Below are 144,179 nucleotides of genomic sequence, written 5' to 3' on the forward strand. Positions count from 1 at the left end.
AAAATCCCAACACTTGTCAAATCCCTCCAAATCCTATCCACATCACCTCCAAACACTTCCCAAATCTCCCGTAATGACCCTTATGCATCCATCTTCTACTCACCCATCTCCACTACCGAATCTTCCCTCTATCCCTCTGCTGCCTTAGAAGAATCCATCCCTTCACCTCCTATCGAACCATCCACTCCAAACCAATCTTATCAATATCCTACCCAAAAGAATGTTTACATCCCCCAAAGTATAAATGAAGATATCATCATATCATGTCTTCCATCCATAGTGCAGTCACTATCCCCTCCATCTCCAAAACCTCAAGCCATACCTCCTCTACTACAGGATATCTTTTCATCCCATCAACTAAATCAAGATCCTATCCTACCATCTCCTCTGCTCCATGCTTCCATCTTACCACCTATCCTAGCTATTCCACCATCTATAATCTACCCTCATGGTTCACTTACATTCATCCATGGTGGCCTCCTCTCAGCAAAAGAATTAAGAACAGTATCTCCCCATTGCAGTACATCTGATAAAGCACTTCCACCATTTTCTGCAAGCAAAAAGTATCCTCAGCTAGTTCAAATTCTCAATCGATGGCATTATCAAGGTCAAGGTTTAGGACCACAAGAGCAAGGAATCAAAACACCTATTATTGCACAAAAGAATCTAGGATTTCATGGTCTTGGATATGTATCCAAAGGCTCACCATCTAAAAGTGTTGGTACACCACACCCCCAAACCAAACCTAACTCCAAGCCCACCATGCTAGCTTCCCATCACTCCTTCAAGAAATCCTATGTCATCCCCCCTCCACCATATTTACAACCCAAAACAACCTACCATATCCCCCCTTCATCTGCTAAATCCATTTTGGGTCCCTATGTCCCAAAATCTACCATCCTCCATCCTCCTATCAGCCATCATTCAAATCATATTCCCTCCATTCCTATGCAAGATCAACAAAGGCACATATTAGGGAACATCATCCATCATCAACCCCCTACATGCTCTTCCATATCCTCTCCATCTCAGAAAGCTTCTCCTAACCATCTTCCCAAAGCTTACCACAACAATGTGAATGCCAACTTCAAAATGCATAAAGCTAAAAATCCACATCCTAGGCAATCATATGTCTATTCTAAAAGACATACTCCAAAAAGGCAAAATCTAATCAAAGAATGCAAAATAATGCAAAATCCTATGAAAAGAAAATCCAAAACCATGTGGATCCCAAAGCAAAAGGTTGAAAGCCAATGCATAATGGCATCCACCATTGCTAATCCCCCATCCAATGACTCGTGTCCCCCATCTCCTAACTCCATCTTGGGTGCCTATATCCCAAAGCGCGCTTCCATAAACCCTCCATCAAGCCCGCATCTACCATCTATCCCCCATATGCTCTTTTCGCACCTGTCCCAACATGTGCCAATGTTGATTCTGCAAGCATCCCCATCTCATGCTCCTTTATAGCCTTTTCATCCTTCCATCTCCTACCATCAATCCCATATAATCCAATCTATTGCATAAATCACATATCCGGTGTACCATCAGCTAGCAACAAAATTGAACATTCCAATAGCGAGTGAAAAATTCCAAAAAACCCAAAAATAGCTGAAGAAAGCCAAAATCATTCCAGCTAAGTCCAAAGTCAAAAAGTCAAAAAAATAAAGAAAAATAAAGCATCCACTAGTGAAAACTTGGCAATTCAAGCACCTTGGACAAGTACCATGATGAAAACTTGGCAAACAAGCATCATGCGTAATCCAACCATCCCCATCTTAGCCTATCATCCTCATGCTTTTAGTCACATCTTGTCATCCAGCTCCATCTTTCAATCTACCCACCTATCATCCACCCTCCAACTTCCATCTCACACCATCCACTTATCTCCTACAACTTTAGCCAACCATCATAGCTATCATCCATCTCCCTAGCCCCTTCAACTTTTTCCATCCTAGCTTCAATCCTATCACATCCATCATAAGACCTCCTTCTGCATGTCATCTTCTGACTGGGGGCATTGTATTCCTTGGAGATCTTGTCTTGTCCATCCTCCCTTGTCATTGGTATCTAGCTCTAGGCTATCCTCATGCAAACCCAATGTCATCTCTTTATATCCATCATAATCCTAGCTATCTACCATCCTATCCAACCATCTCATCCTGCTCCTCTAGCTATCCTTAGTCATAAAATCTCTCATCATCATTGGGATGCATCCTCCCCAAATCCATATCTTCTGCTATCACCCCATCCTTAGCTTTCGCATCTTGCACAACATCGAACCATCCTACTATCCTATCATTCTAAGCTGTTGCCTACTTGTAACTATCTTGGTCAGCTTCAAGCTTGTAAATATCTTGGTTAGTCAGATTGTACATCATCTTTAGCTTAGTACCATTGTATCTATCCAGCTTTCATGTTAGTTCCTCCTTGATCAGCATCTTGCACACATCGCACAACCCTTGGTTAGCTATTCCAATGCATCCTTTAGCTATATCTCCTATCACCAAGGTGTTATCCTTCTTAGTTCAGCTTGCCAAATGCATCACTCATCTAGATCCATCAGCTTAGGTGCTCTTCGATAGATCCTTGTAGGATATAGCTTTCCTCATGTCTGATCTTGATCTGTTAGTACCTCGTCCTACCCATCTCATTGGAAAATGGTTCTCTTTTGGATTTTCACTTTCTTTTGATTTGGAATCTTCCCTTTTGGGTCTTGAAGTATCTTTTCCAAACAATCTTTTGTTCCCTCCTCAAGGTTGCCACGATCTTCCATATTATGGTATACTGCGAATGGGGCAATCTGAGCATAAGGTCTTGATCAAGTTTTTTGTTTGTTTTTCTCTTTTTCTTGTGGGTTATCCAGTGTCGGTTCCACTTTGATTCTTCTAAGATTCATGTGTTATGCTGGGGCAATCCTTACGTGTTTGTTTTGAGTCAATTCGTCAGTCCTCTGGATAGTTGGTGAAAAGGCCTTGATGTTCTTGGTAACCTTGGCAATTAACCAACAGTCTTATAGAAAATCTAGTGCTCAACTACATGGTGGTACTTCTCTTTGAAGTATCCCCCCTCTCAAAAAGCTTCAATGGTTTCCCTTTATCTCCATTATCCCCCATCCATATCCAGCATCCATCTCTCCTACCCCCGCTTATGCATCAGTATCTCTTTGAATCAATCTTCACTTTTAGCTTTAGGGATCCACAATCCTAGTCTTAGGGATCCACCAATCCAAGCAATCCACCAAGCCTCATCTTTCGAGATCCACAATCCTAGTCCTAGGGATCTCCGAAACCCATCTTCTGCCAATCTGACTCTTTGAAATCCTGTTGCATTAGCTTTATAATCCCCTCATCCATCTCCCTATCTAGGATTCCTTTTATAGCGCTTTTCTCCTTAATCATCCCCCCAATCCTAAAAGTTTTAAGCTTATTTACTCTTGTGCCTCTGATTTTCCCCTTCATCATTCTCCTGTAGTGAGAGTTTGAGCTAATTTAGCCTCTTCTCTAAAGCCACTCTTCATCCTCCTATCTCAGATTCTTTTATTTTTCAAGAAGTCATCGAGCCTTGTTTTCTCTCCCCGCCGCCTTCTTGAGGGGGAATCTCTACGTCTAGTCTCTCCTCTTCTTATTCGAGACTGGGGCAACTTTGTTGCTAAAACATCTTCCTCGTGTCTTTTTCATTCGAACTTCTTTGAAATAGTGTTGTCTCAACACTATGTCAAAGAGGGGCAAAATGTAGACACCTAAATTTGATTACACCGCTTTAGTAATCCTATTTAGTTATCTCTAAAGGCATCATTAATTAAATTCCTATTTAATTAATCCTTCGCCATCCCCTAGCCGATTAATTTAATTAATCATCTATAGTCCTAATTGATAAATCAAATAACTTATTATTTATCAATTAATCCTATTCTTCTATCTAATTCCAAAATCCTCATTTATTAAATAAATCTATTTGATAAATAAAGCCCTCAAATCTAATAACCCCTAAACTATCCTAAACCCCCTTTTTAGCCTAATCCACACCATCCACCCATACTAACCAAGATTAGCCACTAACTCACCCACCCTCATGAATGCCATCCACTTGCAAATATTTAATAAGCTTAGTCTAATCCTAAATCACCTCTAATCCCCCCCTAACCTTGTCACATTCCCTAAGTAAGCTTAAGACTTTCCTAAGCCAAGCAAAGTCAACAATCTCAACTCCCTCCAAAATATCCCAACCACCAAGCCATGAATGCTCTTACAAAGGCCATAAAGACTCTTACAAGTCCATTCATTGCTCTTACAAGCCATTATGAAGTGTCTTTATGAAGATATTATCCCTTGAGCCTCCTTTGTTGACTCATCCTGTGACATGTGTCACTCCCTGATTGGTGCTAAACAAGCACAATCCATGTGCTCCCCTTTGAGTGCATCCTAGCCCTCCTTAAGCTTTCATTTCTCCTTGCATCTTAACCCTCCATCCCTCAAGCCCTTAGCCTATAAATTGAATCCCCTCCCAAGCCATTTCATCACAATTTTTAAGCCAAAGTTATAATGCTAGTTTGAGAACCAAAAGCCATCAACCATACCCTTATAATGCCAAATTGAGAGCTCACAAAGCTACCAATTTTCCATTTACTCATCCCCACCATTGAAGCATAGAGCAAGTTTGAGCATACATACCAATATTTTACTTAGACTCATCCCTAAATCAAGTGACCATCCTCATTGGGAGAGCCATTCTATGGCTCATATTCTCATTTGAGGGTTTCACTTTGTCTCTCATATATGTTATAGTTTTTCCGCTAGTTAATGCTTTTGTTTCTTGAATAGATTAGTATTACTTGCTTACATATTTTTCATATACACTCACAACAACCAAAATCTTGAAAAAGCACCTATCCAAACCAACAAAAACAACACCAACTGCCAGCCAAACCAATAGCATGGGAAGAACAATTACCACACTTCATCCTATATAGATTATGGTAGCCTCATAGGTTGTATATCTGAGAAAGAGCCTTCTGTCAATGTTATCAATCTCCAAAGACCAAATAATGAGTGTGCAATCACCACTCAAAGAGCACAATTTAACATCGCAGGCCCACCAGTTTCGCCAGCACCATTAGCTCCATCAAAAAGCTAGTACAATATCTTGGAACACCTTGGGAACATGCCAGCCCAAATCTCCATTTTAGACCTTCTTCGCACTAGTCTTGTGTACAAAAACATCCTTGACAGTGCTCTCATAGAATCTCGTGTCCCTTTAGATATCAACACTACTAATTTTTGTAATCTCATTGGACACCTATCCTCCTCATGTGCCCTATCATTCAAACCCACTGACATACCCGTGGTCGAGCCAGATCACACCCTTCTGCTTCGCATAGCCATTATGGTATCCAATTTTGTCGTAAAAAGAGTAATGATAGATAATGGATCAGCCTTGAATATTTGCACCCTAAAATTCATAAAACAAGCTGGGTATAGTGAGGCAGATATCATCAGTGAGGTTATCACCATCAAAGCTTACGACAACTTGGAAAGAATGACAGAAGGAACTATTTTGCTACCAATCAAGGTTGGGCCAGTCATCCAAGAAACACTTTGCCATGTTATTGATCTAAACCTACCATTTAGCATCCTCCTTAGTCACCCATGGATACATGCCATGAAAGTTGTTCCATCCCCTTACCATCAGTGCATCAAATTTTTGCATCAAGGCACTGAGGTAACCATCCATGTCGATCCAGAACCCTTTGCTTACTACAATGCAGTTGAAGCTTCATATACAAACCATTTCCCTAGAATTGATATCATCACAGCCATCACCAGCTCATCCCACACTTGTAATGACCCAGAAACCATCCTCGCCTCCACCCTATCTACCATGAAGATTAATAACAAAGGCTATGGAGAGTATAGTCTGTCAGATGCATTTGTTGTCAGGGCACTCCCACTTGATCCACAGGCCCATAGATGACCAACATATCACAAAGCTAAGGAGATTCCACCTCCTCGATACAAATAGTTTGGCCCAACAACCTTTGTATCCTCGAAAGTCCCTCTTCATGAGGACCTCACTCTAGATATCAACAAATTGTTACATAAGGATGCACCTCCAAAAAATAAGCACACCTTGATCACTTCAGCCAAAAGTATCCCCAAGAACATAAGCTCATCACTAACAAATGGAACTATCAAGGTGGTGGCCTAGGACCAGAGGAAAGAGGCATGCAGTGCCCCATCAAAGCACATAAGTGGGAAATGAAGGTAGGTCTTGGCTTTGGCATACCCACAACTGGGGGCACCAATGAGAACAGTCACTCTTTTTCAAACATTCATCGTGACCTTATCAAAATCGAAGACATTCCTGAGGAAGTTGAAAAGAGAGCCTACAACGATATCTCAGACCAAATCTTCCTTGGAGACTCTATTCTCCAAGAACTATCCATCCATTTCATTGACCTACCACTCACCCATCCACAACTCATAGATTGGGACCAACCAAGGGTCATACACATTGATGAATTCACATCAGAGGAAGCACTTCTAAGATTCATGGGAGCCAAAACTCCTCACAAGAAAACAAAGCTAGATTTTTCCTATATCTAGAAGCTCGATCCCAAGGGGTATTTTGGAGAAAATCCCCAACCTAATTTAGATACATCCAAAACTAGAATTAAGGTGAATCCGAGACTAGCTAAGGCAACGAAGAGAACCCCTTAGCAAGAAAATCTAGAGTTACAAGTAGAACATGAGGATTTAGCATTGCCTCCTCAAGATAATTGACCAGAGGTGTCTTCTATTCTATTTGAGGATACTAGAGAAGTCAACATCGGTTCTTCAGAGATCTCCAGACTTGTTCACATTGCTGCATCCTTATCACAAGACCAAGCTGACCTCCTCTTTGAGGTCTTAAGAGAGAACATTGGCCGATTTGCATGGTCATATCAGGACATGCTAGGACTAGATCCAAAGCTTGTAGTTCATCATCTTGTAGTCAATCCAAATATCAAGCCCGTCAGAAAAAAGCTTAGAAAAATGCACCCCAAGGTGGCATTACTGGTCAAAGCTGAATTAGAAAGAATGTTAGCTGCTAAGGTTATCTGACCTATCAACTACTCAGAGTGGATCTCCAACATGGTCCCCATCACTAAGCCTTCTGGTGACATCAGAATCTGCACTAATTTCAGAGATCTTAACAAAGCTTGTCCAAAAGATGATTTTCCCTTTCCCAACATAGATATGATTGTAGATCTTATAGCTAGACATGAAATTTTATCCCTCATGGATGGATTTTTTGGGTATAATCAAATCGAGATTGCAGAAGAGGATTAGTATAAGACAGCATTCACTACCCCTTGGGGAACCTTTTGCTATAACATGATGCCTTTTGGCCTAAAGAACGCTGGGGCTACCTATCAAAGAGCTATGATAGCCATTTTCCATGGTCTTATCCATAGCATTTTGGAAGATTATGTGGATGATATCTTGGTTAAATCTCACACCTTCATGGATCATCTTGCTGACCTGGAGAAAGTCTTTGATAGGTTAGCCAAATATCATCTCATGTTGAATCCCAAGAAGTGTGTCTTTGGGGACACATTTGGCAAGCTTCTAGGCTTTATAGTTTCTAAACGAGGTATAGAGATCGACCCCAAGAAGGTCAAGGCTATCTTAGACATGCCTCCTCCCCAGACACTGCAACAGCTTCACACTCTTCAGGGAAAGCTTCAATCCATTCGACACTTCATCTCCCAGCTTGCAGATAAGTGTACACCATTTTTACATCTACTGAAGAAGGATGAAAACTTCAAGTGGGATCTTTTATATCAATGTAGCTTTGATCATCTCAAGCAATATCTCATCAATCCCCCTATCTTGGTTCCACTAGTTCCTGGTCATCCCTTGATCTTGTACATATCAACAACACCTACTACTTTAGGGGCACTTCTAGCACAACTCGATGACTATGGCAGAGAAAGAGCCATCTACTACATCAGTAGAAACCTAGTTGGTTATGAACTCAATTATACTCCTATGGAAAAAGCTTGTTTGGAAGTTTTTTTCTCAACTCAAAAGCTTCGCCACTACATGCTAAGTCATACCATCCAACTAGTCTCCAAGATTGACCCTCTCAAGTATATGCTCTCCAAAACAACACTTATAGGTCGTTTGGCCAAATGGGTTATGCTCCTTATTGAATTTGACATCTAATATGTGGACAAAAAGGAAATCAAAGGGCAAGCTATAGAAGATCATCTAGTTGATGCGCTTCTAGTAGATACATATCCTTTGATCACAAAATTTCTAGATGAGCATATCTATCTAATTGAAGAACAACCCCCATGGAAACTTTATTTTGATGGCTCATACACATCTCATGGATCAGGGGCAGGAATATTGTTGGTCACACCTCAAGGAGATTACATTCCAAAAGCCTTCAAGCTACAATTCCCTAGCACTAAGAATATAGCTGAATATGAGGTTCTCATAGTAGGATTAAAGATAGCTACAGAATGGAACATCACCGAGTTACAAATCTTTGGTGATTCTTAGCTCATCATCAAGCAAGCCCTAAATGAATATCAAACCAAAGATGAAAATTATTACCCTACAAAGAGCTAGTTGATCAGCTAACCCAACATTTTATAAAGCTTCAGTTTACACAAGTGCCTCGAATGCAAAACAAAGTAGCAGACACTATGGCTACTATCAGCTCGCTCTTGGAAATTCCCCAATCAGTTACACAGTGTGAGTTTTTAGTCTGAGCAACTCCTCACACTTGCCTATGAAAATTATGACTCAAATTGTGTTTGTATCTTGGTTGATCCCCAATCCCCTTGGTACCATGAGATTTATGCGTACCTTAAAGATGGTATCATCTCCCCTCACCTCACATGTACCCAATGCCAAAATCTCATCTGAAAATCATCCCGCTATGTTATCATAGCCAATACCCTATATCGTTGGGGTTATCATGATACTCTCTCTCGATGTTTAGATGAAAATGAGGTTGCGATGGTGTTAAAAGAAGTACACTCTGAACTTTGCAGTGCCCACACGAGTGGTATTGTCCTCGCATGACAAATCCTTAGAGCAGGCTACTATTGGCCTACCATTGAAGAAGACTCCTGTGACTTTGTCAGAAAGTGTCTCCCATGTCAATAGCACACAAATCTTGTGCATGCTCCAGCACAGGATCTACAACCTGTTGCACCACCTTGGCCTTTCCCTTGTTGGGGCCTTGATCTAGTTGGAACTATCACACCTCTCTCATCTGATGGACATAAATGGATAATAACAGCTACAGACTATTTCACTAAATGGGTGGAAGTAGTCCCCTTAGTCTCAGCTACAAGAGTTTAGGCCTCCAAGTTCATTTTGTACCACATTGTTTGCCGCTTCGGCATCCCATCCACCATCTTCACTGACCACGGAGGTAACTTTGAAAATCTCAACATGAAAGAATTATGCACTTCCCTCCACATCCATCATCACTTTTCTAGCCCATATTTCCCACAAGGTAACAGCCAGGCAGAGGCAACTAATAAAACCCTCCTCAAAATCCTAAAGAAAGTTGTCAATGATTCTGGCCACGATTGGCACCTACAGATTAATCCTACCCTATGGGCTTATCAAACTTCCTTCCATACATCCACAGGCACAATTGCATACTCCCTAGTCTATGGTGCCAAAGCAATACTACCTATAGAGGTTGAACTTCCCTCCTTGTGTATATCTTTGCAAGGGTAAATATCAGATGAAGAATATAGAGTAGCCAGACTCACCCAGCTAGATCTCTTAGACGAGAAGCGATAACAAGCCTATGATCATCTCACAGTCTACCAAACTTTGTCTCAAAAGGAATTTCAACAAGAAGGTACTTCCATGACACTTTCAGCCGGGTGACATGGTCCTGAAAGAAAACATGAAAGTCCAAGCAGATCAAGAAAAGAGAGGAAAGTTTGAACCTACATGGCTTGGTCCTTATGTTGTCATTGTCCCTTTGGTTCCAAAGCCTATCAACTATCTACATCAGAAGGAGAACTCTTGAATGATCCTACTAACATCATCATCTCAAGAAGTTCTATGCTTGAAGATCCTTGGTATACCCAGCTTTTGAAAAATACAAAAAAAAACAGTAAAGAGAAATAAGCGTCCAATGGTGAAAACTTGACAATTCAAGCACCTTGGATAGGTACCTTGGTGAAAACCTAGTAATTCAGGCACCTTGTGTACTAAGACTAATCCATTATCTATCACTACCCTATCCCTCATCCATTCACCCACCATCCCATAAAACACATGCTTGTTCCCTTGGTGTTCCAACCAAATATCCAAAATCTAATGAAGCTTGTAAATACCTCCTGTAGAGCTTGTAAATCTTGTACCTCAGCTTGTAAATCTTGTATCATCCCTTGTATCATAGCTTGTATATCCAAATCTTGTCCAAAGCTTGTTCCATATTCCAGCTTATATTATATACCAAAGCTTGTATCCTAGTTTGTATCCTATCACATGCAAACAAAGAACCCCATTTTCACTTAAGCTTTTTGCAAACCATCTACCTATCCGCTTATCAACTATTATAGACATCCCACCTTTCACAAACATTTCCATCTCACAAAAACTACAATAGGAACAACCTTGTACATTTGTACCATATCTTGGTCTATCAGCTTGTACATCCTCTTTAGCTTAGTACCATTGTATCTATCCAACTTTCGTGTCAGTTCCTCCTTGATCAACATCTTGCACACATTGCACAACCCTTGGTTAGCTATTCCAATGCATCCTTTAGCTAGATCTCCTATCACCAAAGTGTTATCCTTCTTAGTTTAGCTTGCCAGACGCATCACTCATTCAGATCCCTCAACTTAGGTGCTCTCTGATAGATCCTTGTAGGATATAGCTTTCCTCATGTCTGATCTTGGTTTGTTAGTACCTTGTCCCACCCATCTCATTGGCAAACGGTTCTCTTTTGGATTTTCACTTTCTTTTGATTTGGAATCTTCCCTTTTGGGTCTTGAAGTATCTTTTCCAAACAATCTTTTTGTTCCCTCCTCAAGGTTGCCATGATCTTCCATATCATGGTATACTGCAAATGGGGCAATCTGAGCATAAGGTCTTGATCAAGTCTTTTGTTTATTTTTCTTTTTTGCTTGTGGGTTACCCAGTGTCGGTTCTACGCTGCTTCCTCTGAGATTCATGTGTGATGCTGGGGCAATCCTTGCGTGTTTGTTTTGAGTCAGTCCGTCAGTCCTCTGGATAGTTAGTGAAAAGGCCTTGATGTTCTTGGTAACCTTGGCAATTAACCAAAAATCCTATAGCAAATCTAGTGCTCAACTACATGGTGGTACTTCTCTTTGAAGTATCCCCTACTCAAAAAGCTTCAATGGATTCCCTTCATCTCCATTATCCCCCATCCATATCCAGCATCCATCTCTCCTACCCCAGCTTGTGCAACTGTATCTCTTAGAATCAATCTTCACTTTTAGCATTAGGGATCCACAATCCTAGTCTTAGGGATCCACCAATCAAATCAATCCACCAAGCCTCATCTTTCGAGCTCCACAATCCTAGTCTTAGGGATCTCCGAAACCCATCTTCTGCCAATCCGACTCTTTGAAATCTTATTGCATCAACTTTATCATCCCATCATCCATCTCCCTATCCTAGATTCTTTTTTATAGTGCTCCACTCCTTCATCCTCTACAATCCCTAAGATCTTAAGCTTTCTTCCTCTTATGCCTCTGATTCTCCCTTTATCATTCTCCCATAGTGAGAGTTTGAGCTAACTAAACCTCTTCTCTTAAGCCAATCTGAGTCTCCTTGCTCATCTTGAATTCTTGTACTTTTCAAGAAGCTGTTGAGCCCCACTTTCTCTCCCCACTGCCTTCTTGAGGGGGCATCTTGCAGTCCATTCTCTCCTCTTCTACTCTAGCCTTGGGCATCTTATTTTCTTATCTTTGATGCCATGCCACTTGTAGCATCACATCAAAGAGGGGGAAAATGTAAACACCTAAATCCTTTAGAAAATAAAGTATTTTTATTTTTTGAAAAAGTCTTTGATGACATCATCATTTATTAATTAATTAATTTTTATGCCATTAAATCCCTTTATCTTAATTAAAAATATTTAATTAAGGAATCCCTCCCAAAAATGTTTAAATCTTATTTAAACATTATTTCCTTATTTATTAATTATTTAATTAATAAATTGACCAAAAAACCCAAAATAAATAAATAAATTATTTTTTGCCCAAAACTTGGCCAATTTCCTTAAGACTTACTAACACAAGCCAAAGTTAACAAATATCTCCTCCTTCACCTACCCTCATTGAATGCCATCCACTTGCCTATCCCTAAGCTAATTCTAAACCATCCTAATCCATCCTCTAATCATTTGCACAATCCTAAGCAAGCTTAAAACCTTCCTAATCAAGCCCAAGTCAAAATTCCTCTCATCTCCCTCAAAATATCCCAACCATAAAACTTTATGAAGCCCACTAGGCCATAAATGACTCTTCCAAGCCCTTTCATTGCTCTTACAAGCCATTATGAGGGTTTTTATGAAGATTTTATCCCTTGAGCCTCCTTTGTTGACTCATCCTTCCCCTTTCCTCCATCCTCTCACCCTATGACATGTGTCACTCCCTGATTGGCTGTAAGGAAGCACAATCCATGTGCTCTCCTCATGCAATCTGAGCCCTCTATGAGCTTTTCCCCATCCTTTCATCTTAGCCCTCAATCCCTCAAGCCTCTTGCCTATAAATTGGATCCTTCCCTTTTGCAAAAGAACACAATCCATGAAGTAAAGTCATAATGTCATTTTAAGAAGCCATTTTACATCAAAACCATACACTCACACCCAAATTCCAACTCCATTTGAAGCCCTTTTTGAAGCATAAGCTTGAGCATACATCCTATCTATTTAGACAAAGCCACTCAACAAGAGAGCTTCTCATTGAGAGAGCCCATTAATGGCTCATATTCTTAATTGAGAGCTCATCTTAGTCCATCTTGAAGTTTATGAAATTTTTTTAGTTTGTAGAAGCTTTATTTAAATTTGGTTTCTATTAGCATACTAACATTGCTCATATATAGTAATAATTAATAAAATAATTAATTATTATATGCCTAAAGTTTAGCTTATGTAAACTAGAGATAATAAGTTACTTAATAATTAAGTCAAAATGATTTAATTAATAAGGCAATGTCTTATTACTCTAACATCTTTGGTAAATGTGGTTTCTTCCAATCACAAGTGAAGTAATTGGGGCATATCATTACTAGGGATGGTATTGTAGTGGATCTAAAGAAAATTTGAGCTATCATGGATTGGCCAGTACCCACTAATATTTCTAAGGTTCATAGTTTCATGGGATTGCCAGGTTATTACCATCACTTCATGAACAATTTATCACGTGTGGCTCATCCCATCACTTCTCTTTAGTGGAAAGGGAAGAAGTATGTTTGGTTAGACTAGTGTGAGGCAACTTTTAATGCTCTTAACAAGTGTTTTACTAGTGCACTAGTCCTTGCAGTGTCTAATCTTGTAGGTGACTTTATATTTTGCACAAATGTTTCAGGAAGGTGTGGGTGTGGTGTTGATGTAGGATAGTTGTGTGATTGCATATGAATCTAGAAAACTCAAAGACCATGAGCTTAACTACCCCACTCATGATTTGGAACTTGTGGCCATGGTGCATGCTCTCATTCATTGGAGACATTTCCTTTTGGGAAATAGGTTTGAGTTTCATAGCAATCATAGGAGCTTGCAGTATATCTTTACTTGGCCAAACCTGAATGCATGACAACATCACTGGACAGAGTTCCTATGTGAATATGACTTTTATGTTCACTAAATTAAAGGGAAAGAGAATCTCATCATAGATGCCTGGAGTAGGAGGTGACATGAGATAATAGTTTTGTCATTGGGAGTGGATTTGAGAAGTTGTATCTTGGAGGCTTTGCCTAGTGACACTTGGTATTAGGAGGTGAGGGAAAAGATCAAGTCTAGATGTACCTTAGAGGGGAGGCTTTCATGTTTTGTTCTTGAGTCTAAGGCACTACTATTACACTTGGGGCATATCTATGTACCAGCTTCTAGTGATATTTGTACCTTGGTTTTGTTAGAAGCACATTATGCACTATATTTTGCACATCTCGGTGTCAAGAAGATGCATGTCAATCTTAAAAAGTTGTACTTTTAGGCAGGGATGAGGCATGATGTTACTAATTTTTTTTCTTGATGTCTCAAGTGCCAGAGAGTGAAGGTGGAGTATCAGCATTCGAAAAGTCTTTTTCAAAAGCATGCCATTCCAAAGTGAAAATGGGATATGATATCTATTGATTTTATCATAGGGTTTCCTATGTCATCACAATAACATAGTTGTATTAAGGTGATAGTGGACAAGTTGTCCAAGGTAGCACATTTTTCACCCATGATAACATCCTACATGTCTTCTTCTATAGTGCATGTTTTCTTGGAGGATATTGTTCATTTCCATGGGATCCCTCATCGGATTGTTTTGGATAGAGATATAGTGTTTACTTTAGCACTGTGGATGTCTCTCTAGCATGCTTTGGGTGTGTAGCTCAATTTTAGTTTGGCTTATCACCTAGAGACTGACAATCAGACAAAGAGAGTGAACCAAGTTCTGCAAGACATTATTCACATGTATGTGATTGACAAATAGGTGAAATATGAGGATTATGTATACCTTGTTGAGTTTTCTTATAACAATGGGTATCATAGTTCTCTTGGCATGTCACCTTTTTAGACCTTGTATGATAGATTGTGTTGTACCCCTTTGAGTTGGGATCATTTAGAGGATCGTGTACTTCTAGGTCCAGAGATGCTTTAGGATATGGAGTAGTAGGTTTTTTTTTATTACAAAGCATTTGGTTACTACTCAAGATAGGAAGAAGAAGTATACAAATGCCCATAGGTTGGATCATCACTTTTATGTTGGTGACATGGTGTTTTTGAGAGGGTGTTTGAGGAAGAGCCCCATCCATTATGGGAAATGCTCTAAATTGGCACCACATTTTGCCAAACTATTTGAGACCCTCAAGAGGATCAGTCCTGTTGCTTATCAACTAGCATTGCCACCTAGCCTATTACACATCCATGATGTTTTCCATGTTTCTATTTTGAGACAATATATTCTCAATATGATCCATGTTCTTGATTGGGGTGCTTTGCAGGTGGAGGATGGGTAGCTTTCCTCGGAGCTTGTTCATATCCTTTAGCATTGGAGACTAACTTTGAGAGGTTTAGACATAAAGTGCATAAGGGTCTAGTGGGACCTGAGAAATTAGACCTCTTCTACTTGGGAAGATGCTACATGGTTGAGAGATTTTTACCCCTATTATTTTGCAAGCTTCTAGGAGTAAGCTTATGCATAGTGGGAGAGGATGTAGTGCTTCTCATGTTTATAGTTTGTACCTTGTTTATTTTGATCTAAGAGATACTTGTTACTCATATTATACTTTACATTTGAGATGACCTAATGGTCATATGTTATACTTTGATTTTAGTATCATAGATGTTAGATTACTATGTTGTTCAATTGATCATATTTGCATGATGATGCCATTTTGATATGACAATATATTTTATGATGACATTGAGTTATTTGGTATTTGGACATATCTTTGATTTGGTTATTTGTGGATTTAATGTTGTGATTATTTACTTCATCCTTGTTTTGTTATGCTTTCTATGAACATGAGTGATGGAAATGGATTATTTCACTATATTTAAATAAATGGTTGAATTAGGTTATTTAATGCATTTATGCTTTGACTATGTTATTATATGAAATTGCACTCAATCATGTTTTTTAGTGTGCAAGATTTGTATCCCTGGCAGTGGCACATAGAGTTAGTTATTTAACTATTCATGATTACCAATGTCATCCTTGTATGGTCAATGTATCTTATTTAATAGTTTAAATTAAACATTCTAGTGATTTGATTAAATTTGGACTCATTTTCATTATGTGATTAAACCTATGAACATGTCTGTGCATTTGAAGATTCACATTATTGTGAAAGTTTTTAAGGAAATTTCTATCATTTTGGGTTTTAGGGCTTTATTTTTATTGATTTCAATTTCTAGTAGCTTTTCCATAGATGAATTCCAATTACATCGACTAGCCTATTTTCATTTGGGTTGATTCAAGACTTAACTATTCTTCTTCGTTATTTGCCCTAATCAATTATTTACTCAAAAAGTGAATAAGTACCCAAAGAGAAAATTAATTCCTCACTTCTCACTTTTGGAAATTACAAATTTGAGAGCTTTTTCCAAAATTTTCTTCTAGAGGATTGCATTTATGTTCATTGTGAAAGCTATGGGCATGGGATCTTTGCAAAATTGATCTCGTTAGATCTAGCTCTAGGAGACCTTGCTTTACTGCAACTTTAAATAGTTTCTATAGGATATTTATTTTATCTAGTTGTTTTCTATCTTAGCCCTCTTGGCTTCTAGGTATGGCTCTCCCATTTTCTTGTTTTAGCTCTATTTCTACTTTTTTTTTTAGTAGCTATATGTTAGCTGGTTGAGAATTAGTTTTCCCCTCCATTTTTTATTTATTTTTTTGCCCAGTTGGTCAGGTATGAATGTTTTCTTAGTTTTAAGGATGAGGGTTTGGGGTTTGGCACCATTATACTAACCATTTTTACATATGGTAATTTGAACCCAAATTTTATTGGATTCTTGTGGCTTTTTTTCCCTAAGACCAAATGGGTTTTAATTTCAATTTTTTTGAGTTTTGATATTTTTACATTGAATTGTGTGCCACCTAGTTTTCTCAAGTTTTCTTGGCACAGTGTTGGTCATGGACTTGGATTATCAATAGGATGTGAGTCACACCATTGTTTCATTGGGATGCATGTTGCATCCATCCTCTCGAGTCTATTTTTAGTTGAGTGTTATTTCTACTTGTGTTCTCATCTAGTCCTTGTGTTATGATCTTTGCGATGGTGGTGCACCACACATGATTATGTGCACATACATTTTTTTGGTGACTTGTGCGACCTAATATCCCATTTGTACTTCAATGGATTTATGATCATTGGGGTTGGGTTAGGAATGTGCATGCCAACAAGCACTCATCATTGGATGAGCATGGGTAGGGTAGGGTAGCACCATGGAGGGGGCTTATATCTCATAGCTTGGTGACCAATGGCCAAAGGGTTGGCATGAAGAATTTCTAACAAGTGATAACTAAATAAAAATACTAGGTAATAAAAGGAAGATAATTGAACAGGACACAAAGTGTGAGAGCCTTTTGTTGGGAAGTTGAGTTTTCATATTATCAAGCTTGGACTTTTGATGCAAAGTGACTCTCCATATTGTTAGCCCCTACATAGTTATTCATTGAGTGTTTGACTAGGACCTATAGTACTTGTATTGTCTCATGATCTTGGTTTCAATCATCATTAATGTCTGGCATGAGTGTTAGCCATGGACATATGTTTTATGTGTTTTATGTGTTTTTGTGGTTGGATCATTACCTCCATCAACATGGTGGGAGTGGACATATAGGATCCATGTGGTCAGGAGGCATAGCTCCCTATACCACTGTTGGGGACCAGTGTACAGAGACTATATATTATTCCAGTGTGACTAGTGCTTGATGTTCATTTGGTATTATAGTTTATCAGGAGTAGTTTCCTTGTCATTTATGATTTCATTGGAATGCTTGGATATCATGTTAAGATGATGTTATTTATTTGATACTTTCTTGTATTATGTTGTTTAGCATATGTTTAGATAATGTATTTTGATTAGTTGGAATATCTATTTTGTTACTTGTTATCATGTTAGATTTCCTTGTTCTTATGATGTTATTATACTTTAGTAGTGATGCCCTCATAAGACAACTCTGACTATCTAGTTGGAAGTTTGGGATGTTGTAACAAACAAATTTTCATAACAAAATAAAGGTGATCTAGAAAGATTTTTCCTCAACTACTTATTGAAACAAAATATATTGAATTCCTTTTCATGAGACATTAATTGCTTTTAACTACCAACGATTAACTAAGATAACAGGACTCAACTAAAATAACTATAACAATGATCAATTGAAATAACTATAATAATGATTAATTAAAATAACTATGATAATGATCAACTAAAATAACTGTAACAATGATCAACTGTAATAACTATAATAACGATCAACTAATATAACGTAAAATAATGATTTACTATCTTTTGTTGCATACAAAGAAAGTAAATGCATAACATAAAATAGAAAGAAGAACATATGAGAAGTATCTGGCGAGTCTTTAAGTGATTTTGCAAACCTCATCTTTTGGTAAAAGGAGAAGCATTGACTTAGGTTTAACCTCCCAACCTCAGACCATATTCATCCCCACACAATCTATTGAATAGAAAGGCCCTCCCTACCCCAAGATCAAGCTTAGGATACTTTTAGTCTAGCCATCTAAGCATTCTAGTGTTTAGAATGTTCATACAATTATGGATGTACATATTTAAATAACTAGCACTATTGACATCAAGTTATCATAGATGACAAATATGCCTTTAATGACCTTTGCCAAGGTTTTCTAATGGGTTCAATGACCCAATCATCACCACTCAACTTGACAATAAGGGAATAATATGTATGAACATACATGGGCTTATAAGTGATTTTCCTTTTAAAATAATTGTAGAACTGTTATGTCATGTTTGATATTCTTTTCAATGTTATTGTAGATTTTTATTTCACCTCTTCAACTTTTCCATAGCTATACAGCCAATGAGTCCTAGGTGTTTAGAGAAATCGGCTCTATCTATTAATCCTCAAATTGATATAAAGATATTACATGTATTCAACATATCATATATTTATGACTAGTGAAAGATAATTCTTACAAAATAGATATCATTTTATTTTGACATTTTGTAGTAAAATAAAGATGTGAATCGTATCATGAATAATTGATATTGATCTATCATGAGGAGTTCTACCTTAAAGAGGAACTATCTGATGATATTAATCAAAGATTTTGTGTAGCTTTTTCAAGATTCTATATCTTAGTGCTATAAAAATAATGTAGAGGTAAATTGATAAATTATATATTATAAATCGATTGATATGGCAAGTCATGCACATAACCTAGTAAGTTTCAGAGTATTGGGGCCTTGGTGGACGCTAATAATCAACTCCTTCAAAGAATAAATATTTAAGCACAAATCCCTGTGTGATTATCAATCACATCTTCAGCAAAATATCAATGAAAAATGTAATTAATTTCAAGGAAAATGCAATTGTTATCAAGTGGTAAATTGTAGAGATATCGTGTGGTATCTGTAGAGGTATCGGGTGATATATGAAAAAGAATTTGGGTGATATGTGAAAAGAAATAGGGTGATTTATTCATACTCCTTGTCTTTCTCAGCTTCATAATATAAGAAGGTATTTGAAGCCTCTTTGGCTTCCAAGAAGTCGTAACTCATAAAGAAGAGTTTGGGCTCTAAAATATGCCAAATGTTTATTTCAATTTTTAGCAAGAAAATGAATAATATGGAAAAGGATTTGAAGGTTATAAATTTAGGATAATTATAATTCATATCTATCTACTTGCATGTAGATGTACTTATGAGGTGGCATCATATTATTTATTCTATAAAAATAATATTATGTTGTCACTTTTATTCTTATATCTATGTGCACGTACATAGGTATACATTATAATAATGTGGTGGAAAAATAAATCAAAAACCATTTAAGATACACATTTTTAAATTAAAATAATTAATGTTTTAAATTTTTATTTAATAGCTCATGTGGGTCCATTGATTGTATCCTAATGTTCAACTCACTAGATCCTTACCAAGGCAATTAAAGGTCATACCTATCAACCTAATAATTGGACTAAGCTAGTATCCCATTCCATTGATCCTGTTTAGAAATGCTTCTCCCCTTCATCTTCTCCTACAATCACTCATGCAATATTTCCATGATAATAAAAAGTTCCATAATAAAATTTAATATAGATAAATAATTTAATTATTAACCATAATTCCAAATTCAAGCAACTACTAATCATCTCATGACAAATAATGGATAACAACCATCTTCATTAAATAGTTAACATAAATATTTAACTACCCTCTTCACATGATTATGAAAGAAATTCCATTCAATCTAACAACTATAAATAAATTTAAAATTAGATCAAAATTTGGGATGTAACACACCCGCCCCCTTAATTTTTTTTGTCATCCCTAATGAATATCACAACAAAACTTAAAGCAATATCTATTCAAATCATGTCAAGAAATTGAAAGTTCAGGCTCTAGCCTTGGAGAAAAGATAAGGGTATTTTTCAAAAATTTCATGATAATCTTCCTAGGTAGCATTATCCTCTACATACTAATCCCACTGGACCTTGCATTGAGTCACCTCTCAATTTCATAAGCGTAGCTTACACACCTCAAGTATTCTAAGTGGTTATATTTCCACCGCCCCTAGTTCTTGCACCTATAATAGGTTCTAATCAATTATATGATCATGATGAGTGATGTATTTATTAAGGTATGACACATGGAATACATCATGTATCTTTGCAAGAGCTAGTGGTAGGGCAAATCTATAGGCTACTAGGTTCATAATTTCTAATATTTAAAAGGGTCCCACATACCTTGGGGCTAACTTGGCATTCTTACCAAACTTGATGGTACTCTTCTAAGATTGTACTCTTAATAGAACCTTTTCTCCCATTGAGAATTCTCTAGGTGTTCTTTTTGCATCTGCATAACTTTTCTATCTATCATTAGCTTCTTTTAATTGCTGAAAATTTTGGATTATCTTTTCTTCCATTTCCTTAAGTATTTTGGGTCCAACAATAATTCTATTCTCCAATCGATTCTAGCTCACAAGGGTTCTATATTTGTAGCCATAGAGAGCCTCAAAGAGGGCCATTTTAATGGTGGATTGATAGGAATTGTTATAAGAAAATTCTACCAAGGGTAAATATGTTTCCAACTGGTATTGTCAATCCATATAGTAAACTCTTAAAAGATCTTCTAAAACCTGGTTTACTCTTTCTGTTTGACCATCAGTCTCAGGATGATAAGTTGAACTAATGTTTAGTTTAGTCCCTAATTCTGAAAATAACATTTTCCAAAACCTCAAATTTATCCTAGCATCCCTATTTGAGATAATTTTCTTTTAACTCCATGTAATCTAAAAATCTCCTTTATGAATTTATGAGCAATTTCTAGTGCTCCATCAGTTAGATTTCTTGGTATAAAATGAGCAACTTTTGTCAATATATCTACTACTACTAGAATGGTGTTGTGTGATCTATTCTATGTCATAGGTAACCCTTGTACAAAATCCATAGAAATTATTTGTCATTTCCATTTTGGTACCTCATTTGGGTACAAAAGGCCAACTAGGTAACAATGTTCTACTTTCACTCTTTGAAATTCTAGGCATCCTGCCACAAATTTTGTTATTTCCCTTTTCATTCCTCTCCAACAATATAGAGGTTTTATACTTGAAAACATTTTAGTCACTCTAGGGTGTCCTAAATATGGATCTAAATGAGATTCTTCTAGAATCATTTTTCTAAGTTCAATTTTGTTGGGTATCTAAATCCTGCCATGATATCTTAATAATCCATCCTCTTTTGTCCTAAATTCTAAATATCTGGGATCCTATGGGTCTTTGATGAGATCTTGGTTGATCCTTGCATAAAATTCATCATGCCTAAGATGTTGTAAAATCTTATCCTTTCATCTAAAATTTATAATAGCTATAGTGGATATGTGTCTCTTCCTGCTTAAGGCATCTACCACTTTGTTCTCCTTGTCGTTGATGCAATTTATGTCAAACTCATAGTCTACTAGAAATTCTAGTCATCTCCTTTGTCTATCATTAAGGTTGGGTTGAGTAAAAATGTATTTTAGGCCATGGTGGTCGGATCAAAGATCAAAAGATTTTCCAATCAAGTAATGTCTCCACATTTGGAGAGCATGTACAACAGCTACTAATTACAGATCATGAGGGGTGTAATTTTTCTCATAATTCTTTAATTTCCTAGACTCGTATGCAATCACCTACTCATCTTGCATTAGCACACCCCCTACTCCTTCCCCTAATGCATCAAGTATGATGACAAATTTCTTTTGTGGGTTAGGTACTCTTAGTATTGGTGTTGTAGTTAACTTTTCTTTAAAAGATTCAAAAGTTGATTGACATTTTTTAGTTTATACAAACTTCCTTCTCTTTCTTGGAAGTGATGTGATTAGATAAGCTATCTTGGAATTTTTTCTGAAAAACTTCCTATAGAACCCTTCCAATCCCATGGAACTTCTTACTTCTGTCACATTTTTAGGTACAGGTCATTCCTTAATTGCCTCAATTTTTGATAGATCTATAGCTATTCCCTAAGTTGATATAACGTGTCCTACATATTGGATTTCCTTTTGATAGAAAGTACACTTAGACAATTTTCCATATAATTTATGTTCTCTTAGCCTTTGTAAGACTTTTTCTAGATGATCTTGATGTTCTTTCTCATTCTTTGAATAGATTAGGATATCATCTATAAAGACTAATACAAACTTATCTAGAAAATCTTGGAATATGTTATTTATTAAGTTCATGAAAGCTACTAGAGAATTGATTAACCTAAATGGTAACACTATGAATTCATAATGTCCATACCTAGTTCTGAATGTAGTTTTCTGAATATCTTCATCCTTAATTCAAAGCTAGTGATATCTTGACCTCAAATCAATCTTTGAAAATATTGTAGCACCTTTCATTTGATCAAAGAGGTCATCAATTCTAGGAAGTGGGTATCAGTTCTTAATAGTAACCTAATTGGCATTCTGGAATCTATGCATAATCTCACAATTTCGTCCTTCTTCCTAACAAACAACACTAGGGCTCCCCATGGTGAAGAACTGGGCCAAATTAGTTTCTTATTTAACATATCCTACAATTATATTTGTAACTCCATTAATTTTGTGGTGGTCATTTGATAAGGTCCTTGAGAGATGGGTTCTTCTCCTGGTAACAAATCTACTGTAAAATCAAAAACTCAAGATGGAGGTAAATCGGGGAGTTCTTCAAAAAAAAATCTTGATAATTCTTTAGATAGGGATAGTTTTCTTTGAAATATTCCTTTAATTTTTGTTTGATTTCCCCATCTTCAATAATGTAGTTATCTCCATATGTAGTGTTTATAGGATCTCTCAAATCTTCAACTCTTACTATAAAAATCTCACAACCTTTTCTTCCACATTTCTTGAGTTGCATGGCAAATATCTATTTTGATTTAATATCATGTTTAATCCCTTTAATGCTTGTAGGTTTTGCTTGGTCATCCAAACAATCTACAATTTTAGCAAGGCAATCAACCTTGGCCTTATGCTCACTGAGTCAATTGATGCCTATAATAATATCATAAGACCCAAGAAGTGCTACATACAATTTCAATTCAGTGAAGAAACTTGGAAAATCAACCTGAGCCTCAAAAAAACATTGCCATACCTTAGCCCTTAACTAGTTTGCATACTTAATTGTCGATGGTTTTTCCATAAAAGTAGATCTCTTTGAAAATGTATTTAATAGTTTAGGCAATATAAAAAATTCAAAAGCTCTAGTATCAATTAAAATAGAAACAAGTTTCTCATAGATCTTACCCAAAGTTTTGATTGGGCTTATTTGTTGTTATGCTTGCCTCTTGTTAAGGGTTGTGTGGATCTTGTGTTGATAAACATGTTGTTGTTGTGGAAGGGGTGATCAATGTGGCTGATTGGTGTTGGTCTTGATAGGGCATTTATTAGCATAATGATCTCCTCCACAAGTGAAACATTCTGAAGGTGGCTCCTTCTTTTCACTGCCCTTATTATTCCTATTTATACTAAAATTACTTTTAAAATTCTTGATTCCATTCCCTTTTTATTCTAGTTTGATAAATTTATAGTCCTTAAATTGTTTCTTCTAAGATCCAGTATCTATACTTCTATATTCCAATTTGTTTTTCTTTTATTATCCTAGATGGAGTCATCTCTCTTGATTTTATATTCCTATCAAAAAACCTTCTCTAGAGCTTCTTCTATGGTTCGAGGAGTGAGAACATAAACTACTCCTCCTATTCTATTATTTATACCCATGATGAATTTCCTCACTTTTAGATTCCTATCATGTTAGCATGGTGGTACATTAGTAATTGGGTAAATTTCTCCTAGTACTTGTGTACAATCATATCTCCTTGCTTAAAATTTTGGAAATCTAGCAACTTTTGGTCATAAAAGGTTTGGGGTAACCAATAGTTCCTAAAAGTGGTTAAATTTTTTTCCAGTTAATCTCAGTAGTTTTAATGTTTAGCTTAACCTTGGTGTTTCCCCACCATGTAGCAGCTTCTCTAGTAAAGTGGTATATTCCCCAAATTGCTTTTGAAATTTCTAAAAAGTTCATAATTTCAAAGTATTGTACCATTTTGGTTAACTAGGCCTCTACATCCTCTCTAGATTCAAAACTAACAAATTTGGGTGGTTTGATCTTCTTAATATCTATGGAAAGATCACTCACTATTTCTTGTTCCTTTTGTTTTTTGGTTTGAGTGGGTAAAGCTTGTGAGGTTTTCTTGTTGTGTTTAGAGACTTTTGTCTCTATTCTGGGAGGAGGCGAGGATTGCATTTCCTCTTGGTTTGGCCCCATATAGGCTACCATCTCATTCATTCTTTTTTCCATATTATAAAACTTCAGTTGTGCTTCTTGCAAAATCTGGAGTAATAAATCAGTGGATGATTGTGTGTTATTTTCATGGACCATGTTGTGACCTGCAACATTCTCATCACTGCTCATTTTATTTGTTTACTAGTTTAACCTAGAAATTAAAAAATTCTTATGTCAATTTGTTGCATACATACATACATGCATATATAAAATATGCCTACAAAAAATTTAAAGAGTTTGTGAGTGGATATAACACATGAATAAACCAATTTATTTAATCAACTTTAATACTTCTATTGCTACATTTATAGAAGCATTTATTTACAAAACATTTCCTCTTCTAAGGATGTTTACATTATGGAATCTAAATTTTGATTCTTAGCATTTAGTTTTGATTTAGATTTGTACATATCCCACACCATCCAAGATCTATGGAAGTGCATAAGAGAATTTCCCTGATGAGCATTCTAGTTTTGAATTAATTTTTTTCTATATGCTCCTTTACTAGTAGGAGTCCACCTAACCCTTTCCTTCTTCATTCATTGCAAAGCCTGTTTCAGGGTTTCATTTCTTGAGGCATGGAACAAGTGTAGTCAAAGTTTGGCATGTTCTTAATTAAGTAAAAAAAGATGGGATGCCATGCCTTCTTGCGAGGTGTTTTACGTACTTGCATCCTATACATTAATTCTAAGAATTTTAAGGTTTACTAGGAAGTAGTAACCCAACACTCTAATACCATATGTAGTAAAAAAAAAATTATTACAAAATAAAGGTGATCTAGAAAGAGTTTTCCTCAACTAATTATTGAAAAAAAAATTTAAATTCCTTTTCATGAGACATTAACTACTTTTAACTACCAACAATTAACTGGGACAAAAAAACTCAACTAAAATAACTATAACAATGATCAAATGTAACAAGTATAATAACAATCAATTGATGTAACCTAAAATAATGATTTATTATCTTTCCTTGCCTACAAGTAAAGTAAATGCATAACATGAAATAGAAAGAAGAACATATGAGAAGTATTTGGCAAGTCTTTAATTGGTTGTGCAAGCCTTAGCTTTTGTTAAGAGAAGAAGCATTGACTTAGGTTTAACCTCCCAACCTCAGACCATATTCATCCCCACACAATCTATTGAATAGAAAGGCCCTCCTTACCTTGGGGTTAGGCTTGGGATACTTTTAGTCCAACCACTTGAGCATTCTAGTGTTTAGAATGTCAGCAAATTATGGATGGACTATTGAGAATAGATTGAAAAGATCATTGTTGAGGGAGATTGTTGAAACTAGATTGAAAGAGGGATATTGTTGAAGAAGACTATATTTTTCAATCATTATTTTGTCATTGATGTCAAACCTGCTATTTTCTAGTAAGACAACTGCTTATAAGATTCATGATGTAACCACAAAGTTTGATCTTGCTACCTAGTCCTTTCCTAGGGCTTATAGGTCATTCCTTTGACCTTGATGGTGATTACCCACTCACCAACCTTGGATCAATCCAAGATCCACTCCATTCACCTTGTGACACCAATTGAAACAAAGTGCAACTTCATAAGTGACTGAAATTTTCATTCACCACATGGCTTGCGAGGTGCTTCCTAGGTAACTGGCCACAATATGCTCTCCAGCCTTTCTTGAGGTTCTTGGTGGTCTTCCCATGCTTTATCAATATTTTTTTAATCATGTTCAAACCAAAATAAAACACTTTAGAAAGATTTTCCAACTTTACAAACAAGTTGGCAAAGTGCTGCTATAATGTTGCCAAAACAAGGCTAGAACATAGACCTTGTGTTTTTCCAACTTCCTTCATCCTTGAAGACCTTTCTACTACCTTAACATGTTCATATTGACATTATCAAGCCAAGAAACAACTTTCAATAGAAGATCTTACAAGTTCACACAAAGACCTTTACAAATGTTGCTGTCATACAACCTAGAAAAGAGGGTTTCAACACTTAAAATTGTGTGCTGCTCACAAAACCTACATAAAAATCCTAAAAAAAATTAGGTATATGAATACCCTTTTCAAAAACAGAGATTATTCTACCACGTTTAGGCCTCCACCATATGCCAAACACCCAAAACACAAAAATGCTAAAAACTAAAGCTAGAAGTAGTTTTTGAACCCAGTTTTGCAAAATCTTGCATAACTTTCTTTCTAGAGCACACCATCACCTCCAATTGCACCAAGAGTATTTTAGGAACATTCCCTATCACTTTCCATAATTGGTTTCACATTTTCAATCACCCAACACGTGATATGTTGCTGGTTACAGCGATATTTCCACTAGTCAAGACACTTTTCTTGCCTAGGGCATCAACAAACAATTGTTTTCCTTCATATTTAAGAGCCCTTCTTTTTGTAACATAATTTAAATTGTATCTTCCTCCAAATACCACAGCATCATGAGGTTTCAATGGTGGAAAATGGAGAAAGAGTCCATTTAATTCAAATTGTTGCTATAAACTAGAAAACTGACAAAAACTTCAAAAAAACTTATGTACAGTATTAACAAAGCTTGTACTATCAACTTGAGCACATGAAAAAGATTAAAAATAATGCATATAACTATTCCAAACAAGAAAAACCATACTTCCAACCATATTCAACACCAAAATGCTCATTTACCAAGTGGTTGCCATGAAAAAATGCACACATAATCCATACATGTATGGCCACTAAACTTGCCAACACCTAAAACTGATCAAGAATGGACTTATATAGGTGTTTCCAACCTATTTTGGTCATGATAAAACCCCCAAATAACTCTTTGTACTCATTTTCAACTTTGCAAGAAAAGTTGCAAAAAGTTACAAAATTGCAATTTTGCAACTTTTGCAATTTTGAGCAATTTTTGCCATAACTTAAAATTCTTAACAAATGATTTCACCAAACTTGGTAAGGGTTCATATTAGGTTGATTCAGACATTCCAATATGGTTTTTGACCCTTGGTCAACTTTCCTACCACTTTGGTCAACCTAACCCCTGTTGAGCAACTTTTAGGCATAACAACAACTTAGGAGCAAAAACCCACTTAACAACTAATGAAACCTTACCTAAGGACCTATTGGGTCTTATTAAACCACTAGTGATGTGGCTAGCATCACTACAAGCCAAAATGACAAGAAAGAAGCACTAGGTACAAACTAGCCTACGTAGGTGCTCCTGCACCAATTCAAGTACTATCACTTGATTGATGAAGAAGATTTGATCAAAAGATGTAACAACAACACCTAGAGGAAAAGCTGATTTATGATTATGTAATGCAGTACAATAATCAATTAAGACAATAATGACATGATGTATTGATAATCTACTTAAGCATACAAAGGCTGGTTACACTAAGAAAGTTTAGAAGAACAAGTTATACAAATTTTGTCTACCAAGCTTGACCGAGTGGATAGTAGGTGTTGAGAAAAGATAGAGCAAGCCGAGCAAAAAATTAGTTGGAGCCAAGTAAAAGTTCATTCTAGTGTGTGCAAAGCATAACAATGGATGTCGAGTATAGTTTAGTTGATGCCAAGCACCAGTAAACTTTAGTTTGTGCCAAGTGATTTCATATTGGATGCTAAGAAACACAGTATGTTTCAAGCATCAGAAGCTTGATAATGTTGAGCTATTGAATTATTTAAAAGATCATGAATTCAATGAATCTAAGTTGACAAGTTTATTTTCTTGGATTATGTGAACCAAGTGAAAGATAAGGTTGACGATCTAGTGGCACAAAATTCAAGATAAATTATTTTTAGGTGAATTCAAAGTGGATTCAAGGAGAAGATTCTAGAAAAGATATAAGATGTGGGGTAGATACATTGTATCCTACCTAATCCATCCAAACCCTAAATTAGACAATGGAGAATGAGTGGCAAATTTTTTTTTATTTTCTATTTATAGGATGCTGAAGATGGTAGTTGTGATAGAGATCTTTATCTCTAGAAATAAGAATGTTATTATCGTTATTGTTATGTTCAGCTAAAAAAGACACTTAAGTTTTAATTTGTAATATTAAATGTAAATGGAATGTGTCATTCTCATGCATTGAGGCATGAATATTCAAAGAGTCATAATTAATTATAGGAGTTATAGGAATCTCAAGAGACCTTTTAGTTATCATGTGAAGAGTCTCTCCTATTGTTATATATATCACATCAATTGATAGGCTTTTGTCATGGCCCCTCCTAAAAAGGCAATCTTACAATTATAACTAAATAAAATTATAATAGTTCCTATATGATTAAAAAATATATATAGTTTATTTATTCTACTTAATTACTTAATAATAATACAAGTTTATAATAATAAATAGCATTATTAGTAATATGAATTAATGTATATATATATATATATATATATATATATATATATATATATATATATATATATATATATATATATATAGACATTTAAATATAAATCCAAATACATACTAACTTTAAAATCTTTACATAAATCTATACAAATATAACTATATCATACACAAATACCGATAATGCATAAACAAAGGCCACATCCTTTCAAAAAGAGAGGTAGTGGTATAAAAGATGGTAAAGAGGGATCACAATGAAGGCAGCAGAATATTATGACAACGTTTTAAACAACGAAGAATTGGATTTCAACACAACGGATGTGCAATAGAAGATTGAAGACTACCAGTATGTAAGTTGCAATAAATACATTCAAACAAGTACCTTTAGATTAGAATCCTTGTTACTGTCAATAGAAGGACGTGGAACATAGTTAAAGGATCACCATTTTGCAAGTGTGGGAAAGTAAGACTAATTAAATCACGTGGATGAGCAGGGGATACATATAATATTGGAGACATAGTTTCATCATTACTCACAGAGGGGATATATAATACCAAAGTTGAAGTGTATACGTAAGATCACATAGGATACATAAAGCCAGAGTCTTATTGCAAAGAATAATTAAGATTGCATTATATATATATATATATTATCACCATTGATAAAGATCACAACATACATATATTACCGCATAGAATAACTTATTTAGATTGCAAATGATATTCGTATATTTTCAGTATATATAAATCTATAAATGGGAGGGTAGTGCGACTGATATATATTATTAGGAGAAACTCCTAATTGCAAATATATTTTATCTTATAAAGTTATCATCTCTTTGTATATATGTTACTCAAGAGATTGGAAATCCTTACAAATTTCATATATTTTCAAATATAGAATAAATATCCGAAGCTATCCATAGACCCTTAATTGGAAATCAAGAGTGTTTGAAAGTAAATCAAAAGGTTTCATTACAATTGGTATCAGAGCCAGATCCTGCCATCCTGAAATATAGTAAATGAAAAAAGGAGCAAAAATGAGCGAACAATTATCTAATGAAATTATAAATGTTATGGAATAGACAAAATAAACTTTAGCAAAGAAAATAGAAAGATCAAACCAAGCACTCCTTCAAGCATTGAAAAACATGGGAAATTCCATAAACAATCTAAAAAACAAGAATGCTAGTGGAAGAGACATAAGTTCAAACCACTCAGAAAATAATGGAGCTTCATCATCTCAAGTGCCCAAACCCCCTTTCTTACTTCGGGTGATCTAGGGATATTTTCACCAAAAATTGAAGTATCTCCAAAACTCCAACACTCAACATTATTTTAAAGTCTTCAAAATTCTGCACGCAACACAATTTGAATGGGCAAAAAAGGAGATCATACGCAAAAGTTATAGCCAGTCAAAGTTTGGTCAAACCAAGTATAGAGGTCATCAAAAGGTGAAAATAAAATCATCTCAAAAGTGGTCAACAATGGATTTCAAATTAAAGATCTCGTCAAGAGCTTTCCAGCGGCGTTTGTTTCGTCAAAAATGGAGTTTGTATGTGAAAGATATGTTCGATTGAAGTTTGAGGTGGAAAAATAATAATAATAATAAAATTTTTTTTTTAAAATAATAATAATAATAATAAATATTTGATAGTGGCGCCGAGTTTTGAACTCGTGACCATCGGCCCCTAAAATTCGGTCGGTGGCCATTACACCACTAGCGACCTTTGAGAACTATTTAAGGAATGTTTTATTTATTGTTTAAATGGTGCTAATTTGAGTTAAATGCTAGAGCTTGGTGTGGTGGTTGGAACCACCGACCTCCCTCTATTATGTGCATTTTCAAAACCTTTATTACCATTGCGCCATGCAAGTGGCTTATGATATTATTAGCACAGACTTTATTTAAAGTCTATCAAAGCTCGATTCTCCCTTGCCTAAATAAGGGTAATTAGTAAATAAGGACAAATTTATAAAATAGAAATGAGACTCATTCCGAGGCAGACTGTTGTAAGGGTCTAAATATATTTTTCCCTATTATTAGGAAAATATTTTTTATAAAAAGAGGGTTTAGGGACCTTTTGAAGGCATGGAAAATGAAGGGAGAAATTATGCAAATGGTGAGAGAGAGTTTGTCTATGTGGAGACTTAGTGATTTTTCGTGCACATAGAGGAATTTTGTTGTGTGTGCTTGAAGGGAATTGTCACAAATCACTTGTATTGATTTATTGGAGTTAATAGGATTGGTCCCCCTATTGGAGCTGGACCCGGAGACATAGTCCTTCCCGAACAAACTCCGAAATCAAATGTGTTGTGTCTCTATCTCTCTTTCTATCATCTCATTCTATGTTTTCTTATTTGCAATTAGGTTAATTTTTCTTTATTAAAGCTTTAAATTAACTTTATGTAATTGGTTAGCATTCTTTGTAATAGTCCTAGATCCTAGAAATCAAATCAAATTTGGTATCAGAGCTTTGTTGGACTAGTATTGCAGATTTGAATGTTAACAAGATCCAAGTTGAATCAAGGCGAAGGTGATCTTGAAGAATATAATTCTAAGATCAAAAAATGAAGAGCTAATCCACCATTTTAGATGGAAGATAAAGGTGGTGGACAAGGTTCAAAAGATCAAAATGTCTAGAAGACTCTCCAGAGTTTGCAAACAATGGTAGAAGTTTTGTTACAAGAAAGAGAAGAGAAGATGTGAAGGTGTGCAGCTCGTAATGACAAAGGGAAAAAGAAAGGTGTTGATCATGATCTTGATAATGAGCCTCCATCTCCTTCTTCTTCTCCCTCTTCTCCATCTCCTCCCTCTTCTCCCTCTTCTACACATTCTGAGTCTTCTAATATTTTTAAAGGTGGACATAAGCCTCGAATTAAGTTGGATGTAAAGTTTGACTTGCCAAAATATTGTGGGGAGTTAAATGTCAAGAAATTGGATGATTGGATTCAGCAAGTAGAAGTCTACTCTAGAGTCCAAAACCTTGTAGATGATGTTGATAGAATTCAATTAGCCACTCTTCGGTTAGGTGGTGTAGCTCTAACTTGGTGGGAGAGTAAGACTCAGCATGAAACTTCAAAACATGGTAAGTTAAATATGTCTTGGTCAGAATTTTTTATTACTTTAAAGAAGTAATTCTACCCCCTAGGCCATATGTAGCAGTTAATGATGAGCTGGCAACATTTTAGACAAGGGAAAGGTCAAACTATCCAAGAATACACCCATGAGTTTTGTAAAAGGGCTATTTCATTAAATGTTCCATTGTATACCCAGGAGACTTTACTCAAGTATATAGGTGGTCTTCATTCTTACCTAAGGCACTCTATTCTTGTCCTGAATCCTTGTAATTTGGATGAAGTATGTGTCCAGGCAATACATTTAGAGTCAAGAGGTAAGGGTACCTTCATTGATAAGTTTGACAAAAAGTCATCTAAGTCTGAGAAAAATTCCAAAGGCAAAGGGAAGGGTAAAAAGACAGCTACAATAAAGAAAGAAGGTGAGAAACCCACATGCTCACACTACAAGAAAGAAGGCCATGATGATTCTAAGTGCTGGAAGCTACATCCTGAAAAGAGGCTGAAGCAATTTGGTGGAAATAAAAGCAAACAAAAGACTGCTGCTGTAGCTCAACCGGATCTTGGATCTGACTCTAGAGATGAAACAAAGATTGTTGCCACCGGGATCCAAGGTAAAGGAAAAGGTATTTCTCTTTCATCAGCTACTAGTTCTTCTAGCATAAGTGCAAGTAGAAGTGAAGATTCTTCTCCTAAGAATGATAAGAAAAGGAATGAATTATTTCACATTCGAGTTGTCATCAAGCAAAATAAGGTTGATACATTATTTGATACGGGTTCTCAAGTTAACTTGATATATGAGGAAATTGTTAAGAAGCTTAATCTAACTACAACACCTCATCCAAAGCCATATCCTCTTGGATGGGTTTGCATTGATGCGCAATTATAGGTAACCAAGCAATGTAAGTTAAGATTTGCTATCACTGCAAACTTTGTAGATGAGGTAGAAGCTGATGTAGTCCCTCTAGATATTTGTGGTCTTGTACTTGGGAGTCCTTATTTGTATGATTGACAAGCTATCTTCTATAGGGGGGAAAATAAGTATCATCTATTTAAAGATAAAATTGAATACATTGTACGGGAACATAAGGTTAAGACTAATTTGGCACTAGTTAATGATGGTCAAATGAAAAGGTTAGTCAACTCTAGTAAGAATTTTGTGTTGATTATTGTAAAAGCCAAAGAAGATGAAACATCTGAGGCATTCAAGGGATGTGATCTGAAATGGTCAAAGTTGTTTCCTCCTATGATAACTTGTTTCAGGAACCAAAAGGATTGCCTCCTAAGAGAGAGATACAACATGAGATTCAATTGCAGCAAGATGCGCTACTTCCTAATATCAACATGTACCGCTTATTAGTCTTGCAGAATGAAGAAATCAAGAAGCAAGTTCAAGAGCTAGTTGAGAAAGAAGTTATTCATCCTAGTACTTCTCCTTGTGGTTCTCCTATTGTGTTGGTTCCAAAGAAAGATGGGACTTGGAGAATGTGCATCGACTATAGGGCTTTGAACAAGATAACAATAAAGAACAGGTACCCTCTTCCCAGAATTGATGATTTACTTGATCAATTGAAACATGCAATTTATTTTACTAAGCTAGACTTACGTAGTAGATATCATCAAATAAAAATTGTAGAAAGTGATATTTGGAAAACTGCTTTTAAGACAAAACAGGGACTTTATGAGTGGTTGGTTATGCCATTTGGGCTTTGTAATGCACCAACTACATTCATGAGAGTCATGAATGATGTCTTTCATCCTTTTATTGATGATTTTGTCATTTTTTATTTAGATGATATTCTTTTATTTAGTAAGTCTTGGGATGATCATGTAATTCATGTAAAGAAAGTTCTTGATGTATTGAGAAAAGAAAAACTCTATGTAAAGATGTCAAAATGCGAATTTGCAAAGACATCCTTAGTGTACTTAGGCTATGTCGTAGGAAATAGTCAATTGAAAGTAGACCCTATGAAGGTTGAATGTATTGTAAAATGGCCTAAGACAAGTACAGTTACAGAAGTCAAAAGCTTTTTAGGTGCAGTTCAGTACTGGAGAAAGTTCATTGCAAACTTCTCTTATATTGCATCACCGTTGCATGCATTGACTAGTATCAAGGCAACTTTTTAGTGGGGAGGTCCACAATAGAAGGCTTTTGACACTTTGAAAGAAAAGTTGAGCACTGCGCCAGTTCTGGCTTTACCAGATTTACATCAACCATTTGAGATTGAGACAAATGCAAGCGGGTTTTCCATGGGAGTTGTACTCATGCAAGGAGGTAAACCAGTCTGCTACCACTCTAAAACTTTTTTAGGAGCAGTAAGTAACTATCCTACTTATGATAAGGAACTTTATGCTTTAGTTCAGAGTGTTAAAAAATGGAAGCACTACTTAATGGGAAAGGAAACTATAATCCACACTGATCACCAGCCGCTACAATATTTGCACTCACAATCTAAGTTGCAATAGAGTAGGCATTTTAGGTGGATGGGTTTTCTACAATAGTTTCATTTGGTAATTAAGTATAAAAAGGGTTCCCATAACAAAGTAGCAGATATGCTCTCTAGGCCTTTTGTTAAGAATGCTTTGATAATCCTATAGAATAGTTCTATGGTTCATGAAAGTTTTTAGGAACAATATGCTAATGATGAGGACTATAAGGATATCTATGCAGCTTTAATCCAGGGTAAACATGTGGAAGAGAAATATTACTATGTGCAAGATAATTTGTTGTACCACTTGGGCAAATTATGTATTCCTAAAGATGAACAAGCACATGTAATCTGTGAAGCACACACCTCTTTGATTGCAGGACATTTTGAGGTAAGTAAGACATTAGCCCAATTACAAAAATATTTTTATTGGCCTCGTATGCAGGAAACTGTCACCAAGTATATAAAAGGATGTGTAATGTGTGCAACTAGCAAGCCAAGTAATAGGAAATTGGGTTTGTACACACCATTACCCGTACCATCCCGTCCATGGGAAAGTGTGTCTATGGACTTTGTGGGGGGTTTACCTATGTCTAGGAAAGGTCATGATTATTTATATGTAGTAGTTGACCGATTTAGCAAAATGTGTATTTTAATGTCTTGTAAAAAGCAAGTCACTACTGAACTGACTACTCATTTGTACTTTCAAAACGTATGGGTTCATTTTGGGTTACCCACTTCTATTCTATCAGATCAAGATTCTCGATTCTTAGGGGAATTTTGGTCATCTCTGTGGGGACTCATGGATACCAAGCTGAAGAAGAGTACAACCTTCCATCCATAGACTGACGAACAGATAGAGTTAGTGAACAAGACAGTTGTGTATCTGCTTAAAGGTTACTGTAGCAAGCATCCTAAGTTGTGGGATGAAAGCCTTCACTATGTGCAACACACTTACAACCATGCAGCACACTCTTCTACAAAGAGGTCTCCTTTTGAGACTTGCTTCGATTATTTGCCAAAAACACCAATAGATTTTGCTTTTGGAAAAGATGACATCATTGATGGATGCCATGATGTAGAAAGGGCTTTGAAGTTCATCCAGAAGGTCCAAGCAATCCATCAGGTAGTAGAAGCATAGTTGGAGTAGAGCTAAGAAAAATACAAGGCTCACCATGATAAGCATCACATTGATCATCAGTTCCAAGTTGGTGATAGAGTTTGGTTACATATCAGTAAGGAAAGAATGCGAGGTGAAGGAAGGAAGCTCAAGCCTATCAGGTATGGTCCTTTTGAAATCTTGGAAAAGATTGGTACCAATGTCTTTCACCTTAATCTTCCTCCATACATGCAAATTTACTCAGTTGTCAATGTTGAGAATCTAAAGTAGTATGAGCCTCCAATGATCTGGGATGAGGACATCAGTGTTCAAGTTCTATTAGTTGATGATCTTTCACTAGAGTACATGACAAAATTGCCAGAAGATGTCATCCTAGACAAGAATGTTAGAACTTCATGAAGAGGACCAGTTGAATAACTTCGAGTGGGGTTGAAGGGGATGCATCCAAGCAAGGCAAGATGGATGGAGATTGGTAAATTGAGGGAGAAATACCCTCACCTTCTTTCTGAGTAATCCAAACTTTCAGTGGTCTAAAAGCTTCTAAGTGGGGAAGCTTGATCCGAGGGATATTTTCACCAAAAATTGAAGTATCTCCAAAACACCAACACTCAACATTATTTTAAAGTCTTCAAAATTCTGCACCCAACGCAATTCGAATGGACAAAAAAGGAGATCGTATGCAAAAGTTATAGCCAGTCAAAGTTTGGTCAAAACAGGTATAGAGGTCATCAAAAGGTGAAAATGAAATCATCTCAAAAGTGATAAACAATGGATTTCAAATTGAAGATCTTGTCAAGAGCTTTCCATCGGCGTTTGTTTCGTCAAAAATGGAGTTCATATGCGAAAGATATGTTCGATTGAAGTTTGAGGTGGAAAAATAATAATAATAACAAAAATTAAAAAAACAAAAAAATAAAATAATAAATATTTGATAGCGGCGTCAGGTTTTGAACTCGTGACCACCGGCCCCTAAAATTTGGCCGGTGGCCATTACATCACTGGCAGCTTTTGAGAACTATTTAAGGAATGTTTTATTTATTATTTAGATGGTGCTAATTTGAGTTAAATGCTAGAGGTCGGTGTGGTGGTTGGAACCAATGACCTCCCTCTATTATGTGCATTTTCAAAACCTTTATTACCATTGCACCATGTAAGTGGCTTGTGATATTATTAGCACAAACTTTATTTAAAGTCTATCAAAGCTCGATTCTCCCTTGCCTAAATAAGGGCAATTAGTAAATAAGGACAAATTTATAAAATAGAAATGAGACTCATTCCAAGGGAGACTATTTTAAGGGTCTAAATATATTTTTCCCTATTATTAGGAAAATATTTTGTGTAAAAATAGGGTTTAGGGGCCTTTTGAAGGCATGGAAAATGAAGGGATAAATTATGCAAATGGTAAGAGAGAGTTTGTCTATGTGGAGACTTAGTGATTTTTCATGCACATAGAGGAATTTTGTTGCGTGTGCTTGAAGGGAATTGTCATGAATCCCTTGTATTGATTTATTAGAGTTAATAGGATCAGTCCCCCTATTGGAGCTGGACCCAAAGATGTAGTCCATCCCGGACGAACTTCGAAATCAAATGTGTCATGTCTCTATCTCTCTTTCTATCATCTCATTCTATGTTTTCTTATTTGCAATTATGTTAATTTTTCTTTATTAAAGCTTTAAAATTAACTTTATGTAATTGGTTAGCATTCTTTGTAATAGTCCTAGATCCTAGAAATTAGATCATCGGGAGGACCCCTTGATGGAAGGAGAGGGACAAACAGCCAATAATGCTATTGAGAATGCAAGAGCTTATGCTAGCCTTGAACCAAAAATCAGAGAGTTGGTAACATTTAGAGAATTCTGTGAAGCCAACAAGCATGAAACTCCTAGGAGAGAAAGGAGACTACAAAATCAAGATCTTAAAAGAAAAGTAAATAAAGTAACACTTCCAAATTTTGATGGATCAAAAAAGACCACTACATGCACTTGGCTACAAAAATTGAACACTTATCTTACCCTTAGCCTGATGATAGAAGAGGACACACTTCAATTTGCGATCCTTCACTTAGAAGGCACAACACATGATTGGTGGCATCATGGCCTTGTTACTCAAGGACACCAAAATATTACTTCTTATGAAGAATTCTGTCAAAAACTCATTAAAAGGTTTGATAGAAAGCACCCTCAAGAAGACTTTAGAAAGTTGACTCAAATCAAGCAACAAGGATCAGTCGAAGGTTATATAGCCGAATTCCAAAAACTCTCAGTCAAAGTTATAGGAGTAGGTAATGACAGACTCACTTACTTGTTCATGGAAGGATTAAAAGATTCATTAAGAGGGTTGGTCAGTGCTCTTAAACCAACATCTTTGGAAAATGCCATTGAAACAACTTTGAGATTAGAAATTTCATCATCAAGTTGTAGAACTTCAAGCAACCATAGCAAACAATTCCATGATACGAGTGAAAAGCACAAGCAAGAACTCCCAAAAATAAAATGTTTTCACTATGGTGAGGACTTTGAAAGGGGTCACCTATGTCAAGATGAGAAAGCTCAAAAACAACAAGAAGACTTAAGAAGGAAGAAATTATGCTTCAAATGCAAGGAATCATGGGAACTAGGACATAAATGCAGGAAGAAAAGACAAGTTCATAGAATAGAGGAAATACTTGACCTAGAATTAGAAGGGAAAACATCAAAGAAGATGAGATATGATAAAGGGAACATCAATAACATTCAGTCAATGAATAGAGAGGGAAGCCAATGGAGCTTTGAGGAAGTTCAACCATAGTTAAAAAATATGAAATTGTAAGTTTTCTTAATCAATGTAATCATAAAGGTGTAAAATTGATTATTTGAGGCATGATTTAGGGATTTCAAGTAGCTTTCCTATGGAGTCTACAATCAAGGAAGGTCTATAAGATGCCTTATTGTAGTACTAGTTAAGGGAAAGACTATATAGAAACCCTATTGTATATAACTTTCCTATGGAGTCTACAATTAAGGGAGGTCTATTAAGACACCTTATTGTAGTACTAGTTAAGGGAAAGGCCATATTTAACTTTCCTATGGAGTCTGTAATTAAGGGAGGTCTATTAAGACACCTTATTGTAGTACTAGTTAAGGGAAAGGCCATATTTAACTTTTCTATGGAGTCTATAATTAAGGGAGGTTTCTTAAGACACCTTATTGTAGTACTAGTTAAGGGAAAGACTATAAGTGCATCTATCCTTCTTATGGAGTCTATAATAAGGGAAGAGCTACTATGATACCCTATTGTAGTACTAGTTAAGGAGAAGATAGTAAGGGAATCCTACCACTTTCCTATGGAGTCTGCAATCAGGGGAGAACACCCTATTGTAGTACTAGTTAAGGGGAAGATAGTAAGGGTGCCCTATCAACTTTCCTATGGATCTTGCAATCAAGGGAGAGTGGTTAGGACACCCTATTGTAGTTCTAATTAAGGGAAAGCTAGAAATGACTCTTTTTCACAAGAACCTTTCTAGCCAAACAAGCTATCCACTAAGTAGACCACCTCGTGTGGATGCCTAACACTTGCCACCAGGGCCAAGGGGGCCAAAGTTCTACTCTTGGGCTTATTATAGAACTGGCTTGGATTAACTTATTATTATTCAAATTTATTGAAGTTTATATATATTTATATGCATGTACTAATGCTTATTTTGTGGTTGTAGGGTTCATAAACCTAATGACAAAGTATAGTCATTGCACATTGTTAATTTTAGGATCTAATCAAGGTTATGTATGATGTTTCTACATCGTTTCTACTTCGTGTCTTCATGCATCAATGTGTATGCCTTGTGTTTTCTTTGTGTCTTCATACATTCATATGTATACTTTGCACTCAAATGCATACTACATGTGTGGCTCTTATATAGAATAGAATGAAGTAATATTACAAGTAAAAATTTGAATGGGATCTAGTAGTCAATTTTGTTATATAAGGTGAAACAAATATGAAAATGTTTATTTCTTGAGGACAAGCAAATTCGAGAGGGGTGGATTGTCATGACCCCTCCTAAAAAGAGAATCTTACAATTATAACTAAATAAAATTATAATAGTTCACTATATGATTAAAATATATATATGATTATCACAAAAGATAAATATTTATAGTTTATTTATTCTACTTAATTACTTAATAATAATACAAGTTTATAATAATAAATAGCATTATTAGTAATATGAATTAATGTCTATATATATATATATATATATATATATATATATATATATATATATATAGACATTTAAATATAAATCCAAATACATACTAATTTTAAAATCTTTACATAAACCTATACAAATATAACTAAATCATACACAAACCTACCGATAATGCATAATCAAAGGACATGTCCTTTCAAAAAGAGAGGTAGTGATATAAAAGATGGTAAAGAGGGATCACAATGAAGGCAGAAAAATATTATGATAGACTTCTAAATAACAAAGAACTAGATTTCAACACAATGGATGTGCAATAGAAGATTGAAGACTACCAGCATGTAAGTTGCAATAAATACATTTAGACAAGTACCTTTAGATTGGAATCGTTGTTACTGTCAATAGAAGGATGTGAAACACAATTAAAGGATCACCATTTTGAAAGTGTGGGAAAGTAAGACTAATTAAATCATGTGGACGAGTAGGGGATACATATAATACTGAAGACATAGTTTCATCTTTACTCACAGAGGGGATATATAATGCTGAAGTTGTAGTGTATACGTAAGATCACATAGGATACATAAAGTCAGAGTCTTATTGCAGAGAATAATGAAGATTGCATTATATATGTTATCACCATTGATAAAGATTACAGTATACATATATTACCACATAGAATAACTTATTCAGATTGCAGAGGATATTCGTATATTTTTAGTATATATAAATCTATAAATGGGAGGGTAGTATGATTGATATATATTATTAGGAGAAACTCCTAATTGCAAATATATTTTATCTTATAAAGTTATCATCTATTTGTATATATGTTACTCGAGATTTGAAATCATTACAAATTTCATATATTTTCAAATATAGAATAAATATCTGAAGCTATCCATAGACCCTTAATTGGAAATCAAGAGAGTTTGAAAGTAAATCAAAAGGGTTCATTACAACATTGTAGACTTGAACTTTTACTATCAATAAAGATATATTTTTTTGTGTGGCTGGGTTTTTCCCTTCCTTCTCGAAGGGTTTTCCTAGGATATTTCTAGTGTTCTTTGTTTCAATTTTTCTCTTCTATTTGTTGGTTATTGTCTTTGATTTTTGGGCTATAGTTTCAACATGGTATTAGAGCCAAAACATTGGGATTTTGAGAGAATTATTAGAGTACAAGTTTCAAGATAGTAGTTTTGTTTCCAATAATAAGGAGATCAATTGGAGGGCACTAGTGCCAGAGCTTAATATGGGAGAATAGGAAGTATGAGGGCCTAGTACTTAAAAAATTGAATGGAAGGTTTGGAGTTGTGAAAAGTTGTCCACTATTCTTCTAGAACTCAAAGGTTGCACAGACTCGTCTTGATTTCTTCAACTACAAAAAGAATTTTGGTGAGAACATTTTTGGGAGAGTAGTGCTCAATTTCTATATCATGTGATGCCTTCATTTTGACCATTCATGGTTATCTTCTATCAAATCAAGAATACTAAAGATATGTATTTTTTCATTCCTTATCTTTGGATTTGTTTACCTTCTCATATTTCAATCATTTTTATTTTATGTTTTGAGAAGAAGTAAGTATGAAGTAATTGGTTTGGTTATCGTGCTTTCTCAAAACTACTCTAAGTTTTCAAATATCTACATGTCTTTCGTCTCTCAGGAATAGACCATGTCTTATATCTTGTAGAGCTTCATATCTTATAATTGTAGAGGAAGCCATCATAGAATCTATAACCAATGACATTGATACTCGAGTATTTTTAATTCTTCATCGCCTATCATATACAGTTGAATAATATTCAAAGGATTTTTCAGTTCTATTGTTGTCAACTCTTTCATAATGCATGTGCTAGAAGCTACAATTTTTACGTGGTCTTTTCATAATAGTTATTTGATTGCTCCCATGATAGGAAATGGTTGCAAGTCATTTAGAGATGTTTCATAGTGGAGAAGCCACCATAGAAATCAGAAGATTATTTATAGTGGAAGCTTTATTGAGGTTATAATCAAGACTTGTTATCAGTTATTATGAAATGGCATTAAGAAGTTAACTATCCAATATACCTCATCAGTTATCCTACATAGAAAAGATGGAAGATAGGTGGGAGAGAAAATGTTGTAAGTTGAGGGGGATTCAGTAGCAAATTAAGATGGGGATTCTACCTCCCATCTCCTCCTCTGTTGATCAACTTCAATGAGTTGCTATGATGGTCATTGGAATTATCATATCTTGCATCATGGGGGTGCCATTAATGAATACAATGGTGTGCACACAAGCCTCTAGTGTGATTGTGACAATGGATACAATATGCTACATCACATGCACAGTGGGTACATCCACTCTTATGGAAGTGACAAGAACAAGAGAAGCCGATATGCCCGTAACCCACACTGAGTTGTAGGCGATGCAAATACAATTGTGTCGCCATCCTATTGTCTATCCAGAGGCACTTGCAAAGCATGAGGTCATTAAAAACATAGATTTTTTTATGTCCACTCTCACCAACTTTCATGCCGCTCTCAGGACTAAATTATCAATTCCAAAGATTGGAGGAAAAGCATCTACAACATTACCATGGTGGAGTGATAGAATTACATGAGGTTGCAAAGATAAGTATTCTTATAATTATTGATGCTTGAAAGAGGTTATTTTTACCATTGATAATTGATTTTAATAATCTCTCTTGGTTGTAGGATGCAACAAGATAAGGATTATAGCTCAGGATCAACAAGAAAAGCCATAGGTTGATTTAAGTAAGAGGGAGATGTTGATATTTAGAGGAAGATTTTAGCTTCAAAGGGAGGCTTCATAATTAAAAGGGAGTACTTATGGAATCCCCTTTCATTCTCATAGATGCTTGTGATGCTTGTGGTATTTATAAAATTTGACACTTGAATGGAACTAATTCTTGTTTTGTTATGTCTATTTCCATTCATGTGAAATCAACAATGAAATTGTAACATCGGCTATGATAACTCTTTCACTATGCGATAGTGAACATCATGTTGAGAGAGTCCATTATGTCATCACGTTGAGAGATTCCATATGGGAGTTGGATGTCATGTTGAGAGATCCCATGATAGTTCACATTGAGAGAGTCTATGAATAAAGGCTTAGCCATGAATGTTACAAATCTTTTCATGTTGAGTGATTCCATGAATGCGATTAATTGTTACAAGTTTTCATGTTGAGTGATTCCATGAATGCGATTAATTGTTACAAGTTTTCATGTTGAGTGATTCCATGAATATGATTAATTGTTACAAGTTTTCATGTTGAGTGATTTCATGAATGTGATTAATTGTTACAGGTTTTCATGTTGAGAGATTCCATGAATGTGATTAAATGTTACAAGGTTTCATGTTGAGAAATTCCATGAATATGATTGATTTTTATAGTTTTTCATGAATCTAATAGGATATATGGGATAAAATTTCATCCTTAACATTTTGGTCACAGTCTTGTGTGATTTTTTAGCTAAATATATATCTCTGGCTAAGAGGGAGTGTTGAAGATGGTAGCTACGTTAGAGATTTTTATCTCTAGAAATATGAATGTTATTATCATTATTGTTACATTCAGTTAAATAAGACACTTAAGTTTTAATTTGTAATATTAAATGTAAATGACATGTGTCATTCTCATGCATTGAGCCATGAATATTCAAAGAGTCATAATTCATTATAGGAGTTATAGGAATCTTAAGAGACTTTTCGGTTATCATGTGAAGACTCTCTCCCATTGTTATATATATCACATCAAGTGATAGGCTTTGTACACTTGAACTTTTATTATCAATAAAGATATATTTTTTTGTGTGGCTCAGTTTTTCCCTTCATTCTCGAAGGGTTTTCCTAGGATATTTTTGGTGTTCTTTTTTTCAATTTTTCTCTTTCTATTTGTTGGTTATTATCTTTGATTTTTGGGCTATAGTTTGAACATAAGAATGGTTGGTAACGGAGTAAGTTTTGGATACAATTATCTAATTGTGTGTTGTCTTTGATGTTACAAAATGTCATATTAGTTGATAGATAGTGTTTATCGAGCTTAGTTGGTCAGCAAAGAAAATTTCAAAGTCTACCAAGCATTCCTAGAAATTACTTTGTGGAAACAATGTCTACCGGGCTCACTCAAGCATCAAAAGATTTTGTGGTAGAAGTTAGTGTTAACCGAGCTCACATGGTTAACAAAGGAAAGTTAGTATTTAATGAGTTCACTCAGTCTCCAAAGGATTTTGTAGAATTTATAGTGTTAATTGAGCTTCAATTGGTTAACACTAGAAATTAGTTCAAGAATAGCGTTTACCAAGGAGGGTTGGCCAATGAAGGATTTTTGTTATTTTGGAAAATAAAGTTTAATTATTTCAAGTAATTATTGTAGCCAATTGAGGTAATGATTATTGGTAATTGTAAGTTGTAACTGAGCTGAATTGACAATTTGTAAGGTATATATGAAAGGTCAAGTTGAGAATTCTAAAGTATAATGAGCGAGCATGAAAGTGTGTTGATTGTTTGAAGAGGAAAGTGTGAGTGAACTTTGAAGAATGGTTAGATATCCTTGAGGAGAAGAAAAGTTTTATTTGATCATAAATGATCTAGTGAAGTAAAATAGAGATCTGTATCAGCAATTCAGTTACATCTCATTTAGGTCATTTCATTGTTACTTTCTCACCATTGTAGTAGTGACTCCTAAATCTCTTAATAGAGTTGTTTTAATAGCAATTTGTAAATCTTCTAACAAGGTGACAGTTCTATTGAATTTTTCTAAAGTCCTTTTGCAAGGCCACTCCTAACAAGGTGATTAAATCCTCTAACAAGGTCACACCTAACAGTGTGTTCTATAACCTTTAACTAGGTTGGCTCCTAACAGGGCTCACTTTAGAAGAGTGGAAATTAGTAGCTAGTTACTTGGTGGTTTTTCCCATATTGGGTTTCCACGTTAAATCTAGTGTCTCATGTGTTCATGTTATTTCTTTCATGCTTAAATGTTAATCATTATGAATGCTTAGGATCTGTTAAAGATAACATACACTGCATCTACCAAGTGATACTATATTTTTGTGTATTTACCAAGTGACAACACTAACTAGTTTTATCATACATCTAAGGAATTTGTGGATTTGATTTTGTGATAATTGATTCAACCCCCCTCTTAGTTACTCCATCTATATTTCTAACAATTGGTATCAGAGCTTTTGGTGCTTTTAGGAAGGATTTCAAGGATCTATGCTAAAGGTTAGGAAGTCTTACAAGAGGGAAATTCAAAGGCTTAATGGGGATAACTTTTTAGCATGTCAAGGTCTCATGAGACTCCATATGGCTTCCATTGGAGCTATAGAATTGAAATATCTTGATGAAGAATACACAACTCCTTCTAGTACACTATCTATTAATGACATTGCTGAGAATAAGAATCATAACACCATGATGATAGACATTTCATAAACCCTAAGCTATGAAGAATTTGATGATATCAAGGATTGCAAAACTACCTTTGAGATGTGGAACAAGCTAAAATATATCTATGGATGTGATGAAAATGTGAGGAGAGCCAAAGCAGAAAATCTAAGAGGACAATTTGATCAAAATAAAATGAGAAATGATGAAAACATTGCCAAATATGTTGAAAGGGTCAAAGCAAGTGTCAGTGCAATCAAAGCTTCTTGAGGAGATATCAAGAAAGAAACAATTGTAAGTAAAGTTCTTAGAACTCTACTTCCCATTTATGTAATTAGAGTATTTGAAATTCAAGAAAGAAGATGTGAAGAAAATCATAAGATAAATTTAGATGTCATAGTAGGAAAGTTGACAACATTTGAGCTAGATAACTATGACATTTACATTCTAGCTTCCAAGAACATTGAATCAGAATTTGAAGCCAAGCTTTCACTTAAAAAAAAGGGCAAGAAGATAAAGGACACTTAGTTAGAAAGTGAAGAAGAATTAGAGGAGAGTTTTGATAGTGATCTTGAGGTGGTTGAAGCTCTAATTGCAAAGAAATATTCTAGAGGCAAAGGAAAATACAAAGGTAAGGTTCCCCTAATCTATTTTTCATGTGAGGAAATTGATCATATTGCTGTTAGGTGTCCAAACAAGAAAAAAAAGGATGAGAAGAAAGGTAATAAGTGCAATGGAAAGAAAAACTTCAAATCATTCAAGGAAAAAGGTAAGGAAATATGTTTTATGGCTAAGGACTTAAGGATTTTGATAGTAGTGAAGATGAAATTGTTTCCTTTGCTATGAAAGATGAATCTGATAATGATGAGGAAGATAAGATGGCACTTATCTCTCATGTAAGAAAAAATGATACATGGATAATAGATAGTGGTTTTTCTCATCATATGACTGGTGACAAAACTAAGTTTGAACATTTTGAAGACTATGATGGTGGTAGTGTAAGATTTGGAAATAATGAACCTTGTTGCATAAAAGGAAGAGGTTGAATCTCATTAACCAAAGAACTCATATGTGATAATGCCTATTGGGTTGAAGGACTAAAACATAACCTGTTGAGTGTGGCACAACTAATCAATATTAGATTCAAGGTGGAATTCATGCATGGAAAGGCAAGACTACTGGATGAAAAAGGAAAGTTGATTGGATCAAGCATACAAACAAAAGGTAACTTGTTTTATCTTGAAATTGGTGAGTGCTCATGTTTTATTTCTCAAGTTGAAGAAAGTTGGTTGTGGCACAGAAGGTTATGTCATGTGAATTTTGATAACCTAGTGCAAATAAGAAAATTCAAGAAAGTGAGAGGCATTCAAGAAACCTAATGTTGGTCTATGAAAGAATTGTTAGATTGGTAAGATGGGAAAGACTAGCTTTAAAAGTGAAAACTATCAGTCTGAAGAAATTTTGGAAATTGTGCATATTGATTTGTGTGGACCTATTGGAATTGAGAGCTATACTAGAGAAAAGTTCTTCATTCTTTTTGTTGATGACTATTCTAGAATGATGACTGTCATGTATCTGAGAGAGAAGTCAGAAGCATTTGAGAAGTTCAAATGGTATTTTGCTAGAGTAGAGAAGAAAATAGGGAAAAGATTTAAATGTTTGAGATTAGACAGAGGTGGCAAGTTCATTTCCCATGAATTCAATAACTTTTGCATTGAAAGAGGAATCAAAAGATAGGTATTAGCTCCTGGAACTCTCGAGCAGAATAGAATAGTTGAAAGAAGGAATATATCTATCATGGATTGTGCAAGGACTCTAATGATTGAAAAGAACATTGCTATCAAAACACTGGAAGGAAGCTATTAGCACTACAATTCATACCTTGAATCGAGTATAGTTCAAGAAGGACTCATTCAAAACGCCCTATGAGTCATGGTATGGCTATAAACCCAATGCAAGTTACCTAAAAGTATTTGGAAGTAAATGTTACATCTTGAAAGAATCTAGAAAAGGAAAATTTGATGTGAAGGGTGATGAAGGTATATTTTTGGGATATTCTTGCAAGAGTAAGGCATATAGATGTTTGAATTTGTCTACTTACAAAAACATAAAAAGTGCACATGTGAAAGTTGATGAGTCTGTAGAAAGGACTGAAGAAGAAAGCAAAAAGGAACTAGAAGATTATAGGAGATTTTTTTTCATTGAACCTGATATAGTGCTAGATACATTTATCAATTAGGAGACTTCTACTCCTGAATCTTCATCATTCACTGAGTTACAGGAACTTGGATCACATTCAGGTGCTACCAAACTAATGCCTACCAAGTCAGAGCAGCCAGAACCTAAAGTTGAAGTGCAAGAGAATGACAATGCAATTCATTCAAAAGGCAATGAACTTGTATTAGCCAAGTATGTAAGGAGACATAATGCACTAGATCAAATTAGTGGAGACAAATCTGAAGGTACTATGACAAGAAGTAACCTAAAAGGTACTTGTTTACTTGCTAACTTTGAACTTAGAAATGTCAAAGATGCATTGGAAAATGAAGTTGGATTGAGGCTATGAATGAAGAGATAGAGAAAATAGAGAAGAACAAAACCTAGACTCTTGTACCTAGGCCTAAAGATAAAAATGTGATTGGAACTAAGTGGGTATTTAGAAATAAATTGAATGAAGATGGTAAGGTATCAAGAAACAAGGCTAGATTGGTATGTAAAGGCTACTTTCAAGAAGAAGGAATTGATTATGGAGAAACTTTTCTCCCATTGCAAGATTGGAAGGTGTCAGAAACCTACTTTAATATGCTACACACAAAAGATTTAAGATATATCAGATGGATGTCAAATCTCCATTTGTCGATGGTATTCTAGATGAAGAAGTCTACATTGAGAAACCTAAAGGTTTTGTTCATCAAAACAAAAGGGACATGGTTTGAAAATTACAAAAAGCATTTTATGGTCTAAAACAAGCCCCTAGAGCATGATATGAGAGATTGCATAACTATCTTATTCAAATTGGTTTTCAGAGAACTAATGATAACAATAGCTTGTACATCAAGGAAGGGCTAGATAACAAGATGGTTTTGGTAGAAATATTTGTGGATGATACTTGTTTACAAGGAATAATGATCTATGAAAAGAATTTTTAGAGAAAATGAACAAGGAATTTGAGATGTCTATGTTTGGTGAGATTAAATTCTTTGTTGGTCTTCAGATTCAATAGAGCAAGAATGGTATCAAGATGAGATTCTTTCTTCTGGGTAAGATTGTGTGATGGTTTTTTGCATCAATATTTCAAATCATACTTAATGATTCATCATCAGGATGAGAGTGCTAAGAATGGTATCTAAATCATTCAATCTAATTATATCAATGAGATATTCAAGAAGTTTGGTATAGAAGATTCAAAACCAATTGGAACTCCCATGTGTACTAGACTAAAACTTATCAAGGATGATGATTCAAAAGAGGTAGATCAGAGCTTATATAGATCAATGATTGGAAAATTGTAGTATTTATTTCATACAATGTTGGATATTGCTCTTGTAGTTGGTATAGTGGCAAGATTTTTAGCAAAACTCAAAGAAAATCATATGATGGCAATCAAGAGGATCTTGAGATACTTGAAAGGTACTAAAGATTATGGATTGTGGTATAAATTTGGAGGTAATCTAGACTTAATAGTGTTTACTGGTGCTGATTAGGTAGGAAACATTGATGACAGAAAGAGTACAAGTGGTGGAGCATTTTTTCTTGAAAAGAGGTTGGTATCTTGGACAAACAAAAAAAAAAATTGCACATCCCAATCTACAGCTGAAGCAGAATATGTTGCAGCAACAGTGAACTATTCTAATATTGTTTGGTTCAAATAGTTATTGAAAGGCATGAAGGTGGAGATCAAAGAACTAGTTTTTATGTTCTGTGATAATACAAGCGTAATCAACATATCAAAGAATCCAGTGATGTATTCCAAAACCAAGCACATTTCTATAAAGTATCACTTTGTTAGAGAATTGGTGTAGGATAAGGAAATCATATTGGAATATATCCATACAAAAGAATAGATTGCAGACATATTCACTAAGCCATTACCTAAGGATGCATTCTTGTATCTAAGAGATAAGTTAGGGGTCATTGCCCTATCTGAAGCTCACTAAAATAAAGTTTTAGTGATGCATCAATAGGAACCAAGTTGAAGATCTATCAGTTTATGTAGCATAGTCAAGAAAATATTGCATATGAATCAATACTTAAGGTACATTACTACTCATTGTGGTATGTGTTGTCTTTGGCATGTGTTGTCAAAGAGGGAGATTTTACTGTCATATCTTTCTAAAATTAGAATTTGTTTGAACGAGAGTTTGCTATTTGAAAAGAAGCTATGTAATTCTTTCACAGAGGGAGATTAATGCATTAATAAAGTTTGTGGTATAAAATCTAAGAGGGAGAAATTTCTATCCAAAGAGGGAGATTGTTGGGTACAATTGTCTAAATGTGTGTTGTCTTTGATGTTACAAAAATGTCATATCAGTTGGTAGATAGTGTTTACTAAGCTCAGTTGGTTAGCAAAGAAAATTTTAGAGTCTACTGAGCATTCCTAGAAATTACTCTGTGGAAACAGTGTCTACTAAGCTCACTTAGGCATTGAAAGATTTTTTAGTAGAAGTCAATGTTAACTAAGCTCACATGGTTAATAAAGGAAAGCCAATGTTTACCGAGTTCACTTGGTCTCCAAAGGATTTTGTAGGATTCGCAGTGTTAACCAAGGTTTAGTTTGTTAACACTAGAAATCAGTTTAGGAATAATGTGTACTAAGCAGGGTTAGCCAATGAAGGATTTTTGTTATTTTAGGAAATAAAGTTTAATTATTTCAAGTAATGATTGTAGCCAACTAAGGTAATGATTATTAGTAATTGTAATTTGTAGATGAGTTGACTTGACAACTTGTAAGGTATATATGAAAGGTCAATTTGAGAATTCTAAAGTGTAATGAGCGAGCATGAAAGTGTGTTGATTGTTTAAAGAGGAAAGTGTGAGCAAACTTTGAAGGATGGTCAAATATCCTTGAGGATTAGAAAAGTTGTATTTGATCAGAGAGGATCTAGTGAAGTAGAATAGAGATCTATATCAGCAATTCAATTGCATCTCATTCAAGTAATTTCATTGTTACTTTCTCACCATTGTAGCAGTGATTCCTAGATCTCTTAACAGAGTTGGTTTAATAGCCATTTTTAAATCCTCTAATAGGGTAATAGTTCCATTAAATTGTTCTAAAGTCCTTTTGGAAGGTCACTCCTAACAACGTGATTAAATCCTCTAACAAGGTCACACCTAATAGTGTGTTTTGTAACCTTTAACTAGGTTGGCTCCTAATAGGGCTCCCTTCAGAAGAGTGAAAATTAGTAGCTAGTTACTTGGTGGTTTTTTCCATATTGGGTTTCTATGTTAAATCTGGTGTCTCATGTGTTCATGTTATTTCTTTCATGCTTAAATGTTAATAATTGTAAATGCTTAGGATATGTTAAAGATAACATACACTGCATCTACTGAGTTAAAACATTTTTCTGTATGTTTATCGAGTGACAACAATAACTAGTTTTATTAGACATCTAAGGGATTTGTGGATTTGATTTTGTGGTAACTGATTCACACCCCCTCTCAATTACTCCATCTATATTTCCAATAGTAAGGTTTTCATGTGCAAGAACCTAGGGGAGACTAGAATTCAAGGGTTTTGCTTCATCGGGTGATCTAAGAGAAGAGTCTACAATGGCATGTTAAGAAAGAAGGTTTAAGGAGATGAATGCTTGAAGGGTGAACAAGCTATCAGAGCTACAAAGTATGAAGTCCAAGTAAAATTGAGGATTGAACAATGATATATAATCTACAAATGAAGTTGTAAGTTGTATTATATCAAAGGCTTACTATTACTTTCTATCAATTGTATCAGTTTAGGGTAAATCCTTTGGATTAAGGTTGTCCTAATAGTCATTTGTAAATCCTTTAATTAGGTGACATTCCAAGTGAATGGTCTAAAGTCTTCTAACAAGGCTCACTCCTAACAAGGTGATTGAAATCATTTAATAGGGTCACATTTAATAGTGTATATTGTAACCTTTAACAGGGTTGGCCTTTCATAGGGCATCACTTTAGAAGAGTGAAAAGAATAACATGTTACTGGTGGGTTTTCTCAAATTGGGTTTTCACATAAATCTTTGTGTCAAGTGTGTTGATGTATCTGTTATGTTTCATGCTTTACATTTCTACAAGTTGATTTGATAGTAACCTACAAGTTTCAAGTGATTGCATAATCTTTTTGGATGTATGCATGATGAATAATGTTTTATGGGTTCACTAAGAAATGAAAAGTTTTATTTATACATCTAGACCTTGGATAACTAATTCACCCTCCCCCCCCCCTGACCCCCCCTAGTTATTCTAAAGTATTCCAACAATTGGTATCAAATCCATCTGCTCAAGAGGACTAGTTTGAAGTTACTAGAAGCACAAAGATCAAGATGTCAAAAAGAGAAGTACCCAAACTCAATAGAGAAAACTTTCCTGCATGAAAATTTTTGATGAAGCTACACCTTGGAGGACTTGGAGAACATGCAAAATCTACCATTTCTATGGAGCATGTTGATCTTGCTAGTACCCCAATTGCTAATGATATGAAGAAGAAGAAAGAATAGCAATAGGCAAAGCTAGAGATTGCCTCTACCCTAAGTTATGCTGAATTTGATGGTATCAAAGGAGATAGTGAAAAGAAGATGTGAGATGCCCTAAACACTACTTATGGAGGAGATGAAAATATTCTAAGAGCCAAAGATGAAAGTCTTAGAGGTGAGTATGATGATATGAGAATTGAAGAAGGTGAGAATATTGCTCAATATGTTGAAAGGATAAAAGAAGTTATTAATGCAATAAGAGGAACTATTGGTAATATAGATGATGATACTGTACTAAGCAAAGTTTTAAGGACATTATTGCTTATATATGTTATTAGAGTTTCTGTAATTCAAGAACTGAGATGCATACTAGGGAATAAACTATCACTTGAAGGTCTGGTAGGTAGACTCAATACTTTTGAGCTATCTAACTTTGACAATTATAAACCTAAAAGGATTGAATATGCTTTCAAAGATAAGGTATCATTGAAGGAGCTTGATGAGAAGAAGAAAAATAAAAAGAAGAAGTATATGTCCAGTAATAGTGATATAGATGAGGAGGATGTTGAACAACTTGAAGAACTACTAGCAAGAAGATTCCATAAAGGTAAAGACAAGTTCAAAGGTAAGTTACCCATCTTTTGTTTCAATTGCAATGAGGTTGGTCATATTGCTTCTAGATGTCCAGAGAAGAAGAACTATAGAGGTGGTGACAAGTAAAAGAGCAGAATAGATGAAGACAACAAGGAATACAAAGACAAAAGTAAGAAGTATTGCTACATTGTTGAAGAGAAAACAAAGGATGATTCTAATGAACATGATGATGAGGTGGTGTATATTGTAATGATGGATGAATCTGATGAAGATGAGGCAATTGTAATTGTGACTTGTGTGAACAAGAATGATAGATGGATCATTGACACTAGGTGTTCACATCACATGATTGGAGACAAAAGTAAGTTCATTACCCTGAATTGTTATGATGGAAATAGATCCACATTCTAATTCTAAGATTAGTGTACATGAAAGAGATGTTGAGCTACCTGAAAAAGATGTACACAATGACTCTGAAGATAAAAGATAGAATGAAAAAACCAGAGCTGAACAAAGATTGTCTAAGTATGTCAAAAGATATCATCCTTCTGCTCAAATCATTGGAGATAAAGATGCTAGACCAATGACAAGAAATAGATTGAGAAGTGATACATGTTTGTTGAGCATGAAGGAACCCAAATCAATAAGAGATGCATTAGAAGATGATGAATGGAGTAAAGCCATGGAAGAAGAGATTGAACAAATTGAGAAAAACAAAACATGGAGTCTAGTTCCTAGACCAGAAGACAAAAATGTGATTGGTACCAAGTGGGTATTTGGAAAAAAGCTAGATGAAAATGATGAAGTCACAAGGAATAAAGTACGAATATTTTGCAAGGGATATGAACAAGAAGAAGGAATTGACTATGCAGAGACATTTCCTCCTATTGCTAGATTGGAAGGAGTAAGAACTTTACTTACTTATTCCACATACAAAGGTTTCAAAGTTTATCAAATGGATGTTAAATCTGCATTTTTGAATAGTATATTAGAGAAAGAAGTTTACATAGAATAGGCAGAAGATTTTTTTGATGTTAACAATAAGAACATGGTACGTAGACTACACAAGGCTCTATAGGGTTTGAAATAAGCACCAAGGGTATGGTATGAGAGAATTCATAATTATCTTGTGAAGACTGGATTTGAAAGGATTGGTGATAAAAATAGTCTATACATGAAGATAGAGAAAGGAAAAGGTATTTTTTTATCTAAAATTTTAGTTGATGATACCATATTTGGAGGTCAAGATGCTTTATGTAAGGATTTTTCAAATCAGATGAAGCAAGAATTTGAGATGTCTATGTTTGGAGAGATCAATTTTTTTGTGGGTTTGTAAGTATATCAAATGAAATATGGTATATACATCACTCAATCAAAGTATGCCAAGGAAATATTAAAAACTTTTAGATTGGAGGATTCCAAACCAGTAAGTACACCTATGATGATAGAACACAAGTTTTCAAAGAATGATGATTCAACTCAGGTGAATCAAACATTGTACAAGTCTATGATTGGCAAATTGCACTATTTAGTACATAGTAGACCTGATATTGCATTATCCATAGGGATAGTTGCAAGATTCTCTACTAATCCTAGGAAGAATAATTTAATAGATGTAAAGAGAATAATGAGATATCTGAAAGGAACATAAGATTTTGGTCTATACTATAAGAAGAATGAAAAATTTGAATTGAGAGCCTACACTGATGCTGATTGGGCTAGAAACATTGATGATAGAAAGAGCACCAGTGGAGGAGCATTTTTCTTAGGAAAAAGACTAGTTACATGGACTAGCAAGAAACAAAATTGTACTTCACAATCTACTACTGAAGCTAAATATGTTGCTACTATTGTAAATTGTATGGATCAAATAGTTACTCAAAGGTATGAAGGAAGAGATCAGAAAACCAATGATACTTTATTTTGATAATACAAGTGCTATCAATATGTCAAAGAATCCTATGATGCACACAAAGACTAAGCACATTGCAATCAAGTATCATTAATTGAGAGAGCTAGTTTAAGATAAAGAGGTGAAGATGGAATATGTCAACACAAAGGAACAAATTGCCAATATCTTCACAAAAGCATTACCTAAGGATGATCATGAGTAGCTAAGAGGTAAACTAGGGGTGATACCCCTATCAAAGGCTATCTAATAACAAGAGTAGTGCCCTACATCAAACAAGTTGATGTTCATATGTTACACATTGATGTAGAGGATCTTACTTTAGGAGTTAAATAAAGTAATAAAAGAGCTGAAACTTCAAATCAGTCATAGGAAAGGTGGAAGAAGGAGAAATTGAAGAAACTAAAAAAGCTTATATCTATCATGTTAAAGATAACAAGTCTTTGGCATTTTTTCAAAAAGGGGGATAATTTTCTGATCAAGAAAGTTCTATTGATCAAGAGAGAGAGAGATTTATATCAAGAGATTGTTGTCAAAAAGGAAGATTTTACTGATCCTAAGTGGGAGATAAATGCTAAAGGAGATAGTTGTTGATCTTGAGAGCAAAGAAAGAGAAATTCTAACATTAACTTAGTAAGAGGGAGCTATAGTAAGAGGGAGTTATAAGAAAGAATTTTGTAACCTAATTAAAGGATGGAAGTTGCTAATAGAGGGAGAGATTTCAATATAAGTTTTTTTTTTTGGTATTGTCTTGATTTTTTAACCTAGTCAATTTGGTTGAAAAATGTGTTTACCATTTGGTTGATTTGGTTGATCAGTTTGGTTTGCCATCAATACCAAAGAGGGAGATTGTTGAGAATAGATTAAAAAAATCATAATTGAGGAAGATTGTTGAAAGTAGATTGAAAGAGGGAGATTGTTGAAGAATACTATGTGTTTCAATCATTTTTTGTCACTGATTTCAAACCTATTATTTGTTGGTAAGACAACTGCTTATAAGATTCAAGTACTATCACTTACTTAATTGATGAAGAGGATTTGATCAAAATATGTAACAACACCTAGAGGAATGGTTGAGTTATGATTATGTAATGAAGTTCAAGAATCAATTAAGATAGTTATGACATGATGTATTGATAATCTACTTAAGGATACAAAGGTTGGTTAAACTAAGAAAGTTTAGAAGAACAAGTTATACAAAGTTTGTCTTCCAAACTTGACTGAGTGGATAGTAGGTGCTAAGCAAAGACAGAGTAACCTGAGCAGAAAATTAGTTTGAGACAAGTAAAAGTTCATTCTAGTGTATGCCGAGCATAATGATGGATGTCAAGTAAAGTTTAGTTGATGTTGAGCACCAGTAAACTTTAGTTCATGTTGAGAAACACAATATGTGTTGAGCATTAGAAGCTTGATAATGCCGAGCTATTGCATTATTTAAAAGATTGTGAATTCGATGAATTTGAGCCGACAAGTTTTTTTTCTTGGATTATGTGAACCAAGTGAAAGATAAGGTTGATGAGTTGGTGGCACATAATTCAAGGTAAAATATTTTAGGAAAATTCAAGGTGGATTCTAGGAGAAGTTTCTAGAAGAGATATGAGATATTGGGTAGATACATTGTATCCTACCTAATCCATCCAAACCCTAAATTAGACAATGGAGAATGAGTAGAAAAAAGATCTTAATTTCCTATTTATAGGAATGGATGGTCATGAAGCAAGGTTGTCATGTGCAAGAACCTAAGGGAGACAAGGAGTCAAGGGTTTTGCTTCATCAAGTGACCTAAGAGAAGAGTTTGCAATGAATTGTTAAGAAAGAAGGCTTAAGGAGATGAATACTTGAAGGGTGAACAAGCTATCAGACCTATGAAGTATGAAGGCCAAGAAAAATTGAGGATTGAATAGTGATCTATAATTTGGAAATGAAGTTTTAAATTGTATCAGATCAAAGCTGTACTATTACTCTCTAACAACTATATCAATCTAGGGTAAATCCTTTGGATTAAGGTTGACCTAACAGTCATTTGTAAATCCTTTAACTAGGTTAAATTCCAATTGAATGGTCTAAAGTCTTCTAACAAGGCTCACTCCTAACAAGGTAATTGAAATCCTTTAACAAGTTCAAATTTAACAATGTGTATTGTAAACTTTAACAGGGTTGGCCTTTCACAGGGCATCACTTCAGAAGAGTGAAAAGAGTAATATGTTACTGGCAATTTTTCCTAAATTGGGTTTCCAAGTAAATCATTGTGTCAAGTGTGTTGATGAATCTGTTATGTTTCATGCTTTACATTTTTGCAACCTACAAGTTTGAAGTGACTACATAATCTTATGGATTCATGTATGATGAATAATGTTCTATGGGTTCACTAAGCTGTGAAAAGTTTTATTTATACATCTAGACATTGGATAACTGATTTACTCCCCCCCTCTCAGTTATTCTAAATTATTCCAACATAGACATGTTTGAATAACTGGAACTACTGACATCAAGTGATCATAGATGGAAAGCATGCCTTTGACAACCTTGGCCAAGATTTCACTAGTACATTTGCACTTATTTTTCTCCCAAAAATTTTGACCAAAGCTATGATTTCAAATTACTTTTTTTTTTTCACCCCCACATTGGTCAAAAATGTCCTAAGTTTTCCCAGATTGGTTGAAACTTCTACGAACTTAGCTCATAACAAAAAAATAACAAAGTATATGCTTATACTCATATGTTATTATTCTTATATATTTTTGCATTGGGCTTATAGTAATATGTTATTATGTAGGTGATCCATTCTACACTAGGTAATGTTGAAATTGGCAGGTAATATTTGGGCTTCTCCCTTTTTTCCTTTGCAGATTTCCCTTTTTTGCTTTGCAAATTAGTCGGCATACGCTAAGTGGAACTTCCTAGACTTGGGCATGGAGCTAGAGAAATTCCATTATTTTAGGTTCTTCTTCTCTTCCAAGGCTCAATTCAATATTTTAAAGAAATACATAAATATTCTTTTATGGATGTTTTCAATATGGTTTCCACAAGATTAACTTGGATTTCTCCTAGATTTGCCTAGGTTAATCCAGGACAAAATCCCCTTTCCTATTACAGCTTGCATGAGTTATTTTCTTTCAATTTTTGGAGACTAGTGGATTTCTATAGCTATATAAATGTTATAATATAGAATGCCAACAATTATTAATAACCACTAAACTAGCTTTCCTATTTTGGACATTTCTTTTTATAATGTTAGTTAAGCTTCAACTATCAAAATATCAGCTTGCTACTAACTAGGCATTGATCTGCAACTTACCATTCTTCTCTTCCTTGTAATGATGGATAATAGAGTATCAAGTTAACTATTGATGAAACTCTTAAAATAGTTTATCCAGACACAAAATGTGCAACCAATCTAAGGGAAAATGACAATATATGAGAAGGTAGGATAGAATAATTCCAATGTTGATATAAGAAAAACTTGACCTTAATACAATAAATGTAACAAATATGAGAGATTTGAGATTTTATATTTAGTTTTCATCCCCTCGCACATGACAGCAAATGTGTAACAATAGAGAAAAAATCATTTTACCTGATAATAACACTAGCAACAATAGATATATTTGTACTACTATGTATGTTCATAAGATAAACCATTCATTTATTGAATGTTACTTCTAATAGTATTGTGTGCTCATCACATTAATTTTGAAAGAAATTTCCTTTATAATTCTTCTGCAGCTATTCTTTATGCCCTTGTATTAGGGAAAGTTTTGAAAAAAATATTAACACTCCCTTCAAACTAAAACTTATAATAAAACTAGGAATAGGGATAGATATTAACCTTTTGAGGAAAATTCACCTCCTCAGACTCACTGTTAGATTCTTCAAAACTTCTCTCTTCCTTTTTTGAAGGAGCTTTGACTGGAAGTTAAAAATAAGTTATCCAAAAATGAGGCAAGGTGGGGAGATATTAACAAACTAAGAAAAATGAGCACTCTCACTGGGCCTCCTAATAGGATTGTAATCAATGTTGAAAAATTATGCTACATCATTTGAACTCCACCCTGCTTTTCATAGAGAAATTGATAGTAAATTTTATTAAAGTAGCAAGATCTCTACAATAGTCTATTTGCCAAGTAAATATCTTCAGGGTCTAACAAAGTTGGGGATAATTCTCCCATTTTTTAGCAGCTTCCAATTCTCTTTATGAACTTTTCTTATAAATTTGTGCACAACATGGGACCATATGTATTTTAGCAGTGTGACAGGACCTCAAACAACATTTAGATCCTCTTAAGAGATTACTAGAAAGCTCTATCTCATCAATCTCAAGGTGTGATGCTTAACAAATTTGTATCTCCAAAAGGGATTGGTTTATATCTTCTAGACTATTTCATAGTAGAAACATAAATACAATATGCAATTAACCAACCAAGCATCCAACTTCTTCCAACCTCATGAAACATAAACACTCTAGATATTCAACTTACCAAGTATCTAACTACTTCCATCTACCAATTTATCTAGATAGTGTAATAACTACCTTATAAAGTGGTCCATGTTTTATGAAGACTAATAATAAGTTTTTGAGTTTGAAGGGCATGCCAATCAATTGTTTATTAGGTGTGAATTTTCATTAGCAATACTCTATGTTGAATAGTGTCCATTAAAAATATTTGATTTTTTGGATAGGTAATAGGTGACATAGTGTACTAATCTAACATATAGGCTAAGAACTTCATTATGAATGATGAATGAAGTGGGCTTTGGTTTTTTGTTTGGAATTTATAATTTGAATAATCTAAATTGATTGTTCTATGAAAATCCCCTACAATATATAGAAATGTTGATTATTTAAAGGACTAAGAACCTTATGCAGATTATGCATTTATTTTGAAATGCAAAAGGTTGGCCTTGGTTTATATTTGAAACACAATATTTCCAATCTTCCCTTGACTAGTTAAATGCCATTTTTGAAATTCAAATTTCCACTTTCCTCTTGGTATAGTGTGATATATTATGATTCTTGGTTTCCATTTGAAGCATAATACTTTCAATCTTCTCAATCTTGCCATTTTTGAAATTCAAATTTCTACATTCCTCTTGGTACAGTGTGATATGTTATGATTTTCTTCAATATTAAACTATATATCTTCCATGATATTAAAAAAATAAATGACAAAAGAGAGCTCAATGCTTCAAATTTCTTGCTAAATAGGCCAAATTTTGCAATGTTATCTGGGAGAGGCATGGAAACACCACTTATAGAAGGTGTGACAACTCTTTTGAAACATAAATATTGAAATTTCAACCTAACAGCCATTGGTTCAACACTATCCACCACTGCATTAGTCTGTGAAAAGTAATGATCACCAATTATGGCACAACATTTCTACAACAATCCTAATGTTGGTCTTACTCCAACCACCCCTTTTGAAATGGGAAGTGGGTCTGGGAAGCCAACTATTGCTTTTAGATCCATGATTGATCTTTAATGCAAGTACAAATTCCATTTTATTTCTTCAAAACAAATGCTATCTAATTTTGCAGTGCCCGTTCTCATGGTAGCTAAAAAACCTATTTTGACAAAAGATCCTATTTTATACACTTCTTAGCTCTTTCATTTCATTGGTAATGAATAGGATATTTAAATATTTTTCTCTGGGCACTATTTTTTGTATTTTTTCTTATAATAGTTCAAATAGAAAGCATAGAAGAAAATCATAACATGCAAGAACTGACGTTCATTGATATGGTTAAATCCCAAGTTTTGATGCTTATGTTGCATTCTTATGCAACATAAATGGGTTAGCACCATTGGTTCTCAATTACATAGGTTGTGTATAAATCAAATACCAGAATGAGTTTTGATCTCAAAATTCCTTCAATTACAATGGCTACTTTGATTAATTTTTGTACCATTCAAAGGAGTTTTAACAATATTGTAGGTAGTGAAAGCTAAAAAGTTTTCTAGAGTGCACCATGGGGTGTATCTATTTTTCTTATGCCATTGTCATTCAAAGATAAATAGGGGGCAACAGAGAAGATTATAGTAATTCTTAATGGCAACACTAATAGTACTAACCCAAGCTTTGGAAGAATTCTTTTAGTTGGGAATAATGGACATAATTTAGTAATTAATCTTTCATTCATTACAAAGATTTTACAGAACACCTATAACTAATTGCATTTATGGGTTTGATTTATTTGTTCATTCTAATTTCTCAAGCCTTTTGCTAATTTCTCCTTTCCATGTTGAGGTTGTGCAGATCTATTTGTCTTCCATTTGTTCATATTATTTTGACTATAGCAACTTGTTGATGTATAAGCCATTTATATTGCAAAGTTATCTATTTTGTAATGTACCAATAAAAAACTCAATACTACACCTATTTCGCATCCAAATAGATACTTTAGTTGACTCACAAGATTCTAATATTGTAAGCTTTACATAATGAACTGCCAATATAGAAAATGACAGAAGAGATTCTTGTGAAAATAGGACCACAAATAAAATATAGTCTCCTCTTTTTTCCCTTCTTCCATACGTACACCTTCCAAGTGCTCCTATTAACACCATCCATGGTATATGAATAGAAAATCTTGATAGCTTCAATTGGAACAACACAAGTCATGTTGCACCTCAAAACATTGATTGGCATGCTAGATAACTCAATTGCAATGCCAAGACTAGATACTTGTGCTTTGCTCCTAATAACACTCTTGAATCAACACTTGCACCTTACTAGCTCACCTTCAACAAGCTCACCTTGGATTTAATTCTACATGAACCTTGTAGCATGCTCCTCAAATTTTGGATGCAACAATGTAACATAAATAATAATATTGAAGAATTCATATATACAACATATGGTGTTCAATCATGATGTGTACACCAAACATCCACAACATAGAGTCCACCTTATCAAGCACCAAGTATGTGGAGAAGGCAACTTAAACCCTTAAATTAGAGGGATCTTAATCCTCATCAACCATTAGAGTTCATGCCATCGTATGCTTTTTATTTTCTTATCTATTAGAAAATTATTAGTAAGTAGAATAAAGGACTAAGGACCTAGGTGTGTTTTGGCAACATTAACTAGGGTATAGGAAGTTATTGAATGGTCTTAGAATCAAGGCATTCCTTAATATATAGGAATAAATGAAATTTCCCTTTTCTGATTTTACATGATATTTCCAACCTCTAATCAGATCTTTAAAATCAAATAGCTAATATCCCAAAGATCCACCAAATTCCTCAAGAAACCCCAAATCGGGTATGCTGAAAATAGTGCCAAAAGCTTCACAACTTCACAAATTATTAATGAATCTGAAAATGGAAATTTTTACAGAAATTTCAGCAGCATAATAGCCTACAAATTGAAATTTCCAGATCCGTATAGCCTTTACACAACAGCTCAAAAATGTAGGACCAAAACTATGCTCATCGGGCTCCCGAAATAGCACAAAATATGCCCGAAAACACCACAAAAACACTAATAATCTATCTCAAAAGTTTAATCACGTCCCAATATATATATTCAGCTCTATTTTAAAATTTAAAAGTCTGATATACAGCAGCAACCCAAACTGATATGAAATACTCAACTGTAAACACCAAACTCATACAAAAACACACCCGGAAACTCACAAATCTGCACTGTTCAGCACAAAGGCATACTCTGTATGAGCATGCACATGGAATGGCTTCAAACTCCCATCCTTAGCCTTCCTGGAAACCTGAAAACTCTCATTCTTGGGTCTCCCTGGAAACCTGCAAACTCTCATTCTTGGGTCTCCTTCTCCACAGGTTTGGCAGCCTCTGAAGAATAACAAAGAATGAGCAAAAATCAAGTTCTCCCCCTCAGCCAAAAATGCCTCCAAACCCCTTAAAAGAGGGCATAACTGTAACTCACATCCAAGAGAGGTTAATGAAACATATTTTAATAATAATTTTCATTTATTAGTCCAACGGTTTCCAAAGATTAACCCCCTTTTTCCGAAACTTCACTTTCTTGGGCCTGCTTGCCTTAGCAAAGATTATTATTTTTTAATTATTTGAAAAGGGGACATGACAAGTCCTCCCCTCCCAAAAATTGCTTGTCCTCAAGAAATGGTTGAACAATAAACCAATCAATCCACCTGGATCCCAAATGTAGTCATGAACTATACTACTACCAATTAACACAGGCTCTTGCAATATCCTCTGCAATATGACCAAGAGGAATCCATAATCAAACTGACAATTATAGCTCAACCAAGCTCCGAAATCACCACTACCACAATCAAAAACCCATGAGGCACAAACTCTTAGAACATCAGAACCCAAGCAAAGTGGACAAATCAAACTACCAACACAGTAAATACCATCAACGCATCCCACTGGCCTATACGGAATGCACAATCCAACTCTGCAACAATGGTGAATACTCTCGAATGAAACTATACCAAGTATGGAGAATCCACACACTGTACAACTCCTGCAGTCAACACAACTTTGCAAATCACCGGCCACTATCTCATAACCATAACTACCATGCACCCCTAATGGTGAAAAGCCATCACAAGATAAATAACAAGAATTGGAACCCAAACCAAATCTTCCTGCCATCAACTCCTCAACACAAGGATCAAATGATAACTGATGTACATACCTTGCAATATAATGTTGATAAAAAAAAACCAACCTTAGTCAACAACTCACCATGAACAAGTGATACAACCCACTGTGACTGATCACCAGCTAAGTCAAGAGATGTCATAGACAAAGGAGTAGAATCAATAACAACACCCACTGAAGCATCACTCTAAAACTCCTGATCTAAGTCATGTATTATCAAGCTGTCAACTGTAGAACCTATCGCCATTTCATGCCCATCACAACTCTCATCTTGAGGCATCAAATTGTCCCATAACTGATGATAAGCACTAGGAACCAAAGTACATCTCTGTATCATTATCTCATCAACATGGTCATCAAAGGTAAATTGATGAGCATACCTCACAGTGTAATGTTGATAGAATGCACCAATCTCAGTCAGTGGCTCAGACTGTAATCCAAATGAAACTAACTACAATTGATCATTAACCATGTTGGAACTAACTACTACCTCCGAAGATATCACCAAGGGAGTAGTGTTACTAGTAGGAACCATGCCAACTGCCGACTCACCAACATCATACATGATCTTTGATAAATCTCTAGTCTCTGTGCCATCAATACTAGAGGCCACCACCATGTCAGGCATACAACAATCTGCTACAACACCCAACTCAACTGAACCTAACTCTAGTGGGAATGAACCTGATATTCCAATGTCAGTATCAAGAATGGATGCATCCCCATCTCCACTGTCTCTGACAATCTCGGCCATGGACATCCTCAGATCACCAAACACCACTGCTTGTGACTGTATAGAATTAGGTGAAGACTGTAGTCTCTCTAACTCCATGGTCACCTTAGCCAAATGAAACTGTGACTCCTTGAAAGCCAACTGTGTACTCTCAAGAATCTCAGAAGTCACCACAAGCTGCTCAGTAAGCTCACTCACCTCATCTTCCTTGGCCAACAATGCATCATATGCTGTACTGCCCCACTTCATAAGATAATCTCTGTTGGCTACCAACTACATATAATCCTATCTCAGAATCTGGATAGAATCCCATAAAGAGTGGAACTCTGTCAAGGAAAGATAACTGCCTCCCTGCTCATCACTAGTAGGAGAACCCCATCCATAAACTGCTAACAACTGACGAGCAGCATCGAAATGCTGGCAAGTGATAGCAATGTCTTGGTCACTAACTCTCAACTGATTAGACACATGATGGCACTGGCTTGACTGTCTCCTACAAACCTCTTCTGATGCACTGTCTAAAGGAGTATCCTCAAAGTTACTAGTCTCTAGAGTATTACCATCCATATCCTATGAATCAAATCTAAAACTCATATCAACATATGGAGTATCAAAAAAATTAGCATTGCTGTCCAACTCCTCTATACCCAAGGAAACTAAGTCTTCAAAATTGCCCACTACATCCTCCTGGATGTCATCAATGCCAATATGATCCTGGGACTCATCTATACACACTGCCAAATATGAAAGATCATCAACACATTCCAGCAAGTATGGTCGACTGGATATATGAACAAAGCCCAACACCAGTGTATAAAAACTAATACCAACATCAGACAAGCTGCTAGCATGAGAAAAGACAACACCGTGCAATCTGCTAATCAAATCCATGATAGCACCCAAACAAACATTGCTACCAAAAAGTGTTAGAGATCTCCTGTCAACTGAATCCCAAATGCCAATATAACAATCTTGAGTCCATATCTGTAAACTAGAATCAGCTGGTAACTCAAGAAAAATCCTCACTTGAGTAATATGACCAATACCAACTAACTCCGCATATCTATCATGATGAGATAATGAAGTCAAAATACTATCTTCACTCACCTTTAGCTGGCGGGATAAATCATGTGAAGTACTACCTGCCTCAACCTCATGTGATGAAGCATCTAACTGCGCCTGGTACTCTTTCTTAGCAAAGTCATGAATGCTCAATGTCTGCTCATCTCTACCAGGTATCTCACCATCCTGCACAACAACATCCTCATAATCATCATCTGAACCTACTACACTGTAGTCATTGTCTGTTGTAACTATACCATCCTGAATACCTGTGGCATCACCCTTTGACAACCTGTAAACAATTGTCTCAATTTGAGTATCAAGTTGACCGTTACTATCAATCTGTGTAATATCCTTTCCCACCACCTCCTATGGAAAAGTAGAATCTAAGACCTCTACCTGGCTATCAGCTAGTTTCTCAAACTTCTCATGCAAGTTCTTGGGAATTGTGTCATCTGTCCTGTGAGAAAATCTGCCAAATAGAAATCCAGTCAACTTTTCCACCTTAGCTGGGTCGGACAACATGTCATTAATTATATGGTGGTGCTCAACCAATTTTTTAGACATGTCATGGCTTATTTTCATAAGTTTATCTCGAATGTCTAAATAACCATCCTTTCTACTGTTTTGACTATGGATATCAATTGTCCAAGATTGTGTCCTCTAAGACTCTGTACTATACCTATCCATTCTAGATAAAGTAGAGTGTAACCCCAATAGGATATAACTTCTTCAAACACCAAGAACTAACATGCAAATGATTAGAAGTATCATGCAACCATAGATTTTGACATGCAACTGATTAGAAGCAACATGCAACCACCAAATTATGACATGCAAGATCTGGGTAGTTGTCAAAACTAACATTCAAACTTCTACAACCACCAAATTCACCAAGAACTAACATGCAAATGATTAGAAGTAGCATGCAACCATATATTTTGACATGCAACTGATTAGAAGCAGCATGCAACCACCAAATTATGACATGCAAGATCTGGGTAGTTGTCAAAACTGACATGCAAGATCTGGGTAGTTGTCAAAACTGACATGCAAACTTCTACAAACCCTCAGGCTGGCAAGATCATGGCTCTGATACCACTAAAATTTCCCTTTTCTGATTTTACATGATATTTCCAACCTCTAATCAGATCTTTAAAATCAAACAGCTAATATCCCAAAGATCCACCAAATTCTTCAAGAAACCCCAAATCGGGTATGCTGAAAATAGTGCCAAAAGCTTCACAACTTCACAAATTATTAATGAATCTGAAAATGGAAATTTTTACAGAACTTTCAGCAGCATAACAGCCTAAAAATTGACATTTCCAGATCCGTATAGCCTTTACACAACAGCTCGAAAATATAGGACCAAAACTATGCTCATCGAGCTCCCGAAATAGCACAAAATATGCCCGAAAACACCACAAAAACACTAATAATCTATCTCAAAATTTTAATCACGTCCCAAAATATATATTTAGCTCTATTTTAACATTTAAAAGTCTGATATACAGCAGCAACCCAAACTGATATGAAATACTCAACTGTAAATACCAAACTCATACAAAAACACACCTGGAAACTCACAAATCTACACTGTTCAGCACAAAGGCATACTCTGTATGAGCATGCACATGGAATGGCTTCAAACTCCCATCCTTAGACTTCCTAGAAACCTGCAAACTCCCATTCTTGGGTCTCCCTAGAAACCTGCAAACTCCCGTTCTTGGGTCTCCTTCTCCACAGGTTTGGCAGCCTCTGAAGAATAACAAAGAATGAGCAAAAATCAAGTTCTCCCCCTCAGCCCAAAATGCCTCCAAACCCCTTAAAAGAGGGCATAACTGTAACTCATGTCCAAGAGAGGTTAATGAAACATATTTTAATAATAATTTTCATTTATTAGTCCAACGGTTTCCAAAGATTAACCCCCTTTTTCCGAAACTTCACTTTCTTGGGCCTGCCTGCCTTAGCAAAGATTATTATTTTTTAATTATTTGAAAAGGGGACATGACAATAAGTGACTTAGAACTTAATGGAGTCCTTGTATTGGAGTCCTAGCATAGGTCTCTAGCCTAGAGAAGGGTCCCTAGCATGGAAAAGCTAAACAATGCCCAAATTAGCAAGTAGGAGATGTTAAAAATTAAAAACAAGAAAATTTGCAAAATTTGTTGATTAACCTTCCAAACATGAAGGAGGCTGATGGAAGCCCTAAATTTTGAAGGAGAAATACTTAAGAGGACCTATTTAACCTTCTAAAACCCTAAAGTTTCTAGTTGGTTGTGTCAGTGTACAGACTATATACTAAAATGCTAGTTTTTGGACTATAAGAAGGCAAGTTTGAGAGTAAAAGACACTTTTGAGAGTTAATTTGATTGTTGTATCACTTAGTGTTGTAGTTATACTAGTTTAGAACATTTTTGGTTTAGTAAACTAGGTGTATTTGTTTCATTTTTCATTATTTGTAAATTCTTTTCTTTATTGCTAGTCTGTTGTCCTAAATCAAGTAGTTGCATTAGAAATGGTGTAACTCACTATCCCACCATAGATATAGTATGTCCTCTTGGTGATAGTGAGTGTACTCTATGTACCTCCTACTGGAAAAAGGGAGGGCCCTCAAAAGCCTGAGAAGAAATTTTGAGCTCTTGCCCTAGGTGAGCCAAACCATGCCTGACTAGGTAGATTTGATAGTGTAGAGCTCCAAGACAGTAGGGTTGTGGAGATTGCCAGAAGAGTGGAGTGGACATGTATTGAATGGTATGATCATTAAGAGTTATTGCTCCAAAACATTTTTATCCATATGTTTACTATCTTTTTATATTTTGGATCCTTGGAGACTCAGGGAATTGTACTCAAAATTGCAAAAACTTCATTGTATTATAATGCAGAAGTGTTGTTGGATTTAATTTTCAATAAAAACCCCTGTAATATTAGTGTGTTTGAGTTCTATTTTTATATTATAGGTCATTGATTGTAATTTTAGTACATTCCTTGTTTCATAAAAACACGTGTAGTTTTAGTCTCATGAGTTTTATTTTGTTGTTATTGGCCATTGATTATAAAATTTATACTGCATTCATTATAGATATTTTATAGCCCCTCTAATATGAATAAAAAATATTAGGCAATCAAAGATGTACATGTGTTACATTATTTATTGTGACTATTTTCCATATTCTACTATTCAAAGATTTGCTGCAACATTAATAGAAAGGAGATTTCTTGCAACATTAACAACACATAAGACACCATTGGACTAGAATCTGATTTCTATTCACCAAAAGGTACACATGCTTTATATCTACTTGCAGTCTACATAATAATTAGACTACAATTATCTCAAGGATTATATATACTTGTGGTGTGTAATAATTAGACTACAATTATCTCTTGGTTTATAGGGAAGCTTAATTTTTTTTTCTAAAATCAATACCACTATAATTTTCTCATGGAATAATTAGACTAAAATTATTTCTTGGTTTTAAGGCAAGATTACTTTGTTATTTTGAAATCACTTGTATGTTCCTTATCTTGGTTTATAGGGAAGATTAATTTTTATCTCTGAAATCATTCCCACATTACTTATGAATGAATGTAGATTTTGTCCAATTAACCCTTTAGTGTTGTCCTCTTGCAACATGGCATCTAGTTCTTTTTCCATGTCATTATACTCTTATTCATTCTTTTTGTATTCAAATATTTATCAATCCTAATATAGCATATTCTGAGTACATGTTTGAATCTATCTATTGTTTTTCCTAACTCGTAGACCTTACTTTTTTTGTACATCAATTTCATATCATAGAGGTAATTTCAAATAAACCCCTTCTAAAAATCCATTTGAAAGTGCAAACATCACATCCATTTGACATATTTTCCATTTATTTTACACTGCAATAACAAACACAACCCTCACTATGTCAAATCTGGCTATAGGTGCAAAAGTTCCATTATAATCAAATCCTCACTCTATCAAGTCTAGATATAAATCATGCTTTGAACTTCTCAACTTTACCATAAACATTTCACTTTGTCCTATAAGTCCATTTAACACTTGTAATGTTTTTATCTTTTGCTGAACTTACAAGATTATAGGTGTTATTTCTCTCTATGGCATCAATCTGTTTTAAATCAAACCTCTTTTTTAATAGATTCTTCAAGGTTTACAAGATCATATGTAATCAATGGAAAGTTTGAAACATGGTATATTTCTTCATTCCACTCATGTAATTCTCTTAAACTTTATTAACTCTAATTTTTTTGTTTGATGTCCTCCAAAACTTGATTGATCATCTTGCTCTTGAGTTTTGGGTAACTAAATTATGATGATCTACGTCTAGAAGATTATCTTGCAGGATTAATTAATATAGGTGTATCTTCCTGAGGAATCATTTGTCCATCCTATATAGCTATTTCATTTCCCATCATCAGCTCCATGAGATAATATAACTCCAAAATAGATTTATCTATGATTTCATCCCAAGCCTCTTTCTCCATGAACTCAACATCTTTGTTGATAATAGACTTCTTGGTAATAGAATTAAATTTTTTATATTCCATAGAATCCTTGAATCCAATAAGAATACACTTCTCACTTCAATCATACAACTATCCTCTCATGTCTTTAGGTACAAGTGCATAAGCCACACATTCTAAAATCCTCCCTCATATGAGATAAATTGTAACTCTTACCACTCAAAGATCACTAATAAACTTAGAGCTTCACACTCTTAGTTGGAATTCTATTTAGAATATAAATTATACAAATGATAGGTTTTCCCCAACACTCGATTGAAATATGCTTCTACTTCAACATAGTTTGAGCCATGTTCATGATGGTGCAATTTTTCTTTTCACCAACTCCATTCTACTATAAAGTGAAATCAGTAGTAAATTTTCTATTGATTCAAGCACACTAAAAAAACTCAATGAAATCATTTAACATATAATCACCTCCTCTATCTAATCATAGAGATTTAATATATTTTCCAATCTCATTTTCGATTGATGCTTTAAACCTTTTGAATACACTAAAAGCTTCAAACTTCTAATGACAAACTGAAGTCTTCCAATTGAAATCATCAATAGAAGTTATAAAAGAAACATTACTAGTTAATGATCAATCCACACAAGTTTGTGTGTACAATTTTCTAATGCAACTTTCATTGTATACAAATCTCTAGGAACAAATTCCTCTTTGTAATGCTTTGCTAGTATGCAATATTCACACGAACTTTCTAGTTGTTGAATACTAGGAAACCCTTTCACCATATGCTTCTTCTACAAAAAATTTGGTCCACCAAAATGTAAATTTCCATGCCATAAATGATATAACCAGGACTCATCTAAAAAATTTCTCTAAGCTTCTTCTTAAATACTTATTAATGATTATAAATACCTTGTTCTTTAAGAACACTTTACAAATTTTCTCTATCATCTGTCCAATGCTCAATAGATTTCATTTTATACTAGGTACATAATATACATCACTTATACTTCTTTAACTATTCTTGTTATACAATGCAATCATTTTTTTACCATTAACACTTACACTATTATCATTACAAAGTTTTACCTCTGAGTGATTATTGGTGTCTAGACTAGTAAACAACTCTCTATTTCAAGTCATATGATTACTGGATCCACTTTCCAAAAATGAAACATTGTTTGAACTTTTACAAGTAACATTACACATCAATATGATGGATTTAAAATTATCTTTCAACTCCTCTGTGATGTGTACGAAGTGCTTTCCAGCATTAGCTTTCTTCTTCCAACACTTGTTAGCAAAATGACCATACTTTTGGAATTAAAATATTGTAATTTGACTTATCAAACCTTTAGTTTCCTTGCTCCTAGATTCTTTCATTATTACTTAGATTAAAAGTTTTCTTTAAAATTCATCCTCATATTTTGAATCATTTCTATTGACTTTTTTGTTAGCAAATTTTCTTCCTCTTTATCACTACTAGACCTTCCTCTACATATACCTTTAGTAACTTGAAAATGAGTTTTGAAGGTATTCATCAAATGAAAATTTATTTAGTAGTTGCTTCTTGAATTGCATCTAAATTGAGAATGACAACATGTGATGATAATCCATTGTAGAATTTCAAATTTAATTTTCTCAAGCGCACTTGAGCTATCATAGTATTAGGATGGGTAACTTCTGGTGAAGTCTCAATGCTTCAGGTCTATGAGAATCACCTAGATGTGTAACACCCCACCAAGGGATACAAAAGAATTAACCTAAAGTTTTACTAAGTTTTCTAAACATTTTTTTTAAAAGTTAAAGATAATAACTTAACAACAATAGTTATAACATAGTAGAAGCAATTAACATTCACATAAAGATATAGACAAGTTACAACTCTTAAGGGTCCCATTACACTAAATCACATTTAAGTTTAATTAATAATAAATCCAAATCAAATAATAATATACTAGTATGAATCTATTTAAATAATATACAATTATACATGATGTCACTTGGCAATAAATAGAATGCACAATCATCTACTGTACAGGTCACATGGTATGAAAGGCTGAAATAATATACATCATGAAATAAATTACATCATCTCTTAAGATCTTATGAAATAAAATACAATACAATAGGACAACCATCCATCATAGAAATACAAGAACAAATAGATAGGAACATCTGCACAAACACACCCAGCAGTGGCATCTGACAATCAGATCTCAATGGTATAAGAAAAAACACTACCACCTGACCTTGTGGAACCCAAAAAGGTCCACTCCCATTATGCTTAGGAGATAGTCTCAAGTCCCAAATAGGATAAAAAACTCAACAATCAAATCCAACATCTAGGTTCAAGGAATCACTTGAAAGTAATCTAACTCAAAGGTACCAAAATAGAAGTATCAACCCATCCCAAAGGCAACATAGACACATAGGAAATCTACTATACAAGCAGGCAAGCAAGAAATCTACAACAAACACTAGAGTTACCCTAGTAGTCTAACTTGACTTTGGACCCCTAGTGACTCTATGTAGCACTAGTATCCTTTCATAGTGACAAGGCATATTAACAATGCATGGTCGCAACCATGCATCCTCTCTTCTCCCATCCTAGTTTGTACTAGCACTCAAGGCATGGGAAAAGAAATATAAAGACTCTTATTAGGTTCATTTTATTCTTATTTAGTGGAATATTTTCACTTATTAAACAACTTACAATAGGTTACCCTAGCAACCACTTTGGGCCCCAACCTCCATTGCAAGCCACTTCCCAACATGACATATAGATAACCTACCCTAAGCTCAATAAAATCAAAAGATCAAAAAAGACCACATACCATACATCAATTCTTTAAAAAGGAACTAATAAGTATTGAAAAAACACTGATCATAATCATAGATTCCACCAATATGATCATCTTAACAGGACTGATCCCAAAATCAAGTATACATAAACCAATCCATGTCATGACATGACATCACCAAGAACAAATCATACAAACACTTCAGTCCTATAAAAGTGACTAGAAATCAATCCAAATACAACTAATTGAAGACTCAAAGGTTATATCAAGTAGGTCACACCATTCACCTCAGTTTCACACAAAAACATTGGAAAGCAATAACAATCAATGGATCAAAACATCTCATAGAGCACACCAGACACATTACTATGGTTGAGTATAAAAGATCAAGATCAAAATATCATCATGACATCACAAAATAGAACTCTTGAGCCTTTGGTAAACATTCTGACTAGCCAAAGCTAAGTCAAACCCAAAAATTCGAACACCAGTAAATCACACATTACATAAAGTGCATACAAAAGTGAATTTCATAATTCATTAGATTTTGAAAACCCTAAAGTTCAATATTTACTAAAAGTTTTCAAATTAAATCACAGACAATTCTATAATGGAAATCAATTTTCTCAAACAAGGGTTTCAACCTAGAGAAATTCTCAAAACAAAAACACAATAGATACAAAGAAGACAAGAATTTAAATAACGAGAATCTACTGCACAAACCCAAAAGATCTTACTTGGATCTTCCTCTCACTGATCTCATTTGTGGTGAATTTCCTATTATAGTTCAAGGCTCGGCAGTTTTTAAATCCATCTAGAAAGCCTGGAACCATGTTAGGAAATTCATCACTAACAAAGACTTCTATGATAATGAAACCCTCCATGGTGAAAGATCCATTTGTTGGAACCTTAAGCTTGGTAATAAACCCCTTGCTATTACCCAAGGGTGCTCGGCTAAGTATTGGGCTAACCTTGGAATCAAGCAATTCATTGATATCTTTGAAATGGATGGGCTTATCCCTTGGGATGTTTTAAAGAATAAATTTAAACTTCCTAAATCTCATAAAAAGACTTATAGTATTATTGTTAAAGCTAGTAATGATATCCCTACCCTATGTCATGTGGACTCTAATAGTTATTTGAAGATAAAATGGGCTAATGGTATCATCATCTCCAAACTTAAAGCGAAGAATATTTATTCTATTTTAAATTATAATGTTGACATAATCAATCATATTAACAATATTTGGATTACTGATTTGGATATTTCTTCTTGGATGGAGATTTTTTATTATCTTTGGAAAAGTTCTATTGATCCTAAAATTAAAAGTTTTAAATGGTTACTTATTCTTAATAAGTTGCCTATTAGGAACTCCTTCTCTGATATTAACTATTGCAGCATTTGTAGAACCCCAGAAACGGGAAAGCATATTTTCTTTGAGTGCACTTTTGCCAAAGAGGTTTGGTTGATGTTTGGTATTTCTATCCCTTCTAATTTTAGTATTTTTGAAGTTATTATTGGCTTTATCCTTAATTCTAGAAAAGATGTTAATATGTTTTGGGATATTACCTCATCTTACATTTTATGGAAAATTTGGAAGTGCAGAAATGAAGATAGGTTTCAAAATATCTCCAGAATTCTTACTGAGGTTTTTCAAAGTCTCACTTATTTTAAAAAAATTTCGCAGATTCAGATGACCATGAAAATCAACAAGGCTAAATTCAAAAGGCTGCTCAAGGATGATCATGCTTCCTTTTTTGTGAATGAGGTTAATCATGGATACTTCTGGAGGCTACACTTGGATAACATACATGTTTTCAATCAAACCTTTAGTAGGTTTAGCAATGAGATTAAAAGAAGACCTCATAATGCTTCTAGTAAGATGGTTTACATGCAGAACCAAATTCAAGATCCAAAAAGCATGGTGTGGATGGATGGCCCCTTGGGTTGGGTAGCTTGGGTGGATACCTAGGGTGATGAGCTTTACTTGGTGTCATGGTCTATGATTTTGTTCTGTTGTTTCGTTGTATATACTTCATTTTGATGGTGTGAGGCTTGGCCTCTGAACTTTGATACTCTGTGGTCTCTTGTAATTTTGATCTCCTTATTTCTAATATAAAACTTCTTAATTAGACTTTTAAAATAAATATTTTAAACTGAAGTATATATTTAATTAATTTCAAATTAATTAAGTAACATCATATTCTAATCTTTCTTTAACCAATTTTTTAAATTTAGACCTTTTTATTTAAAGTATAAATTTAATTAGTTTTTAATTAATTAAATATAATTAAATATTGAATTTTCTATATACAATTTTCATGCAACAACTTTATGCAATTTAAATTAAAATGTCTTTATTAAATTAATTTTCTTTCTCACTTTAAATAAGCATGAGACATTTTTAATATCATATTTATTAATTTAACTAATAACATTATTTAGATTTTATTAATTAAAATAAAACTCCTAAATAAATTTTTATTAAATTAAATAATTATAAATATGCCAAAATTAGAACTATAACTTTATCTTTAAATTTTATTCATCTATTTAAGTAATTCATGAGACATTTTTAATAATAATTAATTTAATTAATAAAATTATTTAGAGTTTTTTATTAAAATAAAAATCCTAAATAATTATCATTCAATTAAATAAATATAAATACATCAAAAATAGAACTTTAATAAAATCTTTAAATTTAATTCTTTTATTTAATTAATTAAATATAATTCAATATCAAATTTCTTTATAAAATTTTCATTAAATTAAATCATTAAATTATCTTTTAATTTGATTTAATTATAATAGAAAATCACCACATACCCACAGAACCAAAAATGACAAGTTAACTGAAGGCAAAGAACATAATCAAACTCTAGGGTCAAAATCATGAATTCACATCACTTGACAAATTTGGATGGTACACTAATTCAAATACTTGTTCTATTTTTTAGGACAATTGGCTTAGGGTTTAGGATTTGGACTCAAGAGTTATCTCCCCACTTATACCATTGAAATATTGCAATAGGGTATGCTCATCCTAGCAATTCAGGGAAGTCGATACCCGGTACCTGTAATCTGCATAAAATCCATGCATGTACAAACACAATATTCTAAACTAAATAGGTAATGGTAGGAAGTGTTTCATCATCTAGATCCTGGCTAGCAGGTGAGTACGACTCCCTTCCTCAACCACATCATAAATGTCAAACATAAAGAAAACTTGCACACCATACACATGCAAGTATGGGGTAAGTATCCCTAGAAACCACGTAAAAACCATTCGTCTAACTAACATCATTCAATATATGTATGTATGTATGTATGTATGTATGTATCAATTAAATATGAAATACAACTAATCAATTTTGGCAATCCAACACCACTAATCATAAAACATAATAATAGAATAGGCCTAAAAGAATGTAGTAAAAAAAAATTAGAAATGTCAAGTACGGGTAGGCACTACAAGATGGAATGAGTGTTAAATGTTACATTACCTCTCATGGGAGATGGGATTTTGTAAGCCACTATTCATGAATAATGGGCCAATGAGTTTGACTCAAAAACTACACAATTGAATCCTAATAGCTATATTATAATGTTTAAACTCCTCTATGGGTATATCTACTTCAAATTTGTTTAGCAAACATGTGAGGATTTTCTTAGTCACTCTCTAATTTGAGAGGCCATCTTCATATTTTCTCAGCTAATTAACAAAACTCTCTAATTTGAGCTGGTTGAATGTAGTCACTAAAACATGTATTTTGGAGCCCAAATGGATATAGTTGGTTGGGTGGGTACAACCAACAACATTCTTATCTTTCTTCAAAGATGATAGGTGTGGGTTCTGGTCTTTTCTTTAATTATATTCTATATCCATCTAAGCTCCTAAAGTTGGTTTACATTGTTCTTCCAATCTCTCAATGTTCCTCCTATCCTACTCCATAAGTTCATCTAACTTCCTCATGTTTTTCTCAAGCGCTTGTCTTATGCTTCTCAATTCCTCTTGCCTAATATTCTCATATCTTTTCTCTTCTTGTTTCTTTCTCTCTTCTTCCTCTCTTTTCTTCTTCTCATTAAGAAGTCTAGCATTTTCCTCTCTAACCTTCTCAAACCCATCTTCACCTTGCAAGGATCTAATCCCTTGCTTTGGTACCACTATGATGCAGAAGATAATGGGCCCAATCAAGTCCTATTAATTTAGGACAAATTCTTTAGAGTCTTAGTGTGATACAACTTCTCACATCATTAGTCTTCATGAAAGACATTATCCCAATTCTTGGATCAAAACATATGAATAGAAAGTTTACAATTTTTGGACAAGTATGAATAACTAGGACTTTCATAGAATAATTCAACTCTTGATGACACCAAATTTTTCTTTCAAAACCATATGTGCAGACGTAAACATTAAGTACAACATGTCCAATTTTTTTGTAGATATACACATTACTTACACCAAATTTTTGTTTCAAAACCATATGTGTAGATATAAACATTAAGTACAACATGTCCAATTTTTCACAGATATACACATTAGTTATGCCAAATTTTTCTTTCAAAACTATATGTGTAGATATAAACATTAAGTACAACATGTCCAGTTTTTTTGCAAATAATATACACATTAGTTAGATCAAATTTTTCTTTCAAAATCATATGTGAAGATATATTCATTAAGTACAACATGTCCAATTTTTTTGCAGATATATTTTCCTGTGAAGAAAGACCACTCCTGAAAATATGAACCCAAAACAAAATAATGAGGCAATGGATGCATTGTGGTCTCAGTTCTAAAGAAAAGCTAATAAATGTAATTGTCCTTGCAAAAAGTGTAAGGGCTTAAATAATTGAAAAATTATAATCATAATAGCCTAGATTTATTGTAGGCAACGTGCTTACATTGAAGGGGGCCATGATTTTTGTCCATTGCTGAATGTGGATTTCATACACTAGTACATTAGGCCCCCATTTTTGACCAAAGGCTTTTTTTTTTTTTCAAGAGTGCGCCTGGTAAATTTTTTAATGTGACCAGTAGCGCTGGCGCGACATGCCCACTGGTACCACAAGGACAGGAGAGACTAGAACCTGTGACCAACCCCCTACAATAGGGAAGATTTAGCCAATCGAGCTAGGGCCCCCGCCCTGCTTATTTGGGTTGTTAAATTCTTTTTTTTTTTTTTGAAAAAATGGGCCCGATATGGTCAAAATTTTGACCATGGTTAAATTAATTAAATTCTGACCTTCACAACATAAGATGTGGATAATAAAAAAAATGTCATCGTAGTGTTAATTTTGTTTTGTTTTGGCATGCACATGATTGCAATGGGCGAGAGTTTGGTGCAGGGTCAACAAGAGAGGAGAAAGGAGGTAAGAATCTAGTCATTAGATATCATTCCAAGTTTGTTATCTATCAGAAAGTTGCAGAGGTAGATTCCAAAGCTATTCAATGCCTTTACATTTTCTCTTTCTCTTCTACTCATTGCAATTTAAAAAAAAAAGCCACTGTTAATTCTTTCAGGTCACAAAGTTGTTTTATAGATGATGATGTTTCTCATAAAAGATTTATGAGAAACCCGCTGCAATCAAACTTGAAAGATAGAATTGTTTTTTGTAGAAAACCAACTCCTCTCTTCAAGGGGATTTTAGGTCCCCGCAGGCTCAGTATACATGAAAACAAGTTTTTTATGTTTACTGAAGTCTTATAAATGAATGCTCAATTGAAACCTATCTATACTGTAGAGACTAATAAAATGGTGTCTTAGAATATTAGAAAACCTTGCTTCTTTCAAATACAAAAACACAATTTAATCATGATATGAAAAATGAAAATGAAAATCATATGGCTTGTGCTTCTAAAAATGTAGAATCTAAAACATAATGACTAAAAATTCTAATATAAACACATATCATAGGGTTGAGATAAGAAAGAGTCTGCTATTTGGGATGAACAATGTTGGTTTCCAAGCATCCTAGTAGAACTCACACCTGGTGGACTTTAAACCAAACCAAGTTTTTGCCTAAAATGTTAAATGTCTTTTGAAGAAATATCATCAAACAGATGCCTTGCAAAAATCAAATGCAAACTCCTTGCATATGAATTCCATCAAATAATTGTATGATTATTAAAATCTATAGGTATTCAAGCTTAATTTCATCAAACATAGCAAGGCTTAATACATCAACATTTAATCAAACACATACAGTGATAAAAGTTTCTGATTTTTTATCATAAATTGTCATACAAATGACTGATAACCATGCAGTTTACTACTGCACAATCAAAGTAGTATAGAAATAGTTGACATGAAAAAAACTACTTCAAAACTTGTCTATTTTGTGATTTCATTTAATCAAACATATAGCAGAAGTCTTTTGAGCTCATAGCTCAATATTAGGCTGCAATAGACATTCATGAAATGACAAATCTTTAATTATTACATCACCTTTAAAAGACCCCAGGATTTTTTAGATTTTACAATACCTCAACGCTGCAAACTTAAGAAATTTAACTAGTCAATAATATGTTCTAGACGAAGGCTTGCGACTGTAAAAGACTTGGACAACTAGGATATGATTGGGACTGCACAGACTGTTTATTATCTTTCATCTCTACCCATGTTCTCAAGCTTTGATGTGAATGGTTACCTCAAGCATCTATTCCAAATCATCCAGCAGCTAATAAACTTTATCAAATACGAAGGAGAAAGTTTCAATATCCTATACTTGGACTTCCAGACCTGCTTCTATTGCATGTCCTATTCTAGCTATTAGAAATTCTTATTTATCTCTGAAATTTGCAATTCAATCCCAATATGAATTTTGATTGAATCCACTAAACTGAACAGATGGGTTTTTATCCTGTTTTCACTTATTTTAAGGATCTTTGTCCTTAGATAATCCAGTCATTGATTTTTAGCAACAATGGAGAAAAAGTTTCAACATTCAATTCTCATAACATATCTCAAATGAAAGGATGGCCTTTCTTATATAGCTTTTTAGTTGTTGAATGCTTGTACTTCTAGCAATGTGGGATAAAATATTCTTTACTTTTAATTCCTCCTTATGAAGTAGAAATTCTTTACTTTTGATTCCTCCTTATGAAGTAGCTTCTCAAACCAGCTAGAATAACTTAAAGTGACTTTGCATTATAACTTTATTATAGTCACTTTATATTTCAATTAATGATATGAACTTAATAATTACTTTCTTATTAAAGTATTACAATATTTTAAGTCCACCATTAATCATTGTAAATCAATTTTGACTTCACCAAGACTTAGTCCACTACATCTACTGCTAACCAGGGTGCTTTACAAAAAGTAGTAAGGGTCCATCTCTATCAACCCTTGATTTACTATAGTTAGTAAATCTTTGAATACCTAATCAAAATGAAGGGGCCAAAGATCATCACTACAATTGACACCAATCGACGTGCCCTAATAAATATAGAAGTGCTGGATAAATGACTTACTATAATTAGTAAGTTTATCAAACTGAACCAAATGAAGAACAATCCTAAATGCGTGTGTACTTCAAAAGGGTAAAGGCCTCCCATTCTGCTAACTAGGAACCTTCTAACCATCTGACTTAGCCTATGAGGGCCAATGATAGGCTAATCCAAATGACCAACCAAGGTGAGATAAAAGGGGACATTACACATTCCCACACAAACATTTTAAACCAACTTTACAACAACTAGTCGTGATATAGTTTAAAGTGTAGATACTACAAATTCAAAGGAATGAATGTTGTTTTCTTTGTTGAAGGACACTCATATAAGATGCAACATCATTTTCCATATAATTACAATATTGAAACTGGAAACTGGGAGGAAATGAAAAAAGATGATTTATTAATCCAACACAAAGATTAACTGCAAAGGTTCTGGCCTTTGTACAAAAGAAAATCTGACTATAGGTAGATTATGTAGATTCAATTACAAATTGTTAGAATTTCAATAGCTAGGAGTCATATGGTTCATCCTCTAGAGAAAAAAAAATCAACTTTTCTAATTTTCTTGGATGATTTGATTTTCCCTCTTAGATTTCCTTTGACTATCTTTTCAACTTTTGCAACCCATTCGATTTACCAACATTACTTGTTTGATTCAAATAGGTTGGTGCCTTTCACGTTTCTCTTAATTCATTTACTATTTTACTTGATTCATTTCACCTGCAGCCAGATTAGTTGTCAATCAATAAATATACCACATGACGTTGATTACTTTCTTAATTTGGTCAGTAGATCGAAAAAATTAGTTTGAGTTTTCTTTTCCAATGGCAGATTTGAATGTTAGGAATTATACCTGATTGTATTATTAGAACATTTATCAAATTCAATCCCAAGGTGATACAACTTGTCTACCAATGAGAAGCTAGATGCTAAATTTAATCAATATATGGGTTTTTAGGTGTAACCACCTCATCAAAGACAAATCCCACAACTACAAATAAACCTTGGGTAGGAAATGCTAGAGGCACTATTGGCGTTAACATTATCATAGCTTTCCTCTAACAATGTTAGTTGTTCACTCTATATTGTTGAACATGGAGAAGCACAAATTAAATCATAGCTTTTCATTAACATTTTAAACATCTGAATAGAAGTGCATAAGTAAATAAAAAACACACAACACACACCACACAAGAAAACCAAGACTTTATGTAGAATACCCAAGAAGGTAAAAACCATGGTGAGGATGAATTCAATAGATGAAAGAAGTATTACAAGAGGCTCACTATTGTACTTGCATTCTATTGATGTGATTTTTATGACCACTTCAACATGCAAAACTGAATACTTAGTATTCCAACTAAAAGAGAAAATCTCTGACAGTCTCTTGAATAATGAAGCTCATATGCTAAATGATGTATACACTATACAGATTGTGTGATCAAATGAGAATATCCCAGAGTTTCTTCTAGTTGTGGGCTCTCATTCAATTGTAATGATGTGATATGTTGGTATCACAAAGAGACTTACACTATTCAATCAATGGATATTGACTTTGCAAATGCAAACGATTTCATAATTGATGCTCTTCAACTTTTTCTAGAAAAGAAATTGCAACCAGGCAAAAGGTTTAGGAATCTAATCAAGCTCTAACAATGTAAGAGACTATTGATGGTGAGATGCAACTTTTAACTAGTCCATGCTTTTCCATGTCGACTATGCATAGAAGGATGCTTGAATCTAAGGATGTAGGAGTGATGTTCATATTATTAGTACTAATCAATCTTTCTTAGAATTCTTGATAGGAAATAATGAGGTTATGCAGCATAGTAACCATCTCATGATGCCACCAATCATGAGTTGCACCATCTAGATGCAATGTTGCAAACTTAATTGCATGTACTTTTGTCATTGCACGAAGAGTCAAGAAAGTGTCTAATTTACTAATCTAATCTCTATCTGCAACCTTGATTGTACCATCAAATGTACAAAGTTTGAGCTTGCTAGTATCATGTTGAAGATCATTATTTTGGTTCCCTGGTCTTCTTTGTTGCATTGGCCTGCTATGCTATCTCTTTTTGAGTCATGAATCTATCAAAGGGCAAGTGATCTTTAACTCTTTGTGGCAATGCCTCCCACTCATCATGCATGGCCAAGACACTATCAACAAATGTTGCACCTTCTTCTTCTACACTCCCTTCCTCAGATTCTCCTTAAGAACATTGGATGTGTAGGCTTTTCATAGGTGCCCGTAGAAAATCTTCTTGCCCAAGGGGTCCCATCTCCACTATCATGCTCTTCTTGATCATGACTTTTTCCTCTAGGCAAGAAATCTTCCATATAGATGTGGCAAGTTGCAACAAAACATTTTTCACCAGTTGTTTGTCCCATTGCAAAACCCCTAAATATATGCATTGCCTCTCTTTCTTCATTATTTCCTACATTTCTAGGTGGACTACCACCTCTCCTATCACCCATTATCTCTAATGGTAATCTTGTAATTGATCAACATGTTGTTCTGTGCTTCCCCTATGTGTATAGTACCTATGAAGATCAAATCATTGCAACTGCATATGAAACCCCAACCTTACAGGATGACAAAAAAATGCTTTGATATTTCTATGATGAACCCTACTAGTTCTCTTTATCCAACCTATGAATGTTTCTGGTTTGTTTTTGCAATGTTTTTTATTTTCTTTGTATTTTTTAGAATATATGCCTTTTATGCTTTCCTTTTTTTGAAAAAAATAAAAATAAAACACAAAGTTGCATGAAATGAAATCTGAAACTACTTGCAAATCACAGGCAGGAGTTTCTTTCTATTTATTGATATTTACATTGCAAAGTAATTGCAATTGTTAAATACTAAAATGATTTTTCATCTTGGATAAAGAACCTAGAATTAAATCACATCCCTTGAAGATTTTCTAGAAACCCCTCCAATTTGTGCACAATGTTCTATTTATAGCTGGGAATCCAATAGGATAATAATGAAGCATAACTTCTAGGCAGTTTGGCCTAGAAACTAGATGCTATGCTGAGGGTCTTGTGTGGGCTTGTAATGTTGTACAACTGCCTTTGAAATTTTTATTTTTAGTCAACAAAACGCAGCTAAAGACCAACCTTTGGAAGTATATGCAAATATGCCTTTATTTTAATTACAAAGCTCCCTAGCTTCACTAATTTAACTAAAATGGACCTCTGTATGAAGCCCACAATCAAACAATGATTCAACTAGTTTTTTCATAGCTTTAAGATTGCACAAACATTGAAGATATTGTCCTTCAATGCTAAAAATGTTTGAAACCCTAGGTCACATTGCACTCTTCCTTGGAACATCCAATATAAAAGTCAAAACTCATAAACAAAAAATCAATCAATTTAATTTCTAGGGCTTTTATAATTCCTCAATAAAGTTTGACTCATGAGGCTTCACCAATATGTCACTTTAATGACTTATATAACTATTTTTTGTGTTTGAATTAAGTTATGTCATTATTAAAGGCATACTTTTCCATTAAATATAATGGCTCCTCAATAATACTTTATGAAGATAAGTAATAAATTTACAATATAACCATTATAAATAGCTTTATTACTGTTACTATAATTTTAATATCTCATTGATTACTCATCATCTCTCTGTCTCATCTAAACTAGTTGGTCAACCATTACTTCCATCGCACAACCAACTGCCTTACTAAAAATATTAATGATTCTCTCTATTAAATCCTAACCTACTATAACTAGTAATTCCTTGGATATTTGATAAAATCAGTAGTGCCAAGGGTCGTCACTGCATTGAGATCAGTCTAGGTGCCTTGCCAAATGTAGAAATGTTGGATACATAACTTACTATAAATTGTAAGTGTAGCTAAAAGAAACAAATGAGGAGCAATCCTAAACACTTCTGTATTATAAAAGGGAAAGATCCTCTTTTTTTGCTAGATGGGGCCCTCTAGACATTAGCCTTAACCTACGAGACCCAATAATAGATCAATCTAAACATATACCATGGTGAGCTAAAATGAGGACATTACACTTTATAACCAATCCTACTTGTTAAAAAACACATAGGACACTTCAAAAAATACTTTGACTTAAATAAATTTAGGAATTTTTGGCAACTTGACCACATTATGGAACCACGAGAAAGGTATGATGACACATCTAAGCAACTCTTGGCAAGGGAATGTCCATTTGGTGTTTCTCAAATCAAATATCATGGTTAATCTAATTTGACATTTAAACACTTTCCAATACTATACATGAATTCAATGTTCAATAGTTGCGCATTTTAGGCATGTAACATGTATCCTTGTGATTTGACCATGTGTTTTCATTATGAAAGTCTCTATGATTTAGCATTCAAGGTCATCCCATTTGACTTGATAGTCATAATATTTTATTAATATTATGGGATTTCAATTATAAGACAAATGTATTAAATACAGTTTGCTACCTACATTGCTTCTGATGTTTTGAAGAGTATAATTTGGAGATTAGTTATCATTCAATTCTCAAAGTGGATATGTAAGACCAAAATACCTTAAAATTTTAAAAAATACTTGCATAAAAGCTCCTGAATTCCCAGCTCAAACTTTGTTACTTTAGAGAAGCAATTATTTGGATTTTGTGCTTGTACAATTGCTACAAGAGTCCATGTGGCTACTGTAATTGGAGAGTGTACAAGAGGGGTCCGTTGAAGAGGGATAACTTGTGATCTTTACAAATACACTAGAATGTATTTCAAGTTAGTTCTGCTCAACATATAGAGAAAAATGTTCAAGCATTCCTGTTAGTGGATGAGAATCTCTCTCAATTTTCTTTTCGTGTTTACTTTTGAAATGATGATTTTTGCTAGTTATTGTAGACACTTCAAAGAATGTAATCCATGATTGATCTAATATGATTACCAATTTCTGTAGTATTATGGAGCTCGCAAGGGAACAATTGTATTGATTTATATGACTAATTCTAACATGAATTTGATTGAAATTTGTATTTTAATTTATTTTAAATGTGTCCCAATTGGGCACAACTTACTATAGTTTATATGGTCTCTTTCACTTTAAACTTGATGATAGATGATATGTTATAGGAATTAATACCTTAGATTTTGTGGAGCATAGAACTATTTTCAAGTTGGCAGCTATATTAAAATTTAAAAAATTCGTTCACTTTTTACAGAAACTACTCTCTGCATCAAAACAACGGTTAGGGGAGATCATCTCAGCATTTGAATTTCTAGATCATTCTTCTCTGGACATGGTAAACACAAACTTCAATTTAAAATTATCTGCATGGTGGCAATTTTTCAATAATGATATTTGTTTATTTAATATTCAGACAAGGAGACTTTTGAAATATGTTTTAGTATTATTTATCTCCATACTAACCTATTTGACATTTTTTCTATTAGTGCTATATGGACTAAAACCATTAAAAGTACTCAAATAGAGATGATTGGAAATCTAAATGAATGCCATTATACTTGACTTGGTGGGGGTTGTAAATAAACTCAGTTATTATAGTTTCCCCCTGGTAGAAGCCATGACTTTCACTATGATATGAGTCAAAAAAAAATTTGCCAGCTTATCCATTGTTAATGTTTTGGCCATAGATGAATGCCTTGAGTTCTTGATGTTTGATAAAACTTGGATTATTGTGTGCTCAAAATCAATTTTTTTGGAAATGCATTGTCATCTTTATAGTTACTATTCTTGTTTGTTAATTTTCATTTGCACTTTTCTTGGAGACATATGCCCACTATGAGCTATTTCTTAAAAGACTAAGAATTGTAGAATAGATGAATAAGATTTATTACTAAATATTTGCTTCAAATTTTGTGTACTAGTACCCACAACAATGTGTGGAGAGTAGTTGTGTAGAAAGTTGTTCTGATTTTCTGCTTTGTGATTAGTGACAATTTTTGGAAGTCCCTCTCTTTCACATATATAAACTACTTCCTAACAGCTATAGAAGTACAATCCTCAAATCTTGTATTCATTTATTGTTTAGTTTCTATGAATTCATGTGCTCCATTGCTCATGGATAATGTGAATGTGATCAAAATTGTTCAGATGGTTTCTGAGTTTCATGGGCTTCGAGGTTATTGAGATCTTCATATTTATCCTAAGAGAGTTCTTGAAGGAGGCATGAACCATTAGAATAAGAGTGATAGTGACAGAATGATAGCATTGTAGGATAGTTATATTCAACTATTATGCTCTCTTTCTTGTTTAAGTTCTTTAGCAACTTCCAACAAAATGAATTATTTAGTTGCACCGATTAGGTAATTTGACTTACAAAAATATTACTTTATCATTGAGACAAAGATACATTGAGGATTGTTTCTTTCTCACTATTATAAATCGCATTTTACTCAACTCTGCAATTATAGAATTGTTCTAAATGATGTTTTAGATGATATATGACTATTCCATCTTCATTTTTTCTTGCATAAAAATTTATTTGCAACAATTAATGACAATTTCCACCTACAGTAGAGGTGTTAGATCTATTGGAGCTCAAGATGGTTATTGTAATGCTAAAAAGGCAGTTTTATATAGTTTGTGTTTTTTAATGTCATTAGAAGACATTTATTATTTGAGTTTTCTAATAATTTAATTGTCATAAATTAAGGGAGGATTGTGTGTCACTATGTAGTAACTTAGTTTTGGAAGATCCCCTTTTTGAACTATATCTAAAAGTGTACAAAAAATTCTCGAGCAATCTAGGAAAATAATATTAGCTTTAAAGGAAGATTACAAATAGGCAAAATTTGCAATTAAAGAAAGAGAATACATAATATCAAACCATAATAAAGAAGGTTTGTATGCATGTAGTGTTATTTAGTAGATGTAGTTTATAGGATATTCTTAGATGAGACTTATATTTGGGATGTTGTATGGTGAGCAGAAACACTCTAACTGAGCAAGCCTGCACACCTCTCTCTGATTTGGAGAGATCTGCTAAAGACATTAAAGGGTTATTTGCTAAAATAGGTATGTTGACCCAAGCCTTTTCAAAGATTCAAAAATTTTTATGACATTACAATGGATAGATTGTTAGCTGGACATTTTTATTCTGATTGTGTCAATTTATAGAAATGGAAATCAATATAGGGAATGGATTCGAAATTTTGTACCTTGTAAAGTAGCAGTTTAGTGCATAAGTAATAGTTAATAGAACAATTTTGTAAAAGATAAATAAAATTTGTAGTGTGTGCTTGATATTATCGCATGTCTATAACTCAAATTGTTGTCAATATAAGAGGGAGAATACCTTTTAGAATTTGAAAGAGTTCAAAATGTAGCCAACTCAGTATTATTAACATTCTTGACTTATTTCTTGTCACATATGTTTCATAGCAAGCTGATTGTGTAGAGAAGTTGCAAGTGTATCTCATGCACTAAGCCAATAGAGTCAAAGCCATTTTTGACATAAAACATTACATATCATGCTTTCCCATATGCATGTCCATTAATCAGCATTCCAAGCTCTGTTTTGGGCATTCTATCAAAAAAATTGATATCTTACTAATCCCATTGCACTATGCATTTTTCAAACATCTAGGCCTTCTAGAAATTATAGGATCATTTTAGTTACATTTGAAAACATTAATTAAAAAAAAACCATATGTGCAGATATAAACATTAATCACAACATGTCCAATTTGTTTGTAGGTATATTTTCCTGTGAAGAAAGACCATGCTTGACAATATGAACCTAGAACAAAATAATGAGACAATGACTACATTGTGGGCTCAGTTCTGAAGAAAACTTGGTAAATTTTATTGTCCTTGCAAAAAGTGTAAGGGCTTAAAGAATCAAAGAATTCTAATCACAATAGCCTAGAGTCATTGTAGGCAATATGGTCATGTTGAAGGGGGCCACAATTTTCGTCCATTGCTGAATGTGGATTTCCTATTGGAGGAACATGGAGGTGTGAATATCCAAGTTGAGGATAAACTCCCATGGAAGAAGATGATAATGTGCCAGAGGACATGATTGAAGAAGATGGTATTGGGGTAGGAGATGAAGAGGCTCACAATGATTGTTCTAGCAAATCTGATAATAATGATGAAGATGGTCTTGATATACCTTTACTTGAGAAGGCACACGAGCCCTTATATGAAGGCTCCCAAACAACTCTACCCTTGGCTATAGTGTTGTTGGTGAACTTAAAGGTTATGAATAGTATATCCAATGTAGCAATGTCACGTATGCTAAGGTATGTCATTTTTGTCATCTTCAATGTTAGCATACAATTACTATTCATTATATTAACAATGCAAATTTGTTGTTGTAAGTTGATTAGTGAGTTTTTGTTACCACCATCAAAAAAATTTCCTCGTTTGTACCGAGAATTATTTAACATTATGGATCATATTGGAATGAAGTATTAGACAATACATGCATGTCCCAATGATCACATTCTATATCATAAACAATAAGAATTTGCAACAGAATGCCCTGATTGTCATGTTAGTAGATATTGGTTAGATCAAATAACAAAAAAAGTGTCTCACAAGGTTCTTTAGTACATTCCCGTTAGTCCACATCTTCAACACTTATTTAGGTGCGCTAGCTTGGCACAATTTATGGATTACCATGCATGCAATAGAAGTTAGGATGACATTATGCAAATGCCTACTGATGGTTTTGCATTTAAAGAGATAGACGAAACATGGTCACACTTTAAAGAAGAACCTTGTAATCTAAAACTTTCATTGGCGGCAGACAGTGTCAATCCATATGGAGATATGAGATCTGTTTACTCAATATGGCCTATTTTTGTTATTAACAATAACATTCCTCCTTGGATGTCCATAAAGAGGGAGCACATAATTTTGTCAATGATTGTGCCAGGTATTTTTTTATTTTATAGTTATCTAAATTAATTTATAAATAGTTCATGAAAATGGTTATAATAATTACATAATGTTTATGTTCATTCAATTGCTAGGTAAATACCAAGTTAAAGATATGAACATGTATATTGAGCCACTAATTGATGAGTTGTTGAAGTTATGGAATGGCATCACTATGTATGACATCTTTAGACCGATAGGACATCGACAATTTCAATTCCATGCAATGCTTGTATGGACAATACATGATGCCCTTGGGCTAACTCATTTTTTGTGGTATGTTATATTGTTAAGATCACATATTTTTGGTCTATTATAGTTCTTACACATTACTATCAAATGCTTAAGTTGTGCATGATAATTGTACATGATCCAATTATAAATTATCTTTTAGGTCTTCAGACAAAGGGAAAATTTGCATGTCCAGTTTGTGGTCCGAAGATGAAATTTTATCATTCAAGAAGTTTAAAAAAATAGGTGTTTGATGAGTTTAGACACTTTCTCCACAATAATCATAGGTATCAAATTGCCAAAAAATATCTTTTCAATGCAAAAGAAGAGACATCATCAAGGCCACGAAGAATGACACCTCATTTATGGAAGTTGGAATATGATCAACTAAATCATCGAGGTAATGTTCAATTTGTTGTCCAAAGTTTACAATTTGTATTTTGATATTGTCTTATATTTACTAATGCTGTAATTGATGCTCATGAAAGTCATCAAGGCATCAATGACCAACTTCCTAAAGGAATGAAAAGTTATCCTACTCAATTTAGTAGGTTACCATACTACAAGGATCTCCCAATCACGGATTTGTTTGATGCTATGCATATTGGAAAGAATGTAACAGAGAAACTATAGAAAATGTTGGATGGAAGGTGTTATAGAGAAAAAATTGCTAAAATTTTTACTGAAATTTATGAATCCAAACATGCACTAAAATTTTTCATTGAATCAAATAGGAATGGAGACCGCATAAATACAAGTGCCCTTCATTTGTTATTAATGAAGCAACAAAGTGATGCATTAAAAGAAGTCATTAAATAAAACAAAATTTCCAATAGGATTTGCTGCAAATATAAGCACTCTTCTATCAAAGAAAGGTGATTTTTGGCTAGGGTTAAAAACACATGATTGGCATACCTTCCTCAAGGTAAGTCATGTTTTCTATTTACAATATATTTGTAAGATTTAATGTAGTACCAATTGCATTATTTAATAATATATTGAAATGATCATTTTTTAATGATTGCAGTTCATCCTACCTCTATCCCTTTCACAATAGTTTGACAACAATATTAAAAAAGTTATATATGATCTTGGAAAATACATGAGGTTAGAAGAGTGTTTTTTCTTAGATTTGTAGTTTTTTATCTGAAATCTATTGTATAATTTTGTTTGAAATCTCCTTTATGTGTTTTTGCGTGTTGAATCTCTTTTAGGTGGTTATCATCTAAAGAAATTGATAAAAAAGATATAAAATATTGGAAGAGAAAAATTCCACAACTTAAGTGTGAAATGTAAAAGCGTTTACCTCCAATGTTTTTCAATGCTCAAGAACACTACCTCATACATCAAGTTGAGGAGATTGAATTGTGTGGACCTATACAAGCTAGATCAATGTGGATGGTTGAGAGGCACTTGAAATTTATGAAGGGCTTGGTTCAACAAAGAGTAGTCCAGAGGGTTCTATGATAGAGCGATATATGATATACTAGACCATGGTGTATATCAGTGAATATCTTCCAAAGTTTGCAGCAGGTATCCATGTAGATTGCATTTGGGATCCCAACTGTAATGACAAATTCAAAGGGGAGTACCTAATGAGGAAAGGTAGATTGAGGAGGGTGAGAGGAAACTATAACTTTTTTTTGTAATTTAACAATTCTTATCCATCATCAATATATATATATATATATATATATATATATATATATATATATATAAGTTGTTTTTAACTGGTGTAATTGTCTTCTTTATAGTTGGTCGTGAGTGGGATGCACTACACTTGTATATTGCAAACAATCTTGATTGGATGACAGTATGGATTTAACAGTTTCAAGAAAATGGTCGCTCATTAACATGGGATGGTGTTGCATCATTGGTTAAAGAAGCTCATCGTAATGGAGATCCCAATGTTATGCCAATGGTACTTGATCTAATATATAGCTTAAGAGATACAAATGTATGCATAAGATTACTAATCATGAGACATAAGTTTAATATCAACTCATAGATTAATGAGAAGATTCTTGACATGTTTGAATAATTGTAGGTCAAACACCACAAAGCTATTTACTACCATGGCTGTAAATTTTGCACAAAAAAGTTAGATGAAACAAAGAAAACGTGTGATTCTGGGATAAGTGTTGTCTTCGTGGTCACCAATATTTCATCTAGAATTGACATACATCCTCAAAAACCTAAAAATTGATACTATGTCATTTTCAATGATATACTTGAGTGTGAATTTAATTCATTCAAAATAGTTCTATTTGTCATCAAATGATTTAGGTTATGACTGAATCGAAATGATCTCGATAGGACTGTTATTGAACACGATAGTGAATTTACTATGATTAGTACAAGGTCATTTGAGCCAGTTGGAGATGAGCCCTATGTTCATCCAAGCCAATGCGAGAAAGTGTTTTACTTAGGTGTTCCACACAAACTAGGTTGGTCATTTTTTTTTAGACATGACCCAAGAGGAAGGCCGATAAAGTATAATGTGATCGAAGAAGAAGATATTGAAGAAGCACAAGAGGAAGTAAATGATTATCAGGAATGACAGTTACCCAGTGATGAAGAAGAAGAAGATGGTGATGATTTTGGTCATCCTAATGATAATGGCGATAATGATGATGATGATGTTGATGACAATCATGATCATGGTGATGATCATGGCGATGATGGTCATGATGATGATAGTGATCAAGAGGATGATGATGGTGGTGGTGATGATGATGATCAAAGTGACAAGTATGATGATGATGATGATGATGATGATGACATGGATGAATATCATGATGATCAATGAAATGTCCAGGTAGGATCAATGTCAACTATGATGGGGTCTTGTATGATCAAATATTTCTTTCCAAACCATATGTGCACATATAAACATTAAGTAGAACATGTCAAATATTTTTTTAGATATAAACATTAGTTACGCTAAATTTTTAACTTAAGACAAATGATTTACATAAACAATCTACTTTATTATTAATATTTTTTTGGTAAGTCTATTACTTTAATTTCACTACTAATTTCTAAGACTTACTAATTTTTTTCACAGGGCAATATGGATGCACCATCTCAGACACCTTCAATAGAGGTAAAAATTAATTATTGTAAATTTTAATATTAATATAGAAACAAATGTCATATTATTATGTTCTTTTCTTTATGGCTTTGAAGTTATTTTGATGAAAGTATATGAATATTTGATGTCACAAATGATAAGAAAAAGCTACAATGATCATTGATCAAATGCAATCTGAAATATGAGCATCATATCTACATGACATTGGCCTTAGTATTGACCCTATATTCATCACCCAAAAAATTACACAAAGATACACTGCTGAACTTGTTAACATTATCATCAAGGGTGATAAAAGTGAGGAGAAAGAGGCACTCAGAATAGAATTGGACCATAGAATCCAATCTTTGAAGGTAAGCAGTAATTCGACTAAAGCAGTAATAGAAGTTCAATAGATATTAATATTTTATAGTATCTTGTGGATCATGATCTCTAATTTTATGTGTTCTTGTATAGACATATGTGCTAGTTGTGACATGACATGGTGAATATGGTCAAGGTTGTTGCACAGTACCTTCGTGTAAGTAACACTTTTTTCATTTTGATCAACATTATAACACTTACTTTTTTTTTGTGGACATTTCTCACTAGTATCCCATTTGATTTTTATCCATTGCAAATTTCTTCACTAACAATATTCTATTCTTTATCTCATGATGAAGTGCAGACTCCTCCTTCGGTTGGTAGTCCACTATTGTTTGCTGCATTGTTGGCAATAAGGACCATGCAAACATCATTGTCTATGCCCACTAGAACTGGTAAAACCTTGTTTTTCTATATTTTGTAATGTCTTTCTACAAGTTGATGAACAATGAAGTAGCATATTAGTGCTTAAATGATGTTTATAGAAGCTTGCATACACACAAACACATGGATACACACACCACGCATACATACATACATATATATATACCCACACATAGAGAGACATGGACATAGGCAGGGAGGTAAACCAATAGAGAGCAGTGCTAAAACTGTCATTTAATTGTTATGATGTTTCAGTTGATAGACCAACAGAGAGCAGTACTACTGAAGCTGATCCATTTTTTGGAGCAGTTCGTGTGATTAGTATTGGTTCGTATGAAGGGATATTGTTGCTGAATAAGAAAACTATGTTTCCATTAAAAGAAAAAAAGCTTCCAAGATCTTTAAAATTGATATTATTTAAAGTGTAAATTTAGTTTAATTTTACATTACTCATTTTGGACTGATAAATCCTTTATGTTTTTACAGGTAATAATGCTTTCTTTGAACATTTTTTACATATGACATTGAGACTATTTGGACCCACCATATGTAAAAGGTACATAGTTTCATATCATTGCTACATAATTTTTCTTTTCATCTATTTATTGTAATATATTAAAGTTATTGATCTAACAATCTATTTTTTTTTTAAAAGGTGGAATTTACAAGCTGTGGAATTAAAAAATTAGCTGATTGCATCTATTGAGGAGAAATTTGGGAAAAACATTTTTGACACTGGCCTACTTTTGAAAAGAGCAACAAATCATATAAAGATTGTGAGGGATCAATATAGAAGGGCTCTTAAGGATAACCCAATGTATGATCATCCTCCTATGATTCCACCGATGGAGTGGAATGAAATAATAGAAGATGCAAAGGAGAAAAGGCTATGTGAAGATAGAGATAATGAAGTAGCATAGGGCAAAAAGACGTATGTCATTATAGTATTAAGTACATTGTAATCATGCACTAATTATTGATATTTGTAAATATATAATCTAAGATGTCTGAAATTGCTCATAGATTGCAGGACACATCCATGGCTACAAAAGCGAGAGTAGAAAAAGTTGGCCAACACAAACTTGGCTTTGGTGGCTATATGAATCTCCAGTCTCAACTTGTAAGTAGAGCAATGATTTTTTTTTAAAAATATAATGTTGCAAACAGTTTTGTTTAATGAAACCATACATGCAAAATTGACATTATAAAAAAAAAAAACACAAGGCACAGATTTCAATGTGGAGGTCACAGATGAAGATAGAAAAATTGCCTTGAAGGAAGGCTATAAAGTTGTGGTTGCATGCCTACGTGAAGAATCTGTAAGCCTTGCCCAAGAATCTAGTGCACCAAATGATATCTCATAGGTAAATTGGTTAGATTAAAAGTAAATTAAATTAAATAGTTGAGAAGATTCTTTTTTGGTATTAGTTTTAAACGTAAATTGACTACATAACAATGTGCATAACATTTTACTGCAGCCTTCATATCCTACCACAGAACCTGCTCATGACGAAGGCCATGATGTGCATTATAGTGGTGGAGGTATTAATTTTCTATTAGAAATTAATTATGTAATTATGAATACAATTTAACATCTTCAATTGGAATTTGACGTGTATCCTTTTTTTGAATATTTCAGAGTATGTTGAACATCATGCTGAAGGAGTGGACCATGTTCCAAGTGTTCAACATGTTAACATGGTGGCAGATCAAAATGTTAATGTACATGATGTGGCATTTTCAGGTAAGAAAAATGCATTTTATGTTGTACTTGTACTTAATTACAAACTTGTAACAGTTAGAAAAAGAAAAAGAGTATGCCATTCACTTGTTCTTGCAACAGAGCCCCCTCTAGTGCAGCAACCTCTTGCTCCTCCAAAGAGAAGGAGCCATCATAATTTGATATTACACGTGCCAGAAGAGGAGGAGAATGATGTAGATATGGATGCTCCTATGAGCGCTTTTCTTAAGAGAGCTTAGAAAAACAAAAAAAAACAAATGATGTTTTAAAAATCTTCTTTGATAAACCTTGTTGGATAATGAAAGAACTTTGTTTTAAGTAATTATGTATGAATGATGCGTATTAATAAAAAAATTTATTTTATGTTAATGAATATTGTTATGTGTTAATGAAGTTTTTATTAGTATTGTGTATTAATGAATTTTATATCATATTAATGAATGTTATGTGATTCTATTGATTGAATGTTATAGTTCATAAATGGATGAATGAATGAATGAATTATGTAATTGGATGATAATGCGTACTTTAGATTGATGTTAAGGGGAGGGGGGTGAGGTCAAATGAGCTTCCACCTTCATGTGGTTAGCCTTGTTAAGTAGAGAATATTATAGTATTCTTGAAACCAAGTGAAGCTCAAACTAACATAAAATGGACACTTTGCAGGTCGTAGGTGTAAAATGATCCACAACTATTGTTTCCCATAACATCATTTCCTTGGTCCTAAACCCATGCAAGAGCAACCTGGCTTGGGTTGCACCCTTTTCTTAAACCGATCTTACATAACTTTAGGAATAGATCTTGGTTCCGCTCAATATTCTCACCTTAAAACCTCATAATCCCTTGTTTAACATATCAATTATTATGATATAAAAGGAAAACTCATTTTCTTGTTATCAAATTTCTTTTGTTTTGCTAGGCCTTGATAAAGAGCCAGAGGGATACAATCTTGCCCTCCAAAGCCATACAACCTTGATTATTAGACACATTTTTTCTAGTGAAATTAGAGGTTTGAAATTTTGATTTTGTTGTTTCTAAGAAAAATTCATTGACTCATGTTACATTAGCTTCATAAGAACTCATCTCTCATGACAATAAGTTGGAGTAATACTGCAATTAGTGACCTTCTGGAAAGGCTTAATGCTTCACCTTATGAGCATCATCTAAATGTAATGAGTACTACGTGTTCTATTCATTCTTATGAAAATTGAGTTCTTTTGAACCACTATTAAAATAACTTGTGTCAATGTGTTTCACTAGAAAACCACATAATTGAATCCTTGTTGTAAAATCATAATTTGGCTTGTTGTAGAAAATATTTCATACTTATCAATCTCAAGAATTGATATGTAAAATATATTTCTCACATCAAATCAAATTCAAGATTCAACTATGTAGTTTTTGGAGAAAAACCATTGCCCAAAATTTTATAAATAAGATTAAAATAAAAAACCTGTCATAGTAGTACAGATTTTGAATCTTAAAACTTACAGTGCCATGAAAAAATAGTATTTTGGTGCAAGGTTGAGGGTTTGGAATCTGAAGACTTACAATAGCTTCTATGGGTACAATAATATCCACCTTGTGCTAGTAATAAAGATCAATGTAGTCTATATCAATCCTCTTGAGGTTTACTTCATAGGCAGCCCTGACATATGTAGGATCTCCCTTCACACCAAATTCTCCATTACTCCAAGTCAATCCAAACTTAGTTACAATATACACCTTCTCTCTAATACCTTTTAGAGCCTATTTAGGAAGGAACAATAAAAGCATTATGCACAGTGTTAGAACAATCAAGCTCAGAGAATTAATAGATTAAGAAATGGAAACAGTAAGAGCTGGAAACAAGATATGCATCTTGATAGCTCCTTTTTAAGAATGGAAAATTTTTGCATTTTGGTGAAATTTTAAAAATCTTGTCTTGATAGGGTCAGGATCATTTCTCAAAATTTTAGAAAACTCTAGTCATTTTTATAATCATCATCTCTCTTTAACCCTAGGCTATAAGTATGAGCAGGTTTTCATTTTAAAGAAAGGAAAGAATCCTTTTTTCTTTGATCCTTTTTGATCTTATGAAAAAGGAATTGACTTAATATCACGGGCTTGTGTTGTGGTCTCTTCGATCTCATGATAGTCCTTGTATCGTGTCATCGAAGGGGAATTCCTTTTCTTTTCTAATCCCGCGGTGATCTTTATATCATAAGATCGTATCACATTGTGTTTTGCTAATAAAAGGGGTCTTTTATGATCCCACGATTAGTGTTTTCTCATGGCATCAAGAGTAGAGGACAAAGGGGATCACGATCCTGCGATACAGCTTTTCTCATTAGGTCACAAAGCAGATAGATGGGGCTTGGCAATCTTACAAGGCATGTTGTATGAACGGAGAATGAAATCAAATGGGTTAAGACATTATGACAAAGGCCTTGCCATATGATCGTATGATGGATAAAGATGTGTTACGATGGTGTGACACCCTATTATCATAAGATTGTGGAATTCATGAATGCAAGTGTGTCACTTGCTGAGATGAAAGATGTTAGATTCTTGTTGAAATCAAGCCAGTTTATAGATGCCAGATGTGTTCAGAATCAGCATTAGTGGGACCAAGGGTAGTGAGATGGTGCATGGATAATGGTCTAAGATCTTACGATAAGTTCTTTCATCATAAGATCTCAAAACTCTAAGGAAGGGTTTCCCAATGATGCAACTAGGGTTTTTCATAGCATCATATGGATAATTTGTGCAACCATGATGTAACGGTGTAATATTTTAAGCTTAACCGTAACATCGTAGGACAAAATATGATGGGCTGCGATGCTATGAGGCAGTGAGTTCAATTGCAATCGTGGGATTGTAGGATTATGACCATGACTTACGATGGCCCAAAAATGTTTGTTGTGGGATCGTAAAACACAATGAGTAAGCTATCACTGCTGCAATAAAGGAGTTATTGTAGAACCGTGAAAGAATGTCATTTTTGTCAATTGCTGGATGTGAAGTTTTTTATAGGACATCGTGGGATCGGAGAGTCATTAATATAATATTGTTATATTATGAAAGGTATTTTCAGTTGCCTTATCATAATATCATAGAATCTAATCTCTTTAGTAGACATAATGATGAGAAAAGAGTTTTGAGCTTCTCAGCCAATTAGTTTTCAATGCAGTACAAAAAGTGTATAGTTGGAAATCAATTTGGTGCCTCCTAAGGCTGACAGAATGGATTACGATCATTCTCAAGCATGTAGAAATCAATGCAGTTTAAACATCCACTTAAACCTATCAACTTATAAGTTTTTTCCACTGTGATTGTTCATCATCTACAGAGTCACATTCTGAGTTCATCTTGTGTTGCCTGTGTGAGCTATATCATTGTTCAAAAGTTTATGTGGGAAATTTTTCTATGGTTACTAAGTTTCTAGTTATAGATTCAAAATGTCAGACCAGGAGGTGGAAGAGATTTCAGCTAAGGAAATGGCAGTATCAGAGACGTCGACCTCAAAGGGAGGTAAAACCAGACAGAAAAAATGCAATCATTTTCTCGAGGAATGGATAAAATTGTTCCCTAGATCCACGAATGCCAACTCTATTGATGATCATATTTTCTTTGATCCATATGCCAACTGCAGAGATGTTAGGTGCCCTGGTACCAATGGTGCTAAGATTTTCTACTTTTTCTACTGCAATCGAGAGAAAAAGGTCCCTATTTGCAATCCCTGGAAGAAGAACCTTGCTAAGCTGATTTTCCCATAGGTATTCATGGATGTATATTTAATGAAAGCTCCATTTAGATGTTATAATCCTGCCACAAAATCTTTCCACAGAAAAGATGGAACTATTCTATGCACCTTGGATAGATAAATTTTCATTGAGGCTTTTAGGTTGACTGGGGCAATGGGTCAGCTTCTGGATTTGAAGGACTTACAAAGAAGGTTTGATGCAAACTTGGCTACTTTCACTAGAAATCCATTGCTACAACATATTCCTAGAGAATTGAAAAAGGTGGGTGATTACCCAAAGAAAATACAGCAGAAGATTCCTATGGATAAGTTTAAAAATTATTTTGTCAAGACCATATATGGTGTCCATAAGGTTATTGGAAAGGATGGGTTTGATGAAGTCTAAGGAGCTGAATATATAGTTTTTAGAGATGTAAAAGATGCTTTCCATGCCTATGAATATGACTATGTTAGTCATATATTGGATATCATGAAGGAAAATATTTCTAGGGCAAGGTCTGGAGAAATGAGGGAATTCACTTTCTCATACTACTCTCTACTAGTGCACTTGATCCTTTACAAGTATGTAGGGTACATCAGCTCTGACTTTATTGATCAAACCTCTAATCTAGAAGGAGCTTTTCCAATACAGTTGTGGACATGAGTATGGGATAGCTCTTATCACTTTTCTGACTCTATGTCATTTTTCAATAATTTTAGTGCTATTTTAATGAAGATGTTAGACCCAGGGTACTTTAGGGCCCCTGAAATTCTGAAATATCTCTTAAGACCATCCCTGTTGCCTGATGGGAGGAAAGTAGATCATAATTGGAGGCATATCTTTTTTTTTCCTACTTTTTCTTTGATGAGAGTGTATGGTTGTCCTCAGCTACCCCACATTTTACCACAATTCATCCCTCCTAGATTGGGGATTATTGAATTTATTTGGCAATTGATCATGGTTAATAGGGAATACTTGGGCCTTAAGGTACATAGGGGAACCTTTTTGTGTAGATGCTTTAAAATTGATGATTTCACCATTGATAAGGAAGCCCTAGAGCCTGTCCATGCTTTTCTACATCATTTCAACTTGTGCACTGGTGCTTATAGAATGTATGATCCTGAGGGATGGATGAGGGCCACTTTAAAAGAAATGAGAAACTATGTGCTACCCAATTCCAAAGAATTGCCCCATGAAGACATCATTCCAAATATAGTAGCAGAGGGGGAGGCAACTAGTAAACTTGCAAAGTTAGATGATGTACTTAGGGTAGAGAGGGAATTAAAAAGAATTGACCCCCAATTCTCAAGTTTTTATATGGATATCCCTTACCCTCATAGAATTAGGAAGATGGTCATAGAACATGCTGAAATAATGGCTAAAATACCAGAGGTTCTAGTAGGAGAGGAAGAAAGAGTGTGCCCAAACAACCCTAAATTAGATGTAGCCCTAGAGGTAGAAGAGGAGGATGTACCCCAAGGATCTTGGATGGAAAAGGGGCATAAAAGACTGAAGATTGTATAGGTCCCACCTCAGGTCAAGCAAAGAACATTACAAATTTTTCCAGGGAATAGTTAGCATTTTGCTAATATGAGGAAAAATTATCTCCAAACCAGGGCTGATGCAGCAAAAGGAAGTCTAACTAACCTAGAGTTAGCAGCAACAAGATTGGATGATAGGATCATCTAGGCTCAACAATTTTTAGATGATGATGAATTCATCAAATCTAATGAATTTAAAAGTTTTTTATATAAGAGAAAATAGAGTGAACTTTTCCTCCAAATGAAACCTAATGAATCAGATGAGCAGAGGATGGAGTTGATTGAAAAGCTACACTCCTATGATCCTGAAAGTGAGGTAATGACCTTGAAAGAAGCTAGAGATCTTGTTCAAAGAAGTGGCATGTTACTAGTACCTGGTTGGGACCTAGAGCAAGCATTTATGCTTGATCAAATTAGAAGATAAGAGAATGCCATCTCTTATGAGGCAATTGGTGCTATTAGTTTGAAGATAGGAACTGGTTTTAACATTGGTACCAAATCCTTGGTAGTTTGGAGTATGGCCCCTACTTCTAATAAACCAAAATTGATGGATGTGCAAAGCATAGAGCAGGGCAACATGATAATTTGGACTCTATAGGGTAGCTCTAGCAAATAAATCACCAAGGCATTGAAACATTTCTCATTCATAAATGAGGCCAAGGTGGAGGAGATAGAGGATAAATTATCCCAGGCTATACATGACTACATTGATGTTAGGAAGCTCTATGAAAATGAGCTCAGAACTAGTCATATATACAGAGAAAGAATTGCTGAACTAGAAAATAGAGTTAGGGCACATGAAGATGAAGTTGCTTCCCTTAAGGAATAGCTAGTACAAGAAAAACAAAGAATGGATCTAGTTCAAGGAGAAGAGGGACAAGGAACTTTAGTGCCAGCCAAGGATACTGCTGAGGCTCTAGTATAGACTAATGACACAGAAGAAGAGCAATCCTCACAGCCTAGGAGGATGAGTACTAACACTCAGTCAGTATAGAAGGGAGGAGATGTAAGAATTGGAATCGTTAGGTCCATGATGAGCCATAGGTTTGATACTCTAAAGAACCTATCTCAACAGGCTCATAGCTCTTTTGTTTCTTTGTAGAGTGTTGAGCAAGTTTGCAATGAAGCACTTTCTTGGTTAACCCCAACTTTCAACCTTTGGGGACCCTACATGCAATTTTTGGATAGATTAATAATGCTGATGGCTAAGAAGTCTAACTTACTAGATGAAATTTTCATAGTCAAGGAAAGCCTAGAAATGGTGAAAGAATTGAGTGGCTTCTTTTCTAGTAAGTTACAGGTTATACAAGGTAAGCTTAGGACACTGTCAAATGGAATGGAACCTTGTATACCATCAATTATCACTACTACTTGTTGGTCTGATTTTCACTATGCAGAGGTTAAGGGAAAATCTTCTGAAAAATCATTTAAGTCTTGAAATTTTGAAAGTTAGGGTTTTGTTCCTTGTGTTTTTCAAATCAGTAGATTGCCCTAGTTTTAGAATACCCTCAAAATTATTTTTGAAAAAATGTTTTCAATGATATATTTTTCCCTAAGGGAGGGCTTTCATAAGCATGAGGTCATTATAATCTTGTTTAATCCTACATGACTATGCTTAGCATACAAATTGCTTAATTATTCTGTTAACAATTGCCTCTGATGATGCAAAGTCTTTCTAATTGTTGATCCTGTTCAGATCAACGAGTATCGCATGCCCGCAATTTCAAGATGTAAGGTATTTAAATAATGGGGGCATATGACATGGTGACACGTAGCCTTTACATTCCTAAATTCTAATGAATCATAAATTGTCAGGAACTTTTGTAGGTTTGTCAGTACTTTGCACACGTCCTGATTTTCCCACGATATCATTGGCGAATTTGCTAGCAAAGATATGCAGTTTATCACCAAGAAAAGTCAGCCATTGATTTCATCTTGATCAAGGGCCAGCACTTTCCTGCAAGAAGGAGATGCTCGTCAGATAAATAATGTAGGGAAGCGAAAGTTGGACAAGTGGCATGGTCTGACAAGATAGGCCTGTTGTTCCCAAGACTAAAAAGTAATAATGGTGAGATGTCCTCTATGGTGTGTGTTAGATGATTTGGAATAGGTGGAGGAACATCATTCATCACTATTAGCCAATATGCTACTCAAATGGAGAAGTTTCTATAACCGTTGATCTATCAGTGATCAAGGGCTAGCACATGCCCACAATTTGAAACTACACAGGAAATAAATAATGCGTGCAAGAAAATTTTTGACATGTGGCAAGGTGGGGTTAGGTATTTTTAATACAGTGTGCCACGTTGTAATCGATTGATGACGTATACTGCCAGATGTTCCATTGAAGGAGTTCAACTACTGAATGGAAATGAAGTCTTATCAGTCGTAGATCTTTCGAAGATCTATGGTTAGTGCAATCTTGCATTATGAAGCTGCAAGTCAGATAAGAAAAGCAGGAATGTGCCTTTGCAATGCATGTCACAGTAGGGCTAGACTATGGAAAAATGCAAAAGTCACACCATAGGATTTGCCAATTGTTCTTAGCTGGAGCTACTTATGATGTGGGCCAGGTGTCAAAAATAAGTACAATAGTTAGAACAAGCAGGTTAAAAGAAGTGATGTCATTGGCCCAAGTGGATAATGCGAGCATAAAATGAAGAGTTGTTTCTGATCGTTGATCCTTATCCTGATCAATGAAAGGCGCTTCCCCACATTTTGAATTTGAGCAAAGTTTAAATAAAGTAGGAATGTGCCTTGCAGACACATGTCCATAGTGACGTTAAAATTTTTTTCTTGGATGCCCTACAAGGTAGAATCAGTATTATCGTTGATTTTTTGAAGATCGACGACTGGTGCAAGCCCGCAATTTGAAGATGCTCATTAGATAAGGAAAGTGAGAATGCACCAACATGACATATGGATTGTATGATGCCAAGTACTTGCTTGCTTAGAATAAGATATGGGATTTACTGGCGTGCAATGTTGTCAGATGACATGAGCTCATATGGCAATTTCTTATTGGTCAGTACAGCTAACTGGTTTTTATTAGAAAGTGGATTAATCTAATCGTCGATCTTGTCTTGATCAATGAACGACACTTCCTCACAATTTTAAGATGCAAGGAATTTAAATAATGTGGGGAAGCAGATTTGTGATACGTAGCACTATTTTAAAAGCTGTAAAGCTTGTTACTTTTTAAATAAGAACCATTCGATCTAGTAAAATCTACGAATAGGATTCAAACTTGGGTGCAAATTGTGGGCAATGGTTACTGAGAGTAAATATGATTCAGACCTTGTGCGTACAATTTTAATGTATGAGAAGAGCCCACAATTTCACCATTAATGAACCACCAAAGCACAAAGAGAACATCAGGGCATACAAATTTTTCAAAGCCAGGGCACGAAAATTCTTGGTTAACACTCTAGTAAAATTGTAGAAGATATCACATAGTACCGAAGTGCAAATTTTGACAAGTAAATACTCTGTGACTTTCTAAGTAAATTTAAAGTATCTGTTGTTTTGAAATTCCTAGGGTTCATTCAAAATGTCTCCCCGAAAAGAGTACACTAGGCAAATAGATTATTTGAAACATTTTGTGCATGATGACTTTCTTGATCAATTCCCCTTATTAGTGCATGAAATAACTAAGGGGAGGGAACTCATTCTGAAACATCCTAGAGTAGTTGTAGCAGAAGGTTTTTATGACAAAGCTAATTGGGTAAGAGATGCCCAGGTATCCATGGGAGGTCTGGAGTTGTTTAAAAAATGGTTTTCAGAGCAAAAATTGGACACTCCTATGAGCAATGTTTGGGAGTTTGATATTGGTAAATTAATAGTCCCCACTATTTTCTTTGATAGTGATTTATTGATAGATCTAGCAAAGAAATATGACCCTATTACGGGATGGGTAAAAAATCATTCTGGAGTCAATCTTTTTAGGGTTCGCTCTAAGCTGTTCAGTGAGGTTTTAAACCTTAACCCTAACCATGTTGTGCATGAAATCATTGATATGGATGATTTGCAAACCAGATATGATGCACAAAAAATTTACCTAAGAATAGGGCCATTGCAGGAGCATGCTGCTAAAATTGGCACTTTTCTTGTGATTACAGCTAGTACCCTAGAGCCATTGTTGAGAAGACATTTCAACTTGAGAGCTCAAGCACTGTATTTTTCTCTTTGCAAGATTTTTGGGATAGATGAAGGTGATCAAATTCCAAGTTCTATTGTCCTTATAATGGCTCAAACGCTTCAATTTGGAATGAGTACCATTCTGGATTTTGCCACTTTTCTAGCAAAAGAAATTCACAATGGTTTGGCTGGAATAGCAAAGGGAAAAGTGAACAAACCATTCTATTGGTATTCATTTTTGATGCATGTATGCTTATACAAGGGATACACTTTCTTCTCCAATGGTATGTAGTTGGAAACAACCAAGGATGGAGAGAGGAATCCAATGTAGTTGTGGGGTGTGGATATGACTTCAAAAGCCAAAAATGCTAGTTATGTAAGATTTGACAGATATTTCACATCTAGGTTGAGATTGCTTTTGAGAGGTGAAAGCCCTAGAATTCCACAAGCATTGTTGGAATTGGTTAGACCTAAAGACCATGCACAAGGACTATTTTTTAGTCATAATTGGGTGGATATAATCCCTTATAATGTTTCAACTATGATAAGGGTATATGGTTTTGTAGGAAAGCCACATGTGTTACCTTTTCATGTGCCCTTGAAGATAGGGATTGCTGAGTTTTTATGGTAGATAGGCACTATAGATGAGAGGGAATTGATTAAGAAGGGCACTTTCTTTCCAATTGTTACTATAGTGCATGATTTTGTCTTTGTCAGAAAAGGGTGGAAGCACCTGAATTTGTTTTTGGATAGATATAACATGGCAGAGTCTCATGCCAAATTCATTGACCCTAAAGGATTCTATGACCTTTTAAAAGAAAGGGTGAGAGCTTCTCATATGGTACATCAAGTTTACTATCCAGAAGATATAGTTAGAAATATCTTCACATTGCAGGAACAAGAATTGAGGAAAGAGAAATGGATAGTTTTTAGTAAGACCCTAGAATTCATTAATGCTTTTGAACCCCAGTATGACCCATTGAAAGATAAGAAATACTGGGGAGCTAAAATACAAGCATTAATGAATAATTTTTCCATAATAATTCAAACCATGAATGAAAAGAAAGCTATGTATGTTGAGACACATCCAGATAAGGCTGTAGAAGTACACAGAAGAATAAGTAGTAAAAATGTGGTAGCTCCTGGCCAATATACATTGCAGAAAAGGGTAGGTTATGTCATGATTCAAAATGTGCAATAGGCACCCCCTCATCAGAAGCCAAGGTCAAGAAGTCCATCTGCAGCTAGCTCTCCAAAAAGGAAAAAATTAGAGCAGGGGTCTTCTTCTTCTCAAAAGGTACAATACTCCCCAAGCCAGCCCAATCCAGATAGATGATGAAGCATCTCTAAGGGAATAGCTTAGAAAAATGGGTGGAGAAGGGGATGTGATTGTCACTTCTACAGACCTAGATGTTGGAGAGCCATAAGAACCTCCTACATCTTCCTTGGACCTAACTATTGCTGATTACCAAGGTAAGGAAATTGACCCAATAGTTGCCTAGGCTTCTAAAAGATTTATTAATGATGAAAATTTTGTAAAATCTAAGGCTTTTGCTCAGTTTTTGTGGAGATTGAATATGGGAAATTTTGAGAAAGCCTATGATAAAATCAAGGCTGAGCAACCAAATAAACTTGACCTAGCTATTAAGGGAGAGGGAGAGGTGAAATCAAAGTTTTTGAATGATTTTGCCCAGTTTATTCCTGAAGCTGGGAGGCAAATAGTTAGACAGTCAGGAGTCCTCCTTCTATCGGAATGGGATATAGAAAATGCTATTGTTTTTGATTCAGTAAGGAAGCAGAAGGATGTTCAACTAACAACTACTAAAGAAATATTATAGGCTCATAGAGGAGTCAAATTTAGTGATGACCACCAAGCCCTTGTTATATGGTCCATAGAAAAGAGGGAAAATACCAGGATGCATGAGTTTCCCACTGCAGAGCATACTGGTACATTGATAGTATACAGGGCTATTGAAGTGAGTAGTAAGCAAATAATGGGAATCGCCTCAGAAGTGCTAAAATTTGGTGGTGTTGTATCGAGCCAAGAAGAAGATAGGTTTACCCAACTCAATGCTAGGTTTGAAGAAGTTTTGAAACAGTCACTGGAAAACAAAGTGTCTCAAATGGAGAAGGTACTGGGGAAAAGAAAAATGGGAGAAACTAGCAAACCCAGGATTGCCTACCCCCTAAGGCCACCTATTGAACCCTTCAAGTCTACTCCAATAGTTGAGGTACCTGATACTCCAGAAAGACCTCAGTTCTATACTGCTGATGATTTTGAAGAAGAGAAGAATAAGTTGCATGCCATGCATGTAGAGCTTAACAATTAGCATGAAGAAAAACTGAGGCATGGTATTATGTATTTAATAGACAGAATAGAGTAGCCCACATTCTTTGATCAATTATCAAAGATTTCAGCAATCAGCGATGAACTAAAGCAAAATCAAGATATATTCAAACCCATTATACAAAAATGGACAGAGAGAAGCTTAGATATCACTGCCATGTGTATATCTATTATTCATTTAACATATCATCAGATGGAAGGAATTTTTGACTTACTAAATAAGTTGTAGGATTTTGATAATAAACGAGATTCTTTCTATAGAAGATTAACCAATTGTCTTTCCAAGTATTTTGCAGAAAAATTTGATTTATTCCCTTGTGTTCTAAAGTCAGTTGATAAAGTAAAAGAAAAGGAAGAATGGAAGAAGGAGCTAGATGAAGCTTTTTGTGAGAGAATAAATAGGGTTATAAATGAAGCTGGCCATCTGTTGTGGGCAATAACAAATGAGGAGTTGGTTAAAGTGTAGATATTTTACAACTCTATTCGAAAAGAATTGGTTAATATGGAGACATTTGCAATTTCTCTTTTAACTGTACAAAGAGAAGTTCTGAGTTTTGATTGGCCAGATGATGTTGTCTATAATAAGTGGAAGGAAAAATTCATGTCTATAGAGTAGATGTCAGAAGATGATGAGGCAGAAGATCATGCAGATGTAATTGTTACTTTAATAGTTGATGAAAAAGACAGAGAAAATCCCCGAGTTAAAGTAAACTTACAGATAAATGAAGGAGACACATCACTTTCAAGCCTCATGGTCACTTATTCCAAGGAATCAAATAGATAAAAGAATCAAATCATTATGCCAATTCTAGAGGATATAACAGAGAGGGCCCACAAAAGGAATGTTTGATGTAAAACTTTTTCTGTTACTTACATTTTTGTCATCTTGTGATAAGTGTATGCAAATGTTTCTTGTAAAAGACACCTATCACTTCCTCTTAGCCTGAAGCTTGTTGCATCTCACACTATTTAAGTGAGATTCCAAGGCTAAAGAATGGTCCGAATTCTATTTTTTCTAAGTGATATTCTTAGTCTGTCTTTGGTCCAAATTTTTGAAAGCAAGTTTATGATGTATTTTCTCTATCAATTCTCTGAGAATACATGAATGTAGAATGAGCTGTGTTTCTTTCTGAAGGTCATTCTAAGTCTATTGTAAATGGTATACAATTTTCAAAGAAAATAAATACAAATTATGAACTCTCCCCATATCATTTCTTTCTGAATCTTGTCTCCTTTTAATTACTTGGTTATCTTGAGATTGTATAAGTAAAGGCTTGTGCAATTGAATGCAATCCAGTTAGGTTGTATATCTATTTATCACTACTATTAATTCAATGGATTAAATAAAAGCTTTGGTGAATGTGATAAGGTTTATTTAGTAGTGGAAAGGGTTTTGAATGATAAATTCTGATAAGAATTGCTGATAGAATTTGTTGTAAGGCAAAAAGTTAGATCTAAGAACTTGCTATAGACTCTGAACCCCAATGGATTAGGCACTGATCAAATTGATTCAGCTAAAGGAGAAGTATGTCACAAATGGTTGTCAAAATGTAGCATCAAATCAAATTTTACTTTTATTTCCTATAGATCTTCAAAGTTGGCCAGTACTTGTCTGTATGGAATGTTTTAGCTTTAGTTAGCCACTATTGTTAAATAACATCTGCAGATCTATAGAAGAATTTTGTCCATATCTATTATATGGGATGTGTTCATCAAGTTATCAAGAATTGTGTATGTGTTTGAGGATTTGAGATGAGAATCAGAATGAAACTAAAAATAATCCTCATACATTTTTCCCAGTCTTGAATCATCCTTGGGTATACCCACCCTGGTTTTGGAGAGCCAGAAGAGTAGAAAACCACTCTTGGTTTTGTTGAAGTTGGGCCCAAATTCTTTGCACATGCAATTGTTAACAAGAATTGGCTAGTCTTTAGATTGCATGAGCATTGTCATCTTGGTATTAAGCATTTTGTTGCTTAGTAGTTTTAGCTCATTTTAAAACACCAACACTACTAATGTAGTAAAAGACTAGTAGGAGTGGTCAGCTTCTTTTGATGGCATACCGGGGAGTCTACATCAGCAATTTTGGAAGATACTTCAAATTCCCCTTTCCATGTTCTAGTTGATTCTCTTTTCAAGACAAAGATAAATTTAAATAAATTCATTGCTAAGTCTAAGGCAATTATGGATGCCAGGTGGGCCAAGGCTAATCAAGATTTATAAGGGGTAAAGGACACTAACTGGCCCACCAAGAGAGAAATTTATGTTTGGGAAGTAGTGGGTGAAGTAAAGGCCCTATCGGCTGGAAGTAGTTGAGATATTTTATATATTTACAGAAAAGGTACAAAAGATAGAAAAGATCAAATGCTTCAATATTAATATTTTTCTGCTTCCTCAGCTACTTACTTTTTGATTGATTACTATGGAAGATTGATCTTTTGTATTTATTGTGTTCACCTTCCTACAGTTTTAGTTTTCCTTTCAAATTTTGACAAGTTTCCTCCTCTCATCTGTAGCTTGTTGCAATCCTATTTATGGATTCCCAAGATGAGAAGTAGAGGTTGGTTGTCTGTAGAATTTTTGATATGCAATATTATTATTTTTCATTCCATCCAGAGTGTGTTGTAATTACTTGAATGATTTTCAAGACAATGCATTTTTTTAAATACAAAGAATATATTCTGAAAAATAGTTGTCTCTCTCTATGTGTTACAGTTTGAGACTTATCAGTAATATAAAAAAAAATGGGAGGATTTATCCTCAGCCATCATTATCCTTGAAGTTTTGTCTCTTTTTCATATGTCCATAACCTTGAGACTAAGTAGATAAATTATCTTTTCAGTTAAATGCAGTTTAAATGATTGTATATCTCTTACTGATTGCTACTGATTTGAGAAATCAGGTAATTGCTTTCTATAATTGATAAGGTTTAGGGTTTATGAGAAGGATGAGAATTAGAATGAAAATAAGAGTTTGATGATAACTTTCTTAATCACAAAGTCAATGAAAAAGGTTTAAGTTGCTAACTGTTGACTCTATAGCCCAATGGATAAGACATTGATCCATCCAGCGATGTGAAGGCATATTGGAATATTCATGTAACTACAAGACATTTATATAACAATCAATATCAGTTTTCCCTTTTTATGTATTAAAGAACTAAAATTATAGGTCATGGCTTGTTTTCTAACTCCTTTCCTTGGTTATAATTAGCTACTACAATCAGGAAATTTATTTAGCAAATCATAGAAGAATATTGACCATATCTGCTATAAGGGCCAATCTTGCATAGAAGAATCAAGTCATTGAGATGTATCCCTTAGGTTTGCCCACCTTGGTTTAGTAGAGCCTAAAGTGAAGTGAGTCATGTTGACTCTATTAATTGGTCCAAAACTGAGATTTAGCCTTTCTAAACATAGGATTTAGCTCATCCTTAGGCTTGTCTCTGGTCTTTGTTTCTTGGTATCAGGTTTAACTCTACCTAGTGTGTTCTTTACCCAACACATCTTTTGATCAATCAATGGTTTTAACAAATGCATATTTTGAGTAATATTGATCACTTCTCAGTGATGCGTTATATAGTTTTTAGCTATGTAAGGATTTGGTACAGTTGATGCTTCCACAGCTCATAATTATGTTATAATGTTGAATTACTTTTCAAAAGAGTCTTCTAGTGCAAGCTGGAAAAGAAATGTTAGAACTTAAGTATAAAAAAACAAGAGAGCTTGTTAGGTTTTTTCACATGAATGATCCAATGTTTTCCAAGATGACACAAAATAAAACAACATTTATGGTAGAACCATTTTTTAAATTGTAAAGGGAAGCTTCTCGACACCTAACATATAGAAACTGTTATCCAAATTTGCTCATCTACATCACCACTTATCAGTTATAGCAGTAATCTTAAACTATATCATAGCAGTACCTAGGAGCCAGGCATGCTTAGATCAACATGTATGGTAGTCACAATAAAACATGGATTTCAAGAGTTTTTAAGGAAATGAAATCATTTCATTTTATTCATGCTGCCTATCCAAGAACCTTGAATGGCATAAAGCAATCTTACTCCTTTTGTTATATATTATATCTTGGCTATATTTATAAGACGTGTCTATATAATCTTTTGTCTAACATGAGAAGTAATACAAAATATTTGGAAATACCTTCATCTCTAAGTTACAAGGCATAGAATCATGCTAAATTGCTTTAATCCACCTTAGGTTCAGATTTCTTGATTATGCTTTGCAAATATTGATACACTGTTATCCTCTTTTGTAAACCCAATTTGACATTATTTGATTGGTAGTTGCTCTGTATTATGCATTAATGGTAGTCCATGTTCAAAGAATGTAATCCCATCTTTATTATATGAATAGAGTTCACATAAGAGATGTTGGTATGGTTTTTATAGAGCAGGTTAATAGCTCTATCTTCTAAATTCTTTCTTATAAATGGACATTTGGATATGGTGATATTAATGAAGGGTCTATATTGATCAATATGATTTTTTTTGAATAGACAAGCAAAGGAAGTAATCAAAGAAATTAAGAAACACATTGCCAATAAGAATCCTAAGATCCAGATTCTTTCTCTAACGGTTAGTATTAAATAATATTATAAATTTCTATATACATTTTGATTTATTTTAAGTTATCATTATTGAGATATTTAGTTGAATTTTGAGTGCAAAAAATATGCTATAGTAAGAATTCATTTATGATTTACTTTGATGGATAACGTTGATTTAATATTTGCCTAGTTATTTTTGTAGTTATTAGAGACACTTACAAAAAATTGTGGTGATATTGCTCACTTCTAAGTTGTCGAGAGAGATGTGCTACATGAAATGGTCAAGATAGTAAAGAAAAAGGTCTGGAAAAAAAGCTTTTGTGTAACTTGCACATGTTTTTTTGGGTTGTAGCTTAAAAGATTTTCGATTTGTGCTCTTAGTGCATATTTTCAATAGTCCTTTATGTGGGTTTTATTTTTATTTTATTTTGCAGCCTGATTTAAATGTTAGAGAAAAGATCTTGGTCCTGCTAGATACATGGTAGGAAGCTTTTGGGGGGCCAAATGGAAGACATCCACAATATTATTCTGCATACCACGAGTTACAGGTAAGGAAAAAAATAAAATGAATCTTAAGGATGTTCAACAAATCTCATGTTTTTCAAGGGCAGGTTGAATATATTTGTCTGACTCTGCCAAATGGCAGGGTAAAACATTGACCTTGATATTGACCCTCATTTTTATTACCTAGATTTTCTTTCTAGCTCGCATACTTTAAATGCCATTTGGAAGTAGTGTATATTGTTAAACTATTCCAGGATGCAGCTATTCCAAGATGCAGTGCAGCAGTGATGTTGGCATAATGACATTAGTTAGTAATTAATTTCATGTTGCATGTTCTTAGTTTGAAGTTTTACTTGTCATTTTAGAGCCCAGTGGCTCTAGGGCCTTGAGCATGGTAACCTGAGAGAGTGCATGAATTGTTTGTTATTGCATATTAAAATGTGATTGCCTAACTCAGTTTGCTACATTTGTAGATGCTTTAAGGCTTTCCAGAAAACAACAATAATTATGTTACGGTTGCTCAAGTATCTTCTGCAGTCACTCCTCAAAGATCTATTTTAAGTTTTTATCTTAACCAATGGAAGGCATCAACTCCTTATGGAAATTTTCTTTTAGGTGCCTAGCTACCAAAAATGGTATGATTCTTCAAAATGATGGGGCTCCTACACAAGCAACATATATGATCTCTTTATGGGATATACTGGATTTTGCCCAAAAATAACAAGTCCCACAACACAAGTTATTTATAAATAGTATTCTATTTATAAAATACATAATTACAATTCAACTTAGAGAAAATTGTATCAAGGATTTATGATCATTATACAAATGATATTGAAAACAAAACACCCTAAATTCACTTGTATCCATTTCACTACATACTTCTAATAGCTAACCATATTAGGAATTCGGTGGAAAAGCTTGATAGGATGATAGGAGAGTTGAGACTGTCCTCCTCAACTAAAATCAAGGGCACATAATGAGTGTCCAATTCATATGGCCCCTTGGGCCACAAGAATGGCAGGACGTCTATCATCTTATAGTTGTCGTATTTAATGATAGAACTAGTACTGGTGCATCTTTCTATCAAACATTTTCAAATTGATCCCAAATATGATGTCTGATGGAAATAAAATAAATAATTATTAATCTTATGTTCCTTGTTAAGAGGATCAGAGATATTCTTCCTCAACCAAGGCCAAGGGCATGGAATGAGCCTCTGAGCATAACTCTTAGTCCATCCATCTCGTGATTGGCATACTTGACGAGGGAAGACCATTACTGCTGCATCTTCTTAACAAATTTATATGGAGATTAATAGAAGAATACTTGCATACCAATTACTTTCTATTATATTCTTTATTGTTGTTATTTTATACACCGATTCTTTTCTAATTCAAACATGATGGTTTGATTCCATTAGGTTTTGCAGATCCTCAAGAACACAAGATAGATTAAGCATCAATAAGTAATTGTGAAAGATCCCCACCCAAACCCAATCCAATTTTTCCATTTTGTTTGGTTTGATGTATGTTTTGGACTCCCAAGAATGGTGATGTTTCTAAGTTCAGCAATTCTGATCTGACTTTGGCTAAGTTCACTTCGATGCTTGTTTATGATAACACATTACAAATGATTAAAGGAAATGACTATGCAATGAATCAAAACATGTACAGCTAAATGATATAGCAAAATATGAGTTTATTGTTTATTGCTAAGACTGAAAAGAGAGATTATAGACCTATTATCAATCACAAATCAAACTATAACAATTCAACCCATAGGTTTTAATGCTATATAATCAACATGCATCACATCCAGATGTTAGCTAGCTATTGAAGCCTTTTGTAGACCACTTTGGGACTAGTAAATGACCACTTTGAGGTATGATATGAAGTATGGTCTACAATAGAAAGATTGATATTATCCTACATGGGTTTGATATGCAATTTCCAACCATTATATTCAGTGCCACGAATTTAATATGCACTTTCAGCCACTATATCCCTTTAGATATGGTAAGTTTGAATGACACTGTAATTTGATTTTTTAATTTGATTCTAATATTGAAGACTAAGAACTCAAATGACTAGTACATTGTGATCCTATTACACCAAACATCTAGAAAATATCTCCTACTTACTAATAATATATTGCCATGTTGGGTAGTTAATGGTTGGTTCTTATGGGAAAAATGGTTTTAGAAGCTTAAAAAGTGAAAGCCTTTTGAAAAATAATTGAATATTGTAACTGATATAGAAACTATAAAAACAATATAATCTTTGTGAAATCTAATGTTACTAAAAAATGTGATTCTATATTTTGTTTCAATTTTTTAATCTTGTAGTCCACGTGTTCATCAATGTATCATCAATGGCCTTTATCTATAGAAGCTATAGTCTTATTCTAATATATGTCCTTTCCCCTTGCAGTCAAGCTGTTGGGTATAGGTTTGGACTGCATCTAAATGAAACTATTCCCCTACTTATTAAATATTGTAAAAGTGCATATGAAGCTGATGAGGAGCTAAGAGAATATAGCTTGCAGCTGTTAAAAGAGTTTGGTTGTAGAGAAATTATGTATTTTCATCTCACACTATTTGTTAACATTAGTGGTTCCATTTTAAAAGTTCATATCATCTATATTGAAAGTATATGTATGTTTTGTGAAATGCATCTTTAGATTTCATTCTTCAAATAGAAAACCCTGATTATTCAAAAATCTATAAATAATCACCTTAAAGATGCAATTTGCAAGCATTGGCGAGTTTTGTCCTATGTTTTGCCAAAGATGTGGCTGTTTATTGTGATACGATTTTGGAACTTGCTCTAGACTACATAAGCTATGATCCAAACTACACTGATAATATGGAGGAAGATATAGAAGAGAGTAATGGAGAGAAGGATGAGTATGTTAAAATTGCTTAAGAGAATTATTTGCTTGAGAAAATTTAATTTTTGCACAATGGTGTCTTTTATTTTCATGTAATTATGAATTTTATGACCAACATGTGAGTACTATTTGGTTGATGTAGAGAGAGTGCTAATGAATATAGTGATGATGAGGATATTAGCTGGAAGGTTTGGAGGGAAACAACTAAGTGTTTGTCTGCTATGATAACATCTCATCCAGAAATGCTATTTAAGTTGTATGAGGAGGCATGTGCTTTGAACCTTTCTCATTTGTTGCTAGGAGATATTTATCATTTTCATAAAAGTTGACTCTATTTTTCCTATACATTTTCCATGTTTTTTGACCTTTGTGTGCCCAATAATTTTGGCTTAGTGTCTCTTCAGAGTATGGTTTACCTCTAAAGAGTGACAAGAATGGCCTTTTGTCTTTGTTAGAGTCAAGAGGATACATAAATTCTATTCTCTTGGCATAACACTAACCTGCTAATGTTATGCACAAATAGGAATAAATTGAGTTTGAAATGATATATATATCAATTGTTATCTCATTTCAAAATGTGGTTAGCTTTAGGAATTCTTTTATAAGATGTTATATGAAATGATTTCTAGCTAACACTTGCCAAGGAAACATAACTTTCTTCTTCCCACAGTGAATTCTGCTCAAGGGTTTGGCATTGTGAAGTGTAGCCCAGTTCTTTATGTGCCAATGGAAATATTGAGAATGCTAAGAGATGGCATGGTTACTCTCGTTGATGTTATTTCTTTGTTCATGATATGGGTGATGCACAACTGCCTCCTAGATTCATGTTCCATCCCACTGATGAAGAGATCATAACACATTATCTCATTAGAAAGGTTTTAGATGGCGATCTCATAGGAAGGGTCATTACTGAAGTGGACCTCAACAACTGTGAGCCTCAAAAAAAATTTCAAGTACTCATCTCTCATGAAAATAAGTTGGAGTAGTAGTGCAATTAGTGACCTTCTGGAAAGGCTTAATGTTTCACCTTATGAACATCATCTAAATGTAATGAGTACTATGTGTTCCATTCATTCTTATGAAAAATGAGTTCTTGTGAACCACTATTAAAATAACTTGTGTCAATGCATTTCACTAGAAAACCACACAATTGAATCCTTGTAGTAAAATTAGAATTTGACTTGCTATAGAAAATATTTCATACTTATCAATCTCAAGAATTGATATGTAAAATATATTTCTCACATCAAATCAAATTCAAGATTCAACTATGTAGTTTTTGGAGAAAAACCATTGCCCAAAATTTTATAAATAAGATTAAAATAAAAAACATGTCACAGTAGTACAGATTTTAAATCTTAAAACTTACAGCGCCATGACAAAATAGTATTTTGGTGCAAGGTTAAGGGTTTAGAATCTGAAGACTTATAGTAGCTTCGATGGGCACAGTAATATCCACCCTGTGCTGGTAATAAAGATCTATGTAGTCTATATCAAGCCTCTTGAGGCTTGCTTCACAGGAAGCCTTGACATATGCAGGATCTCCCTTCACACCAAATTCTCCATTACTCCAAGTCAATCCAAACTTAGTTACAATATGCACCTTCTCTCTGATACCTTTCAAAGCCTATTTAGGAAGGAACAATAAAAGAATTATGCACAGTGTTAGAACAATCAAGCTCAAAGAATTAATAGATTAAGAAATGGAAACAGTAAGAGCTAGAAACAAGATATGCATCTTGATAACTCCTTTTTTAGAATGGAAATTTTTTGCATTTTGGTGAATTTTTAAAAATCTTGTCTTGATAGTGTCAGGATCATTTCTTAAAATTTTAGAAAACCCTAGTCATTTTTATAATCATCACCTCTCTTTAACCCTAGACCATAAGTATGAGTGGGTTTTCATTTTAAAGAAAGGAAAGAATCCTTTTTTCTTTGATCTTTTTCGATCTTAGGACAAAGAAATTGACGTAACATTGCGAGCTTATGTTGTGGTCTCTTTGATCTCATCATAGTCCTTGTATCATGTCATTGAAGGGGAATTTCATTTCTTTTCTGATCCCATGGTGATCTTTATATTGTAAGATCATATCGTGTTGTGTTTTGCTAATAAAAGGGGTCTTTTACGATCCCACAATCAGTGTTTTCTCGTGGCATTGGGAGTAGAGGACAAAGGGGATCACGATCCTGCCATAAAGCTTTTTGTCATTAGGTTGCAAAGCAAATAGATGGGGCCTGGTGATCTTATAAGGTGTGTCGTATGAACGGAGAATGAAATTAAATGGGTTAAGAAATTATGACAAAGGCCTTGTCGTATGATCGTATGATGGATAAAGATGTGTTACGATGGTGCAACACCCTGTTGTCATAGGATTGTGGAATTCATGAACGCAAGCATGTCACTTGCTAACATGAAAGATGTCAGATTCCTGTTGAAATCGAGCCAGTATATAGATGCCAGATGTGTTCAAAATCAGCATTAGTGGGACCAGGGGTAGTGAGATGGCACATGGATAACGGTCTCTGATCTTACAATAAGTTCTTTCATTGTAAGATCTTAGAACTCTGAGGAAGGGTTTCCCAATGATGCAACTAGGGTTTGTCATAGCATCGCATGGATAATTTGTGCAACCATGATGTAACGGTGTAATATTTTTAGCTTAACCATAACATCATAGGACAAAATATGATGGGCTATGATGCTACAAGGTGGTGAGTTCAACTACAAACATGGGATCATAGGAATTATGACTATGACTTACAATGCCCTGAAAACATTTTTCGTGGGATTGTAAAACACAATGAGTAAGATGTCGATGCTGCAATAAAGGAGTTATCATAGAATCGTGAAAGAATGTCATTTTTACCAATTTCTCGATGTGAAGTTTTTTATAGGACATTGTGGGATCGGAGAGCCGTTAATATAATATTGTGATATTACGAAAGGTCTTTTCAGTTGCCTTGTCATAATTTTGACCAATGCCTAACAATTTTCTACCAAGCATTGGTCAAAATTTTGACCAATGCCTAGTAGTTTTCTACCAAGAATTGGTCAAAATGTTGACCAATGCCCAGTAGTTTGCTACCAAGCATTGGTCAAAATTTTGACCAATGCCTAGTAGTTTTCTACTAAGAATTGGTCAAAATTTTGACCAATGCCCTGCAGTTTTCTACCAAGCATTGGTCAAAATTTTGACCAATGCTTGGCAGAAAATGTGCTAGTAATTTCAAAAATTTTCGACCAACATATTGGTGGAAAATTTGACCAACCTACTAGTTGGTCAAAATGTGGACCAAATTTATTTTGACCAATGTGTAGGTCAAATTTGGTTGAAGTTTGGTCAAAAATTGGGTTGAAATTTTGACCAATAAAGGTCAAAAAATGAGCCCAAATGTACTAGAGATACTGGAGGAACATGGAGGTATGAATATCCAAGTTAACAATAACACTCCCATGGAAGAAGATGATAATGTGCTAGAGGACATGATTGAAGAAGATGGTATTGGAGTAGGTGATGAAGAGGCTCACGATGATGGTACTAGTACATCTGATAATGATGATGAAGATGGTCTTGATATACCTTTACTTGTGAAGGCACACAAGCCCCTATACCAAGGCTCCCAAACAACTCTTCTCTCTATTGTACTGTTGTTGGTGAACTAGAAGGTTATGAATGGTTTTATCCAATGTAGCAATATCATGTAACCTAAGGTATGCCATTTTTTTCATCTTTAATGTTATTATATAAATACTATTCATTATATTAACAATGCATATTTGTTGTTGTAGGTTGATAGGTGAGTTTTGGTTACCACCATCAAACATTCTACTTTTTTTGTACTGAGAATTATCTATCATTATGAATTAGATTGAAATAAAGTACTAGACAATACATCCATGTCTCCATGATCACATTCTATATCATAAACAATATGAATTTGCAACAGAATGCCCCAAGATTGTCATATTAGTAGATATGAGTTAGATCAAATAACAAAAAAGGTACCTCACAAGGTTCTTTGGTACATTTCCATTATTCCATGTCTTCAATGATTGTTTAGGTGCACTAGTTTGGCATAACTTATGGATTACCTTGCATGCAATAGAAGTCAATATGACATTTTGTGAATGCATACAGATGGTTATGCATTTAAAGAGATAGAAGAAACATGGTCACACTTTAAAGAAGAACCTCATAATCTGAAGCTTTCATTGGTAGCAAATAGTGTCAATCCATTTGGAGATATGAGATCTGTTTACTCAGTTTGGCCTATTTTTGTTATTAACAATAACATTCCTCTTTGGACTTCTATAAAGAGGAAGCACATAATATTTTCAATAATTGTGCTAGGTAGTTTTTCATTTAATAGTTATCTAAATAAATTTATAAATAGTACATGAAAATGGTCATAATAATTATGTAATGTATATGATCATTCAATTACTAGGTAAGTACCAAGTTAAAGATATGAACATGTATATTGAGCCCCTAATTGATGGGTTGTCAAAGTTATGTAATGGTGTCACTATGTATGACATTCCTAGACTGATAAGACATCAATAATTTTAATTACATGCAATTCTTGCATGGACAATACATAATGCCCCTAGGCTAACTCATTGTTGCAGTACGTTATGTTATTAAGATCACATATTTTTGGTCTATTATAGTGCTTACACATTATTGTTGTATGCTTAAGTTATACATAATAATTTTAAATGATCCAATTGTACATGATCTTTTAGGTCTTCAGACAAAGGAAAAATTTTCATATCTCATTTGTGGTCCGAAGATGAAATCTCATCATTCAAGAAGTTTAGGAAAGAAAGTGTTTGATGAGTTTAGGCAATTTCTCCAAAATAATCATAAGTATCAAATTATCAAAAAAATATTTTTAATAGGAAACAAGAGACATCATCAAGGTCACAAAGAATGACACCTCATCTATGGAAGTTGGAATACAATCCACTAAATCATCAAAGTAATATCCAATTTGTGGTCTGAAGTTTGAAATTTATATTTTGATATTGTCTTATATTTAATAATGATGTAATTAATGCTCATGAAGGTTGTCAAGGCATCAATAACCAACTTCCTAGAGGAATGAAAACTTATCCTACTCAAGTTACTAGGTTACCATATTACAAAGATCTCTCAATCGTGCATTTGTTTGATGTTATGCATATTGGAAAGAATATAACAGAGACACTATAGAAAATATTGGATGGAAGGCATGATAGAGAAAAAAATGCCAAAATTTGTACTGATATTCATGAATCCAATCATGCATTGAAAGATTTCATTGAATGAAATAGCAATGGAGACCACATAATATGAGTGCCCTTCCTTGGTTATTAACAAAGCAACAAAGTGATGCATTAAAAGAAGTCATAAAAAAAAAATTCCCATAGGATTTGTTGCAAATATAAGCACTTTTTTTTATCAAAGAAAGGTAATTTTTGGCCAAGGTTGAAAATACATGATTGGTATACCTTCATCAATGTAAGTCATGTTCTCTATTTACAATATATTTATAAAATTGAATGTACTACCTATTGCATTATTTAATAATATGTTAAAATGATCATTTTTAATGTTTGCAGTACGTCCTACCTCTATCCCTCCCACACCATTTTGACAATAGTATTAAACAAGTTATATATGATCTTGGAAACTACATGAGGTTAGAAGTGTTTTTCTTAGATTTGTATAATTTTATCTGAAATCTCATTTATATGTTCTTGCATGTTGAATCTCTTTTAGGTGGTTATCATCTAAAGAAATTGATAGAAAAGATATTAAATATTGGAAGAGAAAAATTCTACAACTTATGTTTGAAATGCAAAAGTGTCTACCTTCAACCTTTTTCAATGCTCAAGAACATTACCTCATACATCAGGTTGAGGAGATTGAATTGTGTGGACCTATATAATCTAGGTCAATGTGGATGGTTGAGAGGCACTTTGAATTTATGAAGGGCTTGGCTCGACAAAGAGCACATCCTGAGGGTTCTATGGTAGAGAGATATATGGTATACCAAACCATGTGTACATTAGTAAATATCTTCTAAATTTTGTAGCAAATATACATGTAGATTGCATTTGGGATCCCAACTCTATTGACAAATTTGAAGGGGAGTACCTGATGGGTGAAGGTAGATTAAGGAGAGTGAGAGGTAATTATGAGTTTTTTTTTGTAGTTAATTAATTCTTATCCATCATTAATATAAGTTATTTCTATCTGGTCTAATTTTTTTCTATAATATTAGTTGGGGCCCACATGACTAGCCTTTCTTCTTTTAATGTTGTGTATTTAAAGTGAGAAGCTAGACTTCATTTTCTGTGGGTCTAACTAGCAGTTACCCATGAAAGATGTATACCTTGTTTGCTATTCCTTGTAGAATTATGGATGGAGCCTTTGATAGCTATCAGTAGATTACCTTTTTTGGGTGGATGCCCACTATACAAAAAAAAAAATTAAGATTGCAAGAGTTTAAGGGGGGTCAAGGGACTAAAGGAACTGGAACACTTTCTTGCCCCAATTGTAATCTTTATTGATCCATTAATTATGAGTTAAATGTTATGTCCACTAAACATTTGTAATCTATTTTCTAAGAAGTTGCAATGGTTGGCTGCCATGTATTGGAAAGGAGGAAAAAGGTGACACATGACTTATATTTTTTCTCTTGTTAGCCTCATCTTGCTTATGTCTCATGTCCTTCATTCCTTATTCTTGTGTGATGCTCGTGAGCTTAAAGAAAAGGGTACTCCGCTTCACCTAATTTCTAGAATTAAAGTTGAAGCAAAATCTACAAACATTGAAGAGAGTGTGAGTAGCATAAATCTAGATGAAATTTCATTCATGATTTATTTTTTGGAAAAAGATCATAGTCCAAGAATTGGGCATGAGAATCCTCCTACGTCCCCTTAGTGCTAAATCTCGTACTATTTTTAATATGTTTCTTCTCAATTACATTACAATACTTTGTGTTCCTCCTAGTGTTTTTCCATGTATCCAACTAGTTTGTGGACATCATGTATTTAATTTAGATATGTCATCTATTACATGTTGATCCAACCCAAAATGTCATCTTCCACAACACCTTCCATTTGGTTGTTTTAGCCACAGGGGCTACATAAATAAATGTTTATTTTGTTTGTATGGCTTTGTAATGTCGCCATTTTAGCAGTTGACCAAGTGTGTGTGTGTTAGCCTTGTTCTACATGGTATTGAAGGCTAAAGAAGGGTTTAATGGGATCCTGGAGTGTTTTGGCCGAGTCATTTCCAGTTTGGGCCAAAACGAAGTTGATTTACTCAGTTTCAGGCATACTTACTATTTTTAGTAAGTCGGCAGGACACAGTGCAGGTCAATTTTGGTGATTGGATTTGATACTCCTCAGTGAGAGCTTTCCAATGAGCTGTCACTCGCATTATTTGGAGTTCGATTGCTAATACATTTTAATGCCTAAAGTTTTATTAAAGTAATGTCTAATTTAATTGTAAAATATTAAAGTGTTACTTTAATATTTATTTTATGGGGATGTGTACCCAAGGGAGACATAAGGGGTATTTTAATATATGTTTTATATACTACACATCTTTTATCCCACATTGCCCATATGAGTTGAGTGGACCCTTGGAAATAGAATAAAAGGAAGCATTTGTGGCTTCATTAGCCAAGGTTGAATATGAGAAGAAATTGGTGTGTGAGTTGCAGCTCCGTTCTTGGCATTTGAGGACGTCTATCCTCTCTTGTAACATTCTAGATGTCATTCCCTTGGGGTTTGGCCTTTGGAATTCTTTGTTATTGGCTTCATTATCAGGCAATTTAGTTGCATTTTCAGCTACAGAAAAATTTGATATTTTGCTCATATCTTCTTCACTACTTTTCCGACGCTTATGTCACTTTGAGGGAATGATATTATGAAGGTAGTGGACTAATTGAAGGAAAAAGCATTGTAGCAACAAGTTCGAAAGCATGGGCTGGAGTATTATGTCAATACTGCTGAAGTAATTAGTGAGTTGATAAATTCTGCCATGTACTTGGTTTTATGAATTCTGAAAATAACATTTTATTAGCAGCAGTTCATTTCCACTTTGCATATTATTGTAGTTTCTTTCTTGTTTATATTGTATGATACCAATTCCATGCACAAAACAAAAAAAACAAATAAATGGTTGATTTTTGGAGTTATAAGGGGTTTAAAACATTAAATGAAGAAATAAGAAGTTGAATGCAAACTGTTTGACAAAATTCCTTTTAGCAAATTGGTTTAGTTTTTTGGGACATCCAAGGGTGTCCATTTTAGTGGTATCAGAGCTATAAGTTTTGCCATCTTGTGGAGGTCTTATAGGGAATTTGGAATAGCTAGATAAAGGGAAAAGTGTTTGACGAAATGTCAAAACACTAAAATCAGAAATAAATAAGTAAAAACATAGGCTAAGCATTTATGTTTGAGCATGCGATAGGGGCCTTATAATTTTTGTGATACTAGAGCAAGACAAAATAGGATTTTAGACTTGCAAAGCAAATAGTCTAGTACATCTGTGCAGGTGGACATTAAATCCAGCCATACAGACATAGAGGAAATATTCTTTGATCAGGACAACAATATGGGTGATCGAGATGACAAGAATATAGGATTAGGCAGAGGCAGGAATGCTGGTCCAGATTAGGGGGAGGTAATGCTTAGACAGTTATTGGATACATTAGAGCAGGGGCAACGTATGTAGTAGGAGCAAAATAGGCAAATGGACATGATGTTGCAGCTCATGGCTAGATAGATGGGTGTCAATATTAATCCAGGTGATGCCAACAACAGAAACAATAACAATGAGGAAAACAATAACAATGGGGGAAACAATAACCATGGAGGCCAAGGCAACAATAATGGTCCTGAGAATAACATTAATGGTAATAATGGACATGGCAATAATGGGAATGAGGCTAATAACTTTAGACATGTTGCACGCCTAGCACAGACTGTGAGCTCGAGACCTCTTCTACCCACTTTCCCACCTAGAGATCTAGTTCAACCATTAAACAAATCGCAGATTATCGAGTTACAAGATTAGTTTAGGAGGGACTGGGAGGCTAAAGGACCAGAGTTTCAGGCAGATATTTCCCTTAGAGATTATATGGAATTGAGGATGAGACACATGCCTAGAGCAAGAGGAAGGAATCAAAACTTTGAGCTGAGAAAGAAAGTTGCAAAAGTTTCTTTACCTTATTATGATGCTTTAGGGAAGATGACTGCACGAGCTTGGGTGCAGAAGGTAGATACATACTTGCAACTAAATCCTATGCTTGAGGAGGAGGCTATCATGTATGCGGCTATGCACTTGGATGGCATTGCACATGAATGGTGGCATCATGGCATGGTGACTTTGGGGCATAATTAGATTACATCCTATGAGGAATTCACCGAAACATTGATTGAGAGATTTGACAGTAGGGATCCCGAGTTACCTTTCGAGGAGCTAGCACAGTTAAAATAGTCAAGTTTTGTGGATGCTTACATTGCCGAGTTTCAGCACTTGTCTATACTTGTTACTAATATCTCTCCTAGGAGATTGGTGGTGTTATTTTGTGATGGTCTTGATGATCCATTATGAGGTTGGGTGAAGGGACATGATCCACTCACCTTAGCTGAAGCAACTAAAAAGGCACAAGATTTAGCCCCTTTGGTATACAAAGGAAAAAACCATTCAACATATTCTTCCTACCACAAGGACAAAGACAAAAAACTGTTTCAGAAAGAGTATAGCAAACCTAAAGAAGGATCAAAAGGACTAGACAATGAAACCTTGAATGAACTACGAAAGAAGAAGTTGTGCTTCCATTGTAGAGAACCTTGGGACTTATCTCATAAATTTTCTCTCAAGGCTAAGGCAAATCAAATGGATTATTTTTTAGTAGAAGATTTAGAGTCAGAGGGGGAGGATTAGCACTCCGATTTAGATGAGGGTAACACTATAGAGGAGAGTAGCATTCCTAAGGATGATAGATTGTTGGCACGCTTGATAGGGGCCCAAAAGGCAATCACATTTAAGGTAAGGGGTACTATCCAAGGGTAGAAAGTGATATCTCTTATTGACACTAGGGCTACACATAACTTCATAGATGCACAGTTGGTAGCTAGGAGAGGGTTACAGAAACAGGAGCATGATGGGTTTAGAGTCATGGTGGCTAACAGTGATAAATTATTATGCACTCAAAAGATATCTAATCTTCACATTAGGTTTGCAGAAGGCTACGAGTTGAAGGATGAGTTATATGTTGTGGACATGGGAGATTATGATGTCATCCTCAACATGACATGGATGGCTTCACTAGTGGAGTTCACACTCAACCTAGAAAAAATGGAGATGAGATTCCAACATGAGGGTAGAACTGTGGTACTTAGAGGACTTTCAGATGGAGGTTGCAGAGTATTGTCCTTGAGGAGAATGTAGAGAGTTTTTTGTCATGATGACATGGAGTGGGCGGCAGAGTGCTACATTATGCCAACTTCACCAGAGCCACAAGAAAAGAGTCATCCATTAGATATCCAGAAGATACTTGATAGACACGCTAAAGTATTTAGTGATATTCCTCATGGAGTTTCTCCTGACAGAGGGATGGAACATGTTATTGAGCTCGAGGAGGGAGCCAAACCAGTTATGATTACTCCCTATCATCATCCTAAGAAACACAAGGATGAGATAGAGAAGGCGATTAAGGATTTGTTGGAGATGGGGCATATCAGGCCTAGTAAGAGCCCCTTTGCTTCAGCAGTAGTAGTGGTAAAGAAGAAGGATGGGATGATGCACATGTGCACCAATTACAAGGCACTGAATAAGAAAACAATTAAAAATAGGTATCCCATTCCTAGGATTGATGAGTTGATTGATGAGTTGCATGGGGCATGCTTCTTCACCAAAATTGATTTGCGATCTGAATACCATCAGATCAAGATGAGAGAAAAGGACATTGAGAGAATAGCCTTCCGATGTCACTATGGCCAATTTGAGTTCATGGTTATGCCATTTTTTCTAACCAATGCACCCACTACATTTCAGAGTTGTATGAACCAAGTATTCAAGAAGCAGCTGAGGAGATTTGTCTTGATCTTCTTTGATGACATCTTGGTCTTCAATAAGACCTGGGAGGAGCACTTACATCATCTGGAGGAGGTGTTATCTATTCTAGAGAAAGAGTCATTGTATGCCAAGGAATATAAATGTGAGTTTGGCATGACTGAGCTCCTTTACCTTGGGCATATCATTAGTGCAGATGGCGTTCGAGTTGATCCCAAAAAGATTAGAGCTATTGTAGAGTGGCCTACTCCCACAAACCTTACACAGCTTAAGGGATTCTTTGTTTTGTGTGGTTTTTATAGGAGGTTTGTTAAGGGATTCTCACAGATTGCTACACCCTTGATAGATCTTACCAAGAAAGGAGCCTTCGTGTGGACAGGGGCAGCATAGAGGTGTTTTGAGAATTTCAAGCAGGTAATGTATTCATGTCTAGTTCTAGCTCTACCAAATTTCACGAAGCCTTTTGAGCTTCATTATGATGCATCAGGTGATGGGGTTGGAGCAGTATTGGTGTAGGAGAACCATCCCATTGCATTTGAGAGTAGGAAGCTTCGGGGAGTTGAGAAGAGTTATTTTGTCTATGACCAGGAGATGTTGGCCATAATGCATGCATTGGCCAAATTTTGATCATATTTGGTAGGTGGATGTTTTGTGATCAAGATTGATCACAACAGTATTAAATAATTCATGAGCCAATGTGATCTTAATGACCGGCAACAAAAATGGGTGACTAAATTGTAGGCTTATGACTTTGACATAGAGTTTGTCAAAGGTAAGAAAAATGTGGTGGCTAATCCCTTATCTTGGAGACCTCACTTATGTGCTCTGGCAAAGATTTTAGGAGATTGGAGAGATCAGATTATAGCAGAGTATGTCAGAGATGCTTGGGCTTCTAGATTGATTTCAAGTACCATACAGGATGATCACTATGAGGTGGTAGATGGATTGATCAGAGTTCAGGATAGGGTTTATTTGATTCTGTCATCACATTTGAGAGAGGCGATACTGAAGGCATTTCATGATGCACCCATCGCTGGACACTCGGGGGTCTTCAAGACCTGAAGGTAGATCTAAGAGAGATTTTCATGGAAAGGGCTCAAGGATGATATTCAGAGTTATGTCAGGGAGTGTGTGGTTTGTCAACAAAATAAGGGAGAGCACACATTTCTTGCAGGTTTATTACAGCCCTTGCCCATTCGTGATAGGAAATTGGAAAGTATTTCGATCGACTTCATCACTCATTTACCACGAGTGAAGGGAAGGGATTCCATCTATGTGGTGGTGGACCGCTTGACGAAGTTTTCTCACTTCTTTGCTATTTCATCCACTTACACAGCAGCATAGGTGGCAGATCTTTTCTTTAGAGAGATATTCAAGTTACATGGGCTGCCCAGATTCATTATTAGCGATCGAGATAGTAATTTTATGAGTGTTTTTTGGAAAGAGTTGTTTAGGTTGTGTAGTACAGATCTTACACCTAGCACTACTTATCATCCACAAACAGATGGGAAAATAAAGATTGTGAATAAATGGGTGGAAGGATATTTGAGGAACTATGTAAGTGCACAACAAAAGGCTTGGATCAAATGGTTGCATATGGGAGAGTATTGTTATAACACCACTTATCATATGTCCATCAAGATGACACCTTTCATGGCATTGTATGGTTATGAAGCACCTAGCTTCATGGATTTAGTTTTGGGGGACAGTAGAGTGCCCAAAGCCAAAAACTTATTGCAGAATAGTCAGGATATCCTAAAAGTGCTCAAAGAGAATATACAATAGGCCCAAAATCAACAAAAATTGTATGTTGATCAACACCGAATAGAACACAGCTTCAAGGTAGGCGATATGGTTTACTTGAGGCTACAACCATATAGACAGTCATTGCTCAAGAAGAGCAGAGCTAAAAAGTTGAAACCTAGATTTTATGGTCCCTACAGGGTGATTAGCAAAGTGGGCAAAGTCACCTATGAGCTTGAGCTTCCAGAGGGCAATTGAGTGCACAATGTGTTTCATGTGTCTAGGCTTAAGAAAGCCATTGGTCAGAATGTACTGCCTTTTGCAAATTTACCCCCTTTGGATGAGGAGGGGAAGCTTGTGTTAGTACCTAAGGCTATTTTGGACACCAGAGAGAGGAAGCTTAGAAACAAGATAGTGACTGAGTATTTGGTCAGATGGAGAGACCTTTCGGAGGAAGATTCTACATGGGAGAGTGAGCAAGTTATTCAGCAGGCTAGACTGAGATTGCTTGAGTACAAGAAATTTCAAGGGGGGGGCAGACTGTGATGTCCCCATTTTAGTAGTTGACCAAGTGTGTGTGTGTTAGCCTTGTTCTACATGTTCTCGAGGGCTAACGAAGGGTTTAATGGGATCCTGGAGTGTTTTGGCCTAGTCATTTCTAGTTTGGGCCAAAATGAAGTTGATTTACTCAGTTTCAAGCATACTTACTATTTTTAGTAAGTTGGCAAGACACAGTGCAGGTCAATTTTGGTGATTGGATTTGATACTCCTTGGTGAGAGCTTTCCGATGAGCTATCACTCACATTATTCGGAGTCCGATTGCTAATACATTTTAATGCCTGAAGTTTTATTAAAGTAATGTCTAATTTAATTGTAAAATATTAAAGTGTTACTTTAATATTTATTTTATGGGGATGTGTACCCAAGGGAGACATAAGGGGTATTTTAATATATGTTTTATATACTACACATATTTTATCCCACATTGCCCATATGAGTTGAGTGGACCCTTGGAAATAGAATAAAAGGAAGCATTTGTGGCTTCATTAGCCAGGGTTGAATATGAGAAAAAATTGGTGTGTGAGTTGCAACTCTGTTCTTGGCATTTGAGGATGTCTATCCTCTCTTGTAACATTCTAGATGTCATTTCCTTGGGGTTTGGCCTTTGGAATTCTTTGTTATTGGCTTCATTATCAGGCAATTTAGTTGCATTTTCAGCTACAAGCAAATTTGGTATTTTGCTCATATCTTCTTCACTACTTTTCTGACGCTTATGCTGCTTTGAGGGAATGATATTATGAAGGTAGTGGACTGATTGAAGGACAAAGCATTCAGCAAGTTCAAAAGCATGGGCTGGAGTATTATGTCAATACTCCTGAAGTAATTAGTGAGTTGATAAATTCTGCCATGTATTTGGTTTTATGAATTCTGAAAATAACATTTTATTAGCAGCAGTTCATTTCCACTTTGCATATTACTATAGTTTCTTTCTTGTTTATGTTGTATGATACCAATTCCATGCAAAAAACACAACAAACAAATAAACGTTTGATTTCCAGAGTTATAAGGGCTTTAAAACATTAAACGGAGAAATAAGAGGTTGAATGCAAACTGTTTGACAAAATTGCTTTCATAAAATTGGTTTAGTTTTTTGGGACATCTAGGGGTGCCCATTACAGGCTTCCTAATTAAATGTTATTCAACATTCAATTTCTGGATAAATGGAAAGCATTTTTGTTTGATAGTTGACAAGAAATATAGTTTAGATTTTATTGGTTAGTTAGAACACTTAACAATGAACAACTTACATTTACTCTTTCAAATATGCCATGATTTTTATATAACCCCAAAAAAAAAAAAAAAAAAATTCTATCTATATATATATATATATATATATATATATATATAGAGAGAGAGAGAGAGAGAGAGAGAGAGAGAGAGAGAGAGAGAGAGAGAGAGAGAGAGATCATTAATCCTTTTCCAATAATTAACTCAATATGTAAAATGTTTTAATGTATACATTGATCCCAAGTGAAACATTTAATATTTTTTTATGTAAATGATTATTTTCTATAGTTAATATTGTTGAAATCCTATGTACTCAATATGGGCAGCCGCAAGAATGGTATTTTGTATGTGATTTTGTCCATTATAATGGTATATAATTTGATTGATTGGAATATCTTCTCTTCAAATACTAATTTTTCCCATTATAATCATTTCCACATTTCTTTGAAATAAGTGATAATTTCTAGACTTCATCGATTATAGTATCAAAACCTGAATTGATTTCTTCTTGGCTATCACTATTATTTAATTGTGTCTTTTGCCGCTGAAGGCTCTTCTTATATTGTTGAGTCTCTAAATACACTCATCTTTGAATTCATGCCTTCTTGAGACCATCATGTCTTTTATAATTGATATTAGTCTTCAAGATATCCTTTGTGATAGATCAGACCTATTAGATTAAGAGGCACATAATATCTCATAAAGTTTTCCATGAGAATGCATACTCTCATCTATATATGGTTGTTTATGCCCTCTCAACATATTAATTCTCTATATATGTCAATGTTGAATTCAAATTTCACATTTATGTAGTGTTCAAATAGGAATCCATAAAAAAGCTCTTGTTTGAGTAGTGATCTAAAGATGGAACATTGATCTCCAACATGTCTTCACAAATGGAGATTATAAATTTGATGAAAATCTAGGCTCCATCATATGATAGGAATGGATGAGTGGCATATTTTCATTGCAGCCTTAATGTGAAGCTCTTCATTGCACCTATTGATTGATCAAATAACTAATCCACTTTAGACTTAATTAATGAATTAACCATTCTTTACAAGGTGATTTGTGATCCATTCAATTACTGATTGAAAACAAATAATCATTATTTTAAAAGTGATGATAATAAATGGATATTATAGTAATTATGATGATCACTCTACCTTAATATATAGTCCACAAAGTATTCTCCTTACTTAAAGTAATCGTTAATAATATTTGATACTATTCAAAATTATGTTTGTTGATCATTGCTAAAGTAATATTTTAAATCTACGTCATACTTCCTTCGAAACCATATTTGTCTTTAGAATATTAATGAAAGTAACTGTATGATCAATATGTGGAATGCTATATAATGGACATGTCAGAACATGAAATCTATGTTTATTATGTGAACCTTACTGCTTCAATTTAATCAAGGGTAGTATCATGATCTTCATGTTGATGAGGTTGGTGACTAATAAGATCATTGAACCCAAATCATATTTTGGATAAGTTTAAGTATAGATTTTTCACTTGCACCACTTGGGGGCCACTTCTTGAGATTTATGACCTAGTCATCTCAAATTTTAGTAAGCTCTTTGTTCATTCATTGGCATCATTTCAGAGTTCACTTAAAAAAATTAATGTGTTTTTTATTCCTATTAAGGAGATGATTGGAGAAGTAGTTTTAGAGGTGAAATATCCCCCCTAGTCTTCTGGTTTCTCCAATAAGATTAAGTGTGGTAGTGTGGTAGTGTATTTCTATTTTGACAAAGTATTCTCTCATTTTTTATTGTTACAAGATTAATCTAAGTTAATGTTGTATGTATAAAGAGTGGGTAATTTCTAATAAGGAATTTCTATGTCAATGATTTGTAGCTTTCAATCTCTTAGACTTTTCCTTGTGTGTTCCAACTAAATAGTCATGACATTTAGTAGTCACTCTAACTTCTTAAACTTTACATTTACATAAATGATCAGGGGAGTGGTGGAATAGTGATCCCATTAAAGTTGAAGCTGAAGCAAATGAAACTGGAGGTGCACCCAATATTGTAGATGCTTTCACTATAAATGGACAACCAGGAGACCTCTATTCATGCTCAACATCAGATACCCATTTTATTTTTGTTAGAAAAGGATTTGGATTCAATTGGGTATAGCTCAATAGATCAAAAATAGTTCATTCTAAACAATTTTTCCATTTCTAACTAAACAAAATCAACATAGTGAGCAATGAAATTTGATGTATGCAGGAATAGCAAGATTCACTATACAATAGGGAAAAACATATCTTCTCTGTCTTGTCAATGATGTAGTCAATAATCACCTCTTTTTTAACGTTGCATCACACAATCTCATGGTGGTATCAGTGGATGTCTCCTACATTAAGCCATAGACAATGGACACTCTCATATTAACATCTGGTCAAACTATAGATGTACTTCTCATAGCTAATCAAAGCCAAATACTATATGGTCGCCAAAGTATGCACTACTCAATCTGAATCTAATATTAACAACAACAAAACAATTGCTATTTTAAGCTACATGGGTTCAAATGCATCTGCCAGTCCAATCTTTCTAGACCTTCTAATTTACAATTACACTACAATTGTGACCAAATTTACTAAATCCATACAAAGCCTAGCTTCATGAGAGCATCTGGTGGATGTTCCCCAAACTTTAAGTGATAGTAGTGTGGGTATATGGGCTACTACACATACCCATCACAATACACACTACTACTCTTAATGTGGGGAGTCCATTAGATTTTTTGCAAAGAGTCGAAAAACTCTTAAATCAAAAGAAAATGTCACTTGAAGTTTTCCTTATCAATCAACTATTGGTTTATCTAAGTTGACAAGTATAGAAATGAAGTCTATCAAATTTGACCATTTAACATTTTAATCCTAGGAATAAAGTGTTAAAGTGTGATGTTTAAGCCATCCTTAATATCATCTATTAGCACTTCAATTAAACCATGGTATAGCAATAGTAATAGTATATTGCTAACTAAGGGTTCAACAAAATTCTCATATATTTTATTTCATAGATTTTTTTGTTAGTAAGGAAATATATGGGAAAGAAAGTTGGTGAAAAAAGTTGCCTAAATTAAATTGGGTGTTAGTGAATTTGATTGTATAAACCATTTCATTTTGAAAGTTTTCTTAATCTTTTTTATTCTAATAATATCTAAATTTAATTATATAAATAATTTTATTTTAAAGATATTTCACTATCTATAAACTCTAATTAAGAAAGAACATTCCAAACATACAACTTTTACTTAAAAATTACAACAATTTCCCAGAGTTTCTAAAAATAAAATTTCATTATTGAAATCCAACTGAAAAGATCATTATTAAGAAGGAGATTTTTGAAGAAGATTATGTGTTTTAATAAAAAAAATTTCATTGATGTCAAACCTGCTATTTTCTAGTAAGACAATTTCCTGTAAGATTCAAGTACTATCACTTAGTTGATTGATGAGGAGGATTTGATCAATAAGATGTAACAAAAGCACCTAGAGGAAAGGTTCAGTTATGATTATGTAATGAAGTACAAGGATCAAATAAGATAGTGATTATATGATGTATTTATGATCTACTTAAGGTTACAAAATGGTTGGCTACACTTACAAAGTTTAGAAGAATAAGTTAAACAAAGTTTGTCTGCCAAGCTTGATCAAGTGAATAGTAGGTGTTAAGCAAAAAGTTAGTTGGATCCAAGTAAAAGAAAATTCTAGGGGATGTTGAGAAAGATAGTTGATGTTGAGTAAAGCTAGTTGATGTTGAGCACTAGTAAACTTTAGTTGATGTCGAGTGACTTAGAGTTGATGTCGAGCAATGTAGTATGTGCCAAGCATCAAAAGGTTGATAATACCAAGCTGCTACATTATGAAAAAGATTGAAGATTAACTAAATCTAAGTTGACAAATTTTTTTTCTTGGAACTTGTAAACTAGGAGGAAGATAAGGTTGATGAGATGGTGGCATAGAATTTTATGTAAACCATTTTTAGGAAAATTCAAATGGATTCTAGTAGAATTTTCTAGAATAGACAAGATATGGGTAGATACATTTTACCCTACCTAATCCATCTACAACCCTAATTTAGATTATGGATAATGAGCGAAAAAATATTCTCATTTCCTATTTATAGGAATTTCTAGTCATGAAGCAAAAAAAAGGGTTAAGAGGTTGGTGTCATGTGCAAAAACCTAAGGAGGAGACGGAATTAAGGGTTTTGCTTCATTAAGTGACCCAAAAGAAGAGTCTAGAATGGTATTTTAAGCAAGAAGGCTTAAGGTGATGAATGCTTGAAGGGTGAACAAGCTGTCAAAGCTGCAAAGTATGAATGCCAAGTAGAATTGAGGACTAAATAGAGATCTATAATTTGCAAGTGAAGTTGTAAGTTGTATCAAATCAAAGCTCTACTATTACTCTCTAACAATTGTATCACTCTAGGGTAAATCCTTTGGATTAAGGTTGACCTAATAGTCATTGGAAAATCCTTTAATAGGGTCACATTCCAAGTGAATGGCTTGAAGTCCTATAACAAGGCTCACTTGTAACAAAGTGATTGAAATCCCTTAATCGGGTCACATTTAACAGTGTGCATTGTAACCTTTAACATGGTTGGCCTTTCATAGGGCATCACTTCAGAAGAGTGAAAAAGGAGTAGCATGTTAATGGTGGTTTTTCCCAAATTGGGTTTCCATGTAAATCATTGTGTCAAGTGTGCTGATGAATGTGTTGTGTTTAATGATTTACATTTTTACAAATTGATTTGATAGTACCATAAAAGTTTTAGTAAATACACAATGGATACATGCATGGGTATGAATGTTTTATGGGTTCACTTAATTGTAAAAAGTTTTATTTATACATATGGACCTTGAATAACTAATTCACACCCCTTCTCAGTTATTCTAAAGTAATTCCAGCAATTGATATCAGAGTCATTTGCTTAAAGGGACTAGTTTTAAGGTACTAGAAGCACAAAGATCAAGATGTCTAAAACAGAAGTACCCCAAGCTCAATAGAGATAACTTTCTTGAATGGAAAAGTTTGATGAAGCTACACCTTGGAGGACTTGGAGATCATGCACAATTTTCCATTATAGTAGAACATGTTGATCAAATAAGAGTCCTAACTACTTAAGATATGAAGAAGAAAAAGGAACATAATTAGGCAATGTTGGAGATTTCCTCTGCCCTAAGCTATGCCAAATTTGACGATATCAAAGGTTGTAACACTACAAAGAAAATGTGGGATGCCCTAACCACCATCTATGGAGGAGAAAAAAATGTTCAAAGAGCCAAATCTAAGATCCTTAGAGGTAAGTTTGATGATATGAGAATGGAAGAAGGTGAAAATATTGCTCAATATGTTGCTAGGATAAGAGAAGTTGTTAGTGCAATAAGAGGAGCTATTGGTCATATAGATGATGATCTTGTGTTAAGTAAAGTCTTGAGAACATTACTACATGTTTATGTTATTATATTTTCTACAATCCAAGAATTGAGATGCATTCTAGAAAATTATCTAACCCTTGAAGGTCTGGTAGGTAGACTCACTACTTTTGAGCTATCTAAATTTGACAATTACAAACCAGAGAGTCTTGAATCTTCTTTCAAAGCTAAGTTGTTATTGAAGGATTCTAATGAGTTGAAGTAGAAGAAGAAGAAAGAATGATAAAGTATGCATCTAGTGGTAGTGATACAGATGAGGAAGATATTGAACAATTGGAAGCACTACTGGCAAGAACATTTCATAGAGGTATAGGCAAGTTCAAAGGTAAGTTACCCATCATTTGTTTCAATTGCAAAGAAGTTGGACATATTGTTGCAAGATGTACATAGAAGAAGAACTGCAGAGAAGGAAACAAATACAAAAAAAAAAGAGAAGATGACAATAGAGATTACAAAGACAAAGGCAAGAAGTCATGCTACATTGCTGATGAACATGACTCTAATGAACATGATGATGAAGTGGTATATGTTGCAATAAAGGATGAATCTAATGAAGATGAGGAAACTATACTTGTGACTTGTGTAAACAAGAATGATAGATGGATCATTGATAGTGGATACTCACATCACATGATTGGAGACAAAAGTAAGTTGATTACCTTAACTTGTTATGATGGAAATAGTGTAAGATTTGGTAATGATGCACCATGTCTAATAAAAGGAAAAGGCTCTATAAAAATCATAGACAAGATTTCACGTGACAATGCTTACTATGTTGAAGGACTAAATTATAATTTGTTAAGTGTGTCACAATAGAATAATCTGGGATGCAAGGTTGAATTTGGAAACAAAATTTTCAAGATATATGATAGAAATGCGAAACTGACTGGAAAAGGTGATCAAACAAGAAGTAATCTATTCTATCTGGATATAAAGGATGCTACTTGTCTTGTTGCAAAACTTGATGATGTATGGCTTTGGCACAAGAGACTATGTCATGTTAATTTTGATAACTTGGTTAGTATTAGCAACATGAAGAGAGTTAGAGGACTACCTAAGTTGAAGAAACCTGATAATATAGTATGCAAACAATGTCAGCTAGGCAAAATCTCAAAGTGAAGCTTTAAGAGTAAACTGTATACCTCTAAAGAAATGCTAGAAATTTTTCATACTGACTTATGTTGACCAATTAAAGTGCAAAACTACAAAGGAGATAAATACATAATGCTATTTGTTGATGATTACTATAGGATGGTGACAGTTATGTTTGTGAAACATAAATCCAATGTTTTTCAAATGTTTAAGTGGTACTTGGCAAGAGTTGAGAAAGAGACAAGTAAGAGTTTGAAATGCTTTAGATCAAATAGAGGAGGAGAATTCACTTCAAATGAGTTTGAGATGTTTTGTAATGATAGAGGAATCAAAAGATAGACATCTACACCTAGGACCCCTCCACAAAATGGAATTGCTGAAAGGAGAAACATGTCTATAATGGACTATGCAAAAACACTTATCATGGAGAAGAATGTTGCTCTAAAATACTGGATAGAAGCTATAAGTACTACTATATATACCTTGAACCATGTGCAAGTCAAGAAAGAAGTACATGAAGTTGAGCCTATGAAAGAACCAAAAGAATACAAATCATCTGTATACTTTTATGAAGGAATACCTATTGAAAAAGATGCTGAAAATCAAGTTACAAATCAACAGCAAGTTTCAGTGACTTCCAAGTCACATCTTGTGAATGTCAAGTTGCATTTAGGAACCAAGCTACATTTAGAAGCCAAGTTGCAAAATGAAGAAAATGCACATTCTAATTCTGAGATTAGTAAACATGAAAGAGATGTTGAGATACCTAGTAGAGATGTACACAATGAATCTGAAGCTAGAAGACAAAATATACAAACAAGAGTTGAGCCAAGATTGTCTAAATATGTCAAAAGACTTCATCCTACTAATCAAATAATTGGAAACAAAGATGCTAGAACAATGAAAAGAAATAGATTGAGAAGTGAATCATGTTTTTTGGAGGAGCCCAAAATAGTGAAAGATGCATTAGAAGATGATGACTGGCACAAGGCCATGGAAGAAGAGATTCAATAGATAGAAAAGAACAAAACATGGAGTCTAGTTCCTAGACTAGAAGACAAGAATGTGATTGGTACCAAGTGGGTATTCAGAAACAAGCTAGATGAGAATGGTGAAGTGACAAGAAAAAAAGCAAGATTAGTTTAGAAGAGATATGCACAAGAAGAGGGAATTGACTATGGGGACACATTTGATCCTGTTGTAAGAATGGAAGGAGTAAGAACTTTTCTTGCTTATGCTACACATGAAGGTTTCAAAGTCTATCAGATGGATGTTAAATCTACATTTCTCAATGGCATACTAGAAGAGGAAGTCTACATAGAATAGCCAGAAAGATTTGTTGATGACAACAACAAGAACATGGTATGTAGACTGCACAAATCCCTGTATGGATTGAAGCAAGCACCAAGAGCATGGTATGAGAGACTTCATACTTATCTTGTGAAGATTGGTTTTGAAAGGACTGATGATAACAACAACCTATATATAAAGGAAGAAAAAGACAAAGGTATTTTGCTATCTAAAATATTTGTTGATGATATCATATTTGGAGGATGAGATGCTTTATGTAAAGATTTTGCAAATCAGATGAAGCAATAATTTGAAATGTCTATGTTTGAAGAAATCTATTTTTTTGTGGGATTACAAGTATATCAGATGAAGTATGGTATATACATCACTCAGTCAAAGTATGTCAAAGAGATATTGGAGACATTTGGACTAGAGGATTCAAAACCAATAAGTACACCTATGGTAACAAGACACAAGTTGTCAAAGAATGATGATTCAGCTAAGGTGAATCAAACATTGTACAAGTCTATGATTGGAAAATTGCACTATGTAGCACATAGCAGACCTGATATTTTACTATCTATAGGGATAGTTGCAAGATTCTTTGCTAATCCAAGGGAGAATCACTAAATGGTTGTGAAAAGGATAATGAGATATTTGAAAGGAACAAAAGAGTTTGACCTATACTACAAGAAGAATGAAAGGTTTGACTTGAGAGCGTACACTAATGTTGACTAGGCTGGAAACATTGATGACAAAAAGAGAACTAGTGGAGGATCATTTTTCTTAGGCAAAAGACTAGTTACATGGACAAGCAAGAAGTAGAGTTGTACTTCACAATCTACTACTAAAGCAGAATATGTTGGTGCTGCTATAAATTGCACAAACATTGTATGGATCAAATAGCTCAAATGAATGAAGGAAGAAATAACAAAACTAGTGATAATTTATTGTGATAATACAAGTACTATCAATATATCAAAGAACCCAGTGATGCACACAAAGACAAAGCACATTGCAATCAAGTATCATTATGTAAGAGAATTAGTTCAAGACAAAGAGGCGAAGATGGAATATGTTAACTCAAAGGAACAAATTATTGATATCTTCACAAAACCATTACCTAAGGATGCTCATGGATATCTAAGAGGTAAACTAGGGGTGATACCCCTATCAAAGGCTATGTAAGAAATAGGAGTCCCCTACATCAAACAAGCTAATGTTCATATAATACAAATTGATGCAGTGGATCTTACTTTGGGAATTGCCTAAAGTAATCACAAATCTAAAAATTAAAATCAGTCACAAGCAAGGTGACAGAGGGAGAAACTGAGGAATCTGTAAAGTTTATATCTACATATTCTAAGGATGATGATTTTTTGATATAGGTCTTTGGCATTGTTGTCAAAGAGGGAGAAAGTACATTAAATTGATCATCATCAAAAGATAAGTGGGAGAAAGTCTTAAACTGATCTGCTGATCAAAGAGGGTGAAAGATATGAAGAATCAAGTCAAAACTAAGAGTGACATATTGATCAAAGAGCCAGAAAGATCACATCAAAGGGAGATACTCTATTGATCAATATAGAATAAAAGAAGAGGGATAAATCATAATCTACCTGGTAAGAGGGAGATGCAAGAAGGAACTTAGAGGGAGGAATACTAAGAAAGAGTTTTGTAACCTAGTCAGAAGATGGAAGTTGGAAGTTGTCGATAGAGGGAGGAATACAACTTCTTTATTTGCTACTGCCTTACTATTTTAACCTAGTCAAATTAGTTGCACAAGATATTCATCATTTGATTAACTTGGTTGATCAGTTTGGTTTTCCATCAATGCCAAAGATGGAGATTGTTGAAATCTGATTAAAAATATTATTGTTAAAAAGGGGATTGTTGAAGAAGATTATGTGTTTCAATCATTATTTTTTCACTGATGTCAAAAATTCTATTTGCCAGTAAGACAATTTCTTATAAGATTCAAGTACTATTACTTAGTTGATTGATGAGGAGGATTTGATCAATAAGATGTAACAAAAGCACCTAGAGGAAAGGTTGAGTTATGATTATGTAATGAAGTTCAAGGATTAGTTAAGATAGTGATGAAATAATGTATTGATGATCTACTTAAGGTTACAAAATGGTTGGATACACTTAGAAAGTTTAGAAGAATAAGTTAAACAGAGTTTGTTTGCCAATCTTGACCAAGTGGATAGTAGGTGTTGAGCAGAAAGTCAGTTGGAGCCAAGTAAAAGAAAATTCTAGTGGATGCTGAGAAAGACAGTTGATGCCAAGTAAAGTTTAGTTGATGCCAAGCACTAGTAAACTTTAGTTGATGTCAAGTGATTTACATGTGATGCCTAGCAATGCAGTATGTGTTGAGTATCAGAAGGTTGATAATGCTAAGCTATTACATTATGACAAAGATCAAAGATTTGTTGAATCTAAGTCAACAAGTTTATTTTCTTGGAACTTGTAAACCAGGAAGAAGATAAGGTTGATAAGCTGGTGGCACAGAATTTGATGTAAATCATTTTTAGGTGAATTCAAATGGATTCTAGGAGAACTTTCTAGAATAGAAAAGATATGGGGTAGATACATTTTATCCTACCTAATCCATCCAAAACCCTAATTTAGATGATGTATAATGAGTGGAAAAATATTCTAATTTCCTATTTATATGGATATCTGGTCATGAAGAAAAAAAAAGGGTTAGAGAGGTTGATTTCATGTGCAAAAACCTAAGGAGGATAAGGAATTAAGGGTTTTGCTTCATCAAGTGACCCAAAAGAAGAGTCTATAGTGGTATATTAAGAAATAAGACTTAAGGTGATGAATTCTTGAAGGGTAAACAAGCAGTCAAAGCTGAAAAGTATGAAAGCCAAGCAGAATTGAGGACTAAATAGAGATTTTTAATGTACAAGTGAAGTTGGATCAAAGCTCTATTGTTACTTTCTAATAATTGTATAAGTCTAGGGTAAATCCTTTGGATTAAAATTGACCTAACAATCATTGGAAAATCCTTTAACAAGGTGGCATTCCAAATGAATGGCCTAAAGTTCTCTAACAAGTCTCACTTTTAACAGGGTGATTGAAATCCCTTAACCAAGTCACATTTAATAGTATGCATTGTAACCTTTAATAGGGTTGGCCTTTCACAAGGCATCACTTCAAAAGAGTGTAAAAGAAGTAGCATGTTACTGGTAGTTTTTTGCAAATTGGGTTTCTACATAAATCATTATTTCAAGTGTGTTGATGAATGTGTTGTGTTTCATGCTTTATATTTCTGCAAATTGATTTGATAGTAACATACAAGTTTTAGTAAATACACAACGGATACATGCATGGGTATGAATGTTTTATGGGTTCACTTAATTGTGAAAAAAATTTATTTATACATTTGGACCTTAAATAACTAATTCACCCCCCCTCTTAGTTATTCTAAAGTAATTCCAACATTCATAACTTTAACATATGTCATCGGTGATGGAATTCTTGATCTTCTTGATCTCCAAATTTTTATTTCCATGATCTTTAATCCTTTGATGAATTTTCTACTATTTCTTACTATATGTCTTAGTACAAATTTCTATAACTTTTTGATATTTATTGACACTTAAAGATTATTCAATGCTGAATTAATCACATAATCTAGTTGTAATGGGTATCCTCAAATACTGTAGATATTAGTTATACCCATCAAAAAGTACTCTTAAATTTTCATGGTGAATATTCATGACAAAACTGTAGAATTTGATGATGAATAGGTACCTTCAAAGACTCTTTCATGGCAAGTCTAGATGAAAGGAGCATAGAATACGTGCTTGCATACTATAGCTTTTGTATCATTACTCTTGTTCTTTCCTTTTCAAGAATTTTATCATACAAGTGTAGGATCTCCTCTTGGTGGTAAATATTTGTTATGGTATTGCAACTTTCTAGAGTTAGTGCATAGGTATTTGTGCACCAAATATATACTACATTCAAGTAGATGATGTAATGTTTTCTATTGAAAGGGATTTTTCATAGTTTTTTATGATATTATGGACTAAGGTTTTGTAGTTTAGATTCATTCACATATCGAACATCATCATAGTATTAGTTATTATATTATGTATGGTAGAATCATGTTTTGTACTCACTGCCTATCTTCTTGTGTATAGTAGAATTTGTTTGTTTTTTTTTATTGAAAGTTAAAGATTGATGGATATTTATCTTGTTAAAATAGTTTTAAATAATTATTATTTTCAATTACGATGTTCTATGTGGTAACCGTTCAAGCCCATTAGTAGACTAAAAGTTTATTAGAATTGATTGATAATATTAAAATTTATTTCAAATTCTTGCTATAGATATATGTAGATGGACAAGTTATGGGGGTGGGTCTTAATGTTCTCATCTAGAGAGTTAATCATATTTCTCACTCATCTCTCAAAGCTATACCATTTTTTCATACTTTCTAAACCTTTAGATTATTTTTGTGAGGGGTTCTTTTATATTTTTGTTTATAGAGATAGACTTGTTTGACAATTGAAATGGTAAATAGATGTTTGAATGTAGCATGAATTATTTGTGAATGTTAATGTTAAGTTGCATAATTAGTAATATAAAGATTTGTTAACAAACCTGAAGGATGCCCAACACAAGTATGAATATTCCAAGTCCTCTATGTGCATGGACATTGGAATCCAATTTATTGTACAATGCTACTCCAAGAACTACGCCTGCCACCCTAAAGATGAATTTGAAGACCTAAATACCAACATGTAGATAGTAACAAGATGGATCCCATTGTCCAAAGTAGCATGCTATGATTACACACAACAATGATTCCATTTATGCTAAAACCTTGTTGTCATGGAATATCTTCATGTGCATCCTCATGTTGGTTGATTCTTTGAAGGGCCTCCCTAAGAATATCAAACTTGATGCCCCTAATGATTCATGGATTTATACTCTACTCTTAATGATTCATCTGTGGTTGGTGATGGTGTCAATAGCTCTGCTTCATCTGATTGGGCTTGCACAATAGATGGTCCCCTACTCACTTGCACAAACTTCCCAAGTGCTAGATGCAAGCTCCACCCTTACCATCGCATTCCAGATCACCACAATGACACACTAGAACAACAAACACTGTCAAACCACACTCTCAAATTTGTACCAATGGAGTGAGAAAGAAAAGCATCATTAAGAAGCTATGCATAACAAATAGGCTACTACTTCATTCTGCTCTTATAGATCCGATGTCATTGATTTCATTTGGAATCTGGTACTGCATTCATCCCTTACTCATTCTTGGAAATGGCTCCCTCATCACTCATGATAAGCAGCACAACTACAAGATGTCATCTCACCCTTCAGATCACTTTCTAGGAAACCACAACAACAACCACTATCAAACCATTTAGAAAATTGTGCTAATGAAGTTTCATAAAGACAACTTTGGGGAGCCCTTGCATAGAAATCAAGATGCTTCATAGCCCTCTAATAGAAAGGATGCTAATGCCAATATTTGAAATCTAGAAAATGTGTCTTTCTTGAACACTAGCACTAATTCTATTGGAGGGTCCCTAGGAGCTCTCATTATCAAATCTCCCATTGGACATGATAGGTTCATAAAAAAATTCTAGAGTGCCAAGTAGCCACCTAATGCTAGATGAGGGATCACCATTAGATCAACTTCAAAATCACCGAACAAACATGCTATACAATGGCAACTGCTGCCAAGCCTCTTCTAAAATTGCACTAGTCCAAGAAGATTATTTAAGAGAGAGTCCATGGATAGACATTCGTTGGGGGATTTACTTGCTCTATTTGTTTTTAAAGCCTCATAGTTTGGTCAAAATTTTGACCACCTCCTCATGGTTTTCCACCAATAATTGGTCAAAATTTCAACCAACCCATTGGTCATGACCATGGCATCCTAGTCGTGGGATGGGCTAGAATTGGTAAAATTTTTGACCAATTCTTCAAAGTTTTCCACAAAGAATTGGTTGAAATTTCTACCAATTATTGAAAGTTTTCCACCAAGCATTGGTCGAAATTTTGACCAATTCTTGAAAGTTTTCCACTAAGCATTGGTCAAAATTCTTACCAACCTGTTAGTTGTGACCATGGCATCCTAGTTGTGGGATGAGCCAAAATTGGTCAAAATTTTGACCAATTCTTGAAAGTTTTCCACCATGAATTGGTCAAAATTTCTACCAATTCTTGAAATTTTTCTACCAATGTTTGGTCAAAATTTCCACCAATTCTTGAAAGTTTTCGACCAAAATTTGGTGGAAATTTTGACCAATTCTTGAAATTTTTCTATCAATATTTGGTTGAAATTTCCACCAATTTTGGAAACTTTTCAACCAAAAATTGGTGGAAATTTAGATTTTTCTACCAACATTTGGTCAAAATTTTGACCAATCCTTGAAACTTTTTGACCAATATTTGGTCAAAATTTTGACCAAAAATGGCAAATCAAAGCAAAGACTTTTCGACCAATGCATTCATCAAAATTTTAACCAACCTACAAGTTGGTCAAAATTTTGATGAGAAAAATAGTGATGAACTACTTGGTCAAAATTTCAACCAACATAGGTTGAAATTTTGACCAAAATTCATCAAAAATTGTGTCTAAATTTACTAGTATTTTCTGATGGGTTCAATGACCTGATCACCACTACTCGACTTGACAATAGGGGAACAATATGTATGAACATGCATGAGCTTTTTAAGTGATTTTCCTTTTAAAATAATTTTATAATTGTTATGTCATGGCCAATTTTTTTTTCCATGTTATTGCATATTTCCATTTCACCTCTTCATGAGTCATAAGTGTTCAGAGCAATTGGCTCTGACTATTGGTCCTCAACTTGATATAAAGATATTACATGTATTCAAAATATCATATATTTATGACTAGTGAAAGATAATTCTTGCAAAATAGATATCATTTGATTATGATATTCTACAGTAAAACAAATATGTGAATTTGTATCATGAATAATGGATATTGATCTATCATGAGGAGTTCTAACTTAAAGAGGAACTATCTGATGATACTAATCAAAGATGTTGGATGGATTTTTCAAGATTCTGTAGCTTACTACTATAAAAAAAATGCAAAGGTAAACTAATAAAGTATATATTATAAATTAATTGATATGGCAAGTCAAACACATAACCTATTAAGTTTTAGAGTATTGGAGCCTTGTTGGATGCTAATGATCAACTCCTTTATGAAATAAATATTTAAGCACAAATCCCAATGTGTTATTAATCACATCTTCAAAAAAATATCAATGAAAAAAGAAATTCATTGCAAGAAAAATGCAATAGTTATCAGGTGGTATATTGTAGAGATATTGTGTGGTATCTATAGAGGTATCGGGTGATATATGAAAAAGAATTCAGGTGATATGTGAAAAGAAATTGGGTGATATGTTCATACTCCCTGTCTCTCTTGGCTCCATAATATAAGAAGGCATTCAAAGTCTCTTTGGCTTCCAAGAAGCCATAACTCATAAAGAAGAGACTTGGCTCTAAAATATACCAAATGTGCATTTCAGTTTTTAGCAAGAAAATGAATAAATATGGAAAAGGATTTGAAGGTTATAAATTGAGGACAATTATAATTTATATCTATCTACTTGCACATAGATGTACTTATGAGGTGGCATCATATTATTTATTTTATGAAAATAATATTATGATGTCACTTTTATTCCTATATCTATGTGCACATACATAG

The sequence above is a fragment of the Cupressus sempervirens genome, chromosome 5 (assembly GCF_028749045.1).
Source record: "Cupressus sempervirens isolate cs-2001-9-10 chromosome 5, ASM2874904v1, whole genome shotgun sequence".
NCBI lineage: Eukaryota > Viridiplantae > Streptophyta > Pinopsida > Cupressales > Cupressaceae > Cupressus > Cupressus sempervirens.